Below are 144,179 nucleotides of genomic sequence, written 5' to 3'. Positions count from 1 at the left end.
TGGCATGGTGGTGCCTTTCCAAAACAAATAATTTTCTAAACCTACTTCAGAAATCGGAACATCAAACTAAAACTCCATTAATTTGCAAAAATTGATCCTCCCAGTACAATGCAGTAGTATCTGTCATGTTGATTATGCATGGATAGGTGTCTATACATTTAACTCGGTCGATGCATGTAAGCTGTGATGTTTCGTTGTTATGACGTCTGCATATCATTATCAAAATTTGATCGGAAACTTTTTGGCGAGAAAGAGCTCTCAAATTGCTATAATTATTTGTCATGTTATCATTTCATCATAACTACGTATATTGTGGCGGAAGACGAATGTTCTACACTAGAGAGTAAGAGTTTATCTTTCGAAAAATTGCAACAGTTTGAAATCTCATTTGTACTTACAATCCTTCTTTAAAGGGGAAGGCTAGTACCTGATCAGTGGGAATCAGTGCGAATGCTGGGGGATGATTGTTCCAATCCTTGTGGAATTCATTTAAGTGTACATTATATATCTACTGTTGTGTGAAAATCATTTGCTTCAGAACGGTCTCATATTCAAGTAATGTGCAGATTAATGCCCCGTCACTGACCAGGGACGCTTACCTGGAAACATTAAACTGCACATTACTTGAATATGAGACCATTCTGAAGCAAATAGTTTTCACACAACAATAGATATGATAATGTACTCTTGAATGAATCCCATAAGGATTGGAACAATCATCTCCCAGCATTTCCACTGATTCCCACTGATCAGTTACTAGCCTTCCCCTTTAAGATAGATAGTACTATTACTTTCAACTCTTTTATCTAAATCCAGGTTTCGTTGCAGACAAGTTTCGGACTTACAACGCTTCGTTCATATTACTCGTGTGTGCCGAAGTACTACAGTTCGCGCTTTACTCTTTGATTCGCTGCAGCCCTTTCTGACAACATTGCACTCGTGTTTGTATATGTCCGTTACTTTCGTGTGTGATAACGGCGTCAATAGAAGAAAGATTTTAATTACACCGTACTTGTTCTTTGTAAAAAGCCGCAGTTATGGTGTTCGTTGTCGCTTGGGCATCCACGCCGCTCTTGTACAGTTAATGAATATGCATTCTGTTTATGCATTTTTCGACGAATGCATTTCCAAGTTCATATCATGTGTCATTTGTTACAACTTCAAATTTTGTGTAAAAACTCATATATTTTCAGGGAATCCAGGACTTATGCAATCAATTATTTTATGTATGAGTCGATTTTCCACATTGTGGTGATCGGTGATATCGAGCCACCTTTATCAGTAGTTGCCGTTGATGGCGCAATTCCTGATAACACATTAACCTGCGAAGCTGGCGTATTTTAATCTTTTCTTTCTTTTTTCACCTGAAAACACAACTATGACTATCAAAATTCTATTATATTTGCAGTACATCACTCTTTTTTTAACTAATCCTAAAATCTTATTTATGATGCAAATAATAAACATGTGACAGACTTGTTAACTGTTTGGTGTATCGCAGGAAAAAAAAAATTATGGAGCATGTAATTATGTCTCTATCTTTCCGTGAAACCTTAATAGGATACAGTAACATATTCAAGGGAAACTGGAGAGTCTGGACAAAACAAACATTTGGAATAAATAAATAAGACATCATCTGATCCACAAGCTACCTCAATCATATCAGCTGGCAAGGAATCTAGCATAAACTAACCCAATAAAACTAACTTTATACTTTCATATTTCCTATCTTTCTCTCCTCATTAAATGGGGACTAGGACACATGATTATGCACATAAAAGTGACAAAATTGTAAAAGCCTAACTTAAATACATTAATTTCTCAACCAAAACACGGTACGTCTCAACGTGCACTACAGACCAGGGCCCCATTTCATAAAATATGTTGGGATGGCAACTCTTGCTGGAATGACAACATCCAATAGCAGCAGCCAATCAGGAAGCTGGCTTGTTGTTGTTACCATGACAATTGCCATTCCAGCAAGAGTTGCATTCATTTCAAGTTTTTATGAAATGGGGCCCAGATTTCAACTGTGCCTATTTTGCCAACCCCACAAAATAAGTTACTATTTATATCACTAGTACCTTAATGGAGACCGCCAATGAAGGGCTACTTTACGTCCTCTCCTTATTTGAGTTGATTTATTTAGTATTTATTAAGTATATACAACGTAACAAACAAATAACATATTTTTCAATAGATCCAAAACAAAATGAATATAATTATAATCAGTACGAATAATGAAATATTATATAAATGAACCAACCAAAAACAACTGGAAAATCACTGATTATTCAATCGAATTGATATACAAAATGCAGGAGACCGTCATCTTAAGCTGAAGAAGATGAAGATCTGATGACGGCGTGTATACGTAATATATGCATTAAATTGGGAAGGTGCAAAATGTATCAGTGCAAAGGTGAGTTAGGGTAAAATTGTATAATGTGCATTTGTGTTGCTCTATTACTGTTAATGCTATTTTTAAAAATGTGAATATTAATTTTCAGAATTATAGAAAAATAAAATAGGCCCTGTAATGTTTATATATGCATATTGTGTATGGACACGAGTCATGTAATGTAACAGTGTGATGAAAAGAATAAAGTGTATCTTGGCAATTATAAACTGTGTCCGCACACTGTGTTATATTAGACATGAGACCCTTTAAAAAAATAAAGACTGTTAAACTTAGTTATCTGTCATGGAATAACAAAGAGAATCGGCAATCACCCGACATATACAACGATGATAAATGTCATTTCATACTTGCCTTGAGCGAGAATTGACTAGAAGATATTTTAATACAATTAGCAGATGATTAGGAAGACTATTCCACAAATTAGGCCTATAATGTCGTTATGTGCCACTAGAAATTTTTTATTTGTAAGATGAAAAGTTCTGCCATTACAAGTTGGATACAAATGAATGCTGTTATCAAAAGCAAATATATATATATATATATATATATATATATATATATCCATGATGAGAATCAACGTGTGATGTATGTGTGTGTGTATGTGTGTGTGTATGTGTGTGTGTGTGTGCTAGACTGCTAGTGATATCTATGTCCATAGTTATTATTATAGAGATCAGTGGTGTATGTGTGTGTGTATGTGTGTTAATCTTCGCTGCTATTGGTGACACTACAGTCGGCCATTTCCAATAGCCCTAGTTACGGATTTATTGTAGGCCTACTACTTGAGATTATTCTATTCTATCAACATCCGGACTTATTTACGATACAAAGGATACGTCATTCAATAATGAGTCATAAGTGTTGGTAACTTCTTTAGCTGCCGCTCTGACTATGTCAGTCAATGATTTCATTTCATTGTTTGACATCATGTGCTATAGAAGACTCAAGCTAATGTAACATGCATGGTTGGTGTCCTTTCTGGTTTCATATTGATATAAAGAACACTCGGACCACTCATAGGAATTAGTGTTTATTTTGTTTTACATTGAGCTTGAAGACCATCAGCAATCTCATAAAACTATGCCCGAAATGAGAAATTATTTGGCATACTCGAGGAAAACTACTGACGACAAGAGAAGATTTATGAAGGCGCAGGTAAGCCACCCTCCCCGCCCCACTGCACTGTGCACTCCGGTTGCATCTCCCGTACTTGCGATCATGTCGACGTATCGGCCACGTGACCCGTTGTTTGGTGCTGGATCTAGCCCCAGGATCTCGCACATGAGAGGGTAAATATCCACCTGCGGAAAAAAAAAAAGAAAGAAAACTTGCAAATAACACATTTTTTCTTGATCTTTATTGATTTAATTCAAATCATACATGAATAACACATTACACATTCTGGGTATAACAAGAAAAAAGACAATACAAATACAATTTAAAAACAAAAAAAAATTCAGTTGCAATAATCTCTCTTGATAAAAGAGAGATTATTGCAATTGAAAATTAAAAAAAAAAATGATGATTACAGTAACAAGCTTTAATCAATCCAACTAGTCAATATTAACGAGAAAATACTGACATATGCAATCATATATGTTCCCCTTTGATATGTTGGATCATAAAAATCATATTCCACTGTCCAAAACGCATCTTACTTATGAATACACAATTAATTAACAATCCTCAGCCTATATCATACGAGATTTTAAAATCACCATAGACTAGACATTCCACGTAGCCGAGGAGTTTATACACTGTGTATCCATGAAGAGAGATTGAATGTACTAAATCTTTAAGAAGAGCGAAAAGGCGAAGACTATAGAATTGGTTGAGCCCATTAGTCTTTCGGTTCTTTGTGGTAGAGGGAAAATTGCAGACCAGAAATCAAGTAAAAACAAATTAGTGATGAATACCGATTCGATAGGGGGTGAAGCATAATTTTCACGGAAGAATGGTCCTCGAGCATAGAAAGATGACTTCATTATCATCCACTGGTTGTCGTACCCGTGCGCAGATCCTGCATAGTCGGTGTCGTTCTCGCCAATCCTCTTCGGAGAAGAAATTCAACAACGGCTGACATATTTTCAATCATTGTGCAAATTCAACAAGTGCAATAAACTGTGGATTTTGTAAACACAATACGAACACGAAGTGTATGCATATTCACCTGTACACATAAAATGTATTCGAAAAATCAAATATATCACGTAGAAAGAAACTTTGTCATACTATAGTAAAGTTAATACTAACTCGTGTCAGCTCTTTATCTTCGTCTTGGAAAATTAAAACGTCATTATGTAAAAAGAAATAGACAACTTACCGTATGAAGATGCCACCCGGGGTCAACCAATCCAAAGATTGGTAATACTCGGTCACTTTTGCCATAGTGGAGTCGATCGGGGATGTCTTCCTTTTTGTAGACTGTTAGTGCCGGGTGAGCAGTTTTCAGGGCGTTGTAAATCTTTAAAAACAGCAGCCATAAGAAAAAATTATCGAATACAAATAATTTGACATAGGATAGGCCTACTAAATAATATCAACATCTTGATTGAAAAGTGGTGTATCTTCAATTGTGAAACATAATTTGCTTGTTTGTGAAACATAATTTACTTGTTTGTGATATCAGATTACTGGTAGAAAATGAATTCACTGCGTTTCGTAGTAAAGTATCAAGAACACGTTTTCCACCGTTCAAATTTCAACCAACTATTTCATGCGATTAATCCAAAAAAGGAACCTACTTAACATGGGCATTGATAGCGAAAATTTATTTATTTATTTATTTATTTATTTATTTCTAATCTTTTGTCAGGGTAGTCCATTCACCAATAGTGGTCTTCCATGGAGCCCTGAATAATATTGATGAACATATTATGTACATTAAATAGCAAAACGTATATACAGAAGATGACATAATACAGTGTAGATACATACCAGCATACTGTACATTGCAAAGTAACATAAAAAAGTACATGCCACAGCAAGAGTTCACCAGAATGCCGAAATAACAATTAAAACGCTATTATACAGGAATGATAAAGCCCAGAATGAATTTCGTGTGTTACTTACAAATAGCAACTTTGCTTAAACAATCTCTTAAATGAATATAATATGGAAGAAGCTGATCTAATTGAATGATCTAGCCTGGTCCATTCAAGTACAGAGGATACGATTGGGCTGCACTTGTGACAATCAGAGCGAAATTTTGAAAAAATCTTCATTTTCATCTTGAAAATTGAGTATCTCTGATACCTCATTCAATTTTCCATCATTGGGAACGAGCTGGAACGTCGGTCCATAATCAGCTATTATGAAGTCAACATCGGACTCATTGATGTAGTCATACAGACAAACATGTTTCCACTGCTGTTGATTGATATGCCCGTGATCGCTAGCGATGATGACGTTGATGATGTCCTCGAGTTGTCTCTCTGCTATGACGTCGAAAAGATAGCCAATGGCCTCATCTACCTCCTGCAATTTTTTGATCGATTCCAGATGACCGATGCCGTAGATGTGAAGCCATTCGTCGGGGTTGTCGAAGTACAGCATGACGAGGTCGAAATCATCCTCAGTCAGCCAGGAGATGGTATCATTAATCCGAGCTTTCATTTCGTAATTGTACCTGATAATAGAACAAGATAAGGGCGTGAATTCTTTGTCACATCGCAAACAAGACGGTGATCTTTTGTAGCTGTTAATGCAGGGCGGGGGGGGGGGCACTTTTTTGTATATACAATGCATAGGCATACATCGAATGTAATCACTTTGTTCCCCCCCCCCCCCCCCCACCTTTGTCACCCGGGCCCGGAAGTGGCACCAGAAAAAAAAAAAAACAAATAAACATCGAACGTGGTTAAGCTTTTGACGTTTGCCATTTGTTTTGCTAGCCGATGAAGAGCGGCAACAACCAGGAAATGTAGAAATGAAATCAGAAAGTCGCGCTCAAGGCTGAAGACCTTTCCTTCTTTTTTTTTTCTTGTTAGCTGATGAAACCCGGAAGTTTTCAAGTTTACGTGGTGCCGGCCATGCAAAGTGCTGTAAATGGCTTGTGATAATGTCACGGTAGGTCAGAACAATTTAAATTTTCACACGTAAGCGTCACGTCACTTCACGTTGACAAAGCTTGACTGAACATAATTACGAGATATAATATGTGGTTAACTGTCTGAATGTACAGGTATAAGATAATCCTTACCAGAACCATGACGTGCTTGGGACGTTTTTGTCGGGCCTGATGCCTTTGATTGGTACGTTCCCGCCAGGATACATTATTGTTCCCGCGTGTTTCCCCTGCAGAATGGCAGTCACCCAGATGGGCTCAGCTCCCGTGTCGAACCACTCAGTTACGTTAAGGGTATCGGCAAATGAGTAGGTCCGGTTCTTTGTGATGGGATCGAAGTAAACGTTGTGGATAACTCCATGGCTCTCTGGATACAGTCCTAAGTAGGGTTGGTAAATTTTTCACGAAATTACCAGTTTAAGAGAAGTGATTTATTCTCATCTTTGCGACAAAAAATACCAAGAAAATTTATCTTGATTAGTTCTGTATTCTGTATATTTCTGTATTCTGAAAATGTCCAACCCACCGTCTTTCATCCGAACGGAGACTGCAAACTTTGTATGACTGTTTGGAAGTTCTGATGAGTTTGAAGCGTATCTCCTGTTGAATTCATCTTACTAAGCGGCGTTGCATAATTCGAGGGCCACAAACCGAATGTATCTTTTTTTTTTTTTACATGGTGGGAGGGGATATTGAAGGCAATAATTATGTCTATTCAGATGACCTATGACATCAAATGAATGAATGCCATGCGTGACGCATTGGCCAAATGCAGTGAAATATTGAATGCGCAGAAGAAAGATACAAGAATGCAAAGGATTGTATTGAAGCTGTCTCGGCAGAGATACATTATTAAGCTTAACTCAATATGCATCCTGCACTCCAATTAAAAAACAAAACGACAGAACAAACGAAACCAAATATACATTGTGTCAACAGTCATATGTATCTATTTTGGGTAGATAGTATAGCAACTACAAACTTTTTCCCCTGAATGTCGTATTGGTAAGGTTGCTACAATAATTTGATAACGCGCTTTTTTACCTACGCCATAAAGGAATGTAATAAGGATTTGTGTGGTGGTCAACGGTCGAGATTTGTGAGGATATAAGATCTTCACCTCATCTAATTTGCATATTACAACATTCCTTTTACTGCTTTGTCACAACTTGTGAAACTTCGAATTCAGCAACTCTTTCATTGTAGATCTTACCATTCTGCTCATTTTGCTCTCTTTGATAAAATCAACTTGAACATGACACGGAATTGCATTCCATTAAAGCTAACGGTATCTCCATGGCTACCTGTTGCAATGGAGTACATGGATGTCGTGGACTGGGTCAGAAATACCCCGTCCATCCAGGCAGTTTTAACCCCAGTCCTTGCCACCTCGTTCAATTGAGGAAGATCCTGGCCGTAGCTGTCCCATCGCAAACCGTCAGTCAATAATAGTATCAGCTTTTGCTGCTTTTATACACGAAAGACAATGGCGAATGAATGATTGAATAGATTGATCAACAAGTCCATGCCAACGCAACCAATAACAAATGACTGCAGTGTTACACCAGCGGGTAGAGGATAATATGGGAAATTTGTTAATAATACTTGATTGAAGCCCATATCGGATTATCATGGATTACCCACCTTCAAAAAAAGGTAATGTTTGTAAAAGAAAGCACAACTTCTAATGTTATTGTGTGCTTTGTCGCTTTTCAGTTTGCCGGATAAAAAGAGTGGCTTGTTTAATACTCGTTATCGTTCATTATCTACAGCAACGATTGAAACATAGTCACGAGCACTTGGCCTTCAGTATACTCAGTAGATTGCAAATGATACGACGTACCATGATCACACAAAGTTTGACTTTGAACCCCTCGCGTTATCCCGAGTTCGACAAATGCTTTATGTATACTGTATAGGCCCTACATCGCGTATAAGTGACAGAAAAAGAAACAGAAACAAAGTTCTTTAACATACCTTTCCTTCCACAGCCTCTGATGTTGAAAGGGTAATGCTGAGAACCAACGCAGTAACAATGACAGTAACTTTTCCTGCACACATCTTGAGACAGTCGATATATTCCAGTGATAAGGCCTGTAGATGGCTGGGGCCTAGCTGCTGTTAAACATGGGAGTTAACCTGCAGGTGACTTTCAGGAAGCTGACCTTACAATAGCCGTTGTAATGATTTCAGCGTATCATATGATGCCTAACTCAGCCGGAACCATAACGGCAGCGAAATGTATTTCCTGTTGGCCTTATTTAAAAAGACTTTGGTCATACCTTTGGTAGCAAAGTACTCACGCCGCAATCAAACCATGCGATGAGTAGGGAGGGACTAACTTTTGCAGCTCACCAGTAAAGAGGAGCTTTAGTGTGTTACTTTATGCTAGCTAGGCTTAGTATGGTGCAGCCAATTATCTCAAGTATTAGCAGTGTTTACTTGACCAAGACCGCAGAGATGACTATTCAGTAAAGCCTCAGTGGGGGTAACTAAATTTAAGGGGACCCTTGATAATTTACGGGCAAACTTCGAGATAAATATGATGTTTACATTGTCGCCCGTGTAGCTCGTAACAGATAGAGCACGCGCGTCTGATTTATTACACGGGAACTAAATATGCATGTACATATTATTGTTTCCCTCTGCAGTATATAGTGTTTTCAGGCTCCCCGTAACCTTCGTGCCACCTTCCCTCATGTCAAAGATCAAGATTGCATTGTTGGCTGATGATGAGAGCTCGATGTTAAACCATGGAGGTATACTCGTTAAACTATCAAGCCGTTTAAACTCGTTATATCAATAAAAAATAATAACCGGTATATGCTGTGCATCATAACAGTCCTGCTATCAAGACTTTATACTGTAATTCATTCTTCTTTTCTCTCCTCCACCTCTCACAATAGACCCGCATTTACACTAAGCATTTAAACTGAGCCTATACGTGCAGGCATGGTTAGATATAATATTACTGACTTGAACTCTGACACCACTTAGACACTGAACCATTTGCCTGCATTGCTGATGGGGGGGGGGGGGGATTTGGACATGATCCCATGAAAAAGTGTTGTAATCATATTCTAACACTGCTGTGTAACACAGTGGATATGGGGGCTTCCATATCCCGTCCTTATTGATTTTGTTGATGAGCTTGTTATGGAGACTGTATAGATTCAAACGTTGGGGGCGGCTTTCATCTTCTTGACTGTTTGTTTCCATCCCCGCAATACAGGGCTTAGGCATTGTTAGGCCTATAAAAATATTCCTCGCATAGACTTTAGAACATACGTTGTGTCACACTTTATTCCATTACCTTGGTATGTAATCATAGATACATCGCTATTTAAGCTGGACATACGAAAGCAAAATTTACTCATATAAAAGTCAGTCATATCTTTACCCATGTGTACTTCCCATCTTATTCCCGTATTCCCTGAAATCTTAGGCTGCATGTTTGTAATAGAAAATTTAGCAAATGTTTTCTTTGTTATCATGTGTTCTGTGTAACAGACAAAAACAGGCAAAAACAAACAACAAAATCTTCGTGAAAGGAATTCCGATGACCTATTAAATTCAAAATATATGACTGTATAGTGGACTGATAGTGGAATCGATGTAAGTTATTTGCACATAAATCCCCGAGATTTTCACAAATTCTCCCAACACTTTGACAGTACACAACGCACCGACTTTATTTAATTTCAATTGACTTGTAAATTGTTAAGCTTTTGTTGAATGCATTGAATCGTCCTATTACACAATCAACCACGGAGTATCGGAGACATTGTTGCAAAAATAAAATGTTGACGATGCATTTTTGTTGTATTTCCAAATTATTAAATGTGCAAGAAGTGATAGAAGTGGAGGATTTTGCATTTATGTACCCAATACTTGAAAATTCAAAGATATGCATATTCAGTTATCTTAGTATGCATAATATTATACTAAGGACATCGCAAACATTTTCTCGAATTCAAGATTCAAGATTCAAGATTCAAATTTATTTTCACTTCCATCAAATAAAAAAGAAATTATATACAATGTATATGCACAGGATATTTGTAATAAATGCAGAATGTGATTTAACAAAGAACATAATTATGAAAATGAGAAACAGATGAAAAAAAACCCACAAATATGTCTTTTTTTAATATATACATGAAATATATAAATCAAGTTAACTAAGGGTGGGGATGGAAATGAAGGGTCCCACTAAGAAGCAAAGCTTGTACGATATGGAACCCTCAGAAAAAAAAAAACAAACAAAAACAAGACAGCAATATAAAACAAAATAAAACGATCCAATGTCAACTGACATGAAATCAAAATAATTGGGAATTTCATTGCGAATTTGATTTAATTGGAAATCTAATTGGGAATTTAACTGCGAATTTATGATGTGTTAAAAATAGCTCAGTACATAGTTAGTAGGCCTATACCTCCGCAAAGATGCCTGTTAAACTTAAATAAAGACTTTCAGCAATCTTTAAATTTTATTTTGAATGAGAGGAAAGAGGCATTTATATGAGGTGACTTTCAAATGCATTTGATTTTTATTTTATTTTGAATGAGAGGAAAGAGGCATTTATATGAGGTGACTTTCAAATGCATTTGATTTAAGAATGTGGGTGTATTTCCTTATGGTTATGAAGCGATTGATATGTTATGCTTATATTATTATATTATTCCTATGTTATCATTATATTCTTTTATACAATAAAATATTTTATAATTTCCTAGAAAAGATTAAATATATACTGCCGGGAGTATACACTGTTTAGTGTAAGTGATCATAATAGTCACGTGTTTTCGTGTGTATTACATGCTTATAAGTTCTCATGGTAATAAGCTTTATTTTCATAAAAGTAAGAAGTTTTTTTTTTTCCCGAATTGCAATGTTTTTTCCCGAATTGCAAAAAAAAAAAAGAGAAATGTTACATGGTAATAAGTTTTTGATTTTTCTAAATTAAAGTAAGATTTTTTTTTCCCAAATTGCAATGATCAATAAGGACATTTTCGGCAAATGTAATGCATGTAAAAGGATTGATTTTGAACAATGACAAATTTATGAAAGCTTATACTACGTTAGTTTTTTTTATGTAAAAATAGAAATAGATAAAATGTATGGATTACAAATGAAATTGGAAAATTAGATAAAAAGGGAGTTTTATGTTTACAGAAAATATGTAAAATATCAAACTTATGTCCGAAAAAAATAATCATGAACATAGGGGAGAAAATTTAAATGTTTTCATACAAGATTTACAAGATCAAATACGTAAATACGTCATTGTGAATTATATTACAAAAATTTTTTGTGTTACAAGTACATGCAATTCGGAACACAACTACAAGTAACTAGGCACATAAATACAAAATGTTTCCAATGTTTACGTCTTACGAATACATTATCAATTTAAAACTGGATCAATCTAGTACTCATATTCAACGGGATATTACCTAGGGATCATCATCCCTAGAAGCAGAGAAAAAAAAAAAAAACCTTCATGTGATAAGACTTCACGAATTGATGGTTCTCCGTTTCATGTCTCATTTTATTTATTGATATAGATACCTAGTTTGTGTCACTCACAGGAACTCACAATGCACTGACCTTGATAACCATCGGCTATATCTCATGAAGTTATTGTCCGAAACGATTGTAATTATCGGCCATTATACTCAAGGAAAACGAGTGCTGACAAAAGCAGACTTATCAAGGCACATGTTAACCATCCTCCCTGACCCACAGCGATCATGTCGACGTATCGGTCACGTGACCCGTTGTTTGGTGCCGGATCTAGCCCCAGGATCTCGCACATAAGTGGGTAGATATCCACCTGTGGATATAGAAATACAGGACACCTCGAATATTACACATATGTGAGAGGACAATGATAACAACTGATTTACTAGTATCGATTAAGCATGTACATGTATCAAGGTATATCTCTATGTTGAATTCAGACATTACCCAAATTACTCTACTACGTTTCTGTGCAGTGTTGTATTCTGTGCCTCTATACTACAGCACATTTTATCTACACTGTAATATACTGGGGCATAGGCAGGAAGCAATAAAAGAGTCAAGGCAGGAAGGGGGAACAATAACCCCCCCATCACACAGGATTGACTTGTGTATCTATGGCATTAGGTCTGGATACTCATAGGTGAAAGAAAGACCAGCTTGTCCCCTTCATCTTATTTAAGTCTTCATTGACTTGTATGTGGTCTGCGTGAAACAAAGACTAGCTTAAAAATGTCCTCCTCATCTGAGCAGTCATTCCACGCCACATATACTCACTATTAAAAGAGAAGCAGCCTCTCCTCAAAATCTCCACCTGCCTCGATTGTGGGAGACATGCAGCTTTGTACCAGAGAACTGTAAGTTTTGTACTACTTGTATTAATATCTCTAAACTTAACTTACTCTACGTGCCACAAGACATTTATATGTTATGAATATATCTTTAGTATTGGCTGACAACAAAGAATTTCATCAATGCGAGGGTTGTTTTTTTTTTTTAAGGATATTCCCAGTTCCAAGGACTCGAATTGTGAGGAGTAATTTGTCACAAGTATATGTTACTTTATACTCCATTGGTATTTACAGAATATTATACAGAATGTCTCATGCGGTTGTTCTCCTGTACATTATTCGATAATCATTGAGTAGAGCATTTGGGGGAATATATCTCCTTAATGTAGTAGTCACAGGTATAGCTTGGAATTTAAATTAGGTCACTTGTGTTCTGTATCTATTTCTTTGTATTCACCAACTGTGTATTATATTAGGCGCATGGTTTAACCTGAGCTGCGCATGATACACCTTGTAGTATGTTATTAGTGCTGTATAATAGTAATGCAGAGGAGGAATATGCAGTCATTTATCATATCGATCACAACATAATGATATACTAAGTAGTAGTTGCTCCCAAGAGTCACAAAGATGTCATTCGTTTTCTTCTATAGCATATCCTTGTAAATAGACTTCCAAGTCACGTGGATACTGCCTGTCTGGATGTATCCGCTAAAGGTAATTTGTTGATATTTTATGCCACCTGCTTCACTGTAAATATAATGTGTGTCTTAAAATGTTTTAGTGAGATATGTTTGGTATTTATAATAATGTTTTGTTGTTTGCAATTACATCGTATTCATTCAATGCACAGTCGTTTCCATAGATTATTGCAACTAGCAGGCAATTCTTAAATTGATGTGCTGTACTTCATCTCAATTAGCTGCATTCACAGGAATGAATTCATTCCTCCCTCCATATTATATGCAAATACAGCATGTACAGCAGCATTATGCTTGGTTTCAAAGCGGTGCATTTCATTGAAAACGTCATAATTCAGTATTGAGATCCGCTCGGTATATGTGTCGTTCGTCATCATGACATTCATATATTATTTTCCTTGCACTCTTTTCACCTGGTATAGGACATCTACATGTACTCTCAGTGACGTGCACGCAGTGGTGCTGTGTTGGTTTTCTTTGTCTTATCTTAATTAATTTGTCGGTGGAAACATTGTAAATGTGTGAATAAACAAATCCACCCTTTTCTTTGTAAATTTAAACGAAAGTCATTGTTTTGTGTCTTCCTTTACACATTCTCTTCAAGCGTTTGAGCCAGGCGTAATGTAAATTGTGTGAATGTTTGGTGCTATGGTTGTAAGGACACATTTGGTCCGTCACATACAAACACCATTACACATTATTGACCATCACACAACAAACACTACAATCACAGACACTATATTTATCGTTTGTCTCAAATCATGTATAGAGATATGGTGACTATAATCTGTGAAACATCACACATGGAGTTCTCCATAAAGGCTTGTACCGAAAGAGTTGTTAGCGTCGCACCACTTCGTGTTGACTGGAACCCTACTACAGACGAATGAGTGAATGAGGAGCATGTTGACTTTTCGATACGTTTTCTTGTTAATAAAAACAAAAATGGCAATAATAGAACAACTATGATCATAATAATTATTTCAAATCATCCAAGAAGATGAATAAAAGAAGGGGAAAAAAGTAGGAGATGGAGACGAAAAAGGCGGGCGATGTTGACCAATAGTGTTTTTATTGCAGCCTGAACCAATTTTCTTTTTGAATGCGAAATTAGACGGCATTGAACAAGGTTTTTTCTTGAATTCTAATTCATAAGTTACAAAATAAAGTATATACCTGTTTGCAAATGTTTAGAAAACGAAAAACACAGAATAGAACTGTTAAAGTCCATTTGTCTTTGGCTTTCTCGTGGCAAAGAGAAATCGCAGGAGAGAAAGGAAAATAACAGATTAAGGAAAACCAAGTTTGACGGCAAGGGATAAATACCGATTCGATAGGGGGTGCAGCATAGTTTTGGCGGAAGAATGGTCCTCGGGCATAGAACGATGACTTCATCATCATCCACTGGTTGTCGTACCCGTGAGACGCTCCCTCAAAGTAAGCTTCGTTCCTGCCAATCCTCTTCGGGGAGAAAAATCAAAAATTAATGACTGACATTTCATATTTTCCATCAATTGAAAATTCAAGCATCTAACGCTCTAGAGGCAATTTAAGTTCACACATTTTTTTTTTTTGTACAAATATAACAGGTCTATATACAATATACAACTGTATATAATCAACAAACAAACGTAATGACGAACTAACTAAAATACCGTGCACAATGAAACTTCGTCGCGCGATATTAGAAAACACAATACATTTCTTATATATATATATATGTATATATATATATATAAGAAATATATATATATATAACTTATATATAACTAATATATAAGTTATATATATATATATATATATATATAACTTATATATATAAGTTTTGTTACTTATCTTTTTATCTTGTCAACACGTGGATTACCTAATCAACATAATAGATAGATAGATAGATAGATACATTGTTATATATGCATATATCTTATAACATATTCCGTATTCCGTACCAAAATGAAAACACCAGGTTATGATACGAAATAAAACTGAGAATGACGCAATTTCACTTGCCGTATGAAGATGCCACCCGGGGTCAACCAATCCAAAGATTGGTAATACTCGGTCACTTTTGCCATAGTGGAGTCGATAGGGGATGTCTTCCTTTTTGTACACTGTTAGTGCCGGGTGAGCAGTTTTCAGGGCGCTGTAAATCTTTAAAAATCAGCAGTAAATAAAGCAGTAAATAAGAGCCATTATCAAATATAGATAATTCAATATTATCGTAATAATGATAATAACGTCTCGATGGAAAATATAGATTTTAGATTTTGATGTGTCACATCATTTGCAATGATAGTGACGTACATCATTGGGAGGCGATAAATTAATTTTGTTTCATAATACGGTAGACATTATATCTGACCACATTTAACTTGAATTTTGTCAAATTATCTCGCACTTTGCTTGCTTAACTTTTGTATTATTTATGAAACAAACCTCATCCAGTTTCCCATCATTGGGAACGAGCTGGAACATCGGTCCGTAATCAGCTACCATGAAGTCAACATCGGACTCATTTATGTAGTCGTATAGACAGACATGTTTCCACGGCTTTTGATTAATTTGCCCGTGGTCGCTGGCGATTATAACATTGAGGATGTCCTCCAGTTGTCTCTCTGCTATGACATCGAAGAGGAAACCAACAGCTTGGTCGACCTCCAGCAATTTTTTGATCGATTCGGGATGACCGATACCGTAGGCATGAAGCCATTCATCAGGTTGGTAGAAGTACAGCATGACGAGATCAAAGTTTTCCTCAGTCAGCCAGGATATTGCATCGTTGATCCGAGCTTTCATTTCGTAGTTGTCCCTGAAAAATGGAGCAGTGTCAAGGTGTGAATCTTTCGTTACATCACACTAAATACAATGTTACTTCTTAGTCAATTGAATACAGCAAGGAGCTTGTGGAAAATGAATACATGCCTGACTCCCAAATTGCTGATTTCCCACACGCCGAAATCTGTCGGTAGCCAAGGCTCGGCTCGGAAATCACTCCATTCGCGGACTGGTAAGTCCGCTAATGGAAGTCAAGCGCGAAGTTCAAAGGGTGATGGGGAAAAGAGCATGACGTCAGGTTGTATTATTTTCACGGCCGTGAGTTGAACGTAAATCCAAGGCTCCTGAAGACGTGCGAGATGCTTGTGCTAGCTAGAAGTGAAACTATCAGTCCGTCGAGCTCAATATCTACTTGAGTGCACTGTCCTTGGGTGGCTTTGGATTTGTTAACCAAGCCTATTTACTGCAGTTCGTCCGCCCGTTAAGAATAATAATAAAAAACAAAACAAAACAAAGCATCGTCTGATTGGCTGCCTCATGCGTCAGGATTTGGAGGTGTGGCCTGCAAACTTGACAATGAACGATGCCCAAGCTTGCATGAACTTGGTGAGTCATACTTGGTGTTCTCGGTGCTAAACCATGTAAACCTTTCTTTCAGAACCAATGCCTCTCTCTGTCGGAGTTCCTCAAGGTTCTGTATAGGCCCGCAACTTTTCAGTCTATATGCTCAGCCCATGCCTGACATCATCAAACACCATGAGGGCATACAACACCATAGCTATGCTGATGACGTGCAACTATACACCTCTGCAGACCAGAAGGACAGTCGGGCAATTGAACTTGCTCTCACCACTTTATCTGCATGTGTTAAGGATCTACAGCTGTGGATGGAGAATAATCTGTTGAAACTGAACTGTGAAAAAAAAAATAAAAACACGAATTCGTTGCTGTCGCTAATCCGTGGTTCCATCCCTTGATATCCGATGTCCCCCTGACTGTTGGTAATGTCGTCATTCATCCATCAAGTTCAGTTAGAAGCTTAGGGGTGTCGAAATTGACTCCTCCCTGAAGTTGGATCACCATGTTTCTTTTCTAAGCAGTTCGCTTCATCTCTCAGATATTGCACGTATCAGGTCCTTCCCTGATCAGAAAGCTTGTGAACATGCTGTGAGAGCTCTCATATCTTCAAGAATAGACTACGCAAACTCCATGCTATCTCGTACTTCTTCAGGTAATGACCAGCGCCTTCAACGTGCTCAAAACCGAGCGGCAAAGCTGGTTTTTCTGGCCAAGAAGCGTGACCATGCCTCTCCTCTTCTTCAGCAATTACACTGGCTCCCTGTGCAAAAGCGAATCACGTACAAAATCTTGTCAATCACCTATAAAATGTCTTAAGAATTGTGCTCCATCTTACCTTCAGAAACTAATCTCACGTCACCAATCTGAAAGACAAGGAATGCGATCAGGCCAAGACCCCAACCCGGCTGTCTGTCCCTAGGACTCTCACTCGGACAGGAGACAGATCCTTCTCAGCAGCTGCCCCACGCTTGTGGAATCAGCTCCCTCAAAGCAGGGAGGTGTAAGAAAAGGAGAGACAACTCGATCGTAATTCATGCAAACACATGTTTGGTTTCAAAGCGTTACAATGGGATGTCTATCATTCCACTATACGCTTTGAAGTCATGCTCGGCACCGCTCTAGTTGCAAGGCGAAGTTCGGAGACAAAGAACGCATTTCACCTTTCGTTGAATTACAACCTTTGTTCCCCCGTAAAATTTTTAAATGAAATACTCGAATTGATTAAGTGTAGTTTAGGAAAGAATTCAATATTATAAACATGTATTTCTAGTTTCTTCGTAATGCACAAATCGAAATGAAATGAAAATTAGGCCCTCTAAAAACCTAATATTTTTCTATAATGCGCACATTTCCGCATATTAGTTTTCTATCCTTTAATCTGGGATATTTTGATCTTTCAAATAAAGTACTCAGCTATATAAAGCGTGCTCCAGCGTGCTTTTAAAGTATTTGCTGTTAAAACTGTCAGTTTTACACTGCATTTTGATTCGCTGCTCCAATTTAAGATACACAAATTCATTGTTGCCATCACATTGAAAGAGACAGAGCGAAATGCAGTAGGGGCAAGTATTTCTAGATGTTAGAGCGCTAGTCCCGATTATTGATGCTCTCATTTGTCAAAGCACCTGATTTTCACCTGTAGTTAAAAGCGCATAACTTCTCGGAGGTGCCGAACATCCTTCAAAGGAGAGCAGGAGTTGTCACTCCTTTTCTTACACCTCCCTGCTCAAAGTATCAGAGAATCCCCATCCTGTCTATGTTCCAAAAATCGCTGCTGAAGACTTTCCTTTTCAATAACTGATTTCTTTATATTCCTTTAACCGCAAATTAAAAGAGTTCTTATTGAGTGCATATCTTGCAGACACTGAATAAATTTGTAATGTCTTATGTAATATTGTGGTATGTTATTGTCCGATTAAACACTCTTGTCAAGCCGCCGCAGATTGCGTTTTGGGCCTTACCGTCATGTTCTCCGAATTCATCATTAGCAATTCCACACTCTACTTCGTTTCCCTCTCTTCCTCCTTCCCTCTACCTCTCCCTCACTTTCTACCCAGAGCTTGACGACAGGCACCAAATGGCTTAATAGCTGAGCATAGTTTTAATGCAACAACAGTTTATAATGTATACCGAAGTAGGCTCTATAAGCATATTATCATGTTCTACTCCGGAAACAAAATGATAGCTCGGTCACAACAATTCTTCACATTTAAGTTTAGGTCTATTTTTCTTCCTTTTTTTCCTTTTTTTTAATCACATAGGCATACCCCGCTTTTCTTAGTTGGTACCATTAACTCGCCTGGTCTTATCTTCCATCCGTTCTCCGTTTCTTTTTCACAAGCACTGATTACTCGGGGCTTACAGCCAAACAAGCTTGCTTTCATGTAGGTCCCGTCATACTTCTCTTTGTTCAACCCCATTCGATTTCAACCAGTTATCATTACAATTGATGTGTTATTACCATGTATATTGTTTGTTCTTGCACATTGTTTACAAGGTAAAAGAACTTGTATTATTATTTCTGACGTAATATTCATATACGAGAAGTATGAAAATAAATTAATTGAACTGAATTGATTATTATGTACATTTTTGTTTTGTATTTCTTCTTGAGTTGTATTTTTTTTCCTACCTCCCAAGTGTAAGGTGGATACTATATTTCTGTGAAGCCCTGTGATACATGTTCACTCATTATAAGAGCACTATAATTATAAGTACCCAGTTATTGTATTGTAAATCATTTCTGGCACTTGCCGACGCCAAAGTCTGTTGAAGACAATTAATATTTCCGTCAAAACAAATACAAGTGGCTCCAAACTTGTAACATAAGTTACGTTCAGAGAGTGATCCTTAACCTCGAGGATAGTTATCTTCGAGGATAAGCTCATAGTCAAGCACCGTGTAGATGCACTCATTGATAGCTATCTTGAAGTTAAGTCGAAGATAGCTATCCACGAGATATGGTTAGCACTCTACCAACGAGCAGCGGGGTCCCCACTCATAATAAGAATCGTTTGGACAGAACTTAAAGGGGCATTCCAGACGATTGTCATATTTTTTCACATCATGTAGTACATAAATCGACCTCTCCATGCATAGATTTGTGGAATTTATTGTGGTCCTTGAGCAAAGAAAACAATACTCTGAAAAATCTTAAACAAAAAATTACACTGACCAGTGTTGATGACATAGAGCCTCACATATTTCAGAAAATCTCAGTGTAATTCCATTACAATACAACTTGCTTAATGGGTTCACCTGCGTAGAATCTATGCATGTCTTCTTCTTTTGTTCTGCTTTCTTAAACCTCAACTCATGCATTCTTATGGCGAGGCTGCCATGTTATCATCCATGTTCATTGCAGTTTGATATAGATTTTGAAAACATTCTTATTCCTCATCCCAAACACTATAAGTTTTGAAACTCTGTACTCAGTATAAGTAATTTATAGTTGTTAAAATGTTAAAGTCTGAAAATCATCCGTAGGTCTTCTTTATTGATATAAACTTGTAGATAAGCGTAGTTACCACTTGTTAGGAGAGGCAGTGACCCTATCTTCGAGGATAGCTACCTTCCAGGATACACTTTGCCGTGTGAATGCGCGTCGTAGTTTAGGGGACCAGAACTTATCCTCAAAGATAGCTATCCTCGGGGTTAAGGATCACAGTTTGAACGTAACTTTTCTCACAATAAACCATATCATTGTCACTACGTTTACGTTACGACTCATATCACAAGGCGGAAAAGCTATGTTACAATGCGTGTGGGTGGCAAACCAACAAGCCGTAGAAAGGCAAGATATCGGTGTATATTTTTTTTTTTAATTTACCTGAACCATGACGTAGATGGGACGTTTCTGTCGGGCCTGATGCCTTTGATTGGTACGTTACCACCAGGATACATTATTGTTCCCGCGTGTTTCCCCTGGAGAATGGCAGTCACCCAGATGGGTTCAGCTCCCGTGTCGAACCACTCGGTTACGTTAAGGGTATCGGCAAATTTGTAGGTCCGGTTCTTTGTAATGGGATCGAAGTAAACGTTGTGGATAACTCCATGACTCTCTGGATACAGCCCTGAATAGGGGTAGTAAAGTTGTCATGAAATGATCAGTTTATGAGCAATGATTTGTCCTCACTTTCTGTGACACAAAATACCAAGCAAATTTATCTTCGTTACTTAAGGAACCCATGCTTTTTTACAGTGAAAAGGTCCAACTCATCAGCTCTGATCCGAAGCGAAACTGACTATACTTAGTATGTTTGTAAATTGTAATTAGTGAGGTCTCTTCATTTTGACGAAAAAACAGATAAAATTTATCTTTTAATGTCACAAAATTCATGGTCCACAAGCAGAATGTATCACCTTTAAAGGGGAAGGCTAGTAACTGATCAGTGGGAATCAGTGGAAATGCTGGGAGGTGATTGTTCCAATCCTTATGGGATTCATTCAAGAGTTCATTGTATATCTATTGTTTTGTGAAAATGATTTGCTTCAGAACGGTCTCATATTCAAGTAATGTGCAGATTAATGCTCCGTCACTGACCAGGGACGCTAACCTGGAAGCATTAAACTGCACATTACTTGAATATGAGACCATTCTGAAGCAAATCATTTTCAAACAACAATAGATATACAATGAACTCTTGAATGAATCCCATAAGGATTGGAACAATCATCTCCCATCATTTCCACTGATTCCCACTGATCAGTTACTAGCCTTCCCCTTTAATTTGGCTTTTCTTAACCGTCGCGGATGGGGACATCGAGGGTACTATACAAGAAGTAATATTTTTACTTAGATGACTTAATTAGTTTTTCATTTGGAAGATTGTCCTGGGCATCGTTTCATGAAAGTTGCAGGCCTTGACAAGTTGTCAGTCTCGGACAATTACCACAGTAATAATCAGGGACCAGAGCTTCTCATCCAGTCAAAACCAAGGATTTTTACTAAGATTGTCAGAAACTGTATGAGAACAAGCTAAGCTAGGTCTTTTAGAGAATATTATGCGTCAGTCAATCAATATTCAACTTGTAAATTCTACTACATCAACACCTCATCTAAATTGTATACAATGTGATTCCACTTTTATTCTGTGAAAACATGTCAAACTTTCGAATTCCAAAACTTTTTTTCTGAACTTTACATCAAATTTTGATGACAGCTACCATTCCGGCTGTTTCATTTTGCTCAACTTGAACATGATGAATGAAATTGCACTTCAGGCTTACTGTGTCTCCATGGTTACCTGTTGCGATGGAGTACGTGGATGTCGTGGACAGGGTCGGAAATACTCCGTCCATCCAGGCAGTTTTAACCCCAGTCCTTGCCACCTCGTTCAGGTGAGGAAGATTCTGGCCGAAGCTGTCCCATCGCAAACCGTCGACCAACAGTAGTATCAGCTTCTGCTGCTTACGAAAGACAAAGTCAAATAGATAAGGGATATTGATCGATCGATCAATTTATGCACACACAGTTATGTCTACATTTCCAGCATTAGCAATTACACCATAGTTGTAACTTCACTGTTACGTCATGTACGTTGATTAGAAAGGCAAGATATGACATTTTGTTGACATTACTTGATTTAGTCACACAGCGGATGACAACCAGATAAGAAGAATCAAGTATGCAAAAGATGTTACAACTTCGTAAATATGTAACTTGTCAATTTAGTCTGTCGGATGAAGTGGTCAACTCGTTATCATGATCAACAGTGAAGATTGACACCTATAAAAGAGAGTACCTTGCCTTCCATGTATAAGGCTTTTATGCGTGGGTCTCCGAAAGAGCGTATAGATTGCAAAAGATTCGATTCTGATTGAACACACCCATGGTTTTCATCCTTTTGCAATATTCTCAAATCGACAATCATAATGATAACTGTACATGTTGACGGTACGTCACAGTCAAAGAGACAAATAGTAATATATAAAGGAATCAGATATGTATACCTTTCCCATCACAGCTCTTGACGTTGTAAGTGGGATACAGAGAAGCAGCACTGCTACTATGATAGTGACTTTTCCCCCACACATTCTTTGACAGTCGGTCGGTATCTCCAGTACTCATAGAAAAGCTATCTGAATGGAAATAATATTACTTACGAACGACGTACTTTCAGCGATGTATACACACGTAGTTTTGAACAGCCCGACTTGTACACATTGTGTACAGGAAAAAATGTATTACAGATATAAACTTGTTATGGAATTAGGCACTTGGGGCGCGGGGGTTGCGAGTGGGTGCATGCCGATTGGGGCATCGATGCATCGATCTGCATTATTGCACGGAAGGATAGATAGTCACAGAGCGTCACACAGGCATTTGAAAGATGCAAAATCGTTGTTCTTTTTTGGGTCGGTAGGTATGATAAAAAAAAAATGGAATAAATATAAAGTGCGATTTTTTTTTTTTTAATTTATGTATCTGTCATTGTACTACCAATAAAGTCCTTGCCTGACGGTGACGGAACACGAAGTTGTTGAACTTCGATATTGAACTTAGAGACTGTATACCGTATGCCGCCCCCCCCCCCAAAAAAAAAAAATAAATAAATAAATAGAGGACTTTCTCCAACGATAACTTCAAAAATAGAGAATCAATCAAAATGCCATTTCAAGGTATGAAACTAAAATTCATTACCTGTACCTTACAGAAAACACTATCCGATTTGCTGCACAGAGAAAATAAATGTGGATCTTTGTAGAGTATTTGAATCCCTTCCCTCCAAGTTTTGTCCATTGTCTGTACACAATAAATCCTAACGAACAAATGAACGAACTTTGGAAATACGCAGATCATCGTGGTCTCGCAGTAAAAAAAAAAAAAAAAAAAAAAAAAAAAAAAAAAAAATCAGCTCATGGAAAATTCGATTGATTTCTTCCTCTTTTGTGTCTTTTTGTTTTCTGTCTTATTTTTATTTCTATTTATTTTTTAAGATAATCATGAACGATAGTATTTACAAATACCATGCACGGAATTCTTATTCATTTTTTTAGTTGTCCAGTCACTTGTAAGCAAAATGTTTTCATTCATCTGGATGCCAAGGGCATCGAAGTGTAAACTTGGAAGAAACAGACCCATGACATGCTTTTACAACGATCCCACATTTCTCTGTGACCACTTCACCATTTTTTTTTTTTTTTGCAAGATGTAGGTAAGATGTGAAAGTTTCATATACTGAAATACATTGTAGCATTCACATTGTTTAATCATATTGAAAGTTTTTAATGGGAATATCCGACTGCTTTTTTTTTGGGGGGGGGGCACATAAGATAGGCCTACAAACTCGCCTGAGATTTCAATAGAGTTAACATAATTATGTACCATATTAATCTGTGTGTTTTTTATATCTTACCATGATTTGGTTAATTTACATGTATTGTACCTACCTAATGGCATGATGTCGAATTGTAATATGACGACGTTTGTTTGATTTCTTCACTGGAAAACCTTTGATGCGTTGATTGGCTTCTGAAAAACCCGGGTTAATTGGCATACTTGTATTGAATGTGAACTCCATTGCGCCATCTATTGATGATAAATGAGATACAGAGAGCCGTGTTAGTAGTGTTAGTAGGCAGGTAGGCAGGTAGGTAGGTATGTGGATCCTGTGATGTGACAAGGGCTGAATTCTACGCTTGTCTTGTTTAACAAGTGGGTTTTTTTTCTGAATGTGTGTTGTTGTTGTTGTTGTTTTTGTTTTTGTACAACATGTCCTCTCCGTGCTACCTGTGTTTACTTTTTTGTTCTTTTTTTTTATTTGCTTGCCTGCAGGCATGGATTTATAGCATCTTAAAACTATGTTGTTAGTGAGCCCCTCATCTGTAATATTCTACACAATGTCAGGCTCAATCGCTTACTTTTTCATCACTCCGAGGTACATGTACTTGCAAACTTATGCGGTAATCATTAATCCCCTGTTAGACTCCCGCCAATAATCGGCGAAGATTTTCCAAGTTAAACATAAGTGTCATGTGTTCAAGCGCTGTGCAATAACGTTACAAAATGACCCCACAAGAGCTTCTGATCTTTTTTAGTCGATATTGCATGTAATCAATTTCATACAAAATAACGTGGGTGGACTTTCAGTTGAGATACTGTCTCCGCTAGAATTCTATGTCAGTAAACGAATATTTTATCAAAGTTCAAATTTGCTTTATAAAGACCAGTTACAATGCAATGCTTTCTTCAGTGCATGAGCTCTGTATGGTAGCTTTGTGCAGTCTACAGGTCAGTACACAGATATTCGATTCTTAAAAAGGTCAGTAAAGACAAGTTTCAATTGTATGCTATTGGTTTCTGTACAGTTTTGAAGAAAGCTTTTTAACAAAGCCACAGATAAACATGCATGATTGTCGGAGTTTGGTGGCGGGTAAAAACTCAATCACCACCACATTACGTGCTAATACAAGTCGCCAATTCCAAACTAACTCACTCATGGATCCCGGAGGGGCAGAACGTCATTGTCTGATTGTACAATTCTTTCTTTCATGGCCATTGGCCACACACCTTTGTGAACTTTCTATGACTTTACCTGTATACAGCAAAGAATACGGACAATGGTTTGCTAATAATAATAATTCTATTCAAAGTGAATCTGTGGCTGCCTGGATGTACGGAGGAAAGATTATCACGACATCTATAGTTGGCCGTACGATTCACACATAACAACGTGGTAACAGATTGTTTGGGGCATGAAGTACCTGTCGTTGTAAGATGGCTTTCATATTTTTGTCACCAGGAAAAAGGGATGCACCTGGGGGTAGTATTTAAAAGGTAGAAAACATTAAGACATAATATATTAAAATGAAACACTCCACGAGAGCAAGGAAGAGACACAAGACGTAGTATATGCCTACATCTTTGAGAAAGAGAATGGGATAAGGAGACGGGGGGGGGGCGTCAGAAAAGAGAAAGGTTGGTTTTGTCAATTAATTATATTCTAGTTCCTTTCCTATGGTACGAAGTACAAAACTTTCTAATTAGAAACCTAAAACCTAGCACCCTGTGATGAATGAATGCTGTACCCTGTTCGAACCGACAAAGAGCGCGTATGGTTGCCGCGTTGGTGTCACAGGAACAGAATACATTGCCTCCGTATAACAGATCGGTTACCGCCCTCAGACTGTGTCAGGCGAGAAGTTTCCACGTAAAATATATTCGGCGTCAGGGACAATAGATATTGTTGGGTTCGAATATAATAGTCTGCTCGTGTAGTCTGCCCATGACGCAGATATAGTTCGTACTCAGAGCCTTATTAAAGAACGAACGGTTAGTCGAAGGTGTGCCACCGCACATGAGTGATCCCGCCCGAAGGTGGCACTTTACCGTGATAGCGCCGAGGATGCTCGCCTATCAGTCCTGAAAGTGAAGATTGAATTGATCTTTCCTTTGCTTTCCTGAATTTATTGTTCACCTCTGCATATCTCAACGTTTTCTTCATCATGGCGGATAACGGCAAAGTGGTAAGAGATAACAAAACATATCTGGCCATCTTGTTGTAACACTTTTTATTCAAAGAGATTGTCTTACGACGACGGATCGATGTGTAAAACATATTTTGTCTATGCTGTTAAAGAAAAATATCTTTGCTAACCCTTAAACAAAAGTCTTCTGATTCCTCATATTCCGACAAACAATGATTCTTCGTTTTAATTTTCACTTGAAAACGATGTTTTGAATGTCAAATGTTCGTGTTGGGACAATTTCAGTCTCTAGCTTTGGCTCGAGAAGTGAGATAAGTAAAATACTTTTGTGACAATTATTCAGATATTCACCAAAGAAAAACGACAGTATCTTGAATGTTTTACTGTGATTACAATTTTTGTACTACTAAGCCAGTGATCGACGTTTACACGGTTCATAATGCGAAAGCCTACGGATAGAGTGTTGATAACAGGTATAAGTTCAAAAAATAATGATAAAGTGTTGGTGAGTTTCTTTGAAATCCGTCGGTTTTCGATGTTGTATGATGCATGGAACAGCTCAGGCTGACAACTATTTCAGATTAACCCCGAAGCGATGTTCATGAATAAAACCTTGTGAAGTAGGGTTGGCCAATTTGGGTCACTCTGCTCTCCCTCTCTACCTCCCCCATCTATATATATATATATATATATAGAGAGAGAGAGAGAGAGAGACAGACAGACAGACAGAGAGACAGAGAGAGAGAGACAGAGATGTTTATATATATATATATATATATATATATATATATATAGTTGAGACAATGTAGATAACAGAAGATGTCGCATGAAACCGGCAGAGTTGTGAAGCTTTCGACCGTGGTCTTCCTCAGCTTTAATGTCTGTTTGTGAAACGAAATATGTGTTTTTGAGCATAACAAATCTGAAGTCATATACACAATATATCAAATATAAGTTGAGCATGAGTTAATAGTTACATGACATACTTGGCAATATTTTTTGGCACTTTGCAACACATTCAACAATGTATAACTGGAAATGAGTGTATAGTGAGTATATATAGCATACAAACATATCATACAATAAGAAATATCAAACATATATCATAAATAAACTAAATAATATGATTACCTGCTAAGCAGACGTTGTTGAATGTGTTGCAAAGTGCCAAAAAATATTGCCAAGTATGTCATGTAACTATTAACTCATGCTCAACTTATATTTAATATATTGTGTATATGACTTCAGATTTGTTATGCTCAAAAACATATATTTCGTTTCACAAACAGACATTAAAGCTGAGGAAGACCACGGTCGAAAGCTTCACAACTCTGCCGGTTTCATGCGACATCTTCTGTTATCTACATTGTCTCAACTATAATTTCACTTAAGATGACAGAGGCGTGCGGTAGGAATATCAGCATCATCACACTATATATATATATATATATATATATATATATATATATATATATATATATATATATATACATACATATATGAATCATTATATGCATTATGTATTATCATTAATCGAGTTGAACCCAGAGGTGTACAATAGGCAAAAACCTTTTTGATCTTTTTTTTCGTTTTATGCAAATAGTTATGATTTGATTTCATTTGATTTATCTATATATGATATAATAGTTGATATGAATATTGGCTAATATTTTGCTGTCTGATTGATTAAGTCATAATGTCATGGAAGACTCTCGGAAGTAATGGGATTTGGGGGTGATATTTTATTTTCTTGAAAAATATCCGCGGTCCCTAATCAGTAGTATTTTAGACACATTTGTATGCTGTTCCGGGAACTATCTTGGCTTTGTAACTTTCAGGAGTCATAAAATGCGATAAAAGTCGATAAAATGCATGGTTACCAGAGCAGAAATGTATGAAGGTTGTGAAATGAAGTGAGCGTTGTATTCATTGCGCCAAGCGCCACCCTACTTCTGCATTATGCTTACTAAAGGGAACGTGGAAAAAAAAAAAAGTAACCGAACTTGTGAAAAGGTATAGTGCCCGTTGAAGGACATTGATTCAGTCTTGTTTGTCATATTGGTCAATGTGATTAAGTGTATAATACGGGGATGACGGTTTCTCCCTTTCAAGTTGAGTAAAGCCTTCACATTTAACCATTGCCACTTTTTTTGACGATCCCTTTCAACAGGGCCTGTATTGCAGTCTCATGTCGATTTGATCGGCCTTGTGCGGCATTCGTTTAAATGTTAATCAAGCCACTCAATGTCGTTTGTTTAGAAAACTTCGATAAGGAGGTATTATAGGGTTGGGATCGATGTGGGAGTGTGGGATGATGTAGGAGTGGGGAGGCAATCTTCCGATTAGTGACAAAGAAAGCTGCAAAGTTTTTAAGGTACTGTTTATCATTGGGAGCAGTGATTAAAAAAAAATGTTCGAATTATCAAATTTAGTGTATATGTAGGTCAGTTGTATAACAAAACATCCTACCATGCCTACCATATCAAAATTTTGCAACAAAGCCTGAAACATAAGGAGATATCAGTATTTTCCTCAATGAACCATAAATGTAGACGGTTTATTCTAGAAACAATCAACTATTGTTCACATTTGGTATATTTAACAATAATTAATATTGATTATTATACATTATTATAACATATTTTTATATTGGTTGTTTCTATCCCTAACTTTTTTTTTTCATCTGCAAATAGTAGATAATGCCTTTAATAAGCATTGCCTCATTGATGGTGTTAAATACGCAAAACAACAATCTCAACATAAGTTAACAAGAATGCTGTTTTAATGTTAGTGAGGTTAATCATGCGGATGACGGCAAAGACCAAAGAAAAGCCACGGACAAAACACAGCAGTGGTAAACCTCAACTGCTTGTCATGATACTGTACAAGTGACAATTGAAAGTTGAAAAAGAAGAGAGTATGCCTACAATTTGGCACACTTTTTTTTGCCCTTCAGCAAGGCACTTTATCCACATTGCTGCTCTCCACCCAGGAGTATAAATGGGTACCCGGTAGGATGAGAAAGCTTATGTTGGTTGATCAGTAAGTGCGCGCCTGTAAAATGGCGACTGGATGGAATGCTCCCCAGGGAGTGGAGAGTGAGCATTGTCAGTGCTGGTGGGAAATAAGGTATCCAGAGACCGGGGTAATAATAGTATGCATGCGCTTTGAGCACTCTATAGAGTGGATTTAGCGCAATATAAATTCATAGTATCATTATGTTATTATTATTATTGAATATGGGCCTTATTCGTGCCATGGGAAGTTCATCGAACTCAGAATCATCGATCAATGAGAGCAGAGAGGTATCGGAGCCAAACTTTCGAGGAGTCCGAACAGCTTCCCGTGATGCGTTTTTCTTGTTGGGCGGGTCCAGTGTTTCAGTGAAGTCTTGATTTGATATTTGTGCGTAGCCTTCCTTTCAGGCTTATTTATAATGATATTATTTGTTATGCCACATTATTATTTGTGAATGATGTCTGTAACGAGAATGCGTAGGTTTGATAAAAAATGCCAATCAGCCGCAAAATTCTGGTGACAATTATATCTTGACAAATCACTCTTCGGGTTTGACTCTACACTCCCTGAACATGACGGAGTGACTCAATTTAATTTCACAGCCAATTTCTTGAGTCATAACTCGTCGTTGGGGGTACTTGTTTTTATCAGTCGCCTCTAACGTTGAAGGTTACTGTTTCCTCAAATCCATCTTTGCCAAGGCGATTGACTTTTGATAATGTAGACCAAACCCAGTTCGTGACCAAAGCGATCGTTTATTCTCAGAAAGTGGTTGTGACAACATCGCGTTAATTATGAAGCTGCAAGCATGTACTCGCATGATGATAGCTTTCATTTTGGCAATCGAATCCTGGCTTTTTGACCGACCACTTACGTGCGAGTAAACGCTACACAAGTACGCATTTGGGTATCCACTGTACTTTCATAAAAGGTTGTTTGTATACAGCAATGTACAACTGAGGCTCTATAGTACAGTTTGGTTTCAAGCCGAGTATCACATCAGAATCTGAAATTTATCAACGATAGCAGTATTTTTTTTTTTTTTGGCTTTGTCTCAGACGGTCAATGCAAGACATTGAGAGAAAATAAGATCAAGATTATCATTAACACCGTCATAAGAATGAAAAAAAAAAGAGTTCTCACAATTATTTGTAAACTTGATGCGCTTTGGTATGTATACTTGGCATGTTTCAAATAAGTCAAATTTCCATTAAAGTTTCTTATGATAAGAAACATTGGTAAGGCCATCTGCGATGTAAGCATTCATCTATTTGCACATCAGGTGAAATATACATGATTTACTCTTATGCCACATAAGGCACTTTCAAGTTATTTTGATCAAATATGATAATCAAATTATTGATTTCTTTCAATTATCTTGTTTATAAAGTGTATGCTGCCCCAAACAACTAGTATTTGTTTTCACTTTCTCAGTCAGACAAACGACCATGCTAGGAACGTGATAATATGATCTGAAGATTAATCAAGCATGAATGTTGAACCAAGTTCCAAAATCAGTCATCCATAGCAGTTGACCTCCTTTGTCACAAACAAGAGAGCGCGTTAAGGTGAAAGAGCTTAATGGTTCATAGTTTGATATCTCGACAAGATGGATTGCCGTGTTGTTAGATGAGAGGGGGATGTTTTGACGAAATGTGACATATTCTGCTGACAGTCAATAAGAGCTTATTCTAGAACATCCTTACGCTTAATCTTTGTGGGTCATGACTGACGTGCTATCGGTTCAAGGGCGTTGTTGACAGTATCTCCTTATAAAGGTATTATAGCTCCATATCGAGAACATGTGTTTGGCTGAAAATTGACATTTACCGATGAAGTTTTGCTGGATTATAGGCAAGATAGGTATGCAGTTCCCAGCAACAAGATCGACATCTTTATTTCTTTGTTTTTAACTTGGCGCCAATATGGTTAAATGTTTAAAATTGTTTTACGTGATAGAATGATGGCTTATATACAATTCCATTTAATCCATTAAACATTAGTGGAATAAGCCATACATGTGGTTCTTATCTTGCGGCTATACGAAGCCTCCTATACAAGGGAGAATGAACAACAATCCTAAATTCAGATTATTCTTGCAAGGTCACAAAATTTGAACGCTGGCGCCCACACTCATAATTTCTCATACTGAGAATAAAGAACAGGTAAAACAATTAACAACAGTGATTCATGTTGTTTTGTGATTGCGCTGTGTTAACCTTCGCTATTTTAGAATGATCTTTCTACAGCAATTCCTCAAAAGCACGCAGGAAATCGATGATACATCACATCAAGGCATTGGTCTGTATGCAATCTACCAATCTACCGATTCACTGAGCTGCATTTTTTTTTTTTGCGTTTAATTCTCTCTTGTTCTTTGTTCTGTCTTGTTTTGCTTGCACAGTAACGTCCATTGTCAAATTTGGGGGCTTTATTTAATTCTTCATACGATCAAGTCAAAGGGTCACAATGGCGTCTTTGTGCTTTAATATCGAATCACGGCACGACTTGGCAATGGAGTGGAGGCTTGACACCCCTCCCCCGCCAGTCTTTGTTTGACATAGTCAAACAAAACGTTTTTTTTTTTTTGGTTTTTTTTTTTTGATAAAAAGTCCTATAGAAAAATGTTCCACTGATTTCTATTTTATTTCGGAGATTGACTCGCACATTGTGAAAAAAAAAGGAGATAGTCAGAAATTACTGATCTGTATCACAACAACTTCAGTGTTGCTCAGTACAGGTAGTACATTTCATGAATGCAGTAAAATCAGATGAGACTGTATGATCTAAGGTCCCAAAGACTGCTGCACATTTACAAGAGTCAATCAAAAGAATCGCATGTATTGGTATTGCACTCATACAATGATAGTTCCAGGGTGTTAAACGCGACGTATGCGAATGAATCGTGTCTGAAGTATTCGCGGTGGTGATAAAAGAAAACGTGATGAATACAACAGGAGGGAGGAGAAAACCCCAAGGATGCAATGATCACAATGACCAGCCGTGCATGGCGCCCTTCCTCTCATCAGCGAGGTCGCTCTTTATTGTTATAAAAATGCGTAGCAGACGATTCTGCGAATCTGGCCAAAGGAGCAAGCATCATGGACATGGCAAAGGGCAACCAAAGGAGGCCAAATCCTGGTCAGCGGCTAACCGACCGGGGAGAAGCGTTGTATAGAAACACGCTATCTCTCCGAAATGCTGACAAACTTGCGATGTGGACACTGAAGAGAAGAAGTTTCTTTAGACAAACATCGACGTCTTTGTGTTTAGTTCACAGTTTGGGAAAAAGCTCTTAGCGAGTTGATTGCACAGCGAAGGCTCGGCGCATGAATAAGCAGACTATAGAAAGTATGTGATACAAAACAGCAGCGGGAGAATACACAAAGGGCGCTAAGTTGATGGCTCAATATTTGCGTTTCTTCGTCAATAATGATCTGTACTTTGAAGTTTTGTTTTTAGACACACAGTACAGGATTACTTCTCAATGGCACGAGTTCTGATGCATTCATACCATGCATATCCTTCGTGCTGTAACAGAGTCTACTTTATACCATGTAGGACACCAAGGACTATTGAAAACTCTGTTAATCTTCGTTTATGTTGTTTCTAAATAAACTATTAACTTACAAACAGTGCAATGTCAATACTGCAATTCAATAACACACCTTATCTTATTGATTGTGTATGGACCTACATGTCTTTGAGGCGGATGGTTGATGGTAACTTTCTTATCCCAAGTATTGTAAAGTTAGAAGAAAGAGAATTTATACTTCGTGAATATTTCCACGCTCTCACAAGCAGGATGGTTATCTGACGTTCGTACGTGTGCGGAATCAGAGAAAAATGAGCAACTTCTACTATGGTATGTCCATGAATGCAACTTATTAGAACAAAACACTGTACATTGACGTAATATCAATCTGAGGCGTCACTTTGTTGAATATCAAATGCCCTTATAAATCTCTCTCTCTTGACAGATGAAAAGAACAGCAAAATGAATATTTTTTTTTTCTACTCTGGGAAGCCTCTCCAGCTTCGGCACCATTATCCGAATCCCCTGATGACGTCATCATGATGAAACAATGACAGCGAGAATTATTTTGTATTAATGCTCCAGCTCCACACATTACCTGCCTACAGCTAGCTCAGCAAACTCGCATAAAGAGATGATGTAATTATACTTACATTACTCAAACATTGCTTTTCATACGCCCTGGTAAGGAGAAATTGTGATTCGAGCTCATTTTATTCTGTATAAGACCCTATTAGAGTCCTACTCGTTCTACTACAATACTGTGGATTAATATAATTTTGATAGTAAACTGTACTATACACGTAATAAAAAAGACAACCGGCAATGTAGGTATTAAAGGGATCGTATAGTTTTGGTAATTATCATCGTGAATATTACTCAACTATTTGCACAACGTCGAGCCCCCCCCCCCCCCCCCCCCCCCCCTCCCCGTCGCTCTGATAAAGATTGTTTCAAGCAATATGCATGGTACGCGGACTGGTAGATGAAGACGCCTTCACATGAAGAAGTTGCCAAATACATTAACTCACTCTTTCCGCCCACCCACCAGTCCACCCATCCCAGCAAAATAATAATGATTATTTCAAGTCTGTCGGAGGAATAGTACATCGACCTTATTTTTTACCCTTATAGTATATCTTAACAATGGCAATTGAACCGCATCATACTAATTTCATGAGATTGCAACAGGAAAATATGTGTGATTTTCTTTTTTGTCTTTATCAATTCGAATAAAACCGTTTGGTTTGCGGTGTAGATGACTGTGTAAGTTTCCAATAAAAGTCTGTCCCGGGGAATACACCCGGACGTTTTTAAGCTTTTAGCACGAAGGAATTAGCAATGATATTTGTTGCCAATTATCTTAAAGCTGGACAATCATGACAATTGGGATAAACTGGTACATCGTAAAGTTTCTTGCCTGGTTAAGCAACGTTTGATTTCGCACCAGTACTTGCCATGCATATTCATACATTTTAAACAACAAAAACTTGGTTAATTCATGGGGATTATGTGGAAGGATTTGCAAAAGAATCCTAGTCCTGCCTGTATTACACTTTTCAGCGGAAAAGTGAATCTCTTTTTTCCATACTTCCGACATCGTGGTATATTTCAGAATTTATTTGAGTTCAACCTCACTGTTTCGAGGAATTGAGCTTATTTGTTTTGCATACGGATGTGCATGAACATGATATCTTTGTATCGGTAATGCCGCGAGAAAATTAATATGCTGTTTGGGGAAAATATACTATTTTAATAGTGACATATTACTCCAATAAAGAGTGTGAGGCAAGCGGTGTGACGTTTGTGAATGCTCCAATATTAGTAGAACACATCAGAAATTGTCAGTGAAAGTTTGAAGTACATTGGTTAATTCGTTCTAAAGTTTTGATTTTTTTTTTCAAAGTTTTAGTCCCGTTCCTGGATGGAAAAGTTACTATGTCTTGTGACATCACACCAGAACAGTGATATAAAGAAAATATTAGGAGTATTTCACAGAATTTGATTTTCTTTTTCATGAAATTGATGTTCCTTTGACTTGTTGTTGACGTAATTGATTAAGGGTACTGTTGTTCTCCCTGCTTTTTTTTCAAAGACATGAAAGAGGTAAGTCAATTGCTCTTTAATTAGGGTAGAAAAAATGAAATGCCAAATTCTCATATCTTCTTTGCTTGAGTTTAATGGACCTTCCCAGTGGTTGTTTTATTACCTATGATCACGTGATATAACAACCCAGCATCTCATAGTGTAGTGTGTAGGCCTATACATTTGAATATTAATGGCCGTTTACCTTCGCTTCACTTTGTTCACGCAAAGTTGCGTCTCTTTGAGTAAATCAATGTTGTCTTTTCATTTTTGCGATCGTTCTTCGTCCGGCGTCCGTCGTTAATCGTGCGTCGTGCGTCGTGCGTCGTGCGTCGTGCGTCGTCCGTCGTCCGTCGTGGGTAAACTTTTTACATTTTCATCTTTTTCTTGAGAACCCCTCGACCGATTTTCACCAAACTTGGCAGGTAGCATCCCTAGGGGGATAAGATATCAATTTGCTCAAGTGGGCACCATACCCACCTAGGGGCCCCCAGAGGGGCCCAAACCCCCCAAAATCAAGGAATCTTAAAAAAAAAAAAAAAAAAAAAAAAAAAAAAACTTCTTCTCTAGAACCAGAAGTGATACAGCTAAGTTAATACTATGAGTTAGTACATTGATGACTGTAGTTTCAAGTTTGTTCATTGCGGAATCAGGGGTGCCCCCCTTGGGACCCTGGGAGGGGGGGGGGGGGTGGGGAAGGGTCCTAATGGAGCCAAAATTGTATATTTTCATATTTTTCTTGAAAATGCCATGATGAATTTTCACCAAACTTGGCAGGTAGCATTCCTAGGGGGATAGAATCTCATTCCCATCAAATGGGCACCATGCCCCACCTGGGGCCCCAGGGGGCCTAAATTGGGGACTAAATTGTAAATTTTCATCTTTTTCTTGAAAATCCCATGACGAATTTCCACCAAACTTGGCAGGTAGCATCCCTAGGGGAATAGAATCTCAATACCATCAAATGGGTACCGTTCCCCACTTGGGGCCCCAGCGGGGCTCAACCCACCCCCAGTAAGGAATTAAGGAATCTTCAAAGATTTTCTCTAGAACCAGAAGTGATTAGTTAGTTAATACAATGAGTCAGTATATTGATGACTGTTGTTTCAAGTTTGTTCATAGCAGAATCAGGAGTGCCTCCCCCCCCCCCCTCCACCCCGGACCCAAGGGAGTGGGATGGGATAGGTCCAAATGCTGCTGTAAGAATTGTACATGTTCTTAATCATTGAAAACTCCTCAATGAATATTCACCAAACTTGACATGTAGCATGCCAGGGGGGACCCGAGGGGGCCTAATTCTCCCCCCCCCCCAAAAAAAAAAAAAAAAATAAGGAATATTTACAATATTCTTCTCTAGAACCAGAAGTGATAAAGCAGTTACTTTGAGTTTGTACATTGATGACTGTAGTTCCAAGTTTGTTCATTGCAGATCCAGGGGGATCCAAATATGGACCTAAATTTTCATCTTCTTGCTGAAAACAACATTAATTGATTTTCACCAAAGTAGCATTCCTGGGGGGGGGGGGGATAGGATCTTAAAGTGTTTGAATGGGGACCATGCTTTCCTTGGTGGCCCCAGGGGGTCCAAACATCCTAAATTAAGGAATATTCAATAATATTCTTCTCTAGAATCAAAGGTGATAGAGCTTTAAGTCCTTTTTTTCCCGAACTGCATAATCCAACATTCTATAAAGTACAGTGTACTTGGCAGGTATTTTGACCAGTGTAATGGAACATGCAAATGGACACCGTTCCCCCAGCTCTCAAAGCTACCCCCACCCAAAATTTCCAATGTTCTCAGGTAAGAGTATGCAAGAATGCATGGAAGGTAAACTTGCGATACTCAGGTGAGCGCGAGACCCCCGGGTCTCTTGTTCAATTGAGTACAGTTAACCACGTCAACTATACTAATGCCCAGTAATGATAGAAGCAAGCTTTTCTCCCAAAAGCCCAAAATGTAGTGGTATAAGAATATAGAAAAGCAGGAGGCCAAAGCAGGCAAGAATGGGGGGGGGGGGGCAGAAAGTCATCTGTCTGTCTGTTTGTCTGTCTGTGTTTGTGTGTGTATGTGGATATCATACATGAAATACTTTATAGCCAAATATTAATTCTGCAAGTGTACACAGTCTGGAATGTTATAAAGAGACCAGTAGCACAACCAGGGGATAAAGCTGTTCGTAAAGTTACGAACGACTTACGAGCGACTGGTGATTACTTCTTGTGCTGAATTATGGAAATTCTGATAAGTAATTATAGCACATCAGGACTATTCACCAGTCGCTCGTAAGCTGTTCGTAACTTTACGAACAGCTTTCAGGGCCCAGGCTGTTTTAATCAAACATACATACACACACACACACACACACACACACACATACTAAAAACAAGGAAATAGAATTGATAAGATAGAAATAAATATAGGGTAAAATCCCTCGTTTAATATGAATGTTTCTTTCGAGTGTCAGTTTTGGCAAGCGTGAGTTTTCTCCTGGTTTTGAACTGAAAATGGGAAAGCTATGATGCAAAATTGTAGCGCTATGTTCAAGGCTTGTAATCGGGTGCTTCTAGGGAAGGAAACAGTTACTTGTTAATTAAAAGGTCGCTTGGAGGTCGGCGATAAGACCGCACGGTCTCATTTTGTTTCTTCACAACTTGCAATACAGTCAGTGAACTTGGTTTTGGTTCAGACCCAAGTAAACTTGGCAACTTGCTCTTAATTGTCTTCACGTAACTCTCGTACGGATTGTCAGCGTTCTCGGATTTGTGCTCCAGAAGTTCTCGTAGGAAGTGATAATGATACCAGGGAGCTAGAACTGCATCGTCTTCTAGCATCCAGGATTATAGAAAATATCATTTAATAACGGTGAAGATCATATCAGTTTTATAGATATTGATTATCCTGGAATATATTTTGCTCATTCATACTCGTGTGTGCGAGTGCATCATGCTGAACTTAGATTGTCGCTTTTACTTCGAAAATAAGGTCATTCTTTTCAGTGCCAATAAGTCTGAATAGATATATTGATATTCTGTATATAGGAAGATGAAATATGAGATTCCAAAAGTTTGAAAGCATGGCCATGTTAACAACAACGTTTCATCTATTTTCAGAATTTTCTGGAGCGCTTACGCGCCCATGTGGAAACATGTTTGGCAGAAACCAGTGGTCTGTATTGGTTTTATTATTTTATTTTCTTGGTCGGTGCTTTGTCGTGAGATTTTGTTGCCTAGGGGCGAAGAGAACCCTTTTTTTTAATTCAGCATTGAAATATTGTGGCACCTCGCGTAAACATCATCAAAATAGACCATTGTGCTTAACTAGAGCGAGATGTTCTTGTGATGCTGGGGTGGGGTGTAGAGGAGATGGGAGGTGGGGCTGCAACCATCCAAGAGTGAAAAGTCATGTGTACATTAATTGAAATCAGTCGGTATCCGTTCCACCACATCATAAGTGACGTCTTGAATCACAAGAGTCAATATTTCTCATCAAGACTTCTCAGCACATGTGCCTCGGATGGTAGCCGTATGAGGATGATTCAAGTTCAAGTTTATTTCTCATCTAAACAAAATCTCTACAAAATTGATAACACACACATACGAAAAATATGTCAATATAAGTAATCCCCCAAAACAGGGTATAGATGAAAATTAAAAAAGTGGATGATTTGAGTGATGAATAACTTTAGGATGAAAATTGGTGAATTCATGGCACTAAAAAGGGAAGCTTGCAGATTGTGGGTCCCACCGGTAACAACATCGGCTATATTGGGGCAATAAAAAAAAAATAAAATATGCGTGGCCACCAAATCCAGTATGTACTGCAACAACAATTGACCAAATCAAATAAATGCGTATTCATAAACATATCATTTTGTTTAGGGGTTAGTCAAACTAAATAAAATGTATGAATCCAGCAACGACGAGGCCAACAAACAGGATAAAGCGAGCACTGGCAAGACAGGTACATGAGCTAAGACACGTTTAAGAACAAACAAGACCACTAATTTGAAATTGCGACAATCCAAAGAAAATAGAAGGAAGAATTTCCTCACCTTACGTGTCTTAAGATTGCTAGCTGCCTTATCAACCAATCTTCGCTTTGATATTTTGTTTACAGGCCCTACTGTGAGTGGTTATCGTTTCACCTTCATGTTGGGTGTTGGTGTTGTTCGAGGACGACACACGATAGATATACGCTGTTTGTTCGCATTTGCAACACATTGTCCGCATCTCTAAAAGAGAATTCTCTACAATAGAAAAGGGAAATTCATAATAGAAATTCAGAAGTCAATACATCTACTCTTCTGGTTGTTTCACAGTCATCGTTCACACACTCCGTACGTGCTAATGTAAGCCTAAGGTTAGACGTGAAGAAAACAATCCATGATTATATTCATTTTATGACATCCACCTACACAATGTTGTAAGACTTTAACATGCGTGACGAAGTCATGAAGGTGGTGTTCAGTTGTACCATACAGCGTTCTAAGATCTGGGGAACATGCGAGAGCTTTGTTCACCACCCACCATGTCAATCAAATGCTTTTAGCAAGCCTTGGGAGAAGGGAACTGGGAACGCCACTAATTCATATGTGAAACTTGCGCCGTTCTGCCTGTAACATTTCGCTCCTCTTGAGCCCGTATGCGTATAGCAGCACAAAAGAAACTGGGACTGCGTATCTCTGTCCATTGTGTCAAATACCCAACCGATGCAATCTGGTGAAGACATCCCTATATTTCATATTGATATATGGTGGGCTGGTTGTTTGTTATGCGTTTTTGTTTTGTTTTGTTTCGTTTTGTTTTTTCTGACGTGCAAGTCTTTTGACATCAGTTTAGTTTAGTCTACTATAGGCCTACATAGGGTCAAACGGGTTCGAGTTGTATATGGCGCATCCTTCGTTCTAGATGATGGGTGATTGATGCGGTTTCCTGACATATTTGCCACAAATAAGCTCAAATCGACGTCATTATGGTGGTGAAAAGCTCGATCTCTTAATTCTCCAGTCAGAATACCCCGAATTACCGCTCATGTCCACCATTATTATGTACACATAGCTCACTCGCAGAGTGCGCGAGCTGACCTGAATGATAGCGAGAATGATGACGTCATAAAAGGTGACCTCCTATGGCATTATGGTTTTCTCTGGAGGTCTTTTGCGGGGGTCTGAAGAGCCAAAAAGTGTGATTTGGCTACCAGTACGGAGTCCATCTCAGGAGCGATATATTTTAAGAATAATGACCACACCCTTACGTGGATTACTGCATTAGTGATGACACTAAAAAAATAAAGAAAAATGAATCCTATCTTTCAAAGAGCCCTTTCAAAGAGCGCTCGCACTGTTGACATAATTCTCGATAAGCAACTTCGAAATTCTTGCAAATTCAATGAAGAGTGAAAAAAATATTTCTGGTAGTCAATTAATAAACTAAGCTGTTTGCCCGAGTGATCTCTCTCCTCCACCGCCCTGTTTTGACATCAATCTGACATTTTCAGGGAAGGTCTGTTCAAACTCTGCCCAGAGATCCTTACAGTCAGCTAGATTATTTCTGTTTATTTCTCTTTAAAAACAACAACAACAACAAATATCCTATGAATCAATTACATCCCCCCCCCCCTCTCTCATGCTCTAAATGAGGTCATAAAACCTCTCATTTCACGAAGTCGGGCGGAGCTATCAGCAACTGCAGCTATTCATATTCAAAGTGATGCCACTTTTTTGACCATTTTTTTTGTGTGTGTGTGTGATCTCGACAATGTATAGCGCAGAAAGTGTCACAGGGTTCGCTGTGAGAGTATGAGGACCATCTGTTCTCACGGCTCCAGAAGGCTTGTGCGATCGATCAGACGCCCCCATTGTACTTCAAAGAAGTTGGCTTGTGCAGTCATGTGTGTAAAGAGGCAATCTCATGTTCCTCATTTACTAGTAGAGTACCTTGACGTGGCTTCACAGTACAGACAGTAGGGTTTGTAGCATTCATACGCAAATATTCAATGTAGGGCCTAGACCACAACAAGGGCACAGTGATGTGCAAACAGCATCAGGTGTGTATACTATACAACAATGTTAGACCAAGGAGGTGCAAGGCGAGCCATACCCCCTTGACTAGACATGACTGAAAATTCAAGGCATATAATACTCATTGTTTGCTTTCTGTCTTTATTTGAGCAAGATTCATACCTCAGTTCACTTGGGCAAGACATTGTAGTCTTTTGGTGAACGCACTGCTTTACTAGCGATAAAAGAACTTTGGGTTTGGGAATGGGTTCTCATGATGATCATTAATTTTGTCTTGCACAGGATCCTGATGTGTTATTAATTCTGAAGTAAACAACTAGAACAACGTCAATAAAACAGACATTTTGTCAAACGCGGTCAATACGATTAACACTGATTTTGTGAACATTGTGGTTCTTGGCTTGTTCTTCTTATATAGTGGCAACACCTCACATGCCTATAATTTTGTCATTCATTAAAACTTCAGTAAAAAGTAGGTTTATGTTTCTAGATTTATCATTATACATTATACATACATTCACACAAAACATTATGTTCATTTTTTAATCATAGCCCAGTTTTGCAGATAACTTTACATATTATTGTCAACATTTAAATCGTACAACGAAATACAAAAGTTGTAGACTGCAAACAAAATGGCAAATAATGTGTAAAAGGATGCCTTTGTCTGAAAAAAAGTAAGAAAACTTAGATAAGTACAAAACAATGATTAATACGTATGTGAATATCTCATAACTATTCATGTATGGGTGTATGTATATCTCATCGATTACTAGCATGTAAAATTTTATATAGGCCTACACGCACACACACACACACACACACACACACTCATATATATATTATATATTACATATCTATCTATCTACTTATTTGTTTGTTTATTTATGTATGCATAAGTACATTTGTTATGTATGGATATATATTTTTCTTTATTATGTTTAGGTTCAAAATGGCACTTCAGCGCAGGTAGAAGGAGAATTCCAGAATGACGAGAACAAGGAGAGAGGGAACTGGACCAACAAGATGGACTTTGTCTTGTCCTGTCTCGGCTATGCCGTGGGTCTGGGCAACGTGTGGCGCTTTCCCTACCTTGCCTACAGGAACGGAGGGGGTACGTAAAGAGCATTGGTCCTTACCTTTTCCTTGGAAGTGATTCTAAACGAAACCGTAGGAGGATATATAAATATAATGACAAACAACCGTTAATCTGGAAGAAAAAAGAGTAAAATCATACAAGCACAACAGTGGAAGTGTAATCAAAGTCGGATAAAAATATAGGAAGTTATGAAATTAATAGTGCAGTTTTCATTTACAGTTCAAGAACAATCAATAATCTGCAAATAGTGAATCGATGTCTTCCCTTTACAATTTTCCTCAAAGTAAATAAACAAAATCATAAAATTTTTAGTTTTTGGCCAAACACAATTATGCCCCAGTCTCAAATCCAGATTTATCTGACTGATAATTATTTGAAGTTAATCAACCAGGAATAACGTGATGTCTTCTTGAGGACGAGAAAACTAAATTTTCGCCATTTTTGCGGTACGAGATTAATGGAAAATGTGAGGTGAGGACGTCATCATCTCACTCACCTACATATTCATATCAATTGTTTAAGTTACTGTAGTATGGTTCTTTCAAATTTCATAATTTCCTTAATTTGGTCCAATTCTGATCAAATTTTCACTGTCGTGCTTGTCGATTTTTTCTCTTTCTTTTCAGAGTCACTTTTAATTGGCCTAATAATTAATATTAAATAGTAGTATTTTCTTATTTGAGCTTCCTCGTTGAGACTGTATCAGCTCCTTTGCGGAGACACCCATTATGAGCTCCCTCGTGGAGACGTTATGACCTCCCTTGTGGAGACATCTCCATATATTTAGTATTCTTGTTTAATATCTCTAAGATTTACTGTATTTGTTTTATATTAGTATTGTCTGGGGCAAATTATTTGATGTATAGGGCCCCATTTTTTCTTTCTTTCTTTTCTTCCTTTAAAACAACAACAACAATTGGCCTGGAATTTCCCATTAAAACATCTCGGTTTGACGTGTCTTTAGTGCGAAAGAAAAACTTCTTTCCCCTCCCTCCCCCTCCCTCACAGCTCCCTGATGCACGATGAGTTTGTCAAGTTGTCCGCTGTCCCCTCTATGACCTTTGACATAAAAGAGACCTTAGAACCAGACACCATGCAGCTATACTGTCTACACAAATGAGTGGAAGGATGCAGATGAATGAAAGATGTTTGTTATTACAATCAGAACCTTTTATCTGATCGAACGGCCAATGTCCTACACAGTGCAAACAAACGAAATAATGTATAAGCAGTGGCGTATCTAGGGGGGGGGGGGGCAAGGGGGCACGTGCCCCGGGCGCCACTCCTTGGGGGCGCAAAAAAACGGGAAAAAAGAAGGAAAAAAAGAAAGAAAAAGAAGAAGAAGAAGGAGGAAAAAAAAAGAAAACCAAATCAAACAAGATAAAAACAAAACATGATGATGACGCGGACAAATAACAATGTTTATTGTGTTCACACAAGAATTCCCAATTCCATGTTTTGTAAGCTGAAATACAAAAATTTTCGGCTCGCTCGCTACGCTCGCTCGCCAAAAAAAAAAAAGAATGAAGATAAGAACAAAACGTGATGATGACGCAGAAATATACAAATTTCGGCTCATCACTCGCGCATACTAATTTAGAGTATTTTTCAAGTCCTCAGTCTGTTGGTATGAATCGTTATCTATGGCGTCACTATATCTTGACTAGAATTGTAAGATTTAATAAGCAAAAAAGAGAAGAATTCCATGTTTTGTAAGCTGAAATACAAAAATTTTGGGCTCTCTCGCTGCGCTCGCTCGCCAAAAAAAAAAAAGAAGAAAAAAAAAAGAAGATAAGAACGAAACGTGATGATGACGCAGAAATATACAATTTTCGGCTCATTACTCGCGCATACTCATTTAGAGTATTTTTCAAGTCCTCAGTTTGTTGGTATGAATCGCTATCTATAATGCCGTCACTATATCTTGATTAGAACTGTAAGATTTAATAAGCCAAAAAAAAAACAAGAATTTCATGTTTTGTGAGCTGAAATACACAAATTTTCGGCTCGCTAGCCAAAATTTATCCCCCCCCCAAAAAAAAAAAAGAAGATAAGAAGGAAACGTGATGATGACCCAGAAATATACAAATTTCGGCTCACTCGCGCATATATACTAATTTAGAGTATTTTTTCAAGTCCTTAGTTTGTTGGTATTAATCGTTATCTCTAAAGCCGTCACTATATCTTGATTAGAATTGTAAGATTTAATAAGCAAAAACGATAAGAATTCCATGTTTTGTAAGCTGAAATATGAGTTTTCGGCTCGCTCGCTGCGCTCGCTCGCCAAAATTTATCCCCCCAAAAAAGAAGATAAGAACAAAACGTGATGATGACGAAGAAATATACAAATTTCGGCTCACTCGCGCATGTGATTATACTAATTTAGAGTATTTTTTCAAGTCCTTAGTTTGTTGTTATAAATCGTTATCTATAAGGCCATTACTATATCTAGATTAGAATTGTAAGATTTAATAAGAAAAAATGACATGAATTCCATGTTTTGTAAGCTGAAATACAAAAATTTTCGGCTCGCTCGCTACACTCGCTCGCCAAAATTTGTCAAAATCTATTTCATTTAAATCACCCTCAAAAGACCCCTCTTAGGTGCTTCAAAAAGCATATCATGTGGACCTTTTTTTTAGAGTCCCTACCGGGATGGGGTTGGGGTTGAACACTTTTTCAGAAATCAGAGGCGCAATTTTCACGCTTGCCCCGGGCGCCGTTTTCCCTAGATACGCCACTGTGTATAAGTTACAGAAGCTTCACCCATACACGAACAATTGATTTTGTGTCCTTTAACATGTCTGTGAGAGCGTAGATAATACTATGCTGAAAAAAATACACAACAAATTTTACTTGTAAGTTTACGCGAAACACCTTGAAGAACAGATCTTCGGTGGATGTCACGATGACTTAACACGGATTGACTTTTTTTCAACCTTTTACAATATAAATATATATATGTTGGTGTGCTTATACGCTTCTTATATACGTTAGCTGTACTTACCAATGTGACGAGAAATACGTCTCACGTCATCTTTCCGAGAACATGAGAACGTCCATGAATCTGAATACAAATGTTATTGGTCAAATCGTAGCAATGATAAAGGTGTCGCAAGGAAATAACAGAAATATGATTCGGCCTATATATATAAGCTAATTTGTAAAACTGTAGGTCCTAAATTCATAGGCGTGGAATTATTACGGAGAACGATATGTATTTATTGACCTACTAAAATTATTCCAATACTAAAATCAGTATCAAAAAATGAACAAATAGACCACATGTTGCTTCTAACTGTCTATTAAATAAGTGTGTTACATTTCATACATGATATGCCATAGTCAAAACGTTACTCAGTGTTCAGTGCATATAAAACAAGGTACAATATTCAGACGGTGTATATTATATTAGAACCATTTTAATTCAGTGTAGTAGTGACAATTTAAATGACAAAATTAACAATCAACATTGAGAACAATGATCTGAGAGTCAACCATTCTTAAGTACTGTAACTTTACGCAGGGAATGAATGCAAAAAACTCGGAATATCGAAAGAGAGATGATGTAGAGATGATGTCGTCAATAACCAAAGGCAGCATTTATATATTCTCAGCCTTTTTGTAATTTCGCTGCATGGATCCAAACCTTATTTTCCGGACTCTCAAGTTATTTTAAATTCATCGATCACAGGCGCATTCCTCATTCCCTACGTCATCATGTTGTTTTTCGCTGGTCTGCCTCTCTTCATTCTGGAGGTCTCCCTCGGCCAATACTGCAGTTTGGGACCGATTCAGTGCTGGAAATCTGTACCACTTTTCAAAGGTGGGTCAGCGAAAATCACATGCAAGCATATACCACAATGTCCGGGTAAAGCTCCGGTTATTGACATTGCAATGCATTTTATCAATTTTCTTACTTTTATTGTTATTATTTTGCTATCGTTGTGATCATCACTGCTACTTCTTTTCCTACGTTCGCTGTCGTTCATAGCAAGCCAGGTAAAATAGGTCAGTTGTAGAAAGGTGAAGCAAGCTATGATGACCAGAAATAATGAATGGACAATACTATGGAAGAAAAAAAAAGCGAGAGAGTGGTCTGATGAAAGATTGGCCACATAGACTGGTGGACGGTGATAAAGACATCCCATTTTTTTTTCTTATCATTTTTTTTTTCATTTCTCCTAAATTATGTCTTGCCGTACGATGAACATGATTTTCCTGGCCGATGATTATGTCGAGCACATATTAGGCCATCAAACTGAGCTCATAAGATTTGGAAAATGACGTTGATATGAGAAGTGTCGATTGCGAATACTTACACAATTAATGAACACAAATAATGATGGCAACAATGTTTCCATAAAAATAAAAAAATAAAAAAACAATAATGATATCAATGATAATGATAACATCAAAACAACAGTAATGATAATAGTTACAATAAAAATAATGATGACAATAATAACAGTAATGATGATGATCATCATCATCATCGACATCATATTTACAATAAAAAACATCATCATCATTATCATCGTCGTCGTCATCCCTTCCCTAGGTATCGGGTACTGTCAGATGGTGACTGCCGCGTACGTCGGTATTTACTACAACGTGATCATCACGTATACCGTCTACTACTTCGGCGTCTCCTTCACCAGTAAACTACCCTGGGTCGGGTGCACTCACACCTGGAACGACGAATACTGCTACGACATCTACCGCAATTGCATAGACGGAGACGGTATCATCTTCGAGAACGGCACTTGCGTCCTGCTCAACTCCACGAGCGACGCCACTCTCGATTACTACAACGTCACCCGCAACGCTGACGGCACGTTTAACATCTCGGACTACGTGGATCCCCTGGCGAGCTCGCGTCAGTTGGCGAGCGAACAGTACTGGAAGTACGTGTTCATGGCGACGGACTTTTCCGTGCTCTTTATACATAACTCCTTGTACTGAAGACGGTGATGTTTGGATAGATATGGAGTCAAACTTACAAAATGCCCACAAAAGGACAAAATAATTCTGAAAATGTACATTATCTCGTTTGAAAACAAAAGTCTTCTCTCTGTTTTCCCCTCCTATCCCCCCCCCCACACCCCTCTTCTCTGTCGCCCTGCCCATTCATCCTTTTCTTCATGAATGATCACTCTTTTTGTGCATTTATTCATTTTCACCTTATAGAGACAACTTGTGTCAATCTCTCATGCAGTACCCCTTGATCCAAGCAATGTGCGGTACTGTTGATGTTAGAATGTAAAGTGAAAGGGCCAATAATTCACAATCCCGGGAACACTCGTGTCAACAGTAAAACGTTACTACTCTTGACGAATTTTCCCTCTCCGTGATAATAACCAATGTCATTAATATTATTGTTGTTATTATTATCACGATTATGGTAATTTCTATTGATATTTATTACTCTTATCATTATACTGCTATCATACTTAAGTGTATAACTATGAATATTATCTTAAGCATTGTCATTATCACTCATTATCATCATTATCATCATCATCTTCATCATCATTGAAATCATGAATATCATTACCTTGTATCGTATTCATTAGTATTACAGATTGTTGAGATTGATATCGTTAGTGCCACTCACATGAATTCATATCATCTATTTATTCAGCCAGCTTACGTTTAAATACGTCATTTTTATAAGCCTATGTTCCATCTTGCTGTATCATTTTTCCAGGAGAGCGGTGCTCCAGGAGGCACCCAATATGAACGAACCAAACGGAATAATCTGGCAGCTTTTGATATGCCTCTTCGTGTCTTGGCTCATCGTCTACCTCTGTCTCGTGAGGGGCATCAAGTCATCTGGAAAGGTAGGTACCACGCGAAACTCAGTGGCGGGGTCTTGTAATTCTATTTATATATCTTTTTTGTCAATTATGTCAAAACTGTCATCACAAGACGTACTTTATCCTACACATATTGGGAGAACCATGCATTATGGCGGAGGCATACCAGCGACATTCTAGTGTTTGTTTGCTTTTTTTTTTACTTTTACCAATGTGATTAGTATTAGGTAACCGCAGTGACGTATAAAACGTTACCATCATTGCTAATTTAGCAATAACATTATCCATTTTATTTTTTTTCTTTCTCTCTTACATACACAAAATGCTATCTAAACACTAAATGATTTGAAAGAGATACTTGATGAATTTTGGCAAGCTCACGTGACGCCAAAGTGATAAGCTGATTTACACAGTTCACAAGTTTAGAGCAAAGATTAGGGTAAGGGTTAGGATCAGAGTTTTGATTTGGGTTAGGATTAGGATTAGGGTTAGGGTCAGGTGAAGGGTCCGGGGTATTGCCCAGGAGGTAATTGCCCTATAGAGACGCGCACCTCAAGCCTGTTTGTGAATAGTACTGTACGTGGGTGGTTTGATTGTCACATTGAAGGGAATATATTTTTAGAAACCACAAGTTTCCTATCCCTTTATGCATGTTTATTTTATGTATATTGTGTGTATGTATGCATGTGTTCTGTGCATGTGTGTATGTGTGTATGCATGTATGTGTGTATGTATACATGTTCGTTTGCACAATGTATAGGCCTACCTATGAGTATGGGTATGTAAACATTGCCAAAATGCCTCCAATATATAGGTATGTGCCACTTCCCTCGTGAATTTACACCCTTTGTGAAAGGATGCCCATGTTTAACCTTATGGAGTTTGAAAATAAATCGCACGTAATTCATTTAAAATAAACATGGAAGCAAGAAGTAAATTTTCTATCTTTCTTTCAGGTTGTTTATTTCACGGCTACCTTCCCGTATGTTGTGCTACTGATTCTTCTCATCCGAGGAGTCACGCTGCCAGGAGCGGGTGATGGCATCAACTTCTTCGTCACCCCAGACCTCTCCAAACTTTCCGACGCTCGGGTAGGTTCTGAGATTAAAAGCCCTGTAAAAAGATAATTTTCTTAAAAAGAACAAACAAGAAAGAGAAGAAAATGTAGCTAAAGTAAAGAGAGATGACAATGGGGGAAACAACGGTGTCAGTGGTCGGAATTTTCAGGATTTATCGCTACATCATTATCATTTCTGAAACTTTTCTTGTCCAAATACTGTAAAGTCCCGAAAAGTTATAGTCAATATCTAGCTTGAATTTGCAACATTGAAATGAAATCAGCAACTCACTTACCTTCTTCTATTTTTTTTTTCATATCATGGTAGTCTTAGAAACTCTTGTAAACAATACGAGTGGCACGATACATGTTTGGTTTTTCGTTTGTTAGAGTGATTCGGCTAGTTTAAGCTTTTCCTTCGTGACTAATGGTCTTTCAGACTCAAATGAGACTAAATATTTCATCCTCTTTAAACGAATTCAAGAAATTGCGAATGATTGCTCTATTGCGTTTATCCTCATATGTATACAAAGTCAACAAAGCACCACAGTAGATGTTTGTTCCCTCTCTTTAAAAAATACAAAGCTGTTGCACAACTGGGAACATTTAGCGTTGTGGGCGTGGTGTTCTTTTATGTATTCTTACCCAAAATTATGTTACTACAACCTTGTTTTTTATATCTACATTGCATGACATGCTAATGAACATTCCTTACATAAAAAATGATATTTCATGTAAGCAATATTAAAAGAAGAGTGTCATCTGTTGATTACGAGGCAATTTTCAGAAATGCATAATTGTCTTCTCATTTCATTTTGCAGGTGTGGCAGGACGCCGCTATCCAAATCTTCTACTCACTCAGCGCCGCAGGGGGCGGACTCACCACCCTAGCTTCGTACAACAAATTCCACAACAATGCATACGGGTACGAATCCTTCTGTTTTACTTCCTTTTATTTTTTGATTGAGCTTAATAATGATAATGTAATAACTACAATAATCACCATCAAAGGGAAAATGAAAATCTCAGAAAACAGCCTGAAGACAAAGAACAAAGGAAAACTAGGAGAAGGATTTAATAATCAATAAACAATACAGTACACAAACATCACACGCTCACACATTTTTTTTTAATTTGATAGATAGATAGATAGATAGATAGATAGATGGATGGATAGATAGATAGATAGATAGATAGATAGGCAGATAGACAGATAGATAGATAGATACATACATACATACATACATACATACATACATACATTCATTCATTCATACATACATTCATACATACATACATACATAGTAGAGAGGGGGACAGAGAGAGAATACATAGATTCAGGCGAAGACAAAGATAAACACATGTTGTCTCTTAATGTGTATTGTATTTTATATCCTGTACATGGTACAAGCATGAAGTAATAAAGGCGGTTGTATTTTTTGATTACTAGTATCTGTACCCTGAATAGATCTCTGTACATGTGTTTGTCTGTTATGTCAAGGAACCCATAATCAACATGATCAAGTCATTATGAACTCTTATAACTTTTGTTAATTTTACAACAGCGACTCGCTATTCGTGGCCATCGCCAACTGCTGTACCAGCGTCTTCGCCGGCTTCGTCATCTTCTCCATCGTGGGATTCATGGCCCAAGAACTCAACCAGCCCGTAGAATCCGTTGTGCAACAAGGTAGACTGCCTCAGTAGTGCCAGGCTTTCCATTAAAAAAAAAGATATTAGTGTGAAACTTTGATCTTTAACAACCCGGTCAGACTAGGAACTCAAGTGATGTGAAACTGAGCATACAGTAAAGTTATTGTCGGCATATTTATTATGCGCTTGCTCTATTCAGGTGTATTGTTTGTGTTTTGAATGAATCATGACACAAGTCTGTCTGAATGTTGTTGCTTCTACCGCCTTCAGGAGAACAACTGAGGCCTTACTTTATAATTGTGAGGTTGCAAAATGTTTCTCTCCCGTGCAGCGAGAAACCGTCGTAAAGACTGTTGTAAAGACAAAAACGTGAAGAACAATTTACAGGAAACCCGGTAAATCCTACATACAACAACTTGTACAAGGGTTCCATGGCATTTGCTCCTATGACAATTGCTCCAATGAAATGTTTGCACGCTAAGCCAAACATACATTCTACCCACAATCATGACCCTAACCATAATCCTAATCAATTCATCAAATTAAACCTAAAACCCTATCACTGTCCTAATCCTAACCCCATGTGATTGGAGACTAGACAGGAGCAATTGTCACAGGGGCAAAATGTCGAGTCACCATGATTATAAAAGAGCATTGCCATCCAACATTTAGCTTTGCTTTGATTATTCTTCACAAGCTAGGGATGATCCTTCTGGACGGTTTTGATTCGAACTTGGAGAGTAAGATACACTATATTTTCATCAAGTCCCCTCTGTCTTTTCACAGGTTTTGGTCTGGCCTTCGTGGCTTACCCGGCCGCCGTCGCCCGCATGCCCGTCTCGCCTCTCTGGTCTATTCTCTTCTTCGGCATGTTGATCACTCTTGGGTTGGACAGTCAGGTACGAGAGAATCCAGTATGAGCAGAGATATCTGCAAGTCGCTTTGCCCCGACTGCCATTAAGAACAGAAAGAGAGAATATGCAAGGACCTCGCCGAGAAGTTTTCATATCCTGGAGTTATTCGTGCTATCTAAAGGACTGGCTGTTTTAGCCTCGGTCGATCTAATGTCTGGTGCAGGCCTATTTTCCAAGGATAATTGTAGTGGTTTGACAAAAAAAAAAAAAAAAAATGTGTACTGACAGCTTACGTGGAAAATATGAAAATCACAGATGTTATCGACAAGAAAAAAAAACATACAGTAACCCTTTTAAAATAAACAAATCGAGGTTCATCGTTCATGTAAAACAGTGGTCTGAAAACTTATATACGATCGATTTTAGTGTCAGCGAAAACATCTAACGTAGTCAAAACAACTATTAGAGTGCAATTGGCTGAAATTCGACTGCATTTTTGTAGATAACACATGATTTCAAATTCAGATATGAAGTTTGATCGGCTTCTGAACTCGAATGTTTAATAACCATACCCGCTGCACCAACATGAACACCAGTTGACGATTTTCTTTTCTTAGTTCTTCTTTGTATTGACTATAATTATTATGTCTTTTGTTTTCATTCCTTAGTTTGCCATCATGGAAAATCTGGTCACAATGATCGTGGACGAGTTCCCCGGCACACTGCGTAAGCGCAAGAATTACGTCATGTTGGTTGCATGCATCGTAATGTTCTTCCTTGGATTCACCTGTATCACCCACGTGAGTCCTTTCGAGTTCGCATGTGCTATGATAAATACTCAGTAATTTGGTGTCTAGTGTTTTAGTCAAATGACATATATAATGTGTTTGGTTATTAGGAAATATTGGTATGATGAATTATTGAGAAATGAAGTAAGATTCAAAACCTCTTGAAATACATGTATACATCAGGTGACGACGGAAATCATCTCGAGCTCAATGTGGTTTGTGCAGATCAACGAAAGGCAGTATAATATCAGGATTGTCACGAAGATTGACATTGCTAGAGACAAGAAGTATGTTGATGATAAAAGTCACCCTATTTTCTATGAGAGTAAAAGATGAATAAATTATATAGATTATGCTTGAACTAATCAACTCTCTAATTCATCAAGTATAACGTTTTGAGGCTGTAAGTTTATATCATTTTTTACTTGTAGACTACATGAGTTGCTTTGAATAATGTTAATGGTTGCATGATCAATCAGTTATTTGGGGTTCATTGAAATAATGGCTCTATCAGACCGGAAGTTACTGGGTCGCTCACTTGGACAGCTATGGTGCCTTCTTCAACTATCTGGTGTACGCCCTCCTGGAGTGCATAGCGATCGCCTGGCTCTATGGCGTCAAACGCTTCACCAATGACATCAAGACCATGGTGGGCGAGAAGCTGATTGGTCACTTCACCTTCCTGTGGTGGCCTCTCAACTGGGCAGCCTTCACTCCGTCTCTCATGCTGGTAAGTTTGCCGAGATGAGAAAAATAGTCCCGTCGACCGATGAGATTACTGCGAGCGGTTATCAATGCGAACGTAATATTAGTTACTTGGCAGGATTCGTAATCTGCCACAATATGTATATTCACTGAATTGATAATTTGTATTAGTGGAATTAGTGCAATGGTGAGCCGATAAGTGTTCAATTTATCTACTTATATATTCATGATCCTTCAGTTTGTTCCCTGCAGCATGCAAGAGCCCAAGATCAGAATGTTTTGACAATAACGCCGATTAAGATGAACGGAATGCCACTGACATTCAAACGAACTTCATTCGTGTTCTCCTTTTGATATTACGATATCACCACCGTGTTTCGGTCTTTGTCTGTAGTTTGTGCTGTTGTTCAACTGGTTGAACTGGGAGGAGCCGAGCTACAACGGGCCCTTCCCGACTTGGGCCGTGATCGTTGGATGGCTGATGACCATGATGTCGCTCATCTGGATCCCCATCGTCATGATCTACGAATTCGTGGCTGCCGACGGCAGCCTTGCCGAGGTGAGTGTACCCCAAGAACCCGCGTTCACATTGGTCCCCGCGGCGCGGGGAAAGTCCCGAGCTGTGGGACTTTCTCCTCCAAAACCATAATGTGAACGCTCGCTGGGACTTGTCCCCTCGTCCCCGCGAAGCAAGTCGGGTACGGGGACAAGATTTGGAGGGGAGAGTGACCTTGGGGCGCAATTGATAGCGTCCAGCTGTGGTCATCAAATGTGCGCATGCGCTATGCTTGGATTCAAGTGGCAGAGCTCGCTCCAAGCCCCAAAATGCCCCCACAGCTCGGGGACAGATGAGATACCAATGTGAACGGTCAGTCGTAAAAAAGATAAGATCTCCTGTGGCTGTCCCCGCGTCGCGGGGACCAATGTGAACGCGGGGCCCTGGGCCAGTGGGCTGGGCTTTGAGTTCGAGAGGGACAGGGTTGAGTCACGTGAGTGCGCGGGGGTAGAAAAAGTGGAGATGTAATGGAAGGTGCTTGATAGTATCCCTCACGGCTATGCAATCTTATAAAACGAAGATTGTGTAAAGAGTGTGGTATTTGAGAGCATTGTAGTGGACAGTGCACCATGGTATACAGCAAAAATACACGTTCACCTTGTATGTGATGCCCACAAAAGTTACTTTGCGGTTTCATACGGGTTAGTCCAAACAATGGTAATCATGCATTGGTAAATTACCCTACCATTTCGTTACCAGTAATGCAACCGATAATGACAAAATACTGGAAATATCCCCTGAGACAAAAATCAGTACTGCTTCTTAAAGTTCACATCCCGTCAGAAATTATCATTGATGTTCAGAGGGATGTTGCCAAAAGATCTTTTAATAGAGAAAGGTAAGTTCAATGGCATAATGTGTTTGGATAGTGTATATTGCACTGGGTGCATCATTTAATTTACTAGTAAATAGTGTGAAACTGAATATGACGCATTATGATTTCAGATCTCATGGCTTAAAACCTTTCTAATACTTTATATACTAATCAATACTAATAGTTTATTTCTACCTTCTAGTTTCTCTCTCCTTCCATACCGCTACTCCTACTACTTCAACTTAATCCATCTAAATATGTGATATACCGTATGTCCCCCCCCCAAAAAAAAAAAAAAATTACGAGACCCTCCGCAATGATATCTTTAGAAATAGTGAATCAATCCATATACAAATTCAATGTATGAAACTATAACTCATTGCCCACATCTTACAAAAAACCCCATTCGATTTGCTTCAGTGGTTAAAGAGAAATGAGAAATTTTGTAGAGGATATCAAGAATCTCTCCCTCCAAGTTCTGTCTATACAGTATACACACACAAAAGCATCAAAGTGCCAGACTTGAAAGAATCAGACTCATGACATGCTTTACAACATTTCGTATTTCTCTGTGACCGCTTAACCAAATTGAATGGGATTTTCTGCAATATAGAGCTAAGGTGTTATATTTTAAGACCCTGGAGTAGCGATTTCATTTCTTTCCTCTCGTCTGATCCTCTCGTTTACTGTATTGTGGTTGCAGCGTTGGCACGCAGTGGTGAACCCGCGTGAAGACTGGGGCCCAGCCCTGCCCAAGTTCCGCATCGAGGCGGCCCAGATGCACAGTAAGCACGGGACGACGATGGGCGGACGGATCGACATCGATGGGAGCGGTCGCCGAGTGGACCCGGGAAATGTCGAGTTGGACCCCAGCCCCAAGGTGTGAAAAGGCTCCTATACCTACTACGCCCAGTTTTCCATCGGCCGTGCACGTCACTAAATACTAACACGACACCTTCGCTAGTTCCACCTAAGCAGACTGGACTTTGTCCTAACTCAGATCCTCCTTCCATCTATTTTTTTTTTTCTCTCTCTCTAACAATGAAAAGTTGTAAATGATAGTTTTTGCATAACAGCACAAAGCATCAAGCTTAAAGGAGGAAGACAATCAATACATCATACACTATGAACGAAGAATATAACTAAAAAAAAAAAACCACACAACTTACGAATGCTTAGAGGGTGCACAGGCATGGCAACATGAGCATTGTGCTTGTATTGCAGCCAGGCCATAGTTGACACATCGTGTGTATTTCTGATTGATAGTAACGACAAAATGCATTTAAAGACATTGCATGACAGTGTGAAAAAATAATCGAAACTTGTCCAAAACTCGTTTACTCTGTCAAGAACCAAATGAATGTGCTCATACTGTGGTTTTAACAGAGAAAACATGTTTATGATTTAGGAAAACGCTACAATTGCAATAATAATCATAGAAGTTTGATTACACAGTGTCACAGTTTATACCTTATCATTTTCAGATATTATTTTTGTGTCACCTCAATTGTTTTCAAAAGATTAATTTTCAATTTTCAGGCTTGTAACGTAAACGCTTAATTGTGCTTTGAAAAGAACAAACAAATTGGAGATAACATGTACTTTGAGGTATTGAGTTGAGTTGAGTTTATTAACAACATACATGTGAATATGATAACATGATAACATGAAATTCCATAGGGTAAGATACAATAACATGAAATGTTTTTTTAATGAGAATACAATGATTTTGTACGTGGTTCTGACAGCTATGCAAGCATAGATGTTACATACTTATATTTATCTTACATAAGAATACATGTGGTATAATAGATTTAGTTTCGTTGTGATACATTTATCATTGAAAAGGCAGAGTATGAATAAGTATGTAATGTAGAAATACGCATAGACAAAGGTTCTGAAAAAAAAAATAGTAAAAAAAAAAATTAGAAAAACAGAAGATAATGTTGTTAAAGGGGGGACCCAAAGTTAGCACAAGTGCTAGTCGAGAATGGTTCTCCCATTATAGCTACATGTATATTTAAGCTGCTTATTGCAAGGTCTACTCTTTTAAAGTAACTGTACTATAAAAGCACAAACTAAACACTGAATATTCTTTTCTTCACTAAACTTCGGTTAAAAAAAAAAATCTCAATTGACTATCAGGATCAGCCCGCCTGATGGAGTTAAAATACAGAGATTATAATTTTTATGTAGATGCAAGTTTTACAGTCTGGCTCGTTGAATAAGGGCAACTATCCTCGTTTAACAGCCACACGTGAGGGACTGGACCAGCTTAACGATACATGAATAAAGATATCCAATGGAAATAAACGTAGTCAACTCTAAGACATCACTTTCCGCAAAAAAAAAAAAAAGTATTTGTGGAATCACCAGAACATGCTTCAGTATACAAGACGTCTCATTTTCCTTTGGGTATTTTTTTTAATGTAATATTGATGAATTAGGACGTGTATCTGTAATATTATTCTTCGTTGCATAACCTAGGAAATATTTCAATATAGGACAGAAAGGTTTTGATACTCTCCTTATGTCTTCTCGACATTACACACATTTAGCATGTAGCACCTAAAGTGAGAATATCTAGTCAATGATGGTATAGAGGATCTGCTGCCAGCGTTTGTGGGAAACATGTACTTTGCACTTTTGTTATGGTATCGAGCTTTACGCAGGAAAAAAAGAAAGAGTAAACATGATGGTACTATGTACATGATAATAATCTTCATACATTGTTTTGCCAAAGCGACACCCCCATATCCACAACGAAGACCTAATGTGCACGAAAGTATGATTTATGTAGACACTTGAGACAGCGAAAACAATGCAAATACTAGGATATTAAACTATGTATTTTTCCTGCTTCATAGATGTTGGATATTCATTTGTTTTTTATCTTAACTGTAAGAATTAATTATATATTGGTTAATATTATTATCATTATGCGTGCACGGCCTGTTGAGGATAATGCACGACAAACAATAGGTTCAATAAATGAGCCAAGAAACAAGAACAGGGTATATCATTTACATGTCATGTACTTCCATTTTACTACTATATGACCCCAGAAAAATACTTATGAATGCAGTATCACTTTGTCTCTTACCAATTTTCGTTTGTCATAGAGAACTCTATAGAATCTTGTGGGGCATTGTGGTATAGTGAATAAGGCTGTGGATTTGTAAACAAAAGAACTGCGGTTAATGCCTATACATGCTGTTTTGTCCACAATGTTCCATGAACGAGATGTACTATTACTCACGATCTCCCTCTTGACCCTAGGTGTAAAAATGAGTACACATGCCAACGATATTGTATAATAACAATGGCAGGGCTTTCTTATAGGAGAGCAGTACTTACACTGAAGAGGTCACGCTGGGAGAATAAAACTATATTACAATTTTATCGAAATTAATATACAAATATACCAGGCCTGAGAGGCTCTGGTTGAAACTATGCGCATGAGGTGACTTCAGTAGCACTATTTTCTGAGGGGCGCAGCCCCGAAGAAAATAGTGCTACTGAAGTCACCGAAGGCACATAGTTTCAACCGGTGCCTCGAAAAATTGGCCTGGCATATTTGTTTTATATCCCTCCCAATGAATTTAAGAGTATTCGACTGCTGGTATTCTGTAATTTACCTCTTTTTTAAGGGCATCTTGCTTTACTTTTCAAGAAGATTGACTAGTCATTCACGCTCGGGAAAGCAGCTCAGCAGCAGGGCAGCGCGTACGCGTACTATGAAGAGACAATTGCGCGCTCAGCCGCTGAAGTGTACTCGGTGCATTGCTGTACAACGTACTGGTAAACATGCGCAAACTGCAAACTCACTACGCGCTTCATACATGCAATACGCCTACGCCTATCCGATCTGTCAACAAGTACGTTCGGTTGCCATGCAGTGCGGTGATGATGTGCGTGCTCGAGCTGATCAACTGATGTGACTGTGAGCTGCAGTTGATTGTGTTTTCTGTCGTCTTCCTACCTAGCTGTCATGTCTGTACATGAATATGGACCATCATTTCCTGTTAAAATGCAAGTATACATTGTAAATTTGGGGGGGGGGGTAGCATTCAGTAACAGCGTATAAGGTTAGATTAGGCACTGGAAAAATTCTAGCAATTAAAGCATCGAGTGCCACTAAATTCGTGTGATTCGTACGGTGTTCTAACGTAAACAGTGAACAAGTTTATCTAACTTACTCGCTAGACACTCTAAAAAATAATTATTAGGAATGAGATTACGGGAAATAGGGCATACTGTCAGACAGGTAGAACTAACGTATAGGCTTAACTAGCGCTAACGTTAGAGCAGGCCTACTATCTACTGCAGTTTCGTTTGTCAACATCTTTTGGGTGGATCGCTCGAGTTAAATAGTGAACTGCGAGACCAACTTTCAAACGGCGAAGCATGAACTCCCCAAAGGCCTACGGTACGTCGAAGAACCCTAGCTTGCTTATTGTTGTCTAATTATAGATCTACGATATCGCCTACTCTGTTGTAACGTAGAATGAGGGCTTTGTAAGAGTCTGAGTCTGAGTCTCTCCAACGTAACCCGTGTCGCATTGAGTGTATGCGTGCCTTGTGGTTCTCGCGAAGTGCAGTGATCTAAGGCGCCGCGATACCCATTCATTTGTACATGAAATCTCTCGCGAAGCGAAGGTGCTGCGATACCCATTCATTTACACGTGAAATATTTCGCGTCGCGACGCGAAGCAAAAAAGGCGCGAAAATCACCAGCGTGGTATAGTTTTTACCATTTCCCTAGGGAGTATAGTCTTTTTCGCGCACTTGTATGGTAGAATTATGTTTTGTTGTTTACAGTGCTCTCGACCAATCAGAGGACGAGATGCATTTTGTGAGGGATATAATGGGTTATATTTACAGTTGTATTATGCTTCACAGTTGTTGCATTCAACATTTTGAAAAAAAGAAAGAAGAAAAACCTTCAAAACAGAGTATTTTTGTATGGATTGCTTTCAATGGTATATAAGAAGGTGGTATTGTGGAATGTTTTATCTTTTTTTATATACATATCATAATATAGGCAGGATAATATATTCGTTGTATACAGCCTGCTTCCTCTTAAAGTGCCTTTGCTTTGTTTTGTACATTCCTACCAGCATCAGGTATTATGTACATTACAAAACTTTGTCATTCAGTCAAGTCTTGCATCTGTATGATTAAGATAGAGCGTAAACGCATTAAGATTAATTGATTAAGAAACGTTTGTACTTTTGTACTTTTGAAAATAAAAGATGCATTGAGGGGAAGAACGTATATCTTGATATCTTTAATCACGTCCAAAAATGGTTGTCGGGAAAAGTGTGGTTTCCGATAAATAAAATGTACGATAAAACGGGATATAACACAGTGTACTTGTGTTTACTCACTGTCCTGTGTGAATGCTGGTAGGACTAGACTATGAGCGCAGGTATTTGCGCTAAAGCGCAACTGCTTCGTAATTATTTCGTCGACGATATGACTGATATGGTGACGAAATGGATCGTTTTGTGATATGGTGACGAAATGGATCGTTTTGTCGACGAGATTACTGATTTCGTAACGAAATTGACCGTGCGACACTTGGCGCCCCATAGAGCTTATTCTCGATGTTAAAGGGATCGTACAGTTTTGGTTGAGACCAAATTTCAGGTTTCTAACATTTTTTGGTGAGATAATGAGAACCCTCTTATGAAATATGAAAGAGCATGTAATTCTATGAAGAATTCAACATTTATTTGATGAAAATTGGTTTTGAAATGGCTGAGTTATCCAACAATGAGCGATTCTGATTAAGTGTGGGACCCACACTTCATTACAATCGCTTTGTTTTACTTTGTTTTTGGATGTTTCAGTCATTCCAAACCCGATTTTCATCAAATAAACTTTGAATTCCTCTTAGAATGGTATGCTCTGTACTATATCATAAGTGTTTTCTTGGTATCTCGCAAAAAGTTAAAAGCCCAATTCTCATCTCCACCAATACTGTACCATCCCTTTAAGAATCACCGTCTGAACATAGCTACTATAATCCCCCTTACCGTTAATCCATTCATCAGTGAGTTAGTTATACCTCATTACAATGGGTTTAACACACCAGTGTGTGTAGGCTCCATACACGTCAAATTGAAACAGCTACATACATGAGTGTATATACAATGCAAAATACATGTGTGTACACTCATGTAGGCCCTATATTAGGTATTTTTGCAGTTTTTATTTCATCCTCTCTTGTGTTTGTGTAAATTTAACTGACGCAAATACACTGAACTCATCCACTCAAACACACTATGAATGTACTTCTTCAAACATACACCACACACACACACATGTACGCAGGGCAGGCATATGTAAATATTTATTATATCATGATGATGATGAAACACCATTTATATAGCGCCATTCATCTCTAGAAACATTCAAACATTGTACATTAGTGCATGATCAGATTGGTTTTATGATTGTTCAAATTTGTACACGTAGAATTCATTGATTTCATTAAAGTTCGCTATCATAGTCTTTTATTCTATGTTATGAATACATTTTATAGTATAACTATGCGCCTTCATGTATCATTCTATCCAATACACATTCCAAATACAGCTGTATGCATAATCGAACTTCCGAAGATCTAGGTGAAATAAAGCTTCACTTGGGCTTATCATGATCAAGCACTTATCATTTATTTCATCATACATTCAAGATCGTGTGTTATACTTGTAAAATGTGTATAAAAATTCACATAAATTATGTCTGAATATCATATTATGTATATGTGCATATGGGTGTGTATTCATACAAACATACCTTGCATATTATCTGCATAATATACATTAACTCAAAACATCATGTGACACTATAATCATTCTTTTATTTGCCATTGAAGTATTTAATTGATTGATCTACAGCGTTTTACACTGCAGTGCAAATGTTATATACAATTGCGATTCACCACATTGAAACAGCCTCCGTGAGTACTAAAATATGACAATATAAACATTTAAAAATAAGAACATTTTACAGGGCTGCACACACTTCACATGTCTTATGTACATTATACATTACAAAGACCGACCCTGTATGCGACATAAAATTAGGGGGATTCGTCTCCAATTGATATTGACATTGCGTCCGTTATTTAGGATGTTTGGGGATTTTTTCAGGTACAATATTCATAACATCCTACATTAAAACCCTTGTGGGCCAAAAAAAAAAACAAAAACAAAACAACAACAGAAAGACATGTTTTGCACATAAAAGTTTCTTTATCTGTAAGGGTTTCCACTGGATCTACGAAACAGTGTCCGCCCTACATTAGCCCAAGATGACCTGAAACATGACACGTGATTAATGTGGCGCACCATAGCACCAATACACAGCTTTCGGAATATATATTGCTGTCTTTAAAATTAACCACATTAACATACAATGTGTTTACCTCCTCTAGATCTGTAATAAACCCAGGCGCTCTTGGTTAGGTTTCCTCACTGAATGTGAATTCGCCCTTTGACCTCATCGGCTTATGATTGAAAATCTGCAACAAAGCGCTTTGTTGTGATTTCGCGTTTGGAGAGAAATTTACACAATACTCCATGTAGCAACTTTAGTTATAAGGCCGATTGGACAGTCAGTAGAGACCAGCACGTCACGCACCATTTAGACCCGAATCCACGAAGGTGGCATACAATCTTTGTCCATTGTTTAAAACATGGACAAAGATCGTAGTTTTGTATGAGACGCATGGCTTATTTCGTAGAAATGAAAGATTTCGTAACGAAATAGGCCATGCGCCACTTGGCGCCCCATACAAACTACGGTCTTTGTCCATGGTTTAAAACATGAACAAATCCCTATGTGAATTAAGCCCATACAGTCTACGTCATGACTATGAGTCACTGTCATTTAATCCTACCATCTTTCTTACTCATTGATCAGTCCAGTATGTTAAGAGGAAAGGGGTATTTTGTTTTTATGAAACGCTTATATCTAGCACATTCCCTCTGGAAGCGAATGACAACACACATTACCATTTCTCACTATTACAGCATTGTGAACTTTGGTCTTCGGACGCAAAACTTCTCAGTCATAATCTCAGCGTGGAAACTTTACGCCAGAATGTTAAGGGTACAAATTGTACTTGCATCTCATACGTAATGTTCGTAACGGTGACACGGCATGTGCTCCTCTTAATTTCTTAGGCCTTAGTGTTAGGGTTGGGTTTGTGATAGGGTTTTGGGTTTAGTTTGATGTGAGGATTGGGGTTGTGATAGGAGTTTGGGTTTAGTTTGATGTGAGGACTAGGATTAGGGTATAGGTTATGTTTGTGTTCAGATAATTCATAGGAGTAACTGTGGCAGGCAGGAGCAAAACCGTTCGTAACAGCTGAACACAAGTTAATTTAAAAACTATAAAGCCATCCAAATGTTTCAGTGCAAACAGACCTACAAACATCTTTCGAGTTGTATATTGTTCAAAAAATAATTTCTTGGCAAAATTATTTTGACATCACAACATGAACATGCATTGAGCGAACATTGGCACTTCAACAGCAAGGTAACAAATAAGTAAGAGTCGATACCATTTTTCTTTCTTACACATGCATTGTTTGGATGAAATAATGGCATCAAAATAATATGTAGTATGTGAAAAAAGCCCATTCTTAGTTTCCAGGGAGACTTTCGACTTTATTGTTAAAAACTTAAACTTCAGCCATACGACAACGGCCACAACATGGCCCGCAGTTGAATGGTTGTGGTGGTAATTTTTAACATTACACGGTGAGACTAATGGGGCACTTTCGATTTGCACGGCCGAAATGATTACGGGCAAATAATTCACCGATCGAGGCGCGAGCCCATTGAAGTCTCGGTCTCGCAGAAAACGACTTGGAGAGAGGGTTCTCACCACAACGCAATGTTACACTGTATGCGGTCAGCTTGACGCACGCGCAGATGGTTCTTGGGCCAACTTTAAGTCGCAGGTCACGTCGGTTGTGCAAATGGAAATGTTACAAAATAAAAATGAAAGTACTTACGAAATGTAGGGACTACGAAATATGTCAATACATCGATATGACATATTAATATGAAACCATAGTAAGCTTTTGGAACACATTGCTCATATATAATGGACATAACTACACGAAGCATATATCCAATGTAGTATAAAGGGTAGACACATATCACATCGCCTACATTTTCGATTGCTATTTTGGAGGGTAACTCAGCAATGTAAGGGTTTCAGCCTTTCAGGTGTGCGGTCATAGTATACCTATTCTAATTCTTATTTAAAAATAGTAAGCAAAGTGAGATATGAAATGAAAATATTCTTTAATACTATTATATCTAGCACTTTAGATTCGCTTATTGACAATGAAAAGTTATTACAAAATCCACTTTAATCTGTTTGTAAAGAGCTTTTAAAAGAAAATATACCAGTACTGTTCCTAAGTGACGATAGTCGAGACCACTGCAGCAGATATAACTTTTCAGAGCACATGGAGTCATGTGATCATACATTAATGACTGGAAGGTACAGAGTCGTGCATTTATGTCGTAAAGATTATGAGCCACAATGTCATATTAAATTCGTTTTTGTGATCATGTGCATGGTGATGGGGAAATACCCGTATCTTTTCCTACTTGATATTCATTAAATCGATGAAGGATCCGCCTCCAATCGCCGCGTAAGACCGTCCCAAGCTGTTTTCTCCTATATACTCCATCTATCACCTTTCAGGCAATGGTGTCACTCACGGGCCCTTCGTTGTGGAATACAGCATAAAGAAAAGATCGAGGGGCGCGCCCATCCGGCTCCTCCCGAGCAGGCGTTTCCATGGGAACGAGGCCTGGTCCGGTGGTGTTGCCGCTCCCCGCGTTTAAAGTACCTCCCATCGAAGTCCCGTTCTTCTCGTGTACTTCCCACGAATGTAACCTGTCCGCAGGTAGTAAAGGGCCCCATGAATCCTTGGGCCTTGTGATGAGTATCAAACGCTAATTGTAAGACAACAAAAATGTCAAATGCACGTTAGCTTTACGGCCATTCCATCCCAATCCACCTACACACATAGACTAGTCTATATAGCACACCATCCAACCACAGTACGAACTAGGTCACATACAAGGAGCAAGTCGCGTTTTGTTCTGGTCACGTGAGCAGCCGTCCTGCTGTTTCCATGGGGACGACGTCGGCTTCCGCATTATCTCTCAGGTGCAATTTCCCGCCCATCGTGGTTCCGTTCTTCTCGTGGACCTGCCAGGAATGTAATCTGTTTTCAGTCAGCAGCGGACCCCACGACTCCTTCGGTCTGGCGATCAGAGCTAGGCGCTGATGAGACAAAAATCACAGGGTGTTAGTGACACCGACACCGAGAAATCGATTCGATATAAGGCAAATCCAGGAGATATCTCCGACATTGACATTTAGACGTAAATAATCAGCACATGCACAAAGATACCATACTGTAGTTTATCAGGAGCGTGGCTACAAACGAATTCTTACCTTACTGATTCAACATTTCGAGGGTTCAGTGCTCAAATCGCACACGCGTGCAAACAGTGATAAGAACATTGAATATAGGTGATGCCATGCAAGTTATGACAACATTAAGAAGCATCCCGCTCTCGCTATGCATTTAGACAAATAATTCGACAAATCAGCAAAAGCAATTAATGGCACACTCAACCAATTAGAAATTTGTATTTTATTTGTTACCTTTCTCAGTTAATAGTGCGCATTTCAAAATTGGTCCGTATTTTGTTAACCTTTACAAAATTGCGGGTTAGAGACAGCAGCATCAATAGGTTTTGAAGGAGGATTATGCTTCTGTTTTGGAGAGGGTGCTGATATGATTTCACTATTATTTCCCTTAGATTTTCAATTAGATCATGACATTCTTTTCCTCTGAGTCACTCATCATGGATTTGCTTATACGAATCTGGAAAAATGAGAATAGGACATGCAGATATTCCACCGTACGTGATATGACAATGTTAGGACAATATGTTTGTTTGTTTGTTTGTTTGTTTGTTTCCTTGTTCATTTTTTCCATCTGAGAAGATGGCTGGATAGCCCATATTCAGCTACGTTAAGCTGGTCTTCCATGGGGTCCAGTTGGATGTGAGGTGGGACCACTTCACCGGGTTAAACACCCTGCTCTTTGCGATGAATGAATGAAGCGGGATCTTTTACGTGCATGAGTTGTTACTCTCTCATACACGGGACCTCCATTTTATGTCCTATCCGAGGGACAGAGTGTTTTGCCTCTTGCTAGAGGGGACGGTATGTTTACACACAACATTGCTCAGTCCAGACTCGGGTTCGAACCCGGGCCGCATGATCGTGAGGCAGACGCGCTACCGACTGAGCCAACTCAATGAAACATTGACGTCAAACAAATCAACTGGAGCTACTATGATTTTATTTTTCTTTATCTAAATAGAGTTGGTAAATAGTAGTAGAGTTAGTAAGTAAAGCAGTACAAAACATCAACAGACAGGAATGGTTTAGATAATAAGAGTATCAGTTAATTGTCACACAATGAATTGGATTATGCACCTCCCAAGCTTAATCAGTGACATAATTCATGTGACAGCTTCGTTCATAGTCATTACTTTTTGTGCAACAATATCAAAACTTCTGGTGTAAGTTTCTTCAGTTTGTCTCCCTCTACAAATTAAATTTGTTAAGATCGCAACTGCTGATCTGTAAATTAACAATCATGTCGGAAAAAAGGAACCAGTGTGTCGCTGCCCGGAAAGCAGTAGATGGCAGGTTCGAGTCCCACTGGTTCCTTTTTCCGACATTTGTTAATTTACAGATCAGCAGTTGCGATATTAACAAATTTAATTTGTAGAGGGAGACAAACTGAAGAAACTTACACCTGAACCTTCAACCCTCTGAATAATATCCTTCTTTCAATATCAAAACTGGCGCCATCACCCAATCGAAGCCCAAAGCCACAATTGCACCGTATCAAACCCCAGAGCGAGATGCCAGCACACCCCATGATGCCATCAAATTAAACCACAATCGAGTGCCAACACACCCATCACATCACATCACATCACATCACATCACATCACATCACATCACATCACATCACATCACATCACATCACATCACATCACATCACATCACATCACATCACATCACATTATCACATCACATCACATCACATTATCACATCACATCACATCACATCACATCACATCACATCACATCACATCACATCACATCACATCACATCACATCACATCACATCACATCACATCACATCACATCACATCACATCACATCACATCACATCACATCACATCACATCACATCACATTACATCAAACACGTTTTAACCATGACCCCGTCCAATTGCAATTCAATTCAACTCCAGCCCAAGATGTTATTCTCACAAGCCCATTCACCCCATCCCGACATCATGCCGACTTCAAATAAACCCCGGGCCCTGTTTCATAAAGCTGTTCGCTGTACGACTATACGTACGACATAAATATGGCACGCCAAGTGGGTTTCCTAATCACTGTTAATTTCAATAGCTGAAGTTGGAATTTGCAGATGATATTAGATAATGATTATTCTTACATGTTAAGACACGTTTGGTTGAAAGTGTATTTTTGACCCAATGTAGATGAAATACTGACATACAGTCGTACTTTGTTAAAACGTAAGGAAAAAATGAGCACACATATTGGCACTTCATAATCCAGTCGTTCTTAAAGTCATGGGTAACAGTTTTATGAAACAGGGCCCCGGTTTATCATCACATACCTGAAGGAGAGCTCTGGGTGTGAGGAATTCAGCCGTTGGGACGCCAGGCTTTTTGAAGAAGAAGTCGAAGATCCAGAAGGCGGGAAAACAGAGGAGCGCAGACAGCATCATGAGGTAGCCAATGGCCGTCGCCCATCCCGGGAAGGGTTTCCCATTGTACGTTGGCTGTTCGTATGTTGCCCAGTGACATATCAACACCACCTGATTGGGTCGGATAGAGAGGAAAGTGTGGCACACTATCAAAGTAAAGCGATTTCTGATTGAGGCAAAATTTGATGAGTAAATTTCTCTAGCGTTTCATCATTGATATCGATGCAACACATTTTTGGGGTATTTTCAATTGAAATCGTATTATTTTTCAAATCGTTCATGATCATTAATCCTAATCCCTTTTCATGGACTTAATCATGGACACCAGACTGCAGGAAAAATAGCCAAAAAAAAAAAATAAAGAAAGAGAGAGAGAGAGAGAGAGAAAGAAAGAAAAGTGCAAGTCTACATCATTCCCACGAGTGCGGCAATACAGTGTCTATTGTTTTGTTGTTGTTGTTGTTATTATTGCTTTTGTTGTGTTGACATAGCATTCACTGCAGAAACCAGTAAAAATCAAAGTCACAGTTACCATAATAGTGGATAGCACAGGGAAAGCAAGTAGTTGTCCAAGAAGAAGAAGTAGTAGTAGTAGTAGTAGTAGTAGTAGAAGTAGTAGTAGTAGTAGTGGTAGTATTAGTAGTAGCAGTAGTAGTAGTAATAGCAGTATTAAGGCAGTGTTCTTTGCAGTTGTTGGTAGTGAAACAGCTGGAGTTGTATTAAAAGAAATAATTGCAATGCAGTCGAATAAATTGGTCGTGGTAGTCGTGGCTGATCAAACTGTTATTGAGGATACAAATTGTGGTGGCTGTATGTAGAGTTATATTCATAGGACTTGTGTAGTTTCAGTGACAAAAGAAGTGACAACAGTCCTGGTCGTAACACTGCGGACAGCTGCTATTGAATCGACCAGACTTACCCCAAGGGTCAGCGGCGTTACAAGCACCCACATGATAGGCCAGTAGTAAAAGTGAACGTGATCTACCATCACAGAGCCGATCATAGCCCTGATGTCGTTGAGGAAACGTTTGTAGCCGTAGACCAAGCTGATGATGCAGGAGAAGAGGATGCCGGCCACGATGGGGACAAAGCTGACGGCGTAGTGGTTGAAAAGCGACATCCAGTAACCACCGGCCTGAAAGAAACGATTCGCCGAGTTAGAAGATCGGTAATACCCCCATTCCACCGAATTTTTTTCTCATCGGTCAATCATCGACAGCAAAGTTTGTTGCTTCCGGCCAACCATTGAAGTGTATCGGATGGCAGTCTGATAAACCAGACTTGTGTTGATCGACTATCGGGTCAGCGTCAGACATGTCGCGCGTGATCCTCCCCGGACGATTTTGCCTCATCGGCTCACACCCTGCGTGCCTGGCACTGACCCGATAGTCGACCAACACAAGACGAATTCATTAGACTGCCATCCTATGCATTTCTGAAGTGGTCTTGGTTTCTTGGTGGTCTAAAGCAACAAACTTTGCTTGCGACGAGTGACCGATGAGAGAAAATCTCTGTGGAATGGGGGCATTACGTCACAACCACCTCAACACCGCCAAGCTTCATTGAATCGTTTGCTATTGAAATATTACGTAATGGTATCAATTGATTCATTGTCACTCCGCGTTTATCGAATGTCATATAATTTCAAGATGACTGCAGTAACCCTTAAGAAATCATTAAATATGACATACAGGGTTATCAACTGAACAGGCAGATTAAGTAATGAGCAGCCTTTATAGGTTAAAGTGCACTCAACGGTACATTAAGTTCGACAAAACAAAATCATAAATACTGTATATTCATTCAGGGAGGTGGGAAGAGAAGTGTTCCCATCTCCCTGATTCATTAGAAAGAGTATACACTTATTATCTGTAGGAATGTAAAAATGACAGGTCGTTTTGGCTTTCAAAATACGTTGCAGTTCTAAACAGAAAGATCTCACCACAGCTGGAAGAAATTAAAGAACGTTCAAATCTCTGATTCTCTTATTGGAGTAATGTTATTTTATTCCATACGCGGAAAGGCGAAAGATTTGGGTGAATTAACATCATCACAAGCATAGTAATTTGCAAATATATTCTATATCAGCAAGACGTGAAGTTATTCAGTAACGAAATTCTTTTAACATGAATACGATTCTCCATCGGATGGCGGACTCACATTGGAGACAAACGGTAGGCCCAAGAGGAACATAAAGAAGCACAGAGCACCCGTCACTTGAGTTCGGAGCGGTCGTAACCGTTCCGGAAACTGGTCGACGATGACGGAAACGATTATTTCGACGCCCACGAACTGGAGAACAAAAGAGATAGATTTACTGAGTATGCGGACAAATTTATGCCTTTTTTTAAGATAAGATGGAGGTGTATACCAAACTTACTTTATGATAGGAGAAGGCAGCATTTCTATCGTTCAACTATATACTTTCGAGTCTCACTCAAGCCATGTTACTGAACTCATTGCTGGAGGAAAACTAGTGGGTCTTGTGCAAATTATAAAGACGTCATACGTTGGCACGAAACTGGTTAATGATCTGTCCTTGAACTAACATGGTGATCCCTCCCTTCACTAAATCAACGCAGAAAAATTGAATATTGGTTTCAACTTAGTTGAGAATCGGAAAAGAAAGAGAGACAAAAAAATCTCTTCCGTTATTAAGTGTCATGATCGATCTAAAGAGCAAGAAGAAAGGAATTCGACGAGACGTTGTCAGTTTAATGTGCTTGGTTGCTTGGTGTCTTGTTACGAATTCAATTGGGAATATAACCATAAAATACAACTAGGGAGTCTCACATGTGTATAAACACTATACTTCGGTCGACCATTCAGAGACTACCATACTCAAGCAAGTATATCAAACCATCATTACTTACATTATTGCAACTCTGCTGTCAATCCACAGAATTTAATTTTTCTCGGTGATTCAAGTATTTTCAGAGGAAAATTCCATGACTTGTGATCAGGTCAATGGAAGACTGCACTGATTACTCTATGGTACAAGAGTTTCAATCTAGGTTTAGCTAGCGGCATTTGAACAGGTGCGTATATGTGACAATGTCCTTAATGGATGGAGCATTATAACACAGTGCTTGAACGTATCGTATCTTTCTAGACAAAAAATGTAGGATTCCGCGACGCCGTGGGGAAAACGCTTACCTGACTGTCGACAGCTAAAAGAATCAGCATAAAGAAGAACATCAACGACCAGAACGGGGCTCCGGGAAGCTTGGTCAACGCCTCGGGACAAGCCACGAAGACCAGCCCAAAACCAGACAAATCTGCCAAGATAATAATATATATCAGAAACTTTTTGGAAGGCATCCACAGTCAATTAACGTCATACCATTTTATTGGCCCCTACAGCGAAGTTCTGGTTGTAAAGAAAATTATACTTATTCAGGTCAACGGTATACACTTAGGGAAAATTTACCTTTACTTGTTTAATGCAAATGTGAATTATATTCAAATCTTTAAAAAAAAATAAAAATCACGTTATTACTCCTCTCTCTTTAAAATGTTCCTTCACTGCTCTCGCTTACCAACTCCTACCAAACATTACACCCTGAACTTTTCAGACAGGCTATGCATAGTTAAGAAACAAAGGATTTGATAAAATTAAATAAATTTCATGACGTTTGCAAAAGGGATATACGACCTTTAACGGCTTTCAAACATTGTCGTTATTTTTTAAGCAAGCGAACAAAGTAAAAGAATATATGTCTGAAAAAAACAACAAGGTTTTGCATCGAATATCAACTGAAATCGTATTCATATTATTTAGAGTACTGTATGTTGCTGCCTGTCAAATTGTATTATTTGTTTTATGTATCAGGTATGATGTGTCATTTATTTGTACCTGAATGCTGATAAGTGAACAAATTTCTTTGTGGGGGAAAAAAAAAAACGTTGCTGTTACCATCTTGGGCGAAGTCTTCAACTGACTTTCCGAGTTTGAACGCCATGTGACCTACGATGGCGAAGACCATAAAGCCCGAGACGAAACTCGTCACGCAGTTGATGATCGCCACAAACAAGGAATTACTGCAATCAGAACAAAATAGCGCTTGAACAGGAATGACAATAGTCGCAGTCATGATATGCCGATTGTGTAGACGCTTTACACAACTGAAGATGCACACACAACTATCTAGGTGCAACCCGAGATACTTCTTAAAATTCTGACTTATGGCTACAAAACTGAAGGGTTTTCAGGAAGAACATACCACACCATGGTCGTTACAAAGTGTTTTTACTACATGATTTCTCTTATTTATTGAGGAATCACGACAGAATTCCCTTGCCATATCAACTTTGAAAGTCGCAACGCAAAACCCAGATGCGATGCACGGCATGTTGTGGAATGCCTGTTTGCATTTCCCCGTGTCTGCAGTTTTGCATTTCCCCGCTGCAGTTTTGCATTTCCCCGTGTCTGAAGTGACGCTAAAAAAATCACCACATCGTATTTATAATTCATTTTGGGAATATAGACATACCTAACTTAACCCTAACTAGGCGTGACGTTCCGCGCGATGTATCGCTAACGCGAAAAGCTATCGCCGCGACGTTTCATTACTTTTTTCTTTCGAGTCTCCCGCATCTTTTGACACCAAATCTGCGATGCCCGGGCGCGCAGTTCCGAAGTTGCGCATGAATATGTATGTGCATGTCTGACCAAAAATTGCTCAAAAACGTGAATTCGTGTACAATTTCAATGCAAACTGTGCTTACAGGCAAATTTTATAAAAGTATGATTATTTTGGCGTTTTATTGATTGAAATCAATTAATAACATGTTTTCTTGATCGGAACAATGTCGCGGACAAGTTTCATGGAAAAAACAATGAAAAACATAAAGTTGAAAAAAAACAAAGAAATACATTAAAAAAAAAATACTTAAGAAATTTTTTTCTGATGGCACAATTTTTTCTCTTATGTTTGCTCAGGACAATAAAAAGAACATTTACACAAAATGTGCCCATTTTGAGCTCTAGTGATTATACCAAATTGTCTGATTTCATGCATCATTATGCATAAATTAGCATAATTTAGCATAAATGATAATTTTTCAAAAATTTAACTTCATGATACTTTAGATTACATCATAGGCAATGTGTGTGCCAATTTTCGTCGCGATCGCGCGGTCGACGGCCGAGATCTGGAGGGGGCCTGGGAGCCCCCCCCCCCCCCCCCCCCCCCGCTCTATGATCTACCCAAATAGCCCGACCTAGTTAGGGTTAAGATTATCTGCTATCACTCCTGATTCAATATCTCCGATGACAATTCATTCACTGTTGAATGTGGGCTTTACTTTAGTGGGCATATTATGTACCTTCTTTCCTGCGTTTTTTTTTTTTTTTATATCATCAAAAGGAATACAATGCGACTTGAACTAAAGAGGAAGATAACACACTCGAAGCATTGAATACGTCATTGTAAGCAATTCTACGAGATAATTCGAGTAAACTTAATACTTACAAGTAGCAGTTGCTTCGGAATTTATTATAAGAGGCAAGGGTGAGAAGCCCGCCTCCACCGGCACCGAGCGAGAAGAAAATCTGAACCGCTGCATCCCGCCATATCTGCATTGAGATTTAAGAGTGGTGGAGCAGAGTAATTCACTGATGGAAATGAAGTAAAGTCGTAACGGCAGTCTAACACCTTTGTAATGACAATTACTATCAAAGATGGTTTAACCGACGATGTTTGACAGAAGCCAATAGATAGAGATTGAATCAAAGTCATGTAATATTGGGTACTCAACTTTGTACATAGATAGATCTGACGGATGGATACAGTGTGAACCATTACTAGTAATGATACAATCTGCCTTCACACCCTGTAAACAGTTTGAAGAGAATATCAACAATCATAACGATAATTATAACAACAGTTATTACAAGATCATCAGTATTATTTCTATCATTGTTATTACAATTATTATCATTCTCAGTATATTACAATCACCGTATTCATCGTAACTATTGTCAGGTTATTAATAATAATGATGAATGATGATCCTTAATGAAAAAAAAAAATCATTGGAAAAGTATCATACGTTAAGCATTAGCGTGTCTTGGTGGAGAAAGATGACGAGGCATTTTTACACTTACAACGATGGAACTAAGATCTACTAAAGTTTGGCCCCCTAAAGCGGGCAAATATCACCGCTGTATACTCACCACTGCGTGGCCAAGGCGACTCCATTCTGGGTATATGTAGTATTTGATGCCTTGGTCGTGACCCGGAAGTGTTACGGCTCGGATAAGGAGTATGAAGAGCACAATGAATGGGAAGATGGCCGTAAAATACACCACCTGTTGGAAAAGAGAAATAGAACCTTACATCTATTATGATAAACGGCGAGAGTAATTTGTCACTCTACTACAAACAGGGGAAATGTGTATAAATGCAGGGTACTGCTACTCAACTACAACTACTAGGTCCTACTACTACAACTACTAGGTCCTACTACTACTACAACTTTTCATCGGATCAGTATCTTAGTATGAACAGTCCAAGCAAGTACCCTGTGAGGGATAAACCTGAAATACCCTCTCAGGGCTATTCAGCGGCTCAATGAAGCGTTGCGATCCTTATCTCTATTCTCATTGCCGGTCGTTCCGATTTATGACTAGAAATTCTGCGGATTTTGCTGGCTCGTGCGAGCGCTGCACGCTCGCCATGAGCTGGGTGGCCCTGTACACCCACATGCAGGCCGGACAAGTCGCAGCGTCACATACCAGCCGGGGAGATACCACACACAGTCTTCACATCCACCAAGTATTGTAAAGTAACTCGCGCTAAGATGGATTGCAACAATTTGCACAAATCCAAACTAATTTCAACTACACTAAGTACACGTCGTTGCAGGACGATATAAACACAAAAAATACACAAAATACACAGTTCCCCCACACTCATGTACGCACACAAGCACAAGCACCCACAGCAAACACAAGGGTGTCAACAACATCAAAAGCAAAAACAAAACGAAAACTGGCATCATTCAGAAAGTGTTGAATTCGAGTATCTTATATGTTATCAAGATACAGTTGTGACTTGTTTCTTGATGAGAAGAACGTATAACTATTTTTTTTCTTTTCAAATTATTTCATGATGTATCAATTATTAAATCTGTGTTTAATAGTCACATCTTGTATCATCTGCAGTGTGGATATTAGTATAATATACGCATCTATAATATAAGAGTAAGAACATCTACTATAGACGATCGAACGCAATTTCAAAACCCAGTTTTGGCAACTGAATGGATTTCGTTCTCCTACCTGCCCGTGGCCGGTACACTTGCCGAACTGTAAAGACGATGGTATCACATGTACATCTCCTCAACTGGAACTACAGCTGTATTTTCAGTTATGATTCTCTCACAGTCCCAAGTAGATATAACACAAAACGCCATCTTTGTCTTCATAAAATGTTATCGATGCAGTCATGGCAGCGTATATTCCATAATTCAGGGAGGTGGAAAGAGAATTGAATAATTATGCCTAGTTAGTGCACAGGGATAGACTGTACCATGCTAATGTAAGGTCTCAGTGGCAGCTGACTGGTATCGAGGAAACCCCACTCCCCCACCCCACCGAAGAACCCTGGCTGGTATGTGTACGTAACTTTCCACAGCAGACACTCTGCCGAGCGAGACTGCCTTTTCAATGTCACAGCACTTTCCCAACGACGCAGGGACGTGATCAGTTCACATTTGATTTTTCTGATAAACTGCGTTGATACCATCTTTTAATGTCCCCTGAAGTTCATACTATAAAGATGTAAGCATCGATTTCATTCTACATAATTCATTTCCAAAATTTACAGTTGTGATTACATGTACATTACATCAAATGTGAGATGAGTGAGGTTCCTTCGTACAGCAGCGAACGGCGGCAACCAAGCAAGCAACGCGAGCCAGAGAGCATATCGATAACCATTCCACGTGGGCTAACAGCACGGAGGCACGCTGTGTGTGCGCGTTTTTCTCTGTTTCAGTAGCGATAGCCTGACAAAATTCAGACCGGATTGAATGAGACTAAGTGGACAAAATTTTCGAACATGTTGTGCTATGACAGAGAGCGTGTGAATTTTGCTCCCCGCGGATTATCCTGCAAAAGGGTCTATGAAAGGAAAGACTAATAATCTTCACTCTGAGGGAAAAGGAGCGCAATCCGCGGGGAGCAAAATACATCGTGTGTGTTTAAACACACGCATGTCGAAGCGGTTTTGTCGGTTCCCATAGACCTTACACGTGAAGGCGATTCGCTTGGCACTGAGCCAGGTTCGGCGAGCTCGCGCGGTTCTCCCGTTTTATCCTCTATAGGGTATTTCGGCGTTATCCTTCACAGGGTAGTTGCCTGGACTGATGAATATGCACATTGGTGTATTCATGAATCGGTTCCCGGACAAGCCCCCAATTGTACGACTTCGAGAAGATGGTGACGATCAACCGCACACGTATCATTTCTGTGACACACTATAAAACTGCATCACCATCAATCTTTAAGGAGGAAATAACAATTTCCATTTCTGACATATGTCCCACTTAAAATATGAGAAAGATATTTTCTGCTTCCTATACCTTTCCAGCAGATTTGACACCCTTGATGAGGCAGAGAAAAATAACAATCCAGGCGAAGAGAAGGCACAGTAAGAGCTGCCACACCAGTGTTCCTGACTGGTTTATGCTACCGGATTCCTGAAGCACTTGGTGCCTGGAAAAAAAAAAATCACACACACACACAGGGCGGATACCCACTAAACTGTACTCTGAATGTAGAGAATGTAATAGATAGGCAGTTATTGCATCAGTCACGTAATCAAATGGGGAAGGGCATCACATGATGAGAAAACTGGTTTATCCAGCTCATTTCAGATTATGTTGCATAATTCACTAAACATACTACTGCACTCCATTACGAAAAAGACGCTCTGAAATAGTCAAAACTGCAACTTACTTATTATGGAATATATTTTGTTGCAATTTGTAATTTGATGACTGTGTATTTTCACGAGTTACGGAATACAAATATTCCCTGGATTGTTACGATTCTGATCCCATACGTTATATACTTGAGAAACCTCCCCTATATGCCATTAATTTTCTCTCTACTGCGTAGACCCACATACCCGAGGTACCTACTTCCAATATTCCAGACTGGGTAGCGCCCTCTGGTGAATAAAGGGATCCGTATACCGACTGAGGTTAAAAGTCCCAGTGCCCCGGTTAATGCTGATGTTGTAATGCAACAGCTCGTCTTGCCCCAAGGCTTCAAGCTTTGTGCAGTTCGTGTCGTCCGTCACTATGCCATCGTTTGCTATGCACATGTCGAAGAGCTCGCTGCAGAACCGTGTGTTCCAACCGTTCTGACAACCAGTCCACGGCAAACGACTGGTGAAGGAGGCAAAGAAGTAGTAGAAGCAGTAGGCAAGGATGACGTTGTAGAATATGGAAACGTAGAATGCGATGAACAGCTGACCGTACCCAAGACCTATAGAAGAGACAAGATAGTATGCACAAAAAATAAAAACCTTGCACATTATCATGTTCATTCTAACATAATACATCCCACTGAAAAAAAAAAATGCAAATGTTTGAAATAGTCGTATACAGGTGTGCACAGTATGTTAATACAACAAGCTAGAGTGAAGGCATTAGTGAACAAAAGACTAACTTGAGTACTTTCGACATTATGACCACATAAATCTTTCACAAAAAGTTTCGCTTTGATCATGAGAGGAAAATAAGGAAACATAAAGAGTGGGCATTCATACGGGGCATAACGGCATTTTGCGATCTCGATCTCCGTTGCATTCATCGTTCATGACGAGCTGTGTCTTTTAAGTAGCTTTTAAATTTTATCAGTTTATCAAAAGTTTGCACGTACAGAGGGAGAGTTTTTTCTTTTCGGGAGAGCAGACTCGGAATATAAAGGGCGTTAGGTATATCTCCTCCAGCTTTGAGAACAATGAGATAAATGCAGGGCACATTCACGATATAGGAATATCGTGGATTAATTAGGTCATTAAAGGCAGGTATTACATGCTTCGCTCTAATTTTGATCTGTCACTGATTGTTGACAGTGTTTCCTCTTTCTCTCTCTCTCTCTCTCTCTCTCCCTCCCTCTCTCTCTCTCTCGCTCGTGAAGATAATAAGAGTGTAGTCATCAGGATCGGCTTTCATGACTCTCTATAAATTAATCCATTCTTGTCATTACTTGCAGCAACCTGCGCATGAGGTCAGTGGCGTTTGTAGATGGCATTACAGACAAGGTTCATACGTTCAATGAAGTATACGTATGTGATGAATTATATAACGAGAGTTGTATGGTTTGTAAGGTGACATGTAAGATTGGCAAGATAAACGAGCACAAACACAAAAAAGCATATAATTTTGATGCGCTATTCATCCAAACAGCAATAAACTAGCAATGACATTGTCGGAAAAAGTACTTCAAAACGACCAAAAAAAAAAAAAAAAGAAGGCTTGCCAAATTTGAAGTTACAAGGACATGATGCTAGTCTATCGTTACAATAATAATCTTCGTTTAGCAACGTTTATACACTTCCCTGCTCTCTGGTGCTTGGTGGTACAACGTTAACTAGTGGCATTTCAACATTACATCTGGATATTTCGTATGATGTATTCTCAGTCTTCTTTGGACAGTGAGTCATTATCGTATGACTGAAGAGATACAACCACTGCTGCGGGGATTCCCTTGTACCTCTGAGACAATGTGGGGGAATTCTCCTAACAGGAAGACTGGTGCTCACCTCTCATGGGCGGGACGGCTCGCCAGACTTTGAGAAGACTGCTGCTGCTGTATTGACCCAGAGCAACTTCCATGAAGTAGAGTGGTAGACCCGCCAGGAATAACATCAGTACGTATGGTAACAGAAAAGCACCTATTACAAGCAAAGAAAATGAAGAGGTAAACCTTTGTTTATCGACACCAATTGCTAGGCTGACCAGTGATTTGTGAATCTTAGTCACGACTAGCATAACTACCGATAATTACTGTCATGACTAAATCTTCACGTCTAGAAACAAAGCAACATTTCTACTACTTACATATTTAGCAGTCTAATCACACACTAAAAACGTTTTCTGATTGAGTCATATTGTGGATGACTCACAAGTCGTTCGCAGATCGTTATAGCATTCTCTGGAGATAGTAAAATCATTGGTGTGTGTGCTGCAACCACTTGGGATATCTAATTATACTTAATCATTTCCGAACTTTTTGTGTGGTATCTCCTTATTTGACTAGATTACTTTATTATTATTTATCAGGTCAAATTACATCCAGGCTGCCAGATTTAGAACAGGCAGCCTGGATGTAATTTGACCTGATAAATAACGCTTCACCGGTAATCTAGTCACATAAGGAGATACCACACAAAAAGTTCGGAAATAATTAAGTATAATTAGATATCCCAAGTGGTTGCAGCACACACACCAATGATTTTACTATCTCCAGAGAATGCTATAACGATCTGCAAACGACAATGTGTTGGTCCTGCGGTACATGTGGTAATAATCTAGCCAGCGGCTCTGATATCATGACTATTATGGTCTCGTAAAACTCTGTCTTCCTCGTGAACAACGTTAACGCAAACAATAACTAATAAATATCATCAAGAGACATTGAGCGTATTCCCTTTCATTGAGATAGAGCTTGGCTGTAGATTTGCGTTAATTCGTTCAGAATAAAACGTAGCGGGCCTGTACATGTATATCAGACGTGGGTGTTAAGAGGGACTTGTGCATTATAATGAACGCAATGTAGGCAGAGAACTTGGCAGCCACCACAATGTAAATCCGCTCCTATATGCGGGATATTACCAGACGTCGTAGTAACATTACTTTTTATTCTCTTTCTTTTCCTATGTATCCGTTTAACACTCACTCTATCTATCTATCTATCTGTATCCGTCTATCATTCTATTTATCTACCTCTTCTTGCCCATGTTTCGACCTACCTCTCTCTCTCTCTCTCTGAATTTCTCCATTTTGCATGATCACACTTTGGGAGTTTAGTATGCACTATATACTAACAGAGGGGGAATACCGCGAGTATTGACTTATCTTTGAGTAACAGCTCACTGATTGTGCATTGCTTACCTTTGAGTTTCCTCAAGGGCGAGCATAAAGCATATAATACATGGAATTTAGCTGATTGTTGATACAGTTTCCTATACAAACAACGCCTGAATCAACAACAAAAAATACTGTGTACCATTTAAACAGGCACTTTGCTGCTAAAACTCTACAAAACTCTACAAAATTACAATAAAGTGAACTATGGATCAAGTCTCAGAGTGCCTTCAGATTCTCAGTGTGGAAATGATATAACGCATTAAGTTTGTCAGCGGTATGCGAATCCACAATCAAAGTTGGTGCGTATACCTCCATCGAGTGCAGGTATAGATACGTCTTGGTATTGTCGACTGTTCAGCGTTGAATCTGATTAGTTAGTGGGGGTCACATAACGCGCATGGACTTTCAGAATCTCGGAAAGAATGGTTTAAGTGACTTTAAAGAGCACGCCCCTTATCAAGCTGGATTTGGCATTAATACAGTCAAATCAACTAAACAGCACATTGAACAGGTAAAAGTTTTGGGATTCCAGGTGGTTGTAAATAATGATTATACTTACCGCCACCGTTCCTGTAGCAGAGGTACGGGAACCGCCACACGTTCCCGAGCCCTATGGCAAATCCCATGCTTGACAGGACGAAGTCTAGAGACCGGCTCCATGTTTCCCGCTGTTGCGTCTGGCTGGTCGGCGTCGTCACGTGAACAGCTTCCTGAGTGTGACGAGAAAGACAATCTCCATGAGTGAATTATTATTACTATTACTATTATTATTATTATTATTATTATTATTATTATTATTATTATTATTATTATTATTATTATCATTATTATTATTATTATCATTATTATTATTATTATTATTATTACATGTTGAAATATGTATTAAATATAGGCATATATATTTTATTAATACATTATCAAGTAAAAAAAAAGTACATATTCATCGTGTTCAATGGAGCTTCAGATAAAATAAACACACAGTTTGCATTACAAAATGATTCCTTAATTTTATGAAGAAAAATGAAACTGAACGTCGTAAGAACATATTGGTGGGCAGCCTTAAATCAGCGCCAACAACTATCTAAGGTGCATTCAATCTTCATAAGTGCACATAGAAAATAATCATCGTTCGATTCTAACGGACTGAAAATACACAATGTGCGTGATTCTTGATGGTGAAGTGTGTGAGTACGTGTAAAGTGCTAATTCGTATGAAAAATGACTTTTTCTGTTGCTGTTGTTGTTGTTGTTGTTGTTGTTGTGTATGTTTGTGTGTGTGCTTATATATTTAATATTATGTGTGCATATGTTTATTCACTTATTGTACTCCTTTCAATGAGAGCTGCTGCAAGTAATCACCTGCATGCTCCTCGTCAAGCCTGCCTTGTCCCTGGGCAGCATTTAAAGCAAGCACTGGTAGTGTGGCTCGTTTGTCACTACGGTAATAGTTCGTCACGGCCAGGCTATTAATTTATTCATACTACACTGCAGCATCACCTGACCATAAGGATTGAGAAATTAGTCTGACTTCCAGGCTCAGGGATTATTTAAATCCTTACAAGACATACGCGTCTCGTATGTAATTCCCTTCGTCTTGAATGTAATTCAGTGCTTAATTTCTTTATCACTTACATAATAATTATCAACTCGCATTGGAAATAATTTATGCAACACGCCCTTGCTGACAATCCTTACACACTATAGGGCTGACGCCAACGTGTGACTCTATTCGGAACCCAATAAGGAAATTCACATCGAACTTTACAAAAACAAAAAAACCCTATCAAATTATAATAGGTATGGATCAGCAAGAGCACCATTATCCCTGTCCGATAACACTCTGTGCATGAAACAATGCTTCGGATAGCAATGATGCAGACTCAATATCTGAACCTGGAGCAGAGTGGCGTGTTGGCCGAGGCTCGTAACTCAAAAACTGGAGATCAAAGATTCGAATCCTGTCAAACCACTTTGCTCATGGATGTTTGGTAATGCTTGGCTGAAAGCGATGGTAGAGGCCTTTGGGGGAGCTCTTAAAATACAGAGGGCAACACTGCAAGAAGGGGAGATAATGTTAGTGTGACAAAAGTAGCTTGTGTATTAAGTCGTGCAACGAAAACCGTTCCTAGATGTGTGTGTAATAAATACACTGTATAGTATTACAAACCGACATACAATGTAGGCCTATTTCACATCGTGAACGACAATGTCCTGATCCTCAGAAGAGAAGACAAGATAGTTTCCAATCAACATATCCTTCCTTCCTTTCTTCCTTCAAGTACTTATACATGTATTATGAGACTTTTGGGCGTGTGTGTGTGTGTTTTGTTTTTCCCCAGACAAGAAACGAGTATACTGTCATTCCACACAGCTCCGCCAGGCACACTTCCGCTACTTGACCCTGAATTCTGTCGCACTTATCTGCTCCGAGACAAAAAGAATAATTTGTGTGATGGTCTTAGGAAGTTTCCCCCGGAAATTTCACCCAGCGCGCTCCAGCAGTGCACACAGTACATACAGTGGCATGAAAGTACAATCCAATATTTCCGTACAGGATGACTACACATGACACAATAATGAATTCTAATCCCAAATGGAGAATGAAACCATTATTCACATAAACATTGCACAGGCCACACTATAATGACTTTCGGTCGCACGACTGACCGACTTTGGATCTGAAATAAACAAGCGTGTTTATTCTGAGGCTATTGTGATTTATTTCAGATCCAAAGTCGGCCAGTCGTGCGACCGAAAGTCGTATACTGTATAGTGTGCGGTGGCCTTTAATGTTACTTGCGACTTTCCCAACACAGGAATAACAAAATTGCATATAGAGTAGACTTTTAGTGTTATGTATTGGTAGCAATGTCTCCTTTTTCTTCTATCTGGTCACAACATCGCCAACAACGCCAATCTTAGACTCATAGGATTTTATTCGTCATCGCGTCTTTCTATGGACACATACATTTCAAAATTAAATGCACAAACGACCAATTATTTCCTTTCCCATTTGTATAAATCTTCTGACACTTAACTGTTAACGTTGAAACAGTTCGTTCGAAATACGTATTTGTCCATCATAGCAACATGGAATAAGCAGAAAACACAAATCGCATAATACCTTCCTTTCCTCTACGCCTTGAGATTCTTTCGTCTTATTCCATAACTTGTTTTTTTTTTCTCATGGAAAATTTGCGTTAATTTCGCGACAGCGTGCATGAAAGTTATGATGTTTTAAAATTTTGAGGGACTTTTCTCAACACTGAAACCACAATATTTCATAAAATAATGTTGCATTTTTTTAATGATTTAACATAAAAACCGTATTTCATGACAATACCACGTTAATCAATATGACTCAACTTACGAGAAAATAATGCCTAACAGCATACAGAGGAACAACTAAATATGACTTTATCAATTACTAAAAGTGATAAAAGCACGTAATATCAACAAAATCTGACCAAAACGTCTGCGGTCAACAGAAATCATAATTCCTGTGTGAGGTCCTGCAAGAATCTGAATATTGTATACCAACGTTTGTGCAATAAAATGCATGCGTACCTGGTGTGTGGGTGCGTGTCTGTGTATTTAGGTGTAGGTGGGCGAGTAGGGTGTGGGTTAGTGTTCCTCTTTTTCCGTATAATGCAAACCCCTTGCAGGAAAAGGTGCAGAGTAGTTTCACCTCAAAGCCACTTTTGACACCCTGTGCCTCACCAGCGATGTCATGACGTCATCATATTAATTAGTCTACCATCAGTGGTCGTGTTATTGCGTATAACAGAAAAAAAAAATAAGCGTTAACTTCACTTAATCTTCATATTATTCATGATAGAGCGTAATGATTCCATCAAATTCATAATATTCACCCGCGTTCAATACACAATGCTATTAGATTCTTCGAGGAGTAAATATTGATACTACAAAAACTCCTTAGGACCCTACTATATTATTGATGATGATGATGATGATGATGATGATGATGATGATAATAATAATAATAATAATAATAATAATAATAATAATAATAATAATAATAATGATAATAATAATAATAATAACAATAATAATAATAATAACAATAATAATAATTATAATAATAACAATAATATCGATTATAATGATAACAATGGTGAGAATAATACTTTCTACAGACGTTTTTCAACCATCTCATGTAACTGTTCAACCTAGGGCCTATATAATATATACAATACATCCGGTATGATATGAACAAAACCCGCACTTAACTGCACTCATTCTATACTGTTAAATAGCCTACTCACAATGCACAGCATGTGAATTATAAGCTGTCAAGCATGCAAACGAACATGACAATAATTATTGAATACAAGGAGCTAGGCTTTGCTGGCATGTTTCGCCGTGTGTAGCCTATAACCAGCAGCTCTGTGTGATGAACGACATGCCATATACAGGGCAAAAGAGACGGTATCTCTACTCTTTGCATGGAAATCCTTGACATAGTATGTGCACTGCATCGGTTGTGAAGGGCATAAGAACGCAGACTACAACGCCTCTACTGTAGAAAGAGGATGTACATAGTCAACCGTGCGATTCAGTCACCAAGCCATGTCACTGTGAATACTATTATACGACGCCGGAGTATAACAAATGATGACAATAAACTGTAACATGGCAACTGAAGGGATCCATGACACATCAAAGCTGTTTAAGCACCTGCTGATCCTGATTGATGTTCTCTCGCCTATGACCGTAGGCATCCACATCTTGTTGCTGTTTCCGTGGGCACAAAAAGCTACAATTTATCAAATCAGGCCTATTTCCTACATTGCCATGTGACCTGCACTGCCTATGAACTGCGCGTGAGATACAATACATGGACTTATAAGAAATCTCCTATGAAAGTGTTCCTATGGTAATGAAGTTTGAAAATGTTCTCTAATTCAAAAATGGCAAATATTTAATGTCCAAAGCTCCTTTATTCAAGTAGCATGAATTGTTTCCCTGTTTCAGTGAAAGCAATGTATTCGTGTAAAGGTTTTCTAACCACAATAACGTGATAGCTGTTTCAGTGTACAACTGTCATTTCACCATTGCAATGATGATGATAGAAACATACAGTATAAGCAGGGAAATGGGCAGAGATCCCCTCCCTAATGGAACATAACGATGAAATAATATATCATACTGATGTATATGGTACGATCATTTTCCATTTCACGTAAACACCTGATACCCTGAACAGCAGTCCTTGACCTTTGCCCGAACTACAGGTCTGCACCTGACGTATTGATAGCAGCAAAATAAAAAATGAATTAAAAAAATAAAAAATAGATAAATGAACACACAACAAATTCATAAGAAGTGTCTCATATTATGATCAATAATATGAGATACAGGAAGAATCGGCGGGGGGGGGGGGGGGCGGGGAGATTTGCATGATCCAACATCTAGATGCATTCATTTTAAGTAGGTACATCAGCTGCTATCTAGGAGGCAATCGCGTACATAGCCAGGTTCTAATTTTAACTTCGCTAATCATTGATATTTTATGCTGGTAGCCTGAATTTCTTCACCCATCTTTCTATTTCATGATGGTATCTACAGGCTACAGCAATGCTATACTGATAGTCGTAACAGATCGAGATGGCAGCTTAGCAGATAAAAGAGTGATTCTCGTACCACTGGCAAAAGACAGGACTTTCCCTTAAATGGGGAAACGAAATGTAGGAGACGCATAAAAATAGATACAATACAATTTTATAGGTGAAAAATTGACCAAAGAAAATGGGATGACCCTCATTGAATCCCATTTTCTTCGCTCATTTTTTATCACATTCAAATTATATACATTCCTGGTCAGCTTCCCTTTGTTTGCGTTTATTACAGCTCACTTTTGTACAACATCTTTTCACTGACATTTACAATGTACAAATTTATGCCAACACTATGAGGTCTTTCGACTGATTTACGCATACTGACGTCACGCTAATGAAAATATTATCATTATTGTTTATATTATACAGTGTTGTTTACAGGAAACCTTAGCTTACACACTTTACACTTAAATCTATCCACGTCTGTCGTACGTATACGTATTATACTAGGGCAAGTCCATGAAAAAAGTTACCTCAGGGTGAAAAAATAAATTTCACAGACTTTAGCTGAATTTATGTTCAAAGTATTCAGAAAAGCCTATATTTAGATAAATATAAAGAAAATTTGAGGAAAATCTAGCGAAATTGATTTTTTCACCATGACAAACTAAATTTAGCTTCATTTTGAATGTAGTGCTCAAAAGCACTGTTTTGCACACATTTTATTAATGAGAGAAAAATTAGAATGTTTAAGCCCATCTTGGCTGCATTTTATCTTTTTTCTACTGTCCATGGAATGCACTAAATGAAACAAAAAGAATTTTTCAAAAATATATTATATTAAGAAAAACACAGCGTATTGAAATTTGGTGATTTCTACCTTTTTGAAAGTGTAATGTCCGTGACGTTTTAGGTATAAAAGTTTTTGTACAGAGATTAAAATTGATCCAAGTAAGTTAAAATTTGGTTTGCAAAGCTAGAATATGGTGTTACACAAGATTACAAATTAATTTTTGAAACACACAAATACTTTTTCAGTAAAATGCGTCACGGACATTACAATATTATAAATCCCATAGACGTCACGGACATTACTAAGTATCAAAAATTTAGAAATACTTTTTAAAAAATGCTGAAGTTTTGTAATTAAACAATGTTTTTCTAATCATTAATCAATCTGTTACACACGACTATCAATTAAATTTTGAAACACATGAGTACTTTTCCAGTAAAATGCGTCACTGACATTACAATGTTATAAATCCCGTAGACGTGACGGACATTACGAAGTATGAAAAATTTAGAAATACCTGTAAATAATAATGAAGTTTTCTAATATTGCCTGTAATCTTTCTTTGTTAGTGTGAATGTGTGTGTGTGTGTGTGTGGGGGGGGGGGGCATGTATATGGGGGGGGGGGGCAGGTATGTGTGTGTGTGGGGGGGGGGGTAATACCTTGTTCATCAAATCTTTACCCTTGCCTTTAATCTGTTTCTACTTTCATTATCTCACCAACCTGCAGTTGGGTCGTTCGTTTGAGTCAAGTTCTTAACCAAAAAGTCAGTGAAATATTTTGTAGCTCAAATCACTGCAGTTCATGGAGATGGATGTACTGTTACATTCATGAAAAGACAGGGTACATCTAATCTGTTCATCTATAGCAATGAAGAAGAGTCTTTCATCAAGAAGACACAGATTATTGAGTGTCTGTCTTCTCTAACAATGGACAATCGAAATAGATGTTCCTTTAAACAAAACTTTGAAGCTGAATAACTAAACTTTTTTTTTACAAAATAGCAGTAGCTCACAATCTACCCTGTAGAAGAATTGCATCTAGGCATTTTTTGCTTGTGTTATGTGTTCTCTTAACTGTACTTAATTTTGTGGTATAATGAACCACTTAAATTAGTCTGTATTGTACCATGATTGTACATTCATGTTTATTATTGCCACTTATTAAAGAAAATCATGTATCAAAGAAATGCTATAGGTTGTAAAGCTAGCTCATACAAAAAAAGATGTCAGCAGAAAGAACTAAACAAAAAGTTAATCACTTATTGTGTTCAAGGTTCATCAAAGGTGTAATATCTGTAACATCCATAGGCTTGTTCCTATGCATAAAAAAGTTGTACATGTATCATCAATATCATTCGAATATCAGAGATAAATATCAATATTACTGATTATGTATTCTTCATGTTATGATCTACTTATGAAGATTGTTTCATTTGTCAGTATTGAGCCATTGTTTGATATCATTTCATTTTTGTATTATTACATTGCATCATTCATATAACATGTTTATTTTTACCGTGGAAGGTGAACAGAGAAGACATAAATATTTCAGAGAAATTGTTTAAAGTTGACATGATTTATTTCATGGCATTGTATGTTAAAGAAAATGAGAAAAAATGAAAACAAAAGAAAAAGAAAGTAAGTAACTGACTGATATTTCATATATTTTCAAAACGCAGTACAAGATTGTAATGTCCGTGACGTTTTAAGACTTTTCTCTTTGAGTTTTCTTTTCAGTTTAAGTTTTAGGGATTGCTTCAATGACAGTGTTTATCTATTCTTAGATGATTGTAGAAGACATACCATGTAGAATAGTCTAAATTGTGAAAGTACTTTCATTTTACCATATCTATATACTTTCATTAAATAATATTGAGTTGTTTATTGTTGCCATGGAAACTGAAAAACATTGTTTATTTCACAGAATGGACTAAACAGTATCTTTATGTACCCTACAGTCCTTTTGCTTCAGAAAAAGTAGAAAAAATAGTTTTTCACTAACCTTAATTTCAGTTTTTAATAAGTGGACAAAAGTGTAATGTCCGTGACGCTCAAAATGTAATGTCCGTGACGCCAGATTTCTTTCCATCATTGTCATTTGAAACACTTTTTAATTTAAATTTGTTTAAAATATGTTACAGCAATATCAAAACATTCATTGTAAAGGAAAAATGTCTTATTAAGATGAGTAAACTCACAGAGTTTGCAAACTATTTGTTGGCATGTAAAGAGTTGTGTCCAAAAAATGTAATGTCCGTGACGCACAACATTTTCTGGCATAATTAAACAACGACTGTATATTTTTTTCTTATATTCACAGTGTTGTTTTATCTAGATGAGTGGTGTGTGATCACCAAGTATTAGCTTCAAATAAATGTTTTCTCTTTTAAAACTAACCTCATAAAGTGTCAAAAAATGTCTGAAATGTAATGTCCGTGACACTGGACTTGCCCACTAACGTTTTGGGGTATAGCAACTTAAAAGTTTTCTTTTTTTTTTACTCGCCATTATTAAATATCGCTGAGGCACGAAAGCGAAATATTTTTTTTGTCGTTCTGCTGTTCAATGTATGTTTGTTTGTGAGTTCCTGTGTTTAACAGAGCTTTGTTGAAAAGTGCATGGCTCCCTACATTCAGGCTATTCATGGTATCAGATACTACACGGTTGGTTTGCGCATTATTAAGCAAGGAGGCCCCCAATGTATTTTTGGTTTGCTGTATAAGAAAAGAATCTGTTGAAATGCTTGTACATTTTCTCCTTCGTCAAACTATAAACGATGTCACTAGCTGAGGGTTACCACGAACTTCATACACGATGTATGCATGTACCGGAGTCATATTCGGCATATGTGCATCATTATCAATGTTAGGAAGATTTTTGGTGGCACAACTTTCTCCACTCATGGACACTCAGATGATATTGGTTACATGTAGTGGTAAAGCCTACTTAAGTATTCGTCAACACACACACACACACACGCACACATTTCCATTACGGACACGGGGAATGGAAAAGAAAACGACTCTTTTCTATCACTTGTCTATTATCTGTTTGCATCTTGTACATTTGATTTGGCGTCACCGAACCTAAGCAGATACCAGTAATCCAAATAAAGGTTGTTTATTGCGATAAATATGCATAAGGGGGACAATACTGGAATATTTTTTTTACACAGCCAGGAAAATCAGTGATTATAATAGTGTAAGTTTACCCAATTTGATGACGGATATCGAAATATCGGGGGACAATCGGTATTTGGAAAAAAAAAATACAGACACACGGATTGAAATACACTGTACTTAGTAACGAGGATGTCATTACTATTTTCATCAATAGCTAATACATGTAACAACATTACAGAACAATCGTAGCTATCTTTACCTTACTTTTACAAGTGTTATACGTATGGAAATCAATGCACTTATAGGGTTGGCACATGTAACAACAACAATAATTATAACAGTTTTAACTAGATCTTTTAATCACGTATGGAAGTGAATGCATTGTGTAATAGGGCTGGCACATTTCATCTTGAAAGATGCATACAAGAGTGCGTCCTTGTCGGAAGAACGGATGCTTCAACTGGGGCCAAACGGACTCATGGGTCCGTTTATTCATTTTGTCCCCGGAGAAAAAAAGTCCTTCATCCCACATCGACCTACCGGGGAATACCGTGCGGCCAGTGACCTCTAAATGAAACAGATGCAAATTCATCACTTAACGCATTCACGTCTGGTAACAAAATCATTCACTATCGTAAAATACTAAAAGTCAGAAAGTGAAATATACTTTGTATATAGGGGGCCTAGATCATAAAATATCATCCGGTACCCTTCATTTTGTATTTGGCGCTGTGGAAAGACATTTTTTTTCGCAGCTGGGGACGAACTTTTTGCTATACATAGAACACTCCCCTTTATTTTTCAAAGACAATTTGGTCAGTTATTATTACATGTATCTATATCAACAGTTCATGGAGATAATGGGGTGGGTGCATCTTACCAAAGGGGTCCGTTTTACCTCACTTCCTTATATTGCTCAAGAATAAACGGAAAACATGCACCTGGACGCATTATTGGAAGAGTCAATATATACGTTAACGCTGTGGGCCAGTATAATGTAGCTCTCGGACGAAAATCTTTCGTCATCGTGTGGCAGCAGCCAAGGCTACAGTATATCGGAATGATGTATATTTATTATGTTGATTAAGTGCGTGATTAGTCATTAACTCTAACGTGACAGATTGTAAATCCAGACTATTTGGGTCAATCCATGTCAAATCATCCAGTGCTTGTCACCCGACCCCCTCCGATTTTCTTAAAAATCGCACCAAATGTTCCCCAAAGTGTCTGACGGAAAATCCCGAAATATTTTGCCCCAAGGTCAATTGGTTGCTAAGATACAGCCTCACATAGCAACCGGTGCGCATTCCAAAATATTAGTTAAAAGAAAATTAGGCATTTTTGATTGACTGTTTTAGCATAGATATTTACGCAAAAATGTTCATTATCTGGAAATTGAGAGAACTTTATAGTCTTTGTAGAAAAAACTTACTGTGACGCGAAGTTGACTTTTCGTTAACGTGCACGAGGTCACCGAAAATGGTGTTAAATGTTAATTTCGAAAATTTTAATGCATATTTAGAGGCTAATATCTTCCACATTTCATCACCTTAGGTTCTAAAATATTATGCTGTTGAAGGCTTTGACTTGCTCAGTAATTTTGAAAAAAATCAGCGCATTCATGCGCATCCTTTTTACGGAGAGCGCCCTCAAAGTTGACAAAAATGAAAAATGTGCCAAATTCAAGGTCACGGATCACCCTTCGTCCCATCTAGGAATGGCATCAATTTTTGTGTATTGATAGACATTTACCTATATTATCTTGGGTTACCAAAGAAATTTTGCTACCGAAATGTTCAATGGCAAATTTACCCCACCGAAAATGGTCGTAAACGGCCAAATTTCCATGTAATATCACATATTGGGTTTAGAGGACATTTCAAATGTCCACACTTTCAAGATGAAAAGCACTAGCCCTGTGATATTTGCAGTAGGCATAGTCTGTTACGCATATTTCAGTAATATATACCACAAAACACTTTTATTACTAAATATTGACCTTGAAATTTAATCCAAAATTTGATAAAAACAATAAATTGCTTCATTTTCCTCATTGCACTGCATATAAATACGTGTTTTGAAAGACATTTCACAGAGCAATATTTCAAGAATTATGAAAGTTGAAAGCCTACCTTATTAAAGTTCTAAAGTATTTGTGTTCTTCTTTCAGATTTAGTGTCAATTTGATCATGAATGTTATACCATTGACCTTGAAGCCCTTCTAAAAATAGCTGTAAATTTGTTAACTACAAATTACACACACGACAGGTGTATTATGGCATGATATACTTGTGATTCTTTCACAAACACAAAAGCTTTTTATGGTGTAAATGTATATACTGGAATTAATCTACACATGCTTGCAAGATATGTTACAATTAATAACTTTGTTCTGACAATGACCCTCAATTTCAATCAAAAAAGGGGACAGTAATATTTTGTGATTTTGTGTGCATTTCCTATGGAAAACAGTGCTTTGTTTGGAAACTCATAAAAAACTTGACCATTTTTACCATCTATCACTTTGATTGATTAATTTCATTCAAGTTATGGTAGAAAAGTGGCCTGTGACAATTTCCAATAAAAGAAAACACAGTTATGCTTTAGAAAATGAAAAACGAAGAAATACATAAGAAATTCCAAAAACAAGAAAATACATAAGAATTGAAATGATTTTGGAAGTTTTCATAAGGTACAGAACAAATCCTTCGAAAAAGAAGACTCTCAGTTCTTTTAACGTGCGTTTCACAGGCTAGAATAAGAATCTATATATATGTTGGGCACAACGTCCATAAAATTATTATCAACTATTATTCAGTACATAAATACAGGTCTTTATGGAGAGGAATAGGCATTTCTCATGATTTTGAAGGTCATAAATTGAGGGTCATTGTCAGAACAAAGTAATTGATTGTAACATATCTTGCAAGCATGTATAGATTAATTCCAGTATATACATTTACACCATAAAAAGCTTTTGTGTTTGTGAAAGAATCACAAGTATATCATGCCATAATACACCTGTCGTGTGTGTAATTTGTAGTTAACAAATTTACAGCTATTTTTAGAAGGGCTTCAAGGTCAAGGGTAAAACATTCATGATCAAATTGACACTAAATCTGAAAGAAGAACACAAATACTTTAGAACTTTAATAAGGTAGACTTTCAACTTTCATAATTCTTGAAATATTGTTCTGTGAAATGTCTTTCAAAACACGTATTTATATGCAGTGCAATGAGGAAAACGGAGCAATTTATTGTTTTTATCAAATTTTGGATTAAATTTCAAGGTCATTATTAAGTAATAAAAAGTGTTTTGTGGTATGTATTACTGAAATATGTATAACAGACTATACCTACTGCAAATATCACAGGGCTAGTGCTTTTCATCTTGAAAGTGTGGACATTTGAAATGTCCTCTAAACCCAATATGTGATATTACATGGAAATTTGGCCATTTACGACCATTTTCGGTGGGGTAAATTTGCCATTAAACATTTCGGTAGCAAAATTTCTTTGGTAACCCAAGATAATATAGGTAAATGTCTATCAATACACAAAAATTGATGCCATTCCTAGGTGGGACGAAGGGTGATCCGCGACCTTGAATTTGGCACATTTTTCATTTTTGTCAACTTTGAGGGCGCTCTCCGTAAAAACGGTGCACATGAATGCGCTGATTTTTTTCAAAATTACTGAGCAAGTCAAAGCCTTCAACAGCATAATATTTTAGAACCTAAGGTGATGAAATGTGGAAGATATTAGCCTCTAAATATGCATTAAAATTTTCGAAATTAAAATTTAACACCATTTTCGGTGACCTCGTGCACGTTAACGAAAAGTCAATTTCGCGTCACAGTAAGTTTTTTCTGCAAAGACTATAAAGTTCTCTCAATTTCCAGATAATGAACATTTTTGCGTAAATATCTATGCTAAAACAGTCAATCAAAAATGCCTAATTTTCTTTTAACTAATATTTTGGAATGCGCACCGGTTGCTATGTGAGGCTGTATCTTAGCAACCAATTGACCTTGGGGCAAAATATTTCGGGATTTTCCGTCAGACACTTTGGGGAACATTTGGTGCGATTTTTAAGAAAATCGGAGGGGGTCGGGTGACAACTTTTCTGAAAATTGGATGATTTGACGTGGATTGACCCATTTAAAATTGATTTCATCATTCAAGTGATCGGGTATTGTAACTTCCCTCTGCCAGTCAGTGAATGAAGTGACTCAATCCTTACGCATGACGGAAGAGAAATGTTCATTACTACATCAAAAATACTAACAGTTGTTTTTTCCTATATGCCATAATCATATTAATACATATTGGGTACGTATCAACATCTAAACCATAATAATAAAATAATACTTTTTTGGTGTCTTCTCTACCTTGAATTCTATTGGCACTTTGTATACCGGTATAACGTAATTCCTACAGTCTGTAGTATGATGAAATCCGAGCTTGCAACAGGGAAATGGAAAATCCCTCCAAGCTCCCTGCTTGCAGCGTATATATTTTCTGTGCACTGTTTGTGTCTGTTTATGTACCATGTAGGCCTATTTCGTGGAGTTGACAATGGAATACGCCGGAAGCCCCTCGCATTCATAGACACAGTTGATTCATCCCATCCATGACCAAGGTCGATCGGAATGCATTTCACGATCACTAATATCATTGACGTCAATTGAAATACTGAAGGCCTGCAAAGCAAAATTTTGCAATCATTAACTTAATAACAGGCTCTATGAAACAGTCACAGCACAGCTTTTGAGCCATATACCAGTGGCCGGTGGTGTATCATCACACAGAGATATATACTACCACTAAATCGTCGCCACTCGTAGCGCAGCTGTACGAAGTGAATGTAGCTGTAGCTTGGCTGTAGTTCAGTAGCCTGTCACTCAATAACAGCAGCAACACTATCACTCTCGCTTCACTTACCGGGTCACTCTGGGACGTTTCCCGGGCTGCGGACGGAGGAGGTTCACCCGCTGTTTCGGTGCTGGCGGCCATTTCTTCGGCTGTGGCGGCCGTTGCTTCCGTGGTGGTGGTGGAAGCAGCCTCAGTGGGGTGCTGCTTGGAAGGCGATGTGTTGCTTTCATTACTATCTTCTGCCATGTTCCAGTGTTTGGTACGAGAGGTGAATTGATTAAAAGTTCAGCGACCTTTCTCCATGAAAAAAACGAAGGATCTGTTTGACCACTGTATAACACACTACGACAAGATTCGAACGAGACACTCCCGCGCGGCGGTTTACGGAGTAATTTCTCAGTTGCTCTTGTGTTATGGTGCTGTGCCCTTTACGAATGGTTTTCCGGAAATGCAACGGTTTATAATTTGTTCGCATAACGCTGGTGGCGCATCCTTGTGCGCGTTCGCCGTATCGCGTCGCCGTCAACAACCCACCAAATACGAAATCGCGTGTCCACGCGATGTATTGCATTATGTGGGCACTAAGCATATTTTGCGTTATTATGATCGTGAAATAAGAATGGTATATGCACATACATGTATACGTGTACATGTGTGTATTCAATCATGGACCTCGTTGTAGTAGGTCCATGATTCAATGTACATGTATATCTAGGCTACTAATCCTAGGAGTATATTACAAATGCATATATATATATATATATATATAATGTGAGAAATAGTTCCCTGGGTCCCGAACGTACGCGGTGCCGCATTGTTGGATGTATATAGTTGAAAGAAATTGGACTGAGGCGGGACGTTGCTCTCGATCTTAGTCTCCCTTTTATATGATTATTATATGGCAGCATTATGATATAAGAATTTATTTATATATTTTTTGGACATATGATGTTATTCTGATGATGACTGGAGGTTAGAGTGGATATTTGTATTGAATTGAATGATTGATTTGTGTATATAAAGGAAAGGATTGAGAAGATTGGTAATATGTGAAATTGCATTATATATTATATGACACATCAGGTTATTCATATAATAATCGTTCTGTTGGTAGGTCCTGACGAAGGCCCAATGACGGGCCGAAAGCTTGACAAATAAAAGGGAGACTAAGATCGAGAGCAACGTCCCGCCTCAGTCCAATTTCTTTCAACTATATATATATATATATATATATATATATATATATATATATATATATGTATATATATATATATATATATATACATATATATATATATATATACATATATACAAATACACATATTATATATATATATAATATACATATACATATATCATTTCTTTCTTGTACTCTCTATATATTATATATATATATATACATATATTATTTCTCTTCTTTTTTTGTATGATACTATGATACACACACATAGATAAAGGTAGAGAGAGAGTGTGTGTATACAATTAAGTATTACAGTGTGGGCCCTATTCTTGCCAGTGCACACATACTGGTGCTCTTTGATAGGCCTATGGTAACTTCAAGCTTTGTAGGCCTATATCAGGCGAAATACATGTATACACATAATAATACAGAGGATAAATTAAAGGATGCATATTTGAATTTGATACTGTATACTGCTGTATATGCATAGTGAAACACATTCACATATAATATACTCAGTACATGTATGTGTATTTTTTCTTTTTTAAACTGTAAAGTGTATGAAATGAAATGAACTAATCATACATGCCTATGATTGTAATTGTAGTATATATACTAATTATACTGTCTTACGCATACGTATATAATGTCTCCACGACCTGGAAGTTTAAATGTTGGCACATTTCTTGCATCTCTCTATATATATGCTTAATTATATAGATATAGATATAGATATAGATATAGATATAGATATAGATGCATGGACAGACAGTGGATGCAATGTATGAATATAATTATGTAATCTTAGAGGTACACACTGTAGGCCTACTACTTACTAGTCCAGTCGAATATAGTTAAGTACAGTACATTTAATGAATCTATGGATCAATAATCCGTAAATACACTGTACTTTAATGTTCTTAAATCGGTAAATGAAACCATATTGCTACCTTCAAGCAAACCCCAATTGCACCAGTACATACAGAAGCTTACAAGAGCCACCAAGAAGACAAGAAGGCGAGAGCCTAGATTTCATCTCGTTGATTTCCCCCGAGATTGAGAAGACGATACACTGTCATTCCCTTCTTCTCTCAGACCCTAAAAGGTTGAATGGTGAGGAATCACGTCTTCTTGCTTCCGTAGCATAAAGATCCTGTAATGTGACTAAATAACCGCATTAGTCTGCTGGCTGTCGATTCTTAAAGAAATAAAAAATAAAAAGATAATAATGATAATGATAATAATAATAATAATAATAATAATAATAATAATAATAATAATAATAATAATAATAATAATAATAATAATAATAATAATAATAATAATAATAATAATAAATGATAATAACAATAGGCCTAATAATAATAATAACAAAATAAAATAAAAATGTGTGCCAGCAAGGAGTACATTTCAAATCATCATCAGCAGGAGAATCCGTATCACAGTCACCAAAATCATCCCCACCAAACTAATCCTATTCACAATATGATCATCTTCACTGTCGGCCTATCACTATCACCGTCATGACCCCATCACCATTACTTACCCAACCATCACTGTACAATCACCATCACCATCAGTAAGATGATCATTACCATCATCACCGGTGTCATCATCATCATCATCACCATCATCGCAACTACCTACCATCAGCCACCTTCATCATCACCAACATCACTATCACTCTCAGCATCACCACAACCATCATCACCTCCTTCATTATTGCTGTCAGTCACTCTGAATAATCATTCTTTTGCCCTTTTTTTTAATCATCTTTCACATGTGGATTTTGTATTTTCTCTATCCCAACCAAGAAATCTCTTCCATTAGAATTCATCCTATGAAAAATGCTGATGATAACACAATCATTGTAGCAATGCTACTAACATTCTACATATGTATTTCTATATTTTCATAATTTCCCATCACCTTAATAAATCTAAACTTTCCAGAGACGCTGCATGTGGATATCACTGTTCTGTCCTAAAACAAGTGTAAATAAGAACATTCATATTTCATATGACAATGTACTTTTTGGTGTTTTATTACTTCCACTGTGTGACTACCAGTGTCTTAATGCATACAATATGAAGACACAATAGGACAGTGTTTTCCTTTGAACAGATGGACTCTTGTTTCATGAAGCACTTCAGGAAAACTGTTACTTAGAGCAATAGTTTCAGTTTCCATAGCGACAGATACACAACCAATCAGCTACAGCCATTTCATTTCTTGATTCAATGACAACTACTAAAAATAGCATATGAAATTGGGCCAAGGTGGATGACTTAATTACAAAATCACAAATTAAACTTTCGTCACTAATTTCATTTCTTAACAACAAAGAAAGAGACTGTTTATAAATCTGAAATACATCCAATGAAATCAACACATCACATCATGTTTTGGCAAGGCAACGGTAGAGGTTTTCAAAGAAACAATATTTCAAACTTTCACATAGTGTTTGATTAATACAGAATTGTCCAGCATTGCCATGAACTTGAACAGCAACTGGAATAGAAATAACATTTGAAAAGGCAATATGATTCTCCAAAACCAATTGCAAGTTCATGTCATTCAAACCACATAATCAAAAACTTTTTTATCCTAAATCAACTGCAACTGTAACTATGAGAGAAATGCACATTTTACTTCATTTGAAAATGTAGCTTTCAGTAACCAAAGAAAGTGTAGTAAGTATTATGCTATATTCCAATTTAGTCCTACCGTTTCCAATTCCCTGCTATGAATGATCACACAGCTGAAAACCCAGATGTCAAACTTGGTATTGTATCACTGTTAAAGGCTTGCACAAAACAACAACACAAACAATGTAGTTCTGGAAACAAAACTACTGTATGTGCCATGAAAACCTGGCTTACTTTATTTCTACACACAAGATTTTGACAATTGCCCTCATGTTCTTGATAAAACTGCAGATGGCATAAAAGAGAAAAAAATACCAAACACATGTACTGACATGTTAATGAGTGATTTAAAAAAGGAAAACATACTGCAAAAAAGATGTTTTTTGGGTTTCTTCTTTTTTTTTCGCAACTTGATCTAAAGTTTGAACTCACTTATGTGGAAGATAAAATCTTCTATCATATGCCAAATGTCTGCAATGTGGAGCATTGAAAAGCCTTTCTTTTTTCTGTAAATTCTTTTAACTGTGCTACATGGAAAAATCAAAATTTTATAGTGCTGCAAGCATTCTGCTTCTAGGGTCACTTTCTGGATTTTTTCCTCAGTCTTGATGAATTGACTCTTTAAATAAACTGGCTGGATTATGTATGTCATATTATATGAGGTTTAGATTTCACTTGACCATAAATATCTATAACATGAATATCATCCTGTATATTGTTGGTCAACTTCATAATGTAGCCTGCAAACATAGAGGCACTTTGCATTTCAACACAATGCCAATATAGATATGTTAAGTTCCTCAAAATTTTTAGGAAACACTCATTCACTTTTTTTTTTTTTTTGGTCATGTACCCTTTCTGTTATAGTTTTTCAATAATGCCAAACTTTTCCTCAATTCATGGATAAGGTATATATATATATTTTTTTTAATGCAAAAGTACATATAATCTGTTTGTCTTAGAAGTCATAAATTAAGGGCTAGCATTTCACATAATTTTAATATTATATTAATCACAACATCGGTAGGTACCCAGACACTGATGAACAGGCTAGTCTCACACGTTGATGGTCACTTTGAAATTGCAAAATCACAGGTACTTTCAGTAATACATCTTTCAATGAATCAAAATACAAGTATACAAAAAGAATCATCCTCAGGCACCATTTCTCTCTGCTGCACACTGAGAGAGTTGTTCATGAGTTCATAAGAAGCAGGAATGTAAGGAACGTTGTGTAAAATGTCTTCTCACTATGTGTATTTCACCGCTGTGAAGCATATGTTGATTGCTAGGCTGTCACTTCTCCCGTCATCACTCCTTCTAAAATCCTCTGCGAATACTGCTTCACTTTTGCTTCGTTTTGACAGCTTCACAGCTTCCATACCAAAGGAATATGCTGACTCCCAATACTGCTACAAGTTGTGCTAACAGATGATCAAAACTCACACTCTTTTGTATTTGTGCATGTACCAACATAGTTGACTCCTCCAAAACATGAAGAAATTCCTTATCAGTATGGTGTCTTTAAATGACATCTCACAACAGCTGTATCCTCTCACTAATTTCAGTCGTATTGCACTGCTCCATGCTCAGTGTGTCATGAAAGTGTCCGTGTGAACAAGGCCACTCCTGCTAGTCCAACAAATGCACTGCTGGCAATGACAAAGAGGAATGAGAACTTTGTCCCACTTTTTCCCTGCAGTAAGAACACAGAGAGAAAAAAATGAAATGTAAGTTACAAAACTTCTCAAGCTTTGTAATGCTTAAATACCTGCCACAGCACAAACTCATCAAGATAAAGATGATAAAGTGAAATCCATTTGATGAATACATGTATAACATGAGGCAACCAATAGATACTGCTTCCCCCCTGCTAATAAGACTAATGTCTAACATATGTACATAAAATAATATATACACATATATGCCAAGGGCAGACATTTTGCTTCATTAATTCTGTTTCCCTGCCCTGTCAACAATTCACCTCAGGAGGTGGTCAGGTCACAGTTCATGACCTTTGACCATGTGTCACATGATGGCACTCACCTTGTCTGGGCTGATCTTTAAAGCCTCGTCGGGAAACTGAGACACATAAGCCAGCTTCTTCCCACCTATCTTGCGCTCCTCCTTTTGAACACTGTCCGCTTCCCTAGATGATGCAATGCTGGAGAGGTTGAGTCTTGCCGTGGAGACCTCCACGTTTCGCACGCTGCCAAAGAAGTCGGTGACGAGGGTCTTTTTGGGGTCCCTCTGGAACAGGTCTGCCCGAACTCCTGGTGTTGATTTGCACACTCGCTGCGGACAAACTTTGAACTGTGTAAAAGAAGCAAAACCATCTGATTTCAGTCACTACATCACTCTTGCGACTAACAGTCTGCAAACATGTGAAAAAAATTCCACTTAAAACACACCATATTTGCATCAAATTCAATATCTTTATTGTCCTGACAACTAGGTACTCAATATCATAACTTTCACTTTTTCATATTGATATCATTAGCTTGCCCTATCTAACCTGGAATCCTCGTGTGCACATTGACAATGGCATCAAATTTGTCCAACAAAGTAGGTTAGTAATGAGGATACAATGTTGGCTTAATGTTGTGGCCTGCATTCAGTTGAAATTTACCCCATATGATTCATATTTAAAAGAGAAATATGATGCAGAATTCAACACAAATGCTTGGCACAAAGTTGACACAACAAGCCTTTGCTTTGCCTGTTAGGCAGCAGTAGCTGATAATCATCAATTAGTTTATGCTTTGGATGACATTAGCAGTGGCATGGTGGTCCTATGGCCCCAGTGACCCAGGGTCACCAGAAATAGATGCCAGGCCACCACTTTTTGAGGAAAGATACATTGTATGTGTTGGTGGCCTGATCACGCTACCAAATTTCATTGTCAGCAACCACAAAAAAAAAAGAAAAGAAGTTAGTGTCAAGCCTTGGTTTAGATGATTTCTACTCTTTACAAAGTTAGTCATAACCATGTTCATTCAAAATGCAACTTCTTGGCAACTGCACCACCAAACTTCAAAATTCAATATGATAATGATCAAGTACAAAGTGTCACAGTGTACCACCAAATGGCAATGACCGATGCATGCCACATTTCATACAGACCACATAAAGGCAATATAATAAGATCTCAGAAAAAAAAAAAATTACGTCAGTTATACTGGAACAAGTCCAAATCGCATGTACATATTCAACTTTATCTCACACATTACCATTCTGAAGTCACCTTATGTTGATAGTGGATCTTACTTTCATGAATGATTTCAAAATGACATGTAGCACATAGAACACAAGAAAAGATACCCACTACATTAATGGTAAAAATTGAATATTATCATACTCACAAAATCATCCATGGTCTTCTGACTTGATGGTGTCATTTTCTCCAAGAACTCCAGCACATAGTATGTATATCTATCAATGATGTAGACACCAATGGCTGAATCATGGTGATGCTGCGTGAGGGAGAGAAGTTGATAAATATGCTAACTACCAGTATCTTGGGTGAAACATGTACAGAACAGAAAACTAGCTTCTGCCTTAACCACAAGCACATCATGGCAAACCTGGAAGATTCATTTATTTATACAATAATGATATCTTCAATTGTTGGTGTTCCCATAAAGTTATTATGGCAGTTTACTAGATAACAGTGTGCAATCATCATTTATGCCCTATACCAAATATTATCATAATATAATAAACATGATGCATAAAGGTTATTTGAGGAAGACCTCCACATGTGCTGACAATGGTTTCTTCTGGATCATTCAAATACTTATTATGTACCATCTCAACAATTGTCTTTCCCTTGTATTTGTAAAAGAGATAATGTATTATGTGTATGAATGTTTTAATATATGTACATTGTACATGTATTATGTACATACATGTAGCTTCAGACATCCCACACACCACACAAAGATGAAATGAACCTTTTTGAATTTGTTCCATATTTTTGCCAAATTTTTGCCAAAAGTTCAGAACAACCAAGAACGATTACTGAACAATGAGGAAAGAAATCACAGAAAGAAAGGATCACTGTAAGTTTACAAGAAAGTATTGGAATTCCATCAAATTTCTATCCCTCCCCATTTGGTCCTTCAAAGCCTCTACGCAATAATATTTTGTCATCTATGGAATAGCTTTCACACAGATACGAAGTACAGAACCCCGGCCTTAAATCTCCTTTGTATCTGTTATAAGGTTCAATCAAGCATTTTAATCAATTCATTACTTAGGTGCCCAGAAAAATAGATATATTATCTGGGTTTTACAAGCAATTTAGAATCACAATTGATTATATTTCACCCTGACAAAAAGCAAAGAAACATTCTGTCTTGGCCAAAATTACCAAACAGGAAAACAATACACTTTACATCAAACCCAACACTGAGGAGAGGTGATATATGTAAATAGTGAAAACATAAGAATGAGAAGAATACATAAGAATGAGAAGGGGGGGGGGGGGGGACTGCAAGAGATCAATGTATGTGTAAACCATGAGATACTCACCGACAGTGAATCCTCACCAACTTGGCTGCTACCTATGCCGATAATGTTGGGTGAGTAGAAATACTTGTACATGGAGACAGCTTGGCAGGTGTCAACGATGAACAACAATTCATGGTACCTGGAAAGGAGAGTTTCAGAGTGTGTCATTCAATCACTGGATCTATTCTCTCACACTTTTAAAATCTAAGCCTTATTTCAATTCAATTCAATAGTTTGTTTGTTTTTTCAAATAAATTCAATGACATTTTTTTTTTTCATTCCCGAGTCAGGGTACAGCCTATCTTGCATTTCTAGAATGAAAGCCCAAAACAGTACTTACCTACCCAATAATCAGATGCAACTTGGATGCACTGAAGCAGGTATCCTATGCTTCAATGCAGCAAGTTTCCATGCACTATGCCTCACATATTCCCATGAATTCGAATAGCAGAGCTAAAATCTTTAATGAAAATATTTTAAAGGCATTATTTACCATTTGCAGATGAAACACAACCCAGCTTTAGTACTTCTAAATAGTTCTAAAATGTGAGATAGGGATAGAAACAACCAATGTAAAAATTTTAATCAGCATAATCAATGTTAAGTATTGTTAAATATACAAAAAGTGAACAATAGTTGTAATAAAATTGTTTCTAGAATAAACTGTCTACAGTTATGGTTTATTGAGGAAAATAGTAATATCTCCTTATATTTGTGGCTTTATTGTGAAATTTTCATATGGTAGGATGTTTTGTGATAAAACTGACCTATAACATATGCATCAAATGTGATGACTCAAACATTTCTAACTGCTCCAAATGGTAAACAGTAGCTTTAACAGCTGATTATTTTGCCCCGAGGCACATCTATGTTGCTTGAGGTGGTTTTGATGGCTGTGTCACTGAATGAACAGCACATCACTGCACTGCTGCCTAACAACAAATTGTCAGAGAATTCAACCACACCCTCACCTGCTCTTCTTCCACATCTGCTGGAAAGCATCGGCCAGCTCAATGCTACTGATCTCCTCAGCATCCTGAAACTTGAGAAATCCATCGCCACCGTGGCCAGTCATGTACACCAGGACATTGCTGCGGTCATCGGTCAGCAGACGCTTGGACCGTGGGGTGCTTGGTGGCAGGCGCCCGGTCAGCACACGAATGAAATTCTCAACTGTTACCTTCAAGGAGGCAAAATTGCACAAAATATCACTTTTTGCTACATTACGGTATTAAAAATAGCCTTTATATTTATTTGGCCCTTTCTTACCTTGCTCAGTTTTTTCTTTGAAATTACGCGAGAATTTCATTGTCTTTCCTTACATATCAGGACTGCAGAGTTGCAATCAGAATGTTCTTTCTTCATGAAGAATGAATATCAGAGAGAGGTGATGATTGATGATTAGAAGCAACACAAAAAGTGTGAGAAACAAAGTGAGATCAAACAAGTGACAGGATTACAGATTTTACAAAGTCAAGACACAGGCAAGAAACCACACCTTCAGATTCCATCAATTCCTCAAAGAAATAGAACAGCAACACCACTATCACTTTAAAGGGATCGTATAGTTTTGGTCGAGACCTAATTTCAGGTTTCTAACATTTTTTGGTGAGATAATGAGAAACCTCTTGTGAAATATGAAAGAGCATGTAATACTATGAGGAATTCAACATTTATTTGATGAAAATTGATTTTGAAATGGCCGAGATATCCAAAACAGAGCGATTCTAATAAGTGTGGGATCCACACTTTATTACGATCGCTTTGTTTTACTTTGTTTTTGGATGTCTCAGCCATTCCAAACCCAATTTTCATCAAATAAACTTTGAATTCCTCTTGAAATGGTTAGCTCTGTACTATTTCATAAGTGTTTTCTTGGTATCTCGCAAAAAGTTAAAAGCCCAATTCTCATCTCCACCAATACTGTCCCTCCTCATCAGTGTCATCCTTGCTAGAGTACCTGCTCATAACAAGGATACATACAATGCTCCTTGTAGCTCATGTTGCCTTTCAGAGTATGAGACACATTTCTCCAAGGTGAGGTAAAAACATATCAAATCTACATGTATTTTTAAATGTAAATATTTACCTCGTATCCCCTGTAATCCACCTCAATGTCATCCCCGTATACATTGATATGCTGCTTTGCATTGTTGAATACAGCCGCTAGAAGGTAGAACAAAGTAGAAACTCAATCAGTGATCACAAAGTTCTTATATGCCTGAAATAAACCTGATGTACAACAAAGGCAGCAGTCAAGATCTAAAAGTACTTGAAATTTTACTAATGTTTCATATAAGTCTATAGGTTCCATCTTTTTTTTTTTTAATTCTAAACACAAATTGTGTTGACTGTATGTGAGTGCCATGGACATGATGGAAAATAAACTTTTATATATATTATGTAGAAAAAAAATCACACTAACAGGTCAAATGGAAATCCTGCTTCTTCCAATTCAGGCAATGAGCAAGAAAATATTCCTCCACCTGCTATTTTCTTTGATTACTGAAAGCATTTTCTTGTCCTGTTGAAGCAATTCATTACATATCATAAAGCAAATATTGTATTTTCTGCAAAATCACATTCTGGACAGGACACTGGTACTGCTTTGCCAGCAAAAAAAAAAAAAATAATAATAAAAAATACAACAAAACAACACAAAACACCAGTATTATCCATATTTGAACATATGATTCACTCACTCTATCAATCCAAAACTAACTGATCTATAACTGAATGGATTTCTAAATCATTTGATTAACGAATTATTCAGACAAAATATGTCATCATACGTAGGTGAGGGGCTTATTACAGCATGCTTCACAGAATTAATTGCAGTGTAACATGTAATAAGTATACATCAGCATCCAAACTGAGTTGAAAAATAATGATGAATGGTAATGGGAATAGGTTGAAAGTAGTTTGTAGTGTTAAGTGTCCAGTCCATAAGAGAATTTCAGAACCTCAGAGGGAACAGGTTACAGGTAGTCCTTTAGTGTAAAGTGTAAGATTTACATCAGGATTTCAGAATCGCACAAGGAACTGATAGAGATAGTCCTGTAGTGTAAACTCTTAAGTCCACAGGAATTTCAGAATCTTATAGGGAACGAGTAGTCTGTACAGTGTAACATCCATATGAGGACCTGAATCTCACAGGGAATGGGTTACAAGTGGTCCTACAGTGTAAAGTGTAAAGCCCGTATGACTAGATTTCAGAATCTCACAAAATGGATAGCAGGTAATCCTTTAGTTTTAAGTGTACAGTCCATAACAGGATTTCAAAATCTCACAAGAAATGGGTTACAGGTAGTGGTTTAGTATAAAGTGTGCAGTCCATACAAGGATTTCAAAATCTCAAAGGAAATGGGTTACAGGAACACTGTAGTCCTTTACTTTACAGTGTCATACATGAAGATTATGGTGAGTGACCCATGCATGATTGATTTCACCTGGCCTTGGATTGCGAGCATTGCAGGCCATGTCGTCAGCAATCATGAGAATAATTTGACTGTCTGGGATGCCAAGTCTCTTCACACTGTGGTAGATGGACAGCGCATTGGCCACATGCCGGTAATTGAACCAAAATCGGGAGGTGCAGACCTGGAATTAACGTACAGGGCAAAGGAATAAATCCTGATGAAACATAAAGGAGTAAGTCATACTCGGGTAAATAAATTCAAACTTCACATCTTAGTTCTTCTTTTTTCTTAATTCTGAAATTTACAATGTACAAGCAATGATTGGATGCAGACAATGAAAATGAAATTTCACGGCATTACACAAGCAAATTCACACTTCAATACTTTTATTCACAAATGAACCATCTCTGATACTTATCCTACATACATGTACAAAAAGAGATTCCAAGGTTGCAAAACTGCCAAATTATATTTCACTGTAATGGATCTACCATACACTTAAGAATCACACACACAATGCCAAATTAGTGCAGCTGACAAAGAGAGTAACTTTTGTGCTCCTGAAACTAAAGACCCATGCTTGAAAAAGAAAAAGAAAACATATGTGACCCGCTACAACAAAAAGGTCCTAAAGTCGCGCACGGTCGAAGCCGTGAAAATTGAGTTTGAAGTCAGAGCATTAAAATTGGTCAAAACTTACGATTTTCTGATTTTGATATATTATTGGAGTCTAACATGTCTTCTATCTTCTGTCGAAATTTTGAAGCAAAATGATCAAAGGAAAGATTTAAAAATAGCGTTTTTCTGAGCCATGTTTTTTGGGCGTTTCCACGAAGCAGAAACTGGTTTGAAAATTTGGATTGAGCGCCACAGATAGGTTCCGCCCCTAACAACGACCAGAGTGATCTCATTGGTCAGTTTGCCGCTTGCTGCTAACCGAGGCGTGAAGCTCGCACACTGCCCAGTCGACTGGTGCGTGTCAGCGGAGTGCGCTATGCTCAGCCGCTTCTCACATCCTGGTCACTGATTGGTTGTTGAGGAGACCGCCGACGCTGATGTGCTTGAATGAACTCTTTGGGGGTTGCTAGGGCTTACCTTCTATTGTCCAGAGGTGAAAACTCACTTGTGTGTCCCTTGATCGCGATTGCGTCGAAAGGAAGACTTTTAGGGCGCTTTTCTCGAAACAGTGATTTTCCAGACGTCTCGACATGCTCTCTTTTAAACATCGATATTTCCGCAGCCGATTATTTTTATAAAATGTGTTATATATCAATTTAACGCAGAAAGATTAGGGGATTATATCATGCAATTTTCAAATAATCGACCTCGCCCGACTTTAGGATCATTTTGTTGTAGCGGGTCACATATATATTCATAGAGTTATAATCTCATAGTCAATTTTAAAAAATACACTTCCATTCTTTAGTTGAATATCAGAGTGCTCTCAAAATATCAAATTCACATTTTCTCAAGTAGAATTTTCTTTTAGACTGTGCTCAATGCATGTGAAGTACATCATTTTCTCCCTTGTCAACACACGAGTAATACACTGTTGTATAGTCAAGTTTTAGAAGCATTATTAACTCTTAATATCTTTGTGTACACACAAGGAGAAGATGTATGCCTCAGCATCTCTCAGCAATGTAAAAATGCTGAACAATCAAGGTAGATGGCTTCTTGGAGGAAACAAAAAAAGAACACCAGTTCTAGGATAAAATGATCTATAGACTGTACTAAACATTACAATTGTACTTCAGTATTTTGCTGTGTCTGAATAGCTTTGATCTACAGCACTGCAATCACCAATTAGCAAACAAAAAAGAAACCCTCTCTTTGATGGAAATGCTCCTGTACAACATCACAAAAAACTTCAAGGCACTGAATTTATTATTCATTACACTCTTGAGCTTAGCAGAGGAATAGAAACTCGATCACTGTTTCTGTATTATGCAGGCCTGTTTCCAACCTCAGTAATTTGGAGCAGACTTACCAACACCGCCCAGTTGTTTGTGTGGCCTTTGTTGAAAAATTTCTCAGCTTCATTCTGTGAATATCAATAACAGAGTATAAGATTGAATTTTGTTTTTCAAAATAACCACAAAACAAAAACAAAAACTCCAGGCAGAGTAACAGACATTGTAACTGTTGCTTGACGCAGTCCTTTTAGTTAGATTTTATTTTTGGAAGAATCTGTCACTGTTCATAGTTGATAGGAAGTGATCTGTAATCAAAAGCAATGTTTCCACTGTGTTTCCCATTTTGAGAATCCAGTTGTTGTCACTTGTTGTTCAAGCTGTTGTACAGTACCACCAAGTGCTAGCATAGCTAAAAGATAAAGGTGCATCATTCAATAATAAATTTTATCACTAGATTCACATTCAGTCTTTGGGGGAAAAAAAAGAGAAAATTGAATTCACAATGTAACATTCTGGCACAGGGAGGATGCTCACATTTAACTAGAATAGCCCCGTCGCTGTATAGAAGCCATGCTTTGCAAAGCGTCTAGTCGGGCTGGCTCACATTGTATTAGTCATTACAATTGTACATTCCCGGTTCATTGACATTGTATACTATTATGTAGGTTGAGACAGAGACCAAGCGACTCTGTTTATTCTTGGTCTTTTACATATCATGTAATATGCAGGGGCAGCGCAGCCTGGGGGCCGTGGGGGCCCGGGCCCCCACACTTTTTGTGCACCATACAAAGGAATACATAAGGTGCCATCACTTTGGGCCCCCACACTTTTTTCAACCCTGAAGTACGTAAGAGGCACTACAATGGGAGGGGAGAGAATGAGCTGAGGACCTTTTTTTTTTGCTTGCCAGCTGAAGAAACCCGGAAGTGGACGGGTAGAGATGAGCTGAGGACCCTTTTTTTTTTTTTTTTTTTTTGATTGTCAGCTGAAGAAACCCAGAAGTGGACGGGGACGGGGAGAGATGAGCTGAGGACCTTTTTTTTTTTTTTTTTTTGCTTGTTAGCTCATGAAACCCGGAAGTGGGCCCCCACATTTTTGAAAACAGTGCGCCGGCCCTGATATGCTGCTGTTTCACTAGTTCAACTGCTGGCCTCCACTCTAGCTCTGTAATAACAAACATTGCTCCAGAACGATAGAACTAGAATATAGAGTGTAGACTAGCTACATGAATATTAGAGTAAAACACCCCGTTAGCGGTAGCCTTTTGACAAGGCCTTGTGGCTGAAGATTGAGACTAACTCGCCACACCAAGAATTGCGAGAAACGGGTGAACGTGAGACCGAGTGGCGCAGCCACAAGGCCTTTTGAAACCTGGGTTTTTTTCCCTACCGCCTCCCGACAAAGGTGAATATGAATCATTCACGTATTCATGAGTCAGAGCACAGTTGGTATGCTAATAAGGACGTGTAAACGCTGCGCTGGCAATGCAGGCAGCTACGGATGAGCGAACCGCCAACATGCATACTTATGCGTATTCATTAGATGCGACGGCGTGGTGAGCAATGCAGTCGCTGATTGGCTGCTACCCTATAAGGGTAGCAGAATCGGCGAGAAACAAAGCTCAAGATAAAAAATTCATGTCAGGTTTCAAAAGGCCTCGCGGCTGCGCCGATCGGTCTCTCATTCACCAGTTCTCTCGCAGTTAGTCTCTTTCACAGCCACAAGGCCTTGCCAAAAAGGCTATGTTAGCAGCAGATTTTGTACAGGGTGCCTTCATCTGTGCCTGTGGCAGGGCAGGGGTCATTGATGTGAAGGCCCAATAATTAGGTGTCACTTTCCATAACATACACTTGCGAGTATAAAAGTTTGCACATGTGAAACTCCTGCTTGTGTGTTAATCCGTCGGCGTCGAGGACGAGTCCCAAGTCAAGTATACTCGGTCAGGCCAGGTGTCTATCAGAAATGTGTGTCATACCAAGGAGGTATCTCCTTGGTCATACTCACTCATAACAAAATCAAACCATCCTCAATGGCCTTAAAAGGGACTAAGCAAACATGATGATGTTCACTAGCTGTTTCTTTTCCCATGTTTCCTGCTGAATGAAAGTGCCCCTACCAGACCAGAAATAGGCACCATGCCGCAAACTCTAGTCCCAGATACCGACATTTATACAGTGACAATCGACAATGAGGCTCTCTCAGATCACTAGCCTACATCCATCTATATCTACAGCATACACACTTGTACCTGCATGCGTGCTTAGACATTATTTGAGTGGCCACAACAACGGTGTATAGGCCTGGCGTGGCCTGGCCTACACACAGCCCGTCCAGACAGATGCCGGGCGCAGTACGCGAACGGTTCTGAGCTGTGCAGTGAGTGCACGAGTACAGTGCATGCAGCACAGCGCAGCGGCGAGCGGCCGGGCTGCCGGCTAGGCTGTGTGTAGTAGGCGAGCCTGACGCTGCTGTAAAGTGTCCCAGTGATGAAGAATGTTGTAAGTTTTTAACCTGTTTTTACTGGCATCATCAGCCAAACAATCCATAAAATCATATAGATATTACGAGTTGAAAAGTGATAACCTAGACTCTCTACCTCAATTCCATTTCCTGTGACAGTAGACGAGCACAGCATCAACAAAAGAAATCCGACAATGCACACAGACAGCCCAGCAGCGGTCTGGATCATGGAGGTCGCCATCTTGTGGTGCGTAGTATCACGTGACAGCGATCTCGAGGTTGACGATCCTTATCGCCCCGCCCACTTTTGGGTAGCGACTGCACGCCGTATCCAACCGTAGCTCCATGGTTGTACCATGTACCGCTCGTATTTTCAGCAGGTTGATTGTCGGGTGCTGGATTTCACACAAGTACAGTAGGCAAGCGGAGGAAAGACACGTCGAAGTGGTCAGAAAACCAGCTTCTCTTCTCACTTGTGGAACCGACCGAGTACAAACCATGGGAGAGAAAGAGAGCTCAGAATCATACATTACTAGAAGAAGAATTCGACAACTCTTCCAGGTACAGTTTACAATTTGATTGCTGGCAAACCTCCAGTGTAGGGACCTAAAGGTGTATTGAGTTTCAGTGGTATCCAAATGTCGGTTTACCATTGCCCGCATGAGCATTATGATAGTGAGCTCTGGTATTGATGGTAATCTCTCCTTTGACAGCTTATTGTTACCTTGTATTCTGTGGGCCGTAGATATGGAGAGAAGGTTGTTCGGTACAGCCGAGTATTGATTTTTGGACATCGCTCCCAGATTTGCTTGCTATAGGTGCAGTTTGCTGTTTGCATTGTGTGTTGCTCAATGACCTCGTTCGTTCGATTTGTGTACGTCCTTAGCAAATACACACATTTTTCATGGAAACAATATCGCTTTGTGTCTGTCATTCGAAAAACAATCCACATAGGTCTACTGGGGGCAAACGTCTTCTTAAAAAGCGAAAAGTAGGATCCTGGTGACTGGCAATCAGCAGATATGGTACCGGGTATAAATAGTTATAAACTTGCGTTCTAAAAGCTTGTTTTGCGCCTTGGAGGAAGCGCAATGAACCCCAGGCGGCAAAATCTCACGTATCTTGCCGTTAGGCTGTACACTCAGTACCGTACTATGCTGCTATGGAAACGGATAGTCGAGCGACATGACAATTACTACATAGTATAATAGAGGGATGAAAAGTCGTAATTTTAATGATTATGACTGTGACTATAAATACAAATTACACTTAGCAGACTGCTTAAAATTTTTGATCCACTAGCTTACATGCAGCACCCCCGAAGTTTCAAGGAAGTCGATGTCATTATGAGATATGCAATTCATGGTGATCTTTTTTATCGTAAGGGTTGATATAAACAGTGGCGTATCTAGGGAAAACGGCGCCCGGGGCAAGCACGAAAATTGCGCCCCTAATTTCTGAAAAAGTGTTCAACCCCAACACCATCCCGGTAGGGACTTTAAACAAAGTCCACATGATGCTTTTTCAAGCACTTATAAAAGGGATCTTTTTGAGGGTGATTTAAATGTAATGAATTTTGATAGATTTTGGCGAGCGAGCGCAGCGAGCGAGCCGAAAATTTTCGTATTTCAGCTTACAAAACATGGAATTCTTGTCATTTTTTGCTTCCCAAATCTTACAATTCTAATCAAGATATAGTGACGGCCTTATAGATAACGATTTATACCAAAAAACTGAAGACTTTAAAAAAATACTCTAAATTAGTGAGGTGAAATTTGTATATGTCCTCGTCATCATCACGTATTGTTCTTATCTTTTTTTACATAAATTAGCGAGCGCAGCGAGCGAGCCGAAAATTTTTGTATTTCAGCTTACAAAACATGGAATTCTTATCATTTTTTGCTTATTAAATCTCACAATTATAGTGACGACCTTATAGATAACGATTTATACCAACAAACTGAGGACTTATACTCTAAATCAGTACGAGCGAGTGAGCCTAAATGTGTATATTTCTGATTCATCATTACGTTTTTTTTTTCTTATCTTTTTATTTTTTTTTGCGCCCCCCCCCCCCCCCGTATGTTCGAAACCGTTGGCGTCCTCTTTTGATCCAATCGGCGATCGCTTCAGAACGAATGAAATTGCAGTCGCTGCTCCGTGTAACATTAATTTTTTCCTACTAAATATTATCATTTTGTCCGCGTCATCGTCACGTTTTGTTCTTATCTTCTCTTTTTTTATACAAATTTTGGCGAGCGAGCGCAGCGAGCGAGCCGAAAATTGTTGTATTTCAGCTTACAAATCATGAAACTCTTGTCATTTTTTGCTTATTAAATCGTACAATAATAAGATATAGTGACGGCCTTATAGATAACGATTTATACCAACAAACTGAGGACTTGAAAAAATACTCTAAATTAGTACGAGCGAGTGAGCCGAAATTTGTATATTTCCGCGTCATCATTACGTTTTGTTGTTATCTTGTTTGATTCGGGTTTTTTGCGCCCCCCCCCCCCCCCCCGTATGTTCGAAACCGTTGGCGCCTTCTTTTGATCCAATTGGCGATCGCTTCAGAACGAAAGAAATTTCAGCCGCTGATGCTCCGTGAAACATTTTGCCTGCTAGATATAAAATGACATATGTGAACACAATAGACACTGTCATTTTGTCGTCATCACGTTTTGTTCTTACCTTCTTTTTTATATAAATTTTGGCGAGCGAGCGCAGCGAGCGAGCCAAAAATGTTTGTATTTCAGCTCACAGAACATGGAATTTTTGTGTGAACACAATAAACATTGTCATTTTGTCCGCGTCATCATCATGTTTTGTTTTTATCTTGTTTGATTTTGTTTTCTGCCCCCCCCCCCACCATTCTCCCTCCCCCCCCCCCCCCCCTTTCCGGGCGATTTTTTTTTTCCTTCTTCTTCTCCTTTTCTTTTTCTTCTTCTTCGTTTTTTTTTTCCTTTTTTTTTCTTCTTCTTCTTCGTTTTTTCCCCGTTTTTTGCGCCCCCAAGGAGTGGCGCCCGGGGCACGTGCCCCCCTTGCCCCCCCCCCCCCCCCCCCCTAGATACGCCACTGGATATAAACATGCATTTACTGAAAATTGACTGTGTTTATATTTCGTTGTGGCAAGTAGATGTTCAGATTTATTGGCTTACAAAATTAAAACAAGTCATAGATAGGCCTATACACTTTAATAATGATCGCATGACTTCGCTATAAAGTTACCCACAATAATGATATTTGGCAGAAGATGATATACTTGTACTTTTCTTTCATTTGGAAAAAAAAAAGATAAATGATGATTTTTTTTTAAATGAATCTACTTCTATATACATATACATTCATTTATCTGTGTAATCATATATTTCTTTTTACCTTCAATTCATCTTTTCATATATTGAATATGTCTATTGTCAATAACTTTTAACGTATATTATTTGCTTTAATATATTATCTACTTTATTCCCATATTATGTTTATTGCATGATATCTGTGTGTGTGTGTCACAGATTTTATCATAGGATTTTTGTCTTCTGTAACAAAATGTGAGAGATTTTTATTTCGTATTTTCGGAATAGGAGGAGGGTTTCAACAGTTAATAACAAATTTCACAGAGAGAAAGGGGCAACGACGAGATGAACAGAGGTTGAAAAAGATATAAATTAACGTAATACATAGTTTCCGTAGGAATGAAGGTTGAAAAAGCTGAATTGAATATCATTTTCATGTATTGGCTCTATGTGTAGTATACGGATGAATGTTGGTTATTGCTTCTGATTTCTGCGTCGGCATAATAGTAAGGACTTCATTCCAATACTTTGGGATTATAATATATTATATTCTTATGAATACCCATTGCGCTTTTGATCACTTGGATTTGCGATTATTATGAAGCCTATTATGTCACAGCGTTTCGAGTTTTATTTGTTGTTGTTTTTGTTTGTTTGTTTGGTTTTTGTTGGTTGTTGTTGTTTGTTTTTTGTTGTTTGTTTTGTTTTTGTTTTGTTTTGTTTTGTTTTTGTTTTTGTTTGGTTTTTTTTTTTTTTTTGTTGTTGTTTTTTTTTTTTTTGGGGGGGGGGGTAATCATCTCTGTTCTGAATGGCCTGCTTTGGAATACCACTACATGTATAGGCCCTACTAATATAGTGGACTCCTGTTAAAACAAGGTTCTCGGGACCCGGGTCGTTTTCTTTCGTTATTATCGAAATTTCGTAATAACCGAACATATAAACAATAAAAAGATATAAAACCTATAATGTTGCGGCTTGAATTTTTTTTTTTTTTTCGTTGTAACCGGAATTTCGTTATAACCGTGTTCGTTACGGGAGTGCACTGTATCAATATACTGTAGCTGGACACAGAAAAGTACAGAAGAGTCGGACGCAGCTCTAGTCCGATGATGTGCAACTTATAATCATGGACAAGCTATCATAGGTATAGTATTTTACAGTGACACACGAGATTACAACATTCTAGAAATTTTGGTGGTAGGCATTATGATCGTAATTGTACGATTTCATGTCGGGATGTATAATACGGATAGAAGTAGTGGTTAATAAACAGCAACTACATTCTACAGTATTAAAGATATATACCAACTACCAAGGTGTTGCAAAGAGTTATAATGGATCACAAATTAATCTAATATCATTCGCAACATATGCAATTTACTGTGAATGAAATAAGTCTCAAACGATGTTGTGGTATTCCTCTACGATTCTGTGACGATCGATAGCATCAATCTAGATACAATGTATACCGCCTCAGTTGTCATTTTCTTTAACACTGGTCCTTGGGTAGAGAGTGAACAGTTATTGCTGTCACATTGTCACTTAACAACCTACGATATACTTGGAAACTAAAAAAGGGGGATGCTTTGTAAGTTTGTAAGTCCATGGAGGTATCAACACTCACCAAGCATTGCAGCTTTTGACTCGCTAGTGCAGTCAAAATGTAGGCCTGTAATATCGTAACTTTGTGATAATTTTTGCGTTTGGTTGTCAGGCTATGTGGCCGTGAGCTTTGTGGTCAGCGACCGGCCTTGTTTGATTTATTGATTACCTGTCCAGTCGGAGAGCTGTGTAACCGTCTTCTAATGTAATCGCCCTGCTCCACATCGGACTGACATACACGTACGCATGTATACTGATACTGGGTATACCACACAAAAACACACAAAGTATGGTACCCTCAGATGATACAATTGGAATATGTTTGCTTATGAAAAAGTACTCGAGCGCATTACGTAATCGAGCCATAACAAGGCAGTCCGAAAGAGCAGGAAGAAACTACATGTACCTTGCAGAGAGCGATGTTTATCTTGATCCACACTCTTCACCAACACAACACACACATCAATTGACTGTACGCTCAGGTGTACCTTATGAAAAGGGGCATGTCATATTCTGTTATTTGAGATGGATAAGTGCAACTTCATATATCACGACACATCAAAGATATGTTGATATTGTACCTATACCATTTGACTTTGAATTTAGTTGGGGTGGCGAACAGAATAAGTGTTCACTTTAGCACGTACATCTAAAAAACGTTGCATGCCTAAGAACAGACTCGCATCCAACAGTATTGAGACGCCATTGTGATTATGATTTCAGTCTTTTTTCTCACATTATGTGACGTTTATAGAATTTTTTGTTTTCTTGCCCCGGAATTTTTACATTTGAATATACAGTATATACAGTCACCAAGTTTTAATCGAGGATAACAAGTAATTATTTCTGAGATGAGGCTAAAACGAGCGATCAATGGACATATAAAGTGCCGACGTCGGAAAAAAAATAAAAAAAAACTCGGCCTATTTTATTATCAAAGGTAAATTTGTTTTGCGTGGCGGTCATTGCAGTCAGTCAGACATAGCATTCTTTCACGATACCGATCAAAACTACAGCAACAAAGTTTTTGTGTGAGCTTCTTCACTTTGTCTCCCTCTACATTATTAAAGGGAAGATAAACCCCAAGAGCAATGTGGATTTAGTGAAAGCAGCAACATTAGTAGAACACATCAGTGAAAGTTTGAAGAAAATCGGACAATCGATGCAAAAGTTATGAATTTTTAAAGTTTTGGTGTTGGAACCGCTGGATGAGGAGACTACTAGAGGTTATGACGTATGAGTGGACAACAATACCAAGAAAATATAAAGAAAATTCTACAAAAATCCATTTTTCTTGAAAATTACAAATTCCATCAACTTGATATTGACATATGTTAAGGGTAGCAATTATTCCCCCTGCTTTCTGAAAGAGGTTGGTCCATTGCTCTTTCATGATTCTAGAAAAGTGAATTTTTGTTGAATTTCCTTTATATTTTCTTTGTATTGTTGTCCACTCATACGTCATATCCTCTAGTAGTCTCCTCATCCAGCGGTTCCAACAACAAAACTTTAAAAATTCATAACTTTTGCATCGATTGTCCGATTTTCCTCAAACTTTCACTGATGTGCTCTACTAATGTTGCTGCTTTCACTCAATCCACATTGCTCTTGGGGTTTATCTTCCCTTTAAATTTGTTAAGATCGCAACTGCTGACCTGTAAAACAAACATGTCGGAAAAAAGGAACCAGTGCGACTCGAATCTGCCATCTACTGCTACTGTCATTTACAAAACAAAGTTTTTGTGTCAAAGCTATTGAGGCATTGCTCGCGCAATACTTTAAAATCTTGAATTTCACTGTAATTCTTTGGTTTCTCGAAGCAGTTTCTTATAATTCGTGTGTGATTACAATGTTAATAATATGAGATCTTCTTTTGATAGTGTAGGAAACGCCTTTGTCCTGTATCAGATTAAGTGGTAAAGATACGAAGATAGAGAGAAATATAAGTATTATTATTATTTTCTGAGCGAGTGACTTTCAGCCGGCAGTATGATTTGTTGTCGAAAAAATGTACACAAATCGCGTTTCACGTAAAAAGAGGAACTTGAAAGTTCATCCATGCACTATTTGCAGCCTATCGGGATGAACGGGCCAATGACGTCAATGTATAATAACGCATGCAAGCAAAGTGACTGAGCAAAGATAATTCTCCACTGGTCGGCGAAAAACGTGGCTTATTGCACAGGTATTAGCAGACTGCAATATGCATTTCGCTGGGATGATTGACGATTTTTCACCTGTCATGTCTGTTTTGCTTGAAAATGTGCGTAGGGGCCTATATACGTAGAGCTGCAGATTTGTAGTTCCTATACTTTGCGAAGGAAGCGGTGAACTCGACCGACGGGAACTGCAGGCCGGCGCGTGAAGATGGAGACTTGGCCTTGGTGGGAGCCTTGCCAGATTTTCCTCGTTTAGACATGATTGGAGCCGGAGAGACTGATGCTACCGGAGTAGCATGCATAAATTTATAGTCTGTGTGAAATGTGACAAGAAAGCACAATGATTGGTATATATACGTCGACACTCTGCTCTGTATTCATACGCATTCTTAATCTTCAAAGGTGATTGGACGTTGATGAAGTTATACAATTACAGTAATCAACCATCCATGTGCAGTCCAGAATTTACGATATTTGCCCCGTAACATGTTGAACACAGTCCGGTGATTATATTAATTCATGATGCGCAAATTGTCGCAAAGTGGCTGTCATGCATCAACCATCAGTGAAAAATTTCGTTTCCTCATATCCCCATCAAAATTAGTGAAGTAATTCTGTGCATTCTTTAAATACTAGAAATTGGTGTGAGAACTCGAGGAGAGACAGCTTTCATTAGTGGACTTCTGCCATTGCCAAGTGCGATCAATTTTAGTACAATATTTTAGTATTCATCCGGGGTATACTGGGAAAAGAACTAAACGTACAACGTTTAATCTGTACTTGCTCTTTACAAGGAACTTAGTGCATGATGTACCATCACATAAATTGTTATTACTTCAAATTATCCTCTCTTTTTTCAGCATTAAATGTTCCTTTCTAGTAATCTACTGCCTATCAAACCACGCTGCCTCCTTCTTCAGGTTGATGTACTCTATGTAAGCTATGTACCTACGATTATAACATACAGATATTATACACCTCTGTGTGAAGCCACGTTGCCATGGTAGCGTAGCTTCAATGATGCGAAATTCATCGCATCATTCGTTCATCTCTTGCTGTGACATTTCCATTCAATTGTACAGAACCGAACTCGATGCCAATTTATTTTGTCAAAGAGTCTAAACGCGGGGAAGATATGATTTAAACGACTGCGAGACGATAAAGCTCAATAGTCTTGTGATGTTTTTTTTTTTTTTCTTCACTTCAGCACACAGGATTACAGCGTTGATACTACGGTTTAGATACCGTTTTAGATAAGAAGAAGAAATAGAAGAAGAAAAAAAAACTACACGCAATCAAGACAGGTTGTTGTTAATGAGTATCGAAGTAGATTCAAATGACATTTTGCGGTATTCAGATTATACCCTTGCCCGTATAATACCTTTTCAATTTCTTTCCTATAGCTTTTTATGGGAAAGAAATACCTTCGCGCCCAATATACTCGATCATCTGCATTTCAAAGTTAGTAATACATGACGTTGTGGAAGACACGTGAAGAGACAGCTAGGCGTGCATGGATAGAGTAAAGAAAGAAAGCAGAACAGAAAGAAAAAAGGAAAGAAAGAAATTTGGTGCATTCCCTCGATCTTCCTCATTTTTTTTTTATCCTGCACGGTCTACGTGCACCTAAACTTAGAGATCACAATGATATCGATTTCATGTTCTATTTCACTTATTTTGCTCTCATATCCAATTGATACACCCTGGCATTTCTTTTCCTTGTCACCCCCACCACCCCCACGCACCCCCCCCCCCCACACACACACACACGGATACACACACACATACACGCACACACACACACACACACACACACACACACACACACTGCAAAACGAGGGAAGCAAACATTAGAAAGGAATGTCAGTATAGTTTGCCCTTTGTTCCGTCATGTCTTTGAAAACGCGGAAACGACTTCTCCAAGACATTAGTATTGTTTGTTGTTGTCCACATTGCACGGACGCTCAGTTCGTTGCCATGGTGACATACGGCGTCTCACGACAAAGTGGTGATTAACGGTATCATTGCGCAGGTGTATGCATCATTTGACTACGATAAGTAATGATAGGGAAATTGCCGTCTTGTCGGTAAAATGGGAATGTAGTCATGACTGATTTTTTTTTTCCATTTGATATGGGAGTTACTCACTCTGTTGTCGATCATTTTCATTTTATGTCGGAAGTTTCTCTATACAGCAAACTGATCGAGTTGGATATTACAAGTGCAAAAAATGAGACTATACTTGATGAGATTATGATGTGATTTCCCATTAGGCCGATAGGTCTTGTGAATCTGCTGCTGGTTGTGTTTTGATTTGTTGTCTTACAATATCACATGAATAGAATAACAAATTCAGGAAAAAGTATAATAGGATGTATAGTTTTTTTATTTATACACGATCTTCCTTCTTCATGTTATGCAGACTCATGTATTTTGTTATGATAGCTGTTCACGAATGCTTTGCGTGAGGTATGGCTACAAACAGTTAATTTAAAAACAAGATGAAAACGTGTACCTTTTTCCGCCCTGAGCAATCAGAAATTCAATGATAAATGTTCTGCTTCAACAAATTAGATTTTTCTCCTTCTTTTGCAATGATTGCAAGTTATATCTAAAGCAGTGGCGTATCTTGGGGGGGGGGGGGGGGGCAAGGGGGGCACGTGGCCCGGGCGCCACTCCTTGGGGGCGCAAAAAGAAACGAAAAAAAAAAACGAAGAAGAAGAAGAAAGAAAAAAAGAAAAAAAAAAAACGAAGAAGAAGAAGAAAAAAAGAAAAGAAGAAGAAGAAGGAAAAAAAAAAAAACTCGCCGGGAAGGGGGGGAGGGAGAATGGTGGGGGGGGGGGGGGCAGAAAACCAAATCAAACAAGATAGAAACAAACCATGATGATGACGCGGACAAAATGACAATGTTTATTGTGTTCACACAAAAATTCCATGTTCTGTGAGCTGAAATACAAAAATTTTCTATCAAAATTCATTACAATTAAATCACCCTCAAAAAGATCCCTTTTAAGTGCTTGAAAAAGCATCATGTGGACCTTGTTTAAAGTCCCTACCGGGATGGGGCTGGGGTTGAACACTTTTTCAGAAATTAGGGGCGCAATTTTCGTGCTTGCCCCGGGCGCCGTTTTCCCTAGATACGCCACTGATCTAAAGGTAACCATACCAACAGCCTGAGTGAAATTATCTGTGATCAGTTGCTGTCATATTGAGAAAATATAAGTTGCATGTGTCAGTGTATGTTGTAATTATTCTATAACTTAATTGTTTTGTCGTAATTCTATAACTTAATTGTTTTGTCGTAATTCTATAACTTGTTTTGTGTCAAAATTCTGGAAGAATTACTCGTCTTAATCTAATTTTCCAGCAACAAGCCCAGCATAGATCATATTCAGAGTATTATATTCAAGTATAAATCATTAGATAATACTGTCCCTTTTTCTGATATCTTCGCAGAGTCTAATGGCGGGAATTTTGTACCACAAGCCAGATGACCACGTGGCGTTCTTAATGGCGTGCCTCCGCCGTCTTGAGGATGACCCGTTGGCTGCCCTCAACGTCCGCTGGAATACATTCATTGACCTCGAGACAGAAGGTCCCAATGGTTCCAGAGTCAGTCCAGGAGGGCCGTTGTGTGAAGGCGGACTGTCACCGGAAGAAATCAACCAACAACTCCAGACTTTCCTAACCGGAACTGGTTTCCTGTACTAACAACAAGAGACAGTTGGGAGAATTCTATTCGAGGAGTAGATTACTTCTATATTATAGCGATATCGCTAAAATCACAGCAGCACATTGGAGAAGAATAGATGTAGTCGAATGTAATGATGATACAGTGAGTCAGGAAGCCAAGCAGCATGACGTCCTATGAGCGGGACTTAGCTTGAAGTCTGTCACGCAACCATAACGCCGTTCTCGAGTGAACAAGACGTAATTTCTTCTGTTAGCAAACAAATCACATTCTGCTAATTGATGACTTTGCGGACCGAATCAAGCTCATATCACTAAGTCGGGAGTTATGTTACGGTGTATGAACTCGATTTGATAATCTGGATCTGAAGGAGGTCCGACAGGAACGTTTGTCTGTCTAGAAAGTACCTGGCATTCCATTGACGAGGATGATGTACATGTACAAAGGCTTTAACCACAGCATCTATATATGCCTTTCGATGTACTCGTCGAGTGGCCTATTGCACAAATTAATTGCAATGGTCACAATTTTGTGTCCGATTTCTCTCAACATTTTTACTCATTAGTTGACCCTACTGTCACTTCGCCCAAGCAAAACCCAGTTGTCCCCAGAGTGCATTTCCCTTCAGAGAGACATAAACTCAACATTGTCAAACGTCCTGATATTTATGTCAGTCATTTTTCCCATGAGCAACTCGATATTGTCTCTCGCAACGAGTCATGATAATCTTCAATACGAAAGTTAGAATATTACCCCATTACACATCGTGGTGGTACATCAGGGAGATACTTAAATCACATTTCATGCGACTCAATCACTTTTATGTGACGATCTACTTTGTGAAAAAGAAGAGATCCGATGGGCCAGTTTTTCCCCCCATATGCTCGCCGAAAATAAGAGTTGTCAGAGTTGATCGTAAGTTTAAGGTCAGTCTCTCGCTAGACCTGAGACACACACTGAAGTCACTGTGAAAAAAAAAAAACCTTTCTCTAGAAACCTGCTGGGATTCGAATCGTACAGTTCTCATAACTTGACTTTTTGCTTGATTATAACGGCGTGATGATATGGGATGTTTAGAGCCTTTTGTATTTGTATATTCGACAAGAGCACTAAATTCTTACGACTTTTTTTTTTCTGTACGAGTGTAAGTATTTTTAAGATTAAGGAGATCTCGCATCAGATATATAAATGTACCAGACTTGTTGCTAACTGTTATTCCAGTTTGATGTAAAGTAAGTCACGTTGTCATGGGTGCCAATCAAAATTTTGTAAGACAATCACAGATCTGTAATAGAATTGAGGTTTTGTGACAGATTTGATGAATAATGTAACGCTGCCTATGATATATGAAGGTCGGAAGTTGATGTGTCAGAGATTTGAGATGTTATACACTACATGTATATAGTAGGCAGCTGAGATGTGTGAACCACGATTGTAGCAGGATTGAATTCAGTTTCGTAATAGAATAGCAGCGTCGAAAGAAAATGTATAAAGTTGGAAAATGCTACTTAACCTTGCTGGAAAAGAAAGGAAATTATTTTAATAATTCTACTACATTGTTGTAGTTCGTTTGCAGATCTGCTAATCATTGGGCTGCGTGAAAAGAAGCAACGATCTGGTGAAAGGGTAAAGGAATCAATTTCAAAAAAACATATATCGTTTGGGTATATATTACTAATCTTTGTATACCTTGTGTTTTCTGTGTGTGTGTGTGTGTGCCACGTTGAATATTACTGAATGTGCATAAAGCCAATTATTGATTATTCATGAGGATGTGGTAAAACTCATGAGTACTTGTGAAGGCTTTTCTTATCTTCTTTTTGATGGTGTAATTGGGTCAGGATAATGAACGAATCTTTCATATTTTGCGTGCAATAAAGCGGCGAAATTTACATAGCCGCTTGACGGTTTATTTGTGCCGGATATTTACTCGATAGGCTAAATTTATTTGTTTTATGCTTGTATTGTTGTATGCGTAATATTGGAAAATAACCACAGTTATCGATTGCTCTTAAGGACATTCAACATTCCTACCACTTTTCTTGCTTGATACTACAACTTTTTTCAGCACTTTACATCTGGTTTTATCAAAGATCAACTCTCATGTACTATACATTCTCTACCCTACTAAAATGGGACAAGTGTATTCTTAGCGGTTGTTATGATATCTTATCGTAACATCGAGTTGATAACAAAATGAACGAATGTATGTGTATTACTTCTTAGCGGTTACTTCAATTTCTTATCGTAATATTGAGCTGATAACGAACATTTCTACTGCAACCATAGCCTGTATCATAGGCTGTCCATTCAACGATTCTTCTATTCGTAGAACTAATGTTTCCTGTCTACCGTGAATGGCTGAAGTAAATGATTTTGATGTTGTTTTTTTCTAAAGTGTGATGAAAGATTAGAATAAGATTTGTAAAATTAATGCCCCAGTCACATAGACATCCCGGATCACCCCGGACCACCCCGGATCTGATCCGGGGTGATCCGGGGGTGAGATCTGTGTTGACGCATTGGACATCCGTGGACATCCGTGAATGTCCGTGTAGATCCGAGGACATCCGGGAGGCCAACACGGCAACCTTAGGAGGTCAAAAACATCCGGCGTCATCCGGGGATTGCCGTGTTGGCAGAGCAATCCGGGGTGATCCGTGTGGCTGCCGTGTAGCTGCCGTGTAGATCCGTGTAGATGCCGTGTAGACGCCGCGCTCTTCCGGCCTTATCCGTGTAGCAGCCGTGTTGATACCGTGTGTACAGTCTTACCAACGTTCGTCGACACTCCAAACTATCCCGGATCTCCCCGGATCATCGTGTAAATCCTTGAGCATCCGTGTTTATATGTAACTGGGGCATTAGCGGTCTTCACGGGTTTGATTTCAACAAGTCTATGCATCTGTGACTGCGTATCCGTCCATTATCTTACCTTTTACACTTTTTCATCACAGTATACTAGTAATAAACGGTAATTTTGGTGTTTAGGCCTTTATGTGTGTGTTGTTATAGTTATATCAAATGTCCAGTGTAATCACTCACTTTGCCATGCAATTCCACCTTGCTTGTTACTGTGAAACAACTTAGTCGACAGGTCAGAATTTCCACTGGAATTAAAAAAAAAAAAAAAAAAATGAGCTGGATCATGTCTGTGCGTCTGTTCAATAATGTTCACCTGCCATTTGCGATCATGTGAATTGAGAATCCTGGAGTTTCAAGAATTCAGTTTCCAACCAGGACCTTGGTCAGTATGAACCCTTTTTGTACCATTGAGTTGAGTGTTCACAAATTACACACACATACCTATAATGGACAGGAAATTCATGTAGCATGCAGAGGGTTAATGGGTGATCTTATTATGTCAAATGGGTTAGTCAAACAATACCGGTTAGTGATTGGCTAAACACAGTCACGTGATGGAGGCGCATTGGTTATGTTCGCCCATGGCCAGAACATTTTTGTAATGTTCTCCCATGGGAAAACATTTTCACATAACAAATGACAAACGATACCAAACGATTGAACGATCATATTTTTCACGCAATCGATAGGATTTCCTATTCCATACAATGTGAAACGCTGGTGATTTGACTAACCCATGTAATGACTTGTAACAGATGGTGACTTTTGTTGTCGGGAACATGTACCAAACGTTCCACCCTCAGGGTTTGAAATGCTATTTCGGGAGGCTATAAGTCCCTCGACTTCGTCTCGGGACTTATAACCTCCCTCAATAGCATTTCAAACCCTTCGGGTGGAACAATCGGTATGTTCCCTCCCCCGCCAGTCATCATCTACATATAATGTTCAACACATCACACCTTCTCACCCCAATAATACACGAAAGACAATGATTATGTTATGCATGTATGTAATATACGCCATCATCCTCTTCTTCAGGCAAGATGACGTCATATCTATATGTGTTGCGAGCTCTGAGTAGGATATGCTTAGTAGAGAACATTGATTATGCTACTGCAGCCATGGGTACACTATCAGCTTGTGTTAGAGTGGTATGCATGGAAGCATTTAAAGGGATGGTACAGTATTGGTGGAGATGAGAATATGGCTTTTAACTTTTTGCGAGATACCAAGAAAACACTTATGATATAGTACAAAGCATACCATTTTAAGAGGAATTCAAAGTTTATTTGAGGAAAATCGGGTTTGGAATGACTGAAACATCCAAAAACAAAGTAAAACAAAACGATCGTAATAAAGTGTGGGTCCCACACTTTATTGGAATCGCTCTTTTTTTTTTTTCTTTTTTTTTGATATCTCAGCCATTTCAAACCCAATTTTCATCAAATAAACGTTGAATTCCTCATAGAATTACATGCTCTTTCATATTTCATAAGAGGTTTGTCATTATTTCACCAAAAAAAAAAAAAAAGAAAAATGGAAACCTGAAATTAGGTCTCAACCAAAACTGTACGAATTAACAGCATCAGATCACCGGAAATTTTCATACAGTTCACTATATAGGATAGATATACTGTTTGCATAATATGCAGCGTCTCAGAACTTTGAAGTCTCGGAATATCGGAATATCTAAGCAGATTCTAGTACACATGTACATTCATTGTTCAGTGAACATCCGTCTAGATTAACAATGATATAAAATCATAAGTCATCGTATAACTGTTTGCTAATTACCAAGAGTGTTTGAAAAACTTCTTATGACTACGATTGTGATACTTCGATATGCGTCAAGTTTACAGGAACACCGAGTGCCATTTCTTTTTCTCATTCAAAATTCGATTCCTATCGTTAATAAAGTACTTTTCTTTTGACACATTACTTTCTTTTCCTTCTTTCTGTACATCACTTTCGTTACTTTCGTAATTACTTTTTGATGTGTATGTAGTTGCATTTTCGAATGGTTGGTATTTTTTCGATCACTGATATAAAATAAAAGTTTAAAATTGCTCGCATTTAAACGATTTCGATACCATACACTAGCGGGTATGAATGTGGTAGACCATTTTTGTATTTGGGATGCAGGCTCTTTCTTTCCTTTTCCTAGACGGTTCTGTGAAAGACAAAAGACTCACATTTTCATGAAATTTCATCAGCGTGTGAGAAGGAAACCGATTTGAAAGGCAGTCTTTCACGCCTTGTTCATGGAAATGGCTTATAAGTCTTGCAAGTATCTCGAGACGGTCTTTGTTCTACTGTATCTCATCAACTTGTCAGGGAACATATTTTCGACTGCAAATCTCATTTCGCTTGATTACTTGTTGGAAGGAAAAGTATGGGGGAAGTGGCACTTTACATGTATAATGAAGACAATTATCGATGTTCAAGGATTTATGCAGCATACAAACTTCTGTCACTTAGAGCTCTATTTCTCATCTTCATTACTGCTTGATTATTCATAATACGGGTGTAAGAGAGGAAATTATATTTGAACATGAACACACACACACAACCTCACACTCACACGCCCATTAATATATATATATATATTACCAAAAAACAACAACCACAACTACACCTTATTCAGAGGTAGACCTAAGTGGTCACGTGCATGGTTACGAGTTATGCAGTATTATAGGCCCTACATTTAGCGTTTCGAGCTAAACAATCCAAGCAAGCTCGGCTGTAGATCATACTATACGAATTAATCTCGAACTAGGATGGGAAAGAAACCATAAAATTTCATTAACTTGATAAGCTAATTTTCTACAGCACAAGTACACGTACAATAGATAAGCCAAATTGCAGAGAAAGGTGAAATTAAACAGGTTGTATGCTCTTCTCGTAGGAGTTTAATTTCCCGTCATTAAATAAAAGATGGCATCTTCATTGTGTTGTGCGGTAACATAAAAACGAGATTCTATCATTGTTACACAAGTCGCCACCACCTGCTCTGCCTGGTACGTACACGATCCTCCGCAAATTGCACCACCTCCCACAGCCTATATACCATTCAATACCGATTTTCCCTGATTGAAGTTGCCTCTCCATTCAGCCATTCCTGAAAATCGATGACTGTTCAAAAGAGTTCGATGCGTTGCTGTGATCGAGCTGAAGTATCGCATTTATCTGCGTATCGATCGTCTGTTGGGCATATGTGTGAACGCTCTTCACTTCGAGACTTTAAAATCGCATCATGGTAATGGGGGCAGTGCTTACAGTGCTGTCTTGTTCCTGAGACTCGTTTGTGCTGTCAGTAAAGCATTTTACGTAAATCGCAATAATAACAAATTTATGAAAACGTATCCATGATTAAAGTTTTGATGATGCTTTCCTCTGTCGAGCCAGCTGGAGAGAGGAGGCATCCAGCACACACCAGTTCACTTCGAATGAAACAGGGAAAAATTGGTTTGAATATGGATATATATATATATAATGTTGTGGTGAACTGATCAAGTGGAAAATATTGGAAAATGTATTTTTTTTTTTTTTTTTTACTGATCTACAGACGAAAACACGTTGAAGCACATAGACAAGATCAGGCCTATGTTTAATGCACGTCGTGATTGGATTCACTATGCCTTCTTGCTAAAAGAAATCGATAGTATACAAATAATGAATGTTTTGAGTGCAATGGACAGAATATTACATGAGGTGAAAGGTGAAAGCAATGATCCATTCAAATCGGCTGCACCTCGTTGAATAGAGCAAACATTTCAGCTTTCACCGAATGAAATATTCTGTCCATTGCACGAATGAAAAACATTTATCATTTGTTTTATATAACGCCTAAAATAGATCCTTGCCATTTGATGTTTTATTAATTTAGAAACAAGAGAGAATCTGAGATCGCGAGAGCTCGTGCACACTGAGCGCTTTAAACTAGCGCGCTGTCGCATACACACACTGCATGAAACGCAAGCGTTTTACACGCGTAGTGTGCCGGGCTCTCAGCGAGCGTGCAATGGAGCAAATCGTATGGATCCAAAATTGAACGGTAAATGGAGTCATAATTGCACGGATGATGACGTCATAGTGAAATGAACCAAATGATCAATGTCAAACAACCAGTCAAATGACAAGGATCTCTTCAGGCGTTATATAATTACATTTATTCATTTTAATGCCGGATCTTAAGTACTGTAATACATTTCTATGTGATAGCGGAAATAATAATATTAATCACTCTCTGGGTTCTGCGACAGTAGGGCCTAATACAACCTCTGCTGAAACTAATTCATATTGAAAGCTAAGATAGCCATAGGATGTCAATATCGATATTGTCTTTCACGGCTGAAAAATCAATGAGTATAAATTGCCTTGTTATCAGTCGGATAGCTTATTCATTTCATTTTTATTGTTTTATTGTTTCTGCATGGTACAAATAATCAACTATGATCACTTTCAGAAATATACACATGGTTCATCATAATTCATGGACTATGAACGGAGGTCATTCTTTGATCCGACCTGCATCGCCGCCACCTGATTATGTGCATCCGTCGATGAGTACATTCAGATGTTTGGACAATGACAATTGTGAAATCGTTCATCGTCACTAACAAAAGAACCGTTTCCCTCATTTTCGGTTTTATTTCGCTGAGGTGCCTTTTCAGATACAACGCAACTGCCTTTGGAAAAATCGACAATGATGGGGAGCAGCAAACCACAAATCATGACAAATTTCGTGTCACAAAATTAGTTATTACTGAAGTGGACTCTTGTGTACTCGCACGTAAGACAAACATGTCGTCTACCATTACTGTCCATGTTTACTCTGAAGTAATGTGCGAAAAATTAGATTACAAATTACAACCAACCTGTCGAGATGCTTGCTTTCTCTCGTAAAGTACGTGCATCTCGCAAATGAAATCAACAGGGCGATGATTTCCAAATGTATACTACAACTGCACATGCATTTTCCTTGATTTATAGTTTTATAGTTCATGGGCCAGGCCAGATATTGGTACCACCTGAGGTGGCAAAACCTTTTTGGTGTCATTTTGTTTGTCGGCCATAGATTTATGCTTATCAAGCTATGATAGCATTTCCAAATGAGTAGCTTAGTCATAATAAATGAATGTTAAACCAATTTGGTCTCGTTGTTATATCCCTATACTAGTGAATCGAGACTGACCGCTTTACAAAGAAGAGCACTGTCTTCTGTATGTCCACAGGTGTTCTGTTGTAAACGCGGTGCCCTTAGTCTTTATTCAAGGCAGCGAAGGGAATATCCAAAGGTTATGATGTCCACAGCGCTTAGTCTTTATTCAAGACGGCGAACGGAGTATCCAAAGCTTATGATACAGTGTATATCCCTTTATCTAAAAACACACACAAAAAAAAAAACAATTCCTCGTGGAGTTTGCCGTATTTTTCCATTATTGTTTGTTTGTTTGTTTGTTTTTATTTCTGCATTCAATCAGATGCAATTTGAATACAAACTTCAAAAAGTACAAAGAACAAAGAATAACAGGTGCAGTGAAATACATCGATAACAGTAAATAGATACACATAAGTGATTGCATTGAGCAATGTAGATACACAGAAACATAAAATAAGATATACAGTATTTTTTCAGTAAACAACAGAGATCAATGAATGCAGGAGACCACCATCATAAGCGATTAAGCTTGAAATGGATGGAGGCCTCATAAAATGACTATCCAACGACATAACTCTCTTGGAGGAAGGTGATCAGGTGAGTGCAGTGCAGTTGCAGGTGAGAGTGCAAGATGCAGTTGAAGGAAGAAAATAGAGATTGACAATAAGATGACAATCATTTACTATAGATATTTGTTAGCTTAATTGGTTTGGAGAATATAATTGTATAAAATATCGTTTTAGTGAGGCTTTCAAAGAATAAATACTTGAACAGGACTTTATATTATCCGGGAGATTATTCCAAATGTCCGGACCCGAATGTCTTATAGATTTATGTGTCACTAATAATTTGTGATTCAAAAGGTGGAAATTTCTACATATACGAGTAGGCTACGAATGGAAAGAAGTATCAAACCTAAACATGTTATTAAACGATGGTGGAAGTTGATCATGTATATATTTAAACATAATTACTGCTACTTGAATAATATTCAAATCAAAAACCTTCAATGTTTTAATCTCATGAAATAAAGAATCAGTATGAGCCAGAAAATGCGATCCTGTACAAATACGTATAATTTTTTTTTTTTTTTTTTTTGTAATTTGAATATAGAATCTATTTTGGTAGAGCCGCAAGTACCCCATACAACATTGCAATAACTTATATATGGGAGAATTAAGGAATTATATAATAGAAATAAAGTTGAACGAGGAAGAAAGAACTTCAGCTTGGAAATTATCCCTATATTTCTAGAAATACACGTTGCAACATAATACAAATGCTCATTCCAAGTCAAACTTTCATCTATATATACTCCCAGAAATTTTGAATTCGTTTTCTTTTCTAATGGGATATCATAATTGTTAATATGTACCAGCGTATCTTCATTATGAGAATGAAGTTTGAAATAAATGAAATGAGTCTTTTTTATATTCAAAGAAAGTTTATTAGACTTAAACCAATTTGATACTTTACTAATTTCAATATTTAAAGTATCATTTAAAATCTTAAGATCTGTATGAGAATAAAATATATTGGTATCATCAGCAAATAGAACAAAAGAGAGAAGAGAGGATGTATTAATGATATCATTGACATAAAGAAGGAATAATAGTGGGCCCAGAATTGAGCCTTGAGGAACACCACATTTGATTAAAAGGGGGTCAGATTCACAACCATTAAAAGTAACATATTGTCTTCTATTAGTTAGATAATCTTTAAGCCATAAAAGTGCTTGTCCTCGAATACCATAATGACTAAGTTTGGAGAGTAAAATAGAATACAATACAATACAATACAATCAGATCATTTATATAGCGCCCTTACACAGTCAATGACTGGTTTCACAGCACTTTACAACATTCAGTTACAGATTGGCATCAAAAAGGAAAGTCTTAAGATTCTTCTTGAAAACATCAAGGGATGGGGAAATGCGGACGCACCGAGGTAGATCATTCCACAATCGCGGTGCAGCCGTCACAAAAGCATTGTCCCCCGCTCTACTGATTGTTTTGGGTACATGGAGTAAGGTGCTATCTGCACTTGAACGTAGTCCAGGGCGAGCAGAACAGTATGGGGTGATCAGAGATCTAAGATAAGTAGGAGCTTTCCCTTGAAGACACTTGTATACAATTGTCAAGATCTTGAAAACAATGCGCTGTGAGACTGGTAGCCAATGTAGCTGCTTCAGCAAGGGGGTGACATGATCGCGCCTACGGCACATGAAGATGAGTTTTGCGGCACGATTCTGTACCCTCTGAAGGCGCTGGACCTGCTGGGAATTGATGCCATAAAGCAGCGAGTTGGCGTAATCCAGTCTGGATGCACAGATGGCTCTGACGGCATCCTCACATGCTTTCTTGTCAATGAATGGTCTAATGCGAGCGATGTTGGACAGATGGTAATGCAGTCCGCGACAGAGATCCGAAACATGCTTGTCCATCTTAAGTGCAGAGTCAAGCTGCACACCTAGACTCGTTGCTGAAAGCTTAGCTCTGATAGGGATGTCTGAGATGGTAAGCGTGACATTCTCTAAACGATGACGGGATTGTGTACTAGCAATTACCACAAACTCAGTCTTGTCACAGTTGAGCTTCAGCATATTGTCTTTCATCACCCCTGCAGATGTTCAATGCACCCGGACAGTGAAAGAAGAGCTTGTTTTACAGACTCAGGGGTTTTAGGATCCGCAAAAGCATACAGCGTCACATCATCCGCGTACGACTGGACATGCACACCATCATACTGCTCAGTTATGTCTTGTAAAGGATGAGTGTACATGCAAAAAAGTCTTGGGCCAACCACTGACCCTTGTGGAACACCGTATTCCAAGGACTCAGGAGTGGACAATTCACATGCAACTCTACATCTACTGGTGCGGCCAGACAAGTAAGAGGCAAACCAGGAATGTGCGGTGCCTGTGATGCAGAACAAGTCAGATAGTCGACGGAGTAAGATGGCATGATCCACAGAGTCAAAGGCGGCCGAAAGATCGAGTAAAACAACAAAAGCAACAAGTCTTCTGTCCAAAGCTTGAAGGATGTCACTCTTCATCTTCAGCAGTGCCGTCTCTGTGCTATGATCTTGTCGATACGCTGACTGGCAATCGTTGTTCAGGTCATGCAGTTCCAGGTGCTCTGAAACCTGGGCCAGTGCTGCCTTTTCTATTATCTTTGACAGGAAGGGTAGGTTCGATACAGGTCGATAGTTCTTTAGATCATCTCGATCCAGGTTTGACTTCTTAATTAAAGGAGTGACAATCGCTTCCTTAAGACACGATGGGAATTCACCAGAATCTAATGACGACCTGACTATAGACACGATGTAAGGTAGAAATGTGTCCATGCACTCCTTCAGCATCCACATTGGCAAAGGGTCAAGCGAACAAAATTTGTTTGGAGATGAGGAGATAAGTTTACGCACCGTATCAGCAGAAATAACATCAAATTCAGAGAACTCGGCAACACCTGACGTTAGTCCACTGGCTGTGTTATCTCCAGCACTACATGTCGAATTTGCTGATGAGGAAACTGATGAAATCAGAGTTTCACGTATTTTCACTACCTTCTGCTTGAAAAAAGTTGAAAATCTGTTAGACAGATCAATTGCTGAGACATGACATGGCAGAACCGATGGCTTTCTATTCAATAGAGAATTGAGGGCACGGAACACAGTCTTGGTGTCAGCATCACGCAATTGGTCCATGTAGAATGAAGACTTCTCTTTGCGAACGAGTCTGTCAAGGGTATGAATTTGCCTTAAGTACTTGGCGTAATCAGCATCACTGCGACTTTTATGCCAAGATCGTTCAAGCCTGCGTCGGGTACGTCTGGCACAATAGATATTATCAGTATACCATGCTGGACGAGAACAATTTCTGCGCTTCCATTCAGCGGCCGGGCATAGGTCATCCAGTACTCTAGTGGTGGTAGAGTCGTAGAATTCAGCTTGATCACTGGGCGAGCTATCAAAAGGAAACTGCACGAAGGCTTCGGCAATCCTTGCATTAAACTCATCCTTATCCAGCATTCGAAAGTTACGAGAAACAGATATTTCATGCTGTGACTTGGGTGTAGCTACATCCAGAACACAACTCACGAAATGGTGATCAGAGTACAATTTTTCATGGATTTGACATTTTTTCACAAATGACTCGTCATTGGCTCTCGAAATGATTAGATCAAGAGTGTGTCCACACTTGTGTGTTGGGCCATGTACATGCTGTTGGAGACCAGCTTCTTCAAGAGATGAGAGAAACTGAGTTACATCAGGCTTGTTAGGAATGTCTACATGCATGTTGAAGTCTCCAATTAACAGGAGTTTACCAGAACGTGTGGTCAGCTCTTTGACTAGCTCATCAAAATCTGCAAGGAAATCACTTGTCTTCAGCCTGTTACGTATGGAGGTGGAGGTCTGTGGATCAGAACATAGCTCACCATTTTTGCAGGGTCAGTAACACAGACTAGTTCGTAAGTGTTGTGTTTAGGACCAATGTTGACAGTAGAGAGGTTAAGACCAGTTCTATAGATAACAGCGACTCCACCCCCATGGGTGTTATCTCTGTCACGTGATGCATTGATAAAGGTATAAAGGGTGTGCTCTCACCAATCACAACTGGATCCTCACTCCTCAACCATGTCTCAGTCAGAAACATGATATCAACATTGTTCTCCAGTATGTAGTCGAACAAAAGAACAGATTTATTTCTGAGCGAGTTACAGTTCCAGAGATGAACATTGAGTTTATCATACCTCTCCCTTTGAACAGATACCAGATTCTTGGTGTGTAATCTACCTTTATGGGAACGTACTGGTTCTCTACAAGCAGTTACTAGCACCGGAATTGTACTGTTATTCACTTGAGAGTATACATACTTTTGTTGCAGTCGACCATTTTGTGCTTCACAAGTGCCAGTCCTATTACGAATATGTCGTCCACCTCTCCTGCCTCTCATGTGACTTATACCTAACTCCATGATGCGAGCATAAGTATCCGCGGGTAGATGTTGTGTACCAAGGCTGTGGCGAAGAGAGTACAAGGCTTGCCTTGTATAGCACACATTAGAGCCATTGGTATGAGAGCCTGGCTTCACAGCACAAGGTATTGAAGAAGTGCACTCATCCATTGTCACACTATTCATCCAAGGTGCAGAAAGAAATCCATCTATTGTAAGTGGTCTTGTCAATGGTGTGTAGCAAACAGCAACTGTCCCTGCTTCATGCACTGTGCTAAGACAGTGTGTAAAAAGCAGTAGCCAAGCAACCCAAACCTGCATGAAAATCATACCAATATTACTCCACAACCAATTGACCAAATGATGTTCAAAGTGTCCAGCCAGTGGACAGTTCCATGTAGAACCATCTGACACAAGATTTGAGGAAGGAAACAGTCAATGTCCCATAAAAATCAACAATCACAGGAAGCAGAAATGGCAGCAGCACAACAGCGCCAAAACAGATGTCACATCTGTTGAATGGTCAAGAGTATCGAATGCCTTACTCAAATCACAAAATATACCTACAACATGTTCTTTGTTTGCAAAACCACTCGTAATTTTATCATAAATTTGTATTAATGCTAAATCAGTTGAATAATTTTTTTCTGAAACCATATTGATTGGGAATAAGTAAATCATACTTATTGATAAACTTAAGAAGTCTATTATAAACAATTTTTTCTAAAATTTTGGATATACTAGGCAACAAAGAAATGGGACGATAATTACTAATTTCATGAGGATCATCTTTTTTATGGACAAGATTAACTTTCGCTATTTTCAGCAGATCAGGAAAAATACCTTGTGATAAAGAAAGATTAAATATATGGCTTAACGGTTCTGCGAGTGGATAAATTATTTCTTTCAATAACATCATACTTATTTTATCAAAACCACAAGATTTAGAACAATTTAAAGATTTAGTGATACTAATGATTTCACTGGGACTCGTTGGATTAAAATAAATAGACTCTTGATTTTGGTCAAAAAGATAATCTGTAAAATGAGCAGAAGTATTGCTAATTTTAGTAGCAAGTTCCGGACCGATGTTAACGAAAAATGAGTTAAATGAGTTAGCATACATATTGGGATCATTTATTTTGATGCCGTTTAATGTGATATCATCCGTTGGCGGAGAATCGGGCTTTTTACCTAGGACCTCTTTAATGATTTTCCATGTTGCATTAGTATTCGAAGAAACCTTTTTCATTCTATCAGAAAAATATAATCTACGGGATAAACGAATCAATTTTGTCAATTCGTTTCGATAAACTTTATACATATTCAAATTAAATTCAGTTGGGTTACGAATATGTAACTTATACAAAAAATTACGAGTGTTTATGGATTTCAAAATACCTTTTGTAATCCAAGGATTTCTTGGTTTACTTCGGTTACTTTTTATTCTACATAAAGGAATATTATTTTCATAATAATACAACAATTTATCATTAAAACATTTATATGCCAAATTAACATTATTAATACTATAAATATCTGTCCATTCCTCTAAAAAAAATATATTCTGTTTCAACAATTCCACATTACGTTTTGACTCTTTATAATACCATATTTTATCACGTAATTTGTTACGACCCAATTTACATTCACAAATTGAGAATATTGGTAAATGATCAGAAACTTCAGAACATAATATACCCCCCGTAATTGTATTATTATACACATTCGAAAATATATTATCAATCTGAGTTGATGAGTGCGGATTTATCCTGGTGGGTTTTATTGATAATCGACACAAAACCATATGAATACATTAAATGCATAAAATTAAGGGAATTATTGTAATCGGATGTGGGGGAAAAGTTGATGTTGAAATCACCAAAAATAAAAACATGTTTACTTTCATTACCTATATCTTATGAAGATATAAATCCAATTCATCACAAAATAATTCACAATTCAGATCAGGGGGTCGATAAATTAAACCTATAATAACATTTTTAGAAATTGGGTTATCAATTTCAATGAATAACGTTTCTGCATATCTTAACGTGATCTCAGAACGGATATTGAACTGTAAATGAAGGGTTTGTTTGCAAAAACCGATAAGTCCATTTTTGAAGATTTTGAAGTACGATCTTTGTCATAAAGTACAAAATAATACCTTTTAAATGATATATTGGTCACTACATATAAAGGTATATTTTTGAAGTTATGGTCAAAAGAAGCAAAATTTTTCTTATTATTCTTTTTATTTTTCTTGATTTTTAATCGCAAATATATCCATTTGGCAAATATGGACTTATCAGTTTTTGCAAACAAACTCTTCAAATTTTGCGCAATGTAAAACGCAACACCGCCACCCCTTTTTCCTTGACGATCAGCCCTAACTAATTTATAATTGGGTAAATTAAAGATATCTGGGGAGTTTTGATGTAACCAAGTTTCACTTATTCCAATAACAGAAAATTCAAAATTGTTTAAAGAGTGCAAAAGATTGTCCAAATATTCAAAATTTTTATTTAAACTCCTAGAGTTTATATGAAAAAGTGAAATCGTTTTCATCGTTTTCCGGTGAAAACGCTACGGTGAAAACGCTAATGCCACGCCAATGTCGCTTTATTTCCATCCAACAATGAAAGATAATGCAAAACCAATGTACCGGTACACTACAATACATTATAATAAATGATATTGTAAATGAACAGAGTGGTTTTTTTTTTAAACTGATGTATTTGTTGAGAGGGTAGTATTAAAAACAGTATAGGTAATCCCTTTTATTAGAAACTTTAGATATGATAACGGTACATTGTTTTGTTTTGTTTTGTTTTTCTTTTTTAGCAGTGTTTACCAAAATATTGTTGTTAATCAGGCAAAAAAGCAGAGCGCCACTACGACAAAATATTGAAAGGTTTGAATTAAAAGCGCGGCCGAGCCCGGCAGTGCAAACGGACAAAATTGCGGGGCTCGGCCGCGGCTCGGCCTACACACCCCGTTTACAGTGCGGGGCTGGGCCGAGCCGCGGCCGAGCCGGGGCCGAGCCCCGCAATTTTGTCCGTTTACACTATCGGGCTCGGCCGCGCTTTTAATTCAAACCTTTCAATATTTTGTCGTAGTGGCGCTCTGCTTGTAAACAAACACAATTTGGCATAGTCTGGTTTTCAGACCCTTTGCCAACTGAATTCCGTGGCGACGAAGTCGCCGTTCGGGCAAAGGCCTTTGCCGAAGGAAAAATCCTTTGCAGGACAAAACCACCTTAAACTATACTAGTTTTCGACGTTGAGGGGGTTAATATCCTGAATAGCGAAATAGTACGGGCAGAGGGTTTGGAAGCAAGACTAAAATTGGCCGCGCATTTGGCCCAGTTTGCGTTTACACTGAGAAAAGGCGAGCGCGGCCGAGCCATGGCCGAGACCACTTCCAGAGCGTGGCCTAATGCGCGGCCAATTTTGGCCCCGACTTGGCCTTTTGAGCGTTTACACTGAAATGAAGGCGGGCTCGGCCTCGGCCGAGCCGCGGCCGAGCCTCGCACTGTAAACGGGGTCAAAGAACATCACGGTGTCCAGTTCCCGTTTGCTTGCTCCATTGTTTACCTCGGATCACTCTTGGGAATCCTCGTAATGCCAATCTTCACGAATATCCTTCTGGAAGCCTATGACGTGATGGGCGCCCTTTTAGTATTAGGCGGTTTGACGCTGAATACGTTCCCTATTGGGTTAGTCCTTAAGGCGCCACGTGAAAGATACATACGTGCTGATCTGAACGAAGCAGTTGAAGAAGTAACCAATAACCACCAACATAGTTCACATCACTCCATTGTTGAGGTGAGGCAAGAAGAAATCCAATGTGGAGATGACGATTGCGATAAAAGGAACATATGGAATTAGATAGGTGTAGGGTCTCTCAAAGTTCGGATGAAGCAAAAGCAAGCGGAAGTTTACCTTGTCTGACAGATGCGGACAATAATGAACGTGGAATCCATTCAGCTTGGGAGACATACACCTCGGGTAAAAATGTCAACATTGAGAAGTTAGACATTGCGCAAGAAATATCAAACGCAGCACCTTCAAAAGTTGAAAATCCTGAAGACCTTCATGAAGGCAGCCGTGACTTTTTGTTTAGGCTTGTAATAGACATTAGAACATCTTTGAAGCGAAAGAAACATTTAATAGTCAAACATAAACTATTTTCCATAATTATGCTTCCGTGTGTCTTCCTTAACATCTTTGTTACGATAAGCTGGATGTTATTTCTGATACCCTTCGCCTTGTCGGTTGACATCGAAGAATCGCGAGCCGTGTTCATGGCAACCGCAGGTGCTTTTGGAGGCATGGCCTTCAGGATTGTCTCCTCTGTGATCCTCCGACTTCGCCCAACTTGGAGCCAGTACTGTTACGTATTTGCTTGCGCCATGACAATGTGTGCGCTGTTTGCGCAATCCATGATAACGTCGTACCAGCAACTGTTAGCATGTTCCTTTGCAGTTGGTGTAGGTACCTATGGATCAACTGGACTGTTTGTTCCAGTTGCAGCATTTCTTGTCGATCCCCAGTTCTTCCCAGCGGCTGTGTCTATCATGAATGTCGGCGTTGGGATCAGCGGAGTCTCGAGTTCTTATGTATCAGGTAAGGATTAGAAGTGGCCGGTGTATGTAACTGGACGGGAAATGGTGATACTTTTCAAGGGTAGGTCAAAACGATCTGGCATATATTTTCCTGTAGGCCTATTAGTTGTATAGTTTTGGTTGAGATGGGACTTCAGGTTTCCAACTTTTTGTGAGATATGAGAAACCCCTTAGGAATAAGATAGAATGTAATGTCTTGGAAAAATTCAACGTTTATTTGATGGAAATCTGTGTTTACAGCACGCTGTCTAGATGCTTGCCCACCTGACTGACGATTTATGCATTGGAATACTGTTTGTCCCCACAATGCTTTGTTCTAGACATTGGCATTTTTGCACTTGTCCTGGGGCATTAAAGTGTGTGTGTGTGTGTTTGTGTGTGTGCGTGTGTGTGTGTTTTGTTGTTGTTGTTGTTGTTGTTTTACTTCAGGACAAGCGAATGATACCTTTTGAATGTTTCTGCATTCAAACAGATTGGTATACAAGTGTTATCCTTCTCGCGTGCATAACACATTTTCTTACTCGTTCCAGTTCAATATGTGCTGATAAAAGTTTGTGATTGTTTTGACAGTATTGGCGTCATGATTTACGAGGTTGCGGAAAGCCAGTATGCGACTGCTTTATTTGACCAAGAAATCATTAAGCATGTAAAGTATATGCCGTATATTTTCTTTTTCAAGATGATAAAAATGTACATTTATTGCTGGTCATATAGTGGGGATATTTACATCGAGTTCACAACTCGTCAATTTACTCATTATTTGAAATGTATATGAAAAAGGGAAGATATGTCTCGTTGAATAAGCCACAACTCCGTTTTGGGCTTGTTATGAATGTGTGTATATCGTATGTATATCCATTGTTGTGAGTTTCTTTTGTTAAGTTTTGTTTGTCACCATTCTTCTGTTGGGTACACACGGCTCATCGAATAGTGCTTACAACCTTAACATAGCTAGATTTGCCTGAAATTGTATTTTCTTCATTTTAATATAATTACGGTTTGAATAACGATGATTACTTATATATCACGTTTTGAGTGATGTATGTATTACAAGCTTAGCTTTATAATGGAACACTCTTTTCCATACCTATTTTATTGTTACCTTCAAGAATGCCTGTCTTCCTAGTTATAATACTTGTATCGTATATTTTTGTATTATGAAATTGACTTTTCGTTTAGTATTTCCTTTTCCTTGATTAAAATTAATCAAACTACGTGATTGTCTGACGCTTGCTTTAAATCATATCATATCATATTATACCTTGTATCACTTCGTGCTTGATGGAAAATTAACTGACCTGAACTGACCTGAACTGAACTGAATCTAATCATCAGTTTCGTGATGAAATTTACGGTAAAATTTGAAGAGTTTGTTAGCAAAAACCGATAAGTCCATATTTGCCAAATGGAGATATTTGCGATTAAAGGTCAAGAAAAATAAAGAGAATAATAAGAAAATGTTTGCTTCTTTTGACCATAACTTCAAAAATGTACCTTTATATGTAGTGACTAATATATCATTTAAAAGGTATTATTTTGTATTTTATGAAAGAGACCGTACTTCAAAATCTTCAAAAATGGACTTATCGGTTTTTGCAAACAAACTCTTCATTTTTATACACACAGATATTTGCGTTGTTCTGTTGGGTCTAAATTGTACCGTCTTCTTTGGTTTCGTGAGGATATGCATGAAACGTGTTTTATATCGATTTTCACATGCTTTTCTTATTACATGAAATGTGTTGTTGTATTTGTCTCAAATTGCGAAATGAAAAATAGAACTTATCAAGATACACTTCCTCTACACCAATCTATGTATGTTTTCCTTTACGACTTACGATGTGATCATTCTGATGAATTGTTCAATAGAGGCAAACCCTCAAGGTTATAATAGATACATATATCTTTAGTGAATTAAATTGGTCTTACTTCCATCAACAAATTATGCCATGTTTACAGACATACAGGAAAATGATATAAAAAATGACACATGAACTGAAAATAGAACGTAAGATAAAGAGATGAAGCAATACACCTTAATAAAAGTTGATAATAACGATCCAAATGGAGAGATCCACCGAAAAGCTTAGCTTTTTGGTTCATCATATATGGAATCCTTATGAAACAAAAATAGAACAAATATAACGCTTTAGAAAGGAACATACAAACAAAAGTAATTAACAACAAAGTTAAATAACTGCAGTATACTACCTACAAAACTTACATCATATAGACTTCCTATCCAGATTGTGTTTGTCTGTCTGTCCGTCGGAGGCATGAGTATTGTGACCTTTTCTTCTTTTTTTTTTCTTTGGATACTTTGACGCATGCTAAAATATTGTATATAACACCAGAAGCTTTTCATCCCGGTTAAAAAACATAAGATGAAAGGTTTACGGCAGTTGATTGCAATTATAAATATGTAGGGCCAAAACATTAACATGTCCTAAATTATACTAATGCAAATCCCGGATTTTCAGTAGGCCTAATATATTCTGAAGTTGTAGAGGATCAGTGTGAAATTAGCAATACGAATTCGATATTCTCTAGGCTAACTTAAACCGTAATAATCTAAATACGGTAATTTAATGGATACATGGTAAGTAATCTATTATAATAGATGTTTAGCTGTTTATTCCACTAATGTTACGTGTGTGGGTTCTTTTTGTGTGCATATTTTAATGATAGTAGAAAAAAGAATTCGGAGTTTTTAATGTCCACGGACACACTAGACAACGGAGTATAATGCATAAATCCTTCCAAAGGAGTACCAGCGAATGCAATATTGGGTAATAATTCAGAAGAATTAATAATATTTTGCTCTATGAGTATTAAAAAAGCAAACAATTATTGACTTTAATTCAATGAGTTATTTTCATTAATCCGTTATCATTATAGGTGCTAACAAGCACAGAAATACCCCCCTCCAAAAAAGTAAGGGTTAGAGTGCAAAAAATAGACATTGATAAAGTGAGTTAACAATATCCTATAGATAAATAGATAAAGCATGAAATTTATCGGAAAATCTGCATAAGATATCATTTGCAGATAATAAAAATGTCTCTGAGAGATATCACTTTGAAATTCCTCAAATTATCGTGCAAATTCGTTTTATAATCATTCAAAATACATGTTCTGTTATGTCTACTAGAGAGATAACTCCCGAAGGCTGTCGTATCTTCAAGCTATATGCTAATTTGACGACAGTCTTCTGCATTCACACTCCCAATAAATATGGCATAATTAAGCCAGATCATTAGATTCATTACATCCCGAGTGGTTCCCAACTGACGTGTCCTCTTATTCTTTTGCTTCAATCTGTACACGTATATCTCAATTATGTTCGAATGTGCAGACTGTATGGTTTATTGTCTTGAAAATAAAAGGAAATGACTGTATTTCATTTGTAACATATATTCAGAGCAGAAAATTCCCAATAAATTCATTTGAACTGAATTGAATTAAATCACCCCAAGGCCATCCTACATACAATTATGTGTGAGAGTTTGAGGTATTCGTGGCTAATAGCGTCGGAGGCCTTTAAAGAAGAAATCGACCCCCCCCCCCCTCCTCCAAATTAATAAATAAATAAATAAGCTTCAAAAGTAGGAGAAAAGTATTCAATACAGAATGATATAAAAATCACAAAAATCGGATAAGACATTACGAAGATATGACATTTTGAAATTTCACATTACTTGACCAGTCTTTATGAATATTCAAATAAGCCAGTTGATGATGTCATGCCCTCACAATTTTTCATGTATGTTATATATGAAATTCGGAAAATTTGTTATTTTTTAGCTATTAAATACAAGTAGAAAATGTTCCTATACGAGGACACATATCGGAGCTAACATTGTTTTGTTCTTTAATATTTTGGGTGGTTTAAGACAGGTTTTATATTCATAGAGCTGATATATGATATTTTTGTCGTTTCTGCATATGAAATTGTGAGACCGTGACATCGTCAACTTGCTGATTTGAGTATTCATAAGGACTGGTCAAGAAATGTTTTCCTAAATAAAAGATGTGAAATTTCAAAATGCCATAACATCCTTAGGCCTAGTTCTTACCCGATTTTAGTGTTATCTGTATCGCACACACATATGCACACCCACATACACACACACAAACACACACACAATTCAGTAACAGATCATAAATGAAGTCAAAAAGTACACATGTAGATTGATAGCATTTTGGGTTTTCTTTTTCATTGTTCCATATTTCACATTTTACAAGTAGGCCTAATCCATAAACAAGGTACATGTATATTAAGAAATTAAATGTGCAAATTGACGAATTCAAGAAAATTGATACATGTTGAATACGAAGACTACATAAAAGCATTGCCTGTTTTAAAATCTTCTATATTTCAAGCAGATACTTTAAAGTGAATTCTTATAGAGATTTACAGTATATAGTAGTAATAAAAAATGACAAATTATGAAGTGGGAAAATGCGTGCGACGAAGAACAATAACATGTTAACGGGAGCAAGACAAGCCCAATACAATGAAGGAAATGTAAAGCATGCTCACAGAAAGCCAATCAAGATAAAAAGAATCTCTACGGATGCGAATTAAAAAGAAAGTGTTTGAGTTTAACATGCTTTAAAGATTCAAGACACGGTGGTTGAACCATTTTTCTGTCTATAAATCATTCAAAAAAAATATGGGTCCTTTGGGAGCAACAGATATACAGTTCATGGGATAGAGCGATATATTTTATATAGTATTATACAAGAAGGTTCTTTACTTTTAACAACCATCGATAAAAACACATCTGATAGAGATACCTTGATTAAAATGATACACGGATCCAAAGCTACAGAAGTACGAGTCCTGTCCTGTATATACCACTGGATTTTAAAAAAAAAAAAAAATAAAATAAAGAATTAGTTTGGTACGTATTTCGAACAAAAGTTTCGTACAAAATGTCTTGTCCGTATCATGCTTTTCTGTCTCAATAAGACATAAATTACCTGAATGTTATAAAGGAAATGAATACATTGTCTGTTAAAGCTGCGTGGGAAAGTGTTGGTTTAGCTTGTTTAGTTTCAATCTAATTCAGCGACAATTCGTTAGTATATGTTTGAGCTTTAATACAGTTTTTAATTCAGCGTTTGTTGCATCCAAGAGCATTTGCAGGTTCTAATTCCATTGTCAATGATTGTAGTTCGGAAAATTTTGACTATTGTATTAGACAGTATGAAAGCACTATTCGTCAACGCAATTTCTAGTGATATAGCACATCTTTTGCTTTTGAAATGCATTCATGGCTTTGGGTCTTAATAATTCATGGTCAAGGCCATAATGGTTCGCCCCCACCCCTCTGTCACTCTCTTTCTCTCCCTCTCTCTCTCTCTCTCTGTGTGTCATTGTTGAACGGTCGGACTGAGGTCAGTGCCGTACTGACTGTGGTCATCAGGCCTGAGCGTTCATTCCGTCTTTTGTTGTTCATTCTGTCTCAAGTTGCTGATTCCTGTCTGACCGTTTTAAAATCACGATCAGTGTAGTCATAAGGATTATTGGTATTGTCTGGACAATGGTCAGAATACAGTATACTCCCCAGAAAGAGCCTGTGACGTCATACATCCGACCTGGTGAGACAAGCGAAAATAAAAATGTAAGGAAGCTAATTTTACGAGATAAGCTAGGGGCATTCAACGTACAGCATGATTACTCGATTTATCTGTGTGCAGGCGTTACAGAGTCACAAGATGTTTAATGTATAATCATTAGATTAGCATCAAGAAGTATCAGTTCTACCCCTCAAAGGGAAATAATTAATTTTTTAAACTTCTCTTTTGCTTGGGTGAGTATGTGTTTGCCATGACAGATCTCATGACACATCGAAGAAAATTGGATATTCTTTGCAAGTCTTTGCAAAAAGTGTTGGAAAATTAAAGGACATGCAACTACACTCATGTAATTATGTTGTTGTTGCTTTTAAGAGTATAGCCTCCGTATTTAGAGGTCACGATATCTGCATTTTGCATGGACACCGGCCACGCGCTGTACAGTGTATTGGCCGTCAAGGCTTGGTT

General features: G+C 38.1%; 7 protein-coding genes across 7 annotated transcripts in view; 3 read left to right on the top strand and 4 right to left on the bottom strand.

Annotated features, from left to right (window-relative positions):
* LOC140240481 (monocarboxylate transporter 12-like) overlaps positions 1-926 on the top strand; it is an 11,572-nt gene extending 10,646 nt beyond the window's left edge. Inside the window, exon 3 of the mRNA XM_072320256.1 lies at positions 817-926. Within this exon, the coding sequence (XP_072176357.1) occupies positions 817-926 (110 nt within the window). The remainder of the gene's footprint in view (positions 1-816) is intronic.
* A 2,593-nt stretch (positions 927-3,519) lies between these two features.
* LOC140241012 (ectonucleotide pyrophosphatase/phosphodiesterase family member 7-like) lies at positions 3,520-8,549 on the bottom strand. The gene is made up of 7 exons (XM_072320786.1): positions 8,466-8,549; positions 7,793-7,955; positions 6,624-6,867; positions 5,678-6,050; positions 4,746-4,886; positions 4,339-4,473; positions 3,520-3,723 (listed from the first exon to the last, which is right to left on the bottom strand). Exons 1-7 carry the CDS (start codon positions 8,547-8,549, stop codon positions 3,520-3,522), a joined length of 1,344 nt encoding a protein of 447 aa, XP_072176887.1.
* A 3,605-nt stretch (positions 8,550-12,154) lies between these two features.
* LOC140240480 (ectonucleotide pyrophosphatase/phosphodiesterase family member 7-like) lies at positions 12,155-22,894 on the bottom strand. Its single transcript, XM_072320255.1, has 7 exons — positions 22,811-22,894; positions 22,105-22,267; positions 20,688-20,931; positions 15,941-16,313; positions 15,515-15,655; positions 14,834-14,968; positions 12,155-12,328 (listed from the first exon to the last, which is right to left on the bottom strand). Exons 1-7 carry the CDS (start codon positions 22,892-22,894, stop codon positions 12,155-12,157), a joined length of 1,314 nt encoding a protein of 437 aa, XP_072176356.1.
* Positions 22,895-36,660: 13,766 nt separating this feature from the next.
* Positions 36,661-55,176, top strand: LOC140240479 (sodium- and chloride-dependent neutral and basic amino acid transporter B(0+)-like). The gene is made up of 13 exons (XM_072320254.1): positions 36,661-36,726; positions 41,891-42,059; positions 45,739-45,870; positions 46,606-46,951; positions 47,755-47,887; positions 48,820-48,954; positions 49,742-49,845; positions 50,486-50,610; positions 51,360-51,472; positions 52,096-52,227; positions 52,730-52,945; positions 53,315-53,479; positions 54,994-55,176. The coding sequence occupies exons 1-13, from the start codon at positions 36,661-36,663 to the stop codon at positions 55,174-55,176; spliced, it is 2,019 nt and encodes a 672-aa protein (XP_072176355.1).
* Positions 55,177-64,333: 9,157 nt separating this feature from the next.
* On the bottom strand, positions 64,334-93,871 carry LOC140240817 (sodium- and chloride-dependent glycine transporter 1-like). Its single transcript, XM_072320587.1, has 13 exons — positions 93,711-93,871; positions 79,831-79,981; positions 77,945-78,076; positions 76,314-76,662; positions 75,753-75,885; positions 73,342-73,476; positions 72,638-72,741; positions 71,080-71,204; positions 70,320-70,441; positions 69,324-69,455; positions 68,083-68,298; positions 67,074-67,274; positions 64,334-64,616 (listed from the first exon to the last, which is right to left on the bottom strand). The coding sequence occupies exons 1-13, from the start codon at positions 93,780-93,782 to the stop codon at positions 64,437-64,439; spliced, it is 2,052 nt and encodes a 683-aa protein (XP_072176688.1). The 5' UTR covers positions 93,783-93,871; the 3' UTR covers positions 64,334-64,436.
* A 2,719-nt stretch (positions 93,872-96,590) lies between these two features.
* On the bottom strand, positions 96,591-110,024 carry LOC140241251 (putative GPI-anchor transamidase). The gene is made up of 9 exons (XM_072321001.1): positions 109,913-110,024; positions 107,391-107,444; positions 105,431-105,581; positions 104,071-104,147; positions 102,953-103,161; positions 102,003-102,120; positions 100,832-100,942; positions 99,516-99,782; positions 96,591-99,165 (listed from the first exon to the last, which is right to left on the bottom strand). Exons 1-9 carry the CDS (start codon positions 110,015-110,017, stop codon positions 99,067-99,069), a joined length of 1,191 nt encoding a protein of 396 aa, XP_072177102.1. The 5' UTR covers positions 110,018-110,024; the 3' UTR covers positions 96,591-99,066.
* A 250-nt stretch (positions 110,025-110,274) lies between these two features.
* Positions 110,275-120,618, top strand: LOC140240763 (adenylate kinase isoenzyme 5-like). The gene is made up of 2 exons (XM_072320534.1): positions 110,275-110,337; positions 120,290-120,618. The coding sequence occupies exons 1-2, from the start codon at positions 110,275-110,277 to the stop codon at positions 120,542-120,544; spliced, it is 318 nt and encodes a 105-aa protein (XP_072176635.1). The 3' UTR covers positions 120,545-120,618.
* The last annotated feature ends 23,561 nt before the right edge of the window (positions 120,619-144,179 follow it).

This window comes from Diadema setosum, chromosome 17, assembly GCF_964275005.1.
Source record: "Diadema setosum chromosome 17, eeDiaSeto1, whole genome shotgun sequence".
NCBI classification, from domain to species: domain Eukaryota; kingdom Metazoa; phylum Echinodermata; class Echinoidea; order Diadematoida; family Diadematidae; genus Diadema; species Diadema setosum.
This window is presented reverse-complemented; position numbering and strand designations above follow the sequence as displayed.

Bases quoted from the DNA above. Each gene is read 5' to 3' on its own strand.
- LOC140240817 (XM_072320587.1), bottom strand. From the start codon at position 93,782: ATGGCCGCCAGCACCGAAACAGCGGGTGAACCTCCTCCGTCCGCAGCC. The intron at 71,205-72,637 runs GTAAGTATTAAG...TTCTGATTGCAG, and splicing joins TTCCGAAGCAACTGCTACTT to TAATTCCTTGTTTGTGGCGA. The intron at 69,456-70,319 runs GTAAGCGTTTTC...TTTGTTCTCCAG, and splicing joins TTTTAGCTGTCGACAGTCAG to TTCGTGGGCGTCGAAATAAT.
- LOC140240480 (XM_072320255.1), bottom strand. From the start codon at position 22,894: ATGTGTGGGGGAAAAGTCACTATCATAGTAGCAGTGCTGCTTCTCTGT. The intron at 22,268-22,810 runs GTATACATATCT...GTCTTTCGTAAG, and splicing joins CAAGAGCTGTGATGGGAAAG to CAGCAGAAGCTGATACTACT. The intron at 16,314-20,687 runs GTAAATTAAAAA...TCCATTTTTCAG, and splicing joins CCATCTACGTCATGGTTCAG to GGACAACTACGAAATGAAAG.
- LOC140240763 (XM_072320534.1), top strand. From the start codon at position 110,275: ATGGGAGAGAAAGAGAGCTCAGAATCATACATTACTAGAAGAAGAATT. The intron at 110,338-120,289 runs GTACAGTTTACA...ATATCTTCGCAG, and splicing joins GAATTCGACAACTCTTCCAG to AGTCTAATGGCGGGAATTTT.
- LOC140241251 (XM_072321001.1), bottom strand. From the start codon at position 110,017: ATGGCGACCTCCATGATCCAGACCGCTGCTGGGCTGTCTGTGTGCATT. The intron at 104,148-105,430 runs GTGAAATCAATC...TCTACCTTCTAG, and splicing joins TGCTCGCAATCCAAGGCCAG to CGGCTGTATTCAACAATGCA. The intron at 103,162-104,070 runs GTAAATATTTAC...GCCTCCTTGAAG, and splicing joins TGGATTACAGGGGATACGAG to GTAACAGTTGAGAATTTCAT.
- LOC140240479 (XM_072320254.1), top strand. From the start codon at position 36,661: ATGCAAATGGACACCGTTCCCCCAGCTCTCAAAGCTACCCCCACCCAA. The intron at 46,952-47,754 runs GTACGTGTTCAT...TCATTTTTCCAG, and splicing joins GCGAGCGAACAGTACTGGAA to GAGAGCGGTGCTCCAGGAGG. The intron at 47,888-48,819 runs GTAGGTACCACG...TCTTTCTTTCAG, and splicing joins GCATCAAGTCATCTGGAAAG to GTTGTTTATTTCACGGCTAC.
- LOC140241012 (XM_072320786.1), bottom strand. From the start codon at position 8,549: ATGTGTGCAGGAAAAGTTACTGTCATTGTTACTGCGTTGGTTCTCAGC. The intron at 6,051-6,623 runs GTAAGGATTATC...TTCTATTATCAG, and splicing joins CCAAGCACGTCATGGTTCTG to GTACAATTACGAAATGAAAG. The intron at 4,474-4,745 runs GTAAGTTGTCTA...TCTTCTCCGAAG, and splicing joins CCGGGTGGCATCTTCATACG to AGGATTGGCGAGAACGACAC.